The sequence below is a fragment of the Ahaetulla prasina genome, chromosome 2 (assembly GCF_028640845.1).
Source record: "Ahaetulla prasina isolate Xishuangbanna chromosome 2, ASM2864084v1, whole genome shotgun sequence".
NCBI classification, from domain to species: Eukaryota; Metazoa; Chordata; class Lepidosauria; order Squamata; family Colubridae; genus Ahaetulla; species Ahaetulla prasina.
The window spans coordinates 219,209,487-219,321,981 of NC_080540.1; the positions used below are offsets into that span (position 1 = coordinate 219,209,487).

Consider the following 112,495-nt stretch of genomic DNA (forward strand, 5'->3'; position numbering starts at 1 on the left):
TTGAAACAATTCATTTGCAGGTTCAATGTATTTGAACTGCCAAGTTCATATTTTCAGCTGCTGCCTTGGAGATGGAGAACTCGCCCAAACTTCTGGAAGATGCCAGAAGCAGAAAGGGGAAATGTTGCTACTGCCTGCCATGACATGATGGTTTGTATCTAGAGGGAAATCTCTGGAAATAAAAATGCAACAAAATTTTATTTTCTGCCTTGTCATCCTGCCCCAACTGACTTATATATGAGGTGGCTATTGCATTCACAGTTGCACAGTTATTTTCCTGTCATAAGGGAGCATTCTTTGCTTCCACAAGGTCCTGGTTTACTACATAGAGCAAGCAGCTTCTTCAGCTCTTCCAATGAACATGAGAAATCGTATTATGTATTTTATTCCCATTCCAAGCTAGTAGATCCGATTCATCAGCCACCCAGAACAAAATGAAACAGGGTAATTCTGAGGGGTAAAAGCTAGTCCTCAGCTTATGACAGTCATATGATCATAAATCATGCGGGTTATTAAGCAAGGCAGAGGCACCTACATAATTAACACTAGTAATTAGCAGACTGATTGGGGCAATAGATTTTCCAAGCCCAGAAACCTGCATATAGAGTCCAAGAAAGATAGCTTCTTCCTTGTTTCTACACCAGAAGCAAAATGTCAACAGTTAATTCTGGAAGGTGGCTGTGATGAAAACATTTCTGCTTCTCACATTCTTCGGGTTCTAGAGGATAAATAATTTTCCATTTCTTCCATTGTGTATCTTGACATTGAGGTGAGCTAAACAGGTTTCAGCAAGTAGCAACCCCTGGCTTTTTCTGGACTCAAAAGTTAACTAACGCTAGTAGTTAGAGGAGAAGACACCAGGGAATTTTAGTGTAAATTAGATTTGGAAATTTTTGAAAATCCAGAAAAAATAGCATTGGAAGGCAATTTCCACACTCTCACCAAGAAAACTACAAAATTCTCAATTACCAGGAATTCAGCTCAATTTAAGGGTGTCTTCATTTTAACAGAGGGTGTAAATTTTCTCAGCATAACATAATAACAAAGGTAGTGACCAACTGCTCTAACAAATTTCCTGTTTTACAGGAAAAATTTGACACAAAAACATGATGTGTAAGAAATGAGCAGGCTCAACCCAAGGGAGGGGTCAAAAGCATTATCAGTCTTGAGTTCTTTGCCCCCACAAGAAATCTAATTCTAGACCAGGGGTGAAATCCAGCAGGTTCTAACAGGTTCTGGAGAACCGTTAGCAGAAATTCTGAGTAGTTCGGAGAACCAGCGAATACCAACTCTGGCTGGCCCCAGAGTGAGGTGGGAATGGGGATTTTGCAATATCCTTCCCCAACCACGCCCACAGAACTGGTAGGGAAAAATTTTGAATTTCACCCCTAGTCTAGACCATCTTGAATTCCTTATCTACCACCAGATTGCTTTGATTGTTAGTAGTTCAGATTCTTGTAGAGAACTCAAGCTTGCAATAAATCTTTATACCCATTTGAAATACTGGATCTCCTGATTTCTCTGGCACATGGCAAGATGTTTATCAATATTTTCTGGTTTGGAAGAAACTTGACATAAACTTCATAGTAATCTGGGAGTGCTATCTTCGTAGGTGTCCCTTGGACACTCCTGTTGTTTCAGTTCTTTTGAAAGCCACAGCCCTGGTGGCAATGCCATGCTGTCATGCAAGCTGTTAGTAGCAATTATTTCCATCTAAATTATTCAATTCTGTTTATATGACATTTTAGCATCTTTATGATAATAGGGTTTTAAAGAAGATAGGTTTTCTCTTGCTTTTACCATTTCACTGTTTAATGTTGAGTCAAAATGATTTTTTATTCTATTCATGGCATATTTAAAAAAGGAAAAATGAGACTGTCAGTTTAATCCTCTTCAGTATTTAATGCATATTAAATATTCATAGAGCAGACATCACTGACATAGTTTTCCTTATTTGAAATGGTAGAAAGCTGTGCATAGGAATGAAAGAAAAATGTCTCTGCTTTCCAGAGGATCAATTTCTCTCTTTTGCTCTCTCCCCACTTTTCTCTCCATTTCTCTCTCCCTCTCCATGTATTATTGGCTAACACAGGTCACAGGACAGGGAGAACAAATAAAATTGAATAAAGAGTACTTTGAATGTCTTGCTATACTTTTTATGTACAATTAGCTATAAAATTAATCTGCAGAAATTATGTCTGAGAGCAAGTTGTCCATGAAATGGGAGACATCAATGCAGAGTGAAGTGTGTGAGATTATTGTGAAGGGAAACTTATACTTTGTCCCTGGGTTGGGTTCATAGATCAATCTAAAAATAAAATGAATGGCTTCTCAAATTTTGTCAGATTGATTCTCCCAAATTGATCAAAAAGAAGCAGAAACAGATATGCAAATGTATATGGGGTGTGGGGGGGGATAGAGCGAGAGCGAGAGAGAGCCCACACAACAGTAAGCAGATAATTATTACAACTTCCAAATCACCAGAAGTTGATTTGTATCAGATCAAAACATTGGTCTGTCTAATCCAGCATTTGTACCTTGAGTAGCAGTGAAGCTTCAGACCTTTCATATGCCAATATACTATCTTCTCTAACTGTGGCCTTTCCCTTAGATGAATAAAATGTCTTCACATCCTTTTGCAGAGAGAAAGCATACTTTTCACCACCCCCTCAGGAACACCAGATACGTCTTAATAGAAAACAACAGAAAGTCACAAACTGGTCAGTATTCATTATGTTCAAATATCAGCCACATCTTATGGGTGGCATAGAAATTTAATAAATAATGACCAACTAGATAATTGCTTAATTAAATATAATAACTGAGTAAGTGGTTTCTTTGCCCATCAGTATGATATTCACTTATTCAGCCTCTTTTGGAAGAGATCGCAACTCTCCTAAACAGGGAGTAGGTTACACGGAGCCTCTGGTCCTTCTTGAGAATCTCTAGAGATCATATCACTAAAATTTGGTAGTTCATTTACAGATGGTAGACATAGAATTAAATTATAGAAGATTTAACTTGCCAAGGAAGTAAATACTGTCCCTCCAAAAGGGTGAACTTTTAACTTCTCGCTGTCAGGCCATAGTGAGCTTTAGCCACTTTTTATTCTCCCCTCAACTGGTCAGACCAGAACAAGAAAAAGTAACAAGGAGTTATTTCTGAGTCATTTCCTTTATTCTTCACTTATAGGTAGAATCTTGCCAGGCCAAAGCAATTGTTTTCATAACAATAGATATAATCTGGGAACAAATAGAAAGGAGCCATTTTATGCTCCTTCTTACTTCATGATGACCAAACTTTCCAAGCTGCAGTGAATCCGAACTACATACCACCACTTAACCCTATCTTAAACTGTGGGAATGCTCATGGATTGATTGATTTATTAAATATACATAGTTGCTTTATATACAGTACGGGTAGTCCTCAACTTACAACACAATTGATGTCTGTTGCTAAGTGAGATAGTTGTTAAGTGAGTTTTGCTCCATTTTACGACCTTTCTTGCCACAGTTTTTAAGGAAATGGTTACACTTGTTAAATTAGTAACATGGTTGTTAAGTGAGCCTGGCTTCCCCATTGACTTTGCTTGTCAGAAGGTCACAACAATTGATCACATAGCCCCAGAACACTACAACCATCATATGAACCAGTTGTCTAATATTTGAATTTTGATCATGTGACCATGAGGATGCTGCCACCGCTGTAAGTGTGAAAAACAGTACTTTTTTCAGTGCTGTTGGAACTTTGAATGGTCACTAAATGAAGGGTTGTAAGTTGAGGACTACCTGTAATTCTAGGTGGCTCACAACAAAACTAATAAAACAATCCTGTCCACCATATAAGGGGTATCATCACACCCCCACCGAGGTGCCACAACAGTAATCAGTTCTATATTCTGGCTCCTCTCCATCCTAGTCCAGTACCTGAGGGAAAAGCCTAATCTTCATGACTTTTCAGAAGCAGGATAGGGCCCTTCTGTATCTCAGGTGAGAACAGTTCCAAAAGACTGGGACAATCCCAAAGAAAGTGTATCTCTACAGTACCATCAGATGATTATGTTTAAGGGAAGGAATCTGGAGCACACTCACCTATACAACCCGGTGAGGTAAGCACATGCCACGCGGGACAGTCAGCCAGTCAGCTCTGGCAATAATGGCCCTGTGCCATTCAGTGTTTTCTTGCCAATGTCATGACCAAAACCGGCTTCACCCAAAGCAATCAAATCACTTTGAAGATAGGTGATTTTATTAGGCATCCAAATGGTGCAGGCACACTGGATTCCTGGCAAAGCTTTGTTGAGCAGCCCTGATCCAAGGCTGAACTGTAGCTTATATATTTAGGCCTTACGACATTGTAAATGCAAGATAAGGAAAAGGCCGATAGAATGTAAAATTACAGCATAATGTTGGAATGTTTTTGATAAACCCATTTGGGTGACCCGCTTATTATTTATCCCTTTATACTGGGTCAGAGTTCCACCTCTGTTGTCTCTGAGATATGGCAACAAACTATAAACTGGGTCATGGGTTTACTGGGTCATAATTCAGCTTGCTGTAGATATTTTATTACAAGGGCATTTTAAGCAGTTCACATGTTTGTGTCTGGGGAAAAAAATCCCATAGGTTTAGAAGGGAATTTATCCATGGGACTAGTGCAGTTAGCACAATATAGTTTAACTTAGGTAAAACATGGATTGCTCAGAACCGTATGAACCGCCACATTTTGGACCAGCTGTAGCTTCTAGGACAGAGATGGCTAACCTTTTACGTCACTGCATGCCGTCCTGCATGCTGGAAATGGCATGCTAAACCATCCCGCGAGAAATGCATTGCCACGCTGGCCTGCGCGCACGCAGGAGCGCTGATATCCGGAATAGCGGCGGTCTGTCACTCATGCGCAAGCTGACACCTGAACTTCTGGTTTCCGGCACACCCGACAAACAGCTGGCCATCGCGCATGCGTGCAATGTAAACCCAGAAATTTGGGTGCCAGCCTGTGCATGTGCGATGGAATGCCGCTCTACCAGGTTTCACTGCTCCCATGCATGTGATAGCCAGCTTATCGGCACGTGTGTGTGCACAGGAACGTGGTAGAGGAGCCACTGAGGCCACGCATTCTCACGGGATGGTTTCGCGTGCCACTTCCGGCACGCGTTCCATAGGTTCACCAACACTGTTCTAGGAGGTCTTCAAGGATAGTCCTGTGTAGAACTTTTTGCATTTGGGAAGTGACTTCCCACAGTCATTAAATGCCCAGGTAGCCACAAGTACTTTTAACCAGCTTGGTTCTTTGTCTCTACTACTAGCCCAACTATAGGTAGTCCTCAACTTACAACAGTTCGTTTAATGACTGTTCGAAGTTACCATGGCACTGAAAAAAGTGACTTTTGGCCATTTTTCACATGACCGTTGCAGCATTCCCATGGTCACGTGATCAATTTTCAGATGCTTAGCAACTGATTCATATTTATGACAGTTGCAGTGTCCCAAGATCATGTGATCACTTTTTCTGGCTTCCTGACAAACAAAGTCAATGGGAAAGCCAGATTCACTTAACAACTGTGTTACTAACTTAATAACTGCAGTGATTCCCTTAGCAATTGTGGCAAGAAAGGTTGTAAAATGGGGCAAAACTCACTTAACAAGTGTCCCACTTAATAACAAAAATTTTGGCCTCAATTGTCGTCGCAAGTTGATGATTACCTGCATTGACAACAGTACTAGAGGCCTTAAATATCCACTGCTTTGTCACCTCTTGCCATAACTTCTGTTGTGTGGTATAGAAAGAGCTGTTTTTAAAAGTACTCCAAAACAGAGCAGCGGTATTGTTATCCCAGGCTAGATTTCAGTTCAAAGATTTTACAAGTTTTTTTGCAGCAGTTATTAAGTGGCAATCATAAAATAAATCCATTGTTTACTTATTATAGGGCCTTTTTGGGCTGAGTGCCATGTGACAAGGGCTGGCCATCAGAACTTTGGAACTGGGTCATAACTAGTTTTGGGGGAGGCATCGTATCTTCAGATGGACATTTAAGCAATTGGTCATAGGTCGAGGAGTACCTGTATGTGGCATGGATGTGGCTACAGATAAACTAAAAAAACATTAAACCTCAGCTTTTGGCCTATGTAGCAATGATCAAGGCATATGGAAAATTGTAACTTGGAATACGAAAGGAATACATGAAAAGAGTATGAATTAACAAATTAAATGAAAGGAGGGAATATAGACATGAAGCATAGCTGTGCAATTAAGAAAAAAAAGCTTGATATTGTGGACTATAGTTGATAAATACATACTTGGAAGGGCTAAACCAATGTTTGTCAACCTTGACGGCTTTAAGAAGGGTGGGCTTCCAGACTGGCTGGAGTATTCTGGGAATTGAATCTTAAACCTGGTAAGGTTGAGAACCACTGGACTAAACTATATAGTATAATATTAATATAGTATAATAGAACTATAAAGTAGAAGAGACCTTGGAGGTATTCTCACATTACCCATCTTGCATCAAGGTGGGTCATCCTGAAAGGTTTGCTGAAAGGAACATAAATCAGAAACGAACAATGTGATATATGTCTCAGAGGAAAAAGAAGTGAATGATTGTGAATTATATAAACATGGCAATTTGTGTACTTTAGAAAAAAAGTGAAAACAGCTAGGAAATGGGTAGGTCAGGAAAACAAAGTTGAATACGCTTGAAACACCCACCTTAAGAAGTGTGTTTAATAAAGCAAAAAGAGATAGGATCAAAAATGAATGAGGGCTGACAGAATGTGCACTGAAAATTAAAGTGAGCAAGCACTGTGAAGGAAGTACATTGAAAAAATTTAGTTATTTAAAGGGCATGCAAAACAAATGCATGAAGAAAGAGCAAATAGGTGAAGAGGAAGGGATAGACTGAGAAAATCATGGTTGGATAGAGTTAATGATCTCCCCAAACAGAAAGAGATGAGTTTAAAGAATAAAAAGCACTGAATGTGATAATGTATAGGTGTGGTAAACACAGACCATTTGCAAATTTAAGGATGTATAGAGTGGTAAAGAGAATGAGATTTGTTTAAACCAGGCCTGCTAAATTGGCGGCCCACAGGCCACACCCCCTGTTCTGCAAAGGGAAAAAATGTCACAATACATCATGTGACGTGATCGGGTTTGACTCCCTGTTTTAAACCAATGAATCCCAATCTTGCTAAGTTGGACTTCAACTCCCAGAATTCTCAGCGATTTCCATGCTGCTGGGGATTTTCTAGGTAATTATAGGTAGCCTTCAATTTGCAACAGTTTGCTTAGTGACCATTCAGAGTTACAATATCACTGAAAAAATGATTTATGACCATTTTTTACACTTATGCTTGTTGCAGCATCCCTATGGTCACATGATTTACATTCAGATAGTTGACAACTGACTCACATTTATGATGGTTGCAGTGTCTTGGGGTCATGTGAACACCTTTTGCAACCTTCTGATGAGCAAAGTCAATGGGGAAACCAGATTCACTTAACCACCATGTTACTAATTTAACAACTGCAGTTATTCACTTAACAAAGGTGGCAAGAAAAGTCATAAAATGGGGCAAAACTCACTTAACAAAATTCTCACTTAGCAACTTAAATTTTGGGCTCAATTGTGGTTGTAAGTTGAGGACTATCTGTAACGTCACATATGAGGATGTTACCAATATTTAAAAACTTGGCTTAAGCTGTATCTCTTTTACTAATGCCATAATTTTATTGGCTCTCAATGTCCTACTTTTTTTCTGTACTTTATACTGTATAACATTCATTATAGTGATGCCATCTAACAGATATTTAAATATATCTATAATTTAATATATAATATATATTAATGCCATCTTTTTAGGTGCAATCTCTGACACTAAATTCCATAATTTAAAACGAAGTATTTTCTGTTGCCTCATGTCTTTCATTTGTTCCAGCTGTTGCCATTATCATTCAGATGATTAATCTGATTAGGACAAGCCACTGTGTTGTTATTATTTGTTTTGTGAAACTATTTCCTTATACTTTGCATTTGGTCAAGCCTGGCACTACTTTGTTTAAGAGGTAAGAGGTATTCCACTTGAAATATTATAAATAATAATATAAAGTTATAAAAGAACCATTTTGGTGCAGTGGTTAAGGCACTGTGCTAGAAATTGGGAGATGATGAATTCTAGTCCTGTTTTAGGCAGAAATCCAGCTAGATGCCTCATTCTGTCAGCCCTGAGAATCAGGCAATGGCAAACTTCTTCTGGAAAAACCTTGCCAAGAAAGTCTTGCCAAGAAAACTAGGTAGAGACTTCTCCAAGCAGCCACCAGGAATCAAAGGTATAGATATACAAAATAATAAAAATCTATCTGTGTGACTTCAGGAGCAGAACAGTCTTGCAATAGAGCCAAAGATGGAAAATATGAAACTGGAGTGTTTAAAATCCTCCACATTGGATTTGAATATTTGAAATATTTATATTTTTAATCTGATTATGATTCCTTTACTGAACGTTACTCTCTTAATTTTATATTTTTGTATGTGATAACTGATTTTCAATATAGCTCTGTAAGATTTTTTTCATAAACCTGTTAGACCACAAGGAACTTGCCTACTAAGTAACTCTTGATCAGTCCCACAAAGATATGCAAAGGAAAAAAACCCTCTCTTAAACATGCTTTTAGGGTAAAGCAAAAAAATCTTGGACGTTTAATTTAATTCTCCAGTCTTAACGATAGAAGAAAAAAAGAGCGCTAAAAAGAAAAGGCTATGTAACCCGGAAGCTCAGTTAGCAATTAACAATGATCATTCTTATTTTGCTATCTCTGCCGTCGCGCAGAAGTCGAACAAGCCGCTTCACGGAGTCTCGCGATATCCCTCGCAGCCTATGTGACGTCCGACTGAGCGGAAGTAGGGCCTCTTTTCCGTGGCTGACCTGGAGCGAGCGGCCGCGTTGGTGCCATGAAGGTAGGAGCCGAGCCTTGATTTTTTTTCTCTCGGGGCTCATAAATAATCATGTTGGCGGATAGAAGGCAGCCGACGGGGGGAGACGGAACATAACGCGGTCGTGGGAACGTCCCCGTCGAGGGGGATTGACACGGATTGAGGAAGGCGGGCGGGCGAAGGCGAGAAGCAATGGTGTTTTAGGCTTCCTTTGCAGGCGCTCTGTGTAAGGAGCTCGCCCCAGCTACGCTCCTTCTCCCTTGTACCTGGTGGGATCTAATAAGCTTTCCCTTTCCCCCGTTTTGTGCAATTACTTTTAGCTCAATATTTCGTTCCCTGCCACCGGCTGCCAGAAGCTCATCGAGGTGGACGATGAGCGTAAGCTGCGCACGTTCTATGAGAAGCGGATGACTGCAGAAGTCTCGGCTGATGCTCTTGGTGAAGAGTGGAAGGTAAGGCGTCGGTTCTCTTTTTTGGCAGCGGCGACGACGACGACTTTGCATTGCTAACTTTTACGGGGTTTCTTCCTGCAAGGTGGCATCATTACTATCGAGGGAACAACCCCCCCCCCTTGATGTGCCCTGGTCCACCAATCATTGAATGGGTTGCAAGCATTGATATGATTGCATCCAGAGTTCTCTTTGTGCTTGAATTCTGAGTTGACAAGTTTAGAACTTTTACTTAGAAGATAGGTAAATAAGAGTTCCCAAAAAAACAACATGTGAATAGGATCTGGGTGGTGTAATAGGACTCTTGGAAGTGTGGCTTTGGTGGGACTGGTGAAATGGCTTTCAAGAAGCAGATAGCTTGATCTGTCAACTAGCTCACTATTGATTGTCAGTCCAGCACTAGTGGGTCTAAGCTATGTAGCCTTTTGTGAGAAAAAGTATATTCAAAGCTAGGTTTCCAGCTTGCTGAGCTGGATTTTTTTTATTTGCATTTATATCCCGCCCTTCTCCGAAGACTCAGGGCAGCTTACACTATGTTAGCAATACTCTTCATCCTATTTGTATATTTATACAAAGTCAACTTATTGCCCCCAACAATCTGGGTCCTCATTTTACCTACCTTATAAAGGATGGAAGGCTGAGTCAACCTTGGGCCTGGTGAGACTAGAACCTGCAGTAATTGCAAGCAGCTGTGTTAATAACAGACTGCATTAGCCTGTTGAGCCACCAGAGGCCCTGATTTAGATTGGCAAAAGCTTTTAAGTGGACATTAGTTATAGAATTTTTCCCCAAAAGGTTCTTTGTCATCGTTATGGGAAAATTTTGGCTAGAACACGTTTAATAGTTTTGAAAAGGGCCTTCTAGCCTTGAAACATCAGGATCATCCTCAGTTACAAGATAAATTCCACTTACAGAAAAAATCCTGCAAATAACTGCAAATGGCTATCATCAAGTACCTTGTGATTCTTGATGAACATATCTTTTTTTTTTATGTACACTGAGAGGATATGCACCAAGACAAATTCCTTGTGTGTCCAATCACACTTGACCAATAAAAAATTGTATTCTATTCTATAATTTACTATTTTTTGTGGGGGGAATACCCTGTTTGTGCTGCTTATCTGAGTTAGGATCCTCAAGCTGAAAAGGAACAAGTTTAATAATCACAGTGGTTAAAAGTGGGGCTATATTATTGTCCATTGGTATTTGAAGTGAATGATAACATGCAGTTATGATTTATGAAGTGCTTCTGAAAAGTTTAAATTGCTCCTTTTTGTAGGGATATGTTGTCCGCATTAGTGGTGGCAATGACAAACAAGGCTTCCCCATGAAGCAGGGTGTCCTCACTCATGGCCGTGTCCGATTGCTGCTTAGCAAGGGCCACTCCTGTTACCGTCCTAGGAGAACTGGAGAAAGAAAACGCAAATCTGTTCGAGGATGCATTGTTGATGCCAACTTAAGTGTCTTGAACTTGGTCATTATAAAGAAAGGTGAATTATTCATCTGTTTTTCATTTGAAGGGGCAGCACGTATTAGTGAGAATTTGTCTCGGAAGAATAGAAAATATTCCTAAACGTTTTCACTTTGGGGAAAGATTGCCAGCTTTGGTCCCGGACCATAACATTGGCATATAGTGGGGCGTTACCTAAAGGAATAATATGACTTTTGACAAGCTAATAAAAATAATAAAATATTTTCAGGTTCCCTCTTACCTTTTTTTAAAATAATGCTTGTTTTGTAAAGGATAGCATTCAGAAGCCATGGGCTGATTTGTGATGAGGGATGATTTTAGGCATACATTTGCTAATAATATAATAGCACCTATTTGAAACTTTTCAAGGTGAGAAGGATATTCCTGGATTGACCGATCATACTGTGCCCCGTCGCCTTGGTCCCAAGAGAGCTAGCAGAATCCGAAAGCTGTTTAATCTCTCCAAAGAAGATGACGTCCGTCAGTACGTTGTGAGGAGACCGTTGAACAAAGAAGGTAAAAAATTGGAAGTAATACTTTAGCTGTTTTGTCAAGAGGGAATTACGTAGTTCAAGTAGTGCTTTTCTGCTGGTCCATTCAGAGTTTTACAGAAATCAAAGGAATCCGAGGGTTTGAAGGAGGAAATATGATAGCTAAATGAAAGTGTACTTAGTTTTCTTTTTACCTTAGACTTCTTAAACTTTGATACATCAAATATCCTTGTTGATGTGCACATGTAGGTACTGTGTTTCCCTGAAAGTAAGACCTCTCTGGATAATAAGCCCAATCGGGCTTTTCAGATCATGTGCTAAAATAAGCCCTCTCCCGAAAGTAAGGCATTTGAAGCACCTGCGCAGCCATTTCCTGGGGAGGGAGAAAGGGGGGAACATGCCCTACACGCCCCACATGTACCTGCCATCCAGGCAGAACGGTCTCATGGAGGCCGCTCCCGCAAAACCTAGCTACCATGCCCCTTCTCTTAGTGGCAGCTGCAAAAAGCGTGACTTCTGGTGGCAGTGCCAGAACTTCCCAGGAGTTTTGCACCATGCCATTGGCCCAGCCACGCCACTGCGACCGGATGTCCTATCACTTGCCTGCCGATGCCACTCCCAGCCAGACCCAGCCAGAAGAGCAGCCTATTGATAAGTGGCTGATCGGCGCTGTCCTGACATGTCCCGATGCCTTGTTGCAATCCTGGAATACGCTGAAGTCTCGGAATGGGCCGTTCTGTCTTATTTTCAGGAAAACACAGTATATTTAGGTATATATCTAAATTTATAGTCAGTTGCTATGCATTTTTCAAAGGTGGCATGCAGTAGCTTTTTAGAGCAGAAAAATTTAACTAGGTATACAAGGTTTCTGCACCTACTGCACTGCAGAAAATTGTATCTGATTAAATCAGTAAGAATTTTTTTCTGGGATAAAGATTGCACTTGAGACTAAAATGTTTGAATAAAGCCTGACATTTACTGTGATTACTCTTTTATGATCATTACAAATCATTCTCCCTGGTTTAGCATAGTACATTGAATCCATGATCAAACTGCATTATTGGTTCGTGATTTCTGCATTTGATCCAGAGGTCTTTATCTGCACACGAATGTTTGAGATCTATTTCAATTATAAATGTATTTGTTTCTGATTATCTTTCAAACTAGGTTTAGTCGAGGTAGTCCTTACTTTATAACCACAATTGAGTCCAAAATTTCTGTTGCTAAGTGAGGCATTTGTTTACAATCTTGGTGGCCATACTTGTTAAGTGAATCACAGCAATTAAGTTAGGAATAAGGTTGCTAAGTGAATCTGGCTTCCCCATTGACTTTGCTTGTCAAAAGGTCACAAAAGGGGATTCTGGGGCGCTGCAACCATCATAAATACAAGTCAGTTGCTAGCGTCTGAATTTTGATCAGGTGACCGTGGGGATGCTACAATGGTTGTAAGTGGAAAATGGCTATAAGTCACTTTGTTCAATGTTGTTGTAATTTGAACGCTAATGAACTGTTGTAAGTTGAAGACTATATAAGGAGATCCTGCATAGTTTTTCTCAATTGTAATACACATGAGGAGCGAGCGCTCAAAGGTTCTGCCCAAGAACATGTAATTAAACCATGAGTTAGAGGACTTAAACTTTTGTCATCTACAAGTAATCCTCAACTTAAAACAGTTCATTTAGTGACCGTTCAAAGTTACGATGGCACTGAAAAAAGTGACTTATGACCAGTTTTCACAGTTATGACCAGTTTGAAGCATCCCCATGATCATGCGATCAAAGTTGAGATGCTTGGCAACTGGTTCATAAAACTTGCTATGTCCCCAAGGTCATAGGTCCTCGACTTACAACCCTTTGTTCAGTGACCGTTTGAAGTTGCAACCATATCCAGGGTCACATGATCCCCTCTTGCAACCTTCTGACCAGCAAAGTCAATGGGAAAGCCAGATTCACTTTAACAACCGGGTTAGTAACTTACCAACTGCAATGATTCACTTAACAGCTGTGCAATATAGGCCATAAAATGGGGCGAAATTCACTTAAATGCCTTGCTTAATAACAAATTTGGGGCTCAATTGTAGTCGTAAATTGAGGACTACCTATGCATTTTTTGAAGAGGAATCAGATTGAATTTTGTGCCCACCAGTTTGCTAGGACAGGTTATGTGTTGCCCAGTACATCTTGAATTTCCCTTTCACCTATTTCACGTTCTGTGGATTATGTGAAATTACGCATTTGTATCACATTGTAGATGGGAAGACATATCCTTAATGATCAGCTAACTTATCCTGTGTAGTTATTTTACTTGTGCATTACTGTGTTAAACTGTAGACCAGGGTGTCAAACTTGCGTCGTCACGTGACGTATCATGTCTTTTCCCTCCTTTGCTAAATAGGGTGTGGCCAGCATCTGGGCCACGAGTTCGACAGCCCTGGTATAGACCATCAGCCTCAGATTTCCAATAGCTATTCATTTGTTGACATACCTGTCTTGCCCATCTTAGGAAAGAAGCCAAGGACCAAGGCACCCAAGATCCAACGTTTGGTGACCCCCCGAGTCCTGCAGCATAAGCGCAGACGTATTGCTCTAAAGAAACAACGAACTCAGAAGAATAAGGAAGAGGCTGCTGAGTACGCCAAGCTTCTGGCTAAGAGAATGAAGGTCTGCTTTCCTATATATGCTTGGGGAAGGGAATTCTTTGGTGGGAGGGTCATGTTCCTTTTCATGTGATTCTTGAACATGAAGCCATGTATCTTAGACAGATAGCTCAGTGCAGAATGTTGATGAGCTTAAAGCTGAAACTGGAGGAAATAATTGGCTTATAGGACTAAACACCCACACGTGTATAATAGGTGTAATTGAGTTTATACGTAACATGTATGTGAATATTTATTATTCCACAAAGTGATGGCGGGGGGGAAGCCATCTACTGGCATGGTGAAATATGTCCCAACACATGGAACAAATAAAATAAGTTAGGTCTTTGTTCTAACCCATCCCTAGCTATTTTAATCCACAGGCAATTGAGGTTTTAAACCATACAATTGGTGCATTAGTGGAAAGATCAGTTTCTTAGTTATCCCTATTTACAATGTTGGCTGTGTGATTTTGAGCCAGGCCCTCACTCAGCATCACTTGTGTGGTATGAAGAGTGAGTGGGTGAGGGTGAACAATAGATGGTGCTAGGAATATAAATATAGTACAATTTTACTGTACAGAATCAAGCCTGTTGCTTTCACCTAAAAATGGTTTACACTGCTTTAGGGAAATATTTGACTTTAAATATTGGGGAACAAGGAGATTGTTGAAAGTATTTCATGTAATAGCAGAATTTATGGACAGGAAGATGAGGCTGGGGAGATATGTTTTGTTAAGACTGTTGGTGAGTTTGCAAGGTGAATGTAGTTGACATTTCTGGCCACTGCTTTTAATGTTATTAGAATATGCTTACATATTTGGAAACTGACAGCTACAGATAGGAGTTTCTGCTATGGTGATAGAAAGGAAAGTGCTTGCGACTTCACACAATGAATTTACAGCATTTAAAAAGTTGAGATGCAGTTTTATGCTAATATGTAATATTCTTGGTCCCTTTTTCAGGAGGCAAAAGAGAAGCGGCAAGAACAAATAGCTAAGAGGCGTAGACTTTCTTCTCTGAGAGCTTCTACATCTAAATCTGAATCAAGCCAGAAGTAAGCAATGAACTGTGCTCCTAAAAACGTTAAAATAAAGTTTTTATGATCAGAACGAACTTGATTCTACGTTATCCTTTTTGCTAATTCCTGTCAGTTTAAATTATCACTTTAATGAACAAATGGTCAATTTCTGCTTGATGCAGAGGTTTCATTTTTGTATCATTTAGGGCTGTGATGATTTTGGCTTTTCCTTGCTCAGCAAGTGACCACTTCACAGTGCTTCGTAGCGCTTTCTTGAACAGTTTCTAGTGTCAGCATATTTCCCCCAACAATCTGGGACCTCATTTTACTGATATCAGAAGGATGAAAAGCTAAGTCAACCTTGAGCCGGTTACGATTGAACTGTTGGCTGTGGGCAGAGTCAGCCTGCAATACTGCATTCTAATTACTGCGACACTGGCATACGTAGGGAACATACATTTAATTTTAGCTTTAAATCTCTGCTAAACAGTACCTCCTTCACAACACAAAAGGCAGACATGAGAAGGTATATCTGTATACTTTTATTTTATTTTACGATAATATTAACAAGTGGTTTCTAAGTTACTGAGGGTTCCTATACAAAAGTAATTTTAAAAAGTTGAGATGCAGTTTTATGCTAATATGTAATATTCTTGGTCCCTTTTTCAGGAGGCAAAAGAGAAGCGGCAAGAACAAATAGCTAAGAGGCGTAGACTTTCTTCTCTGAGAGCTTCTACATCTAAATCTGAATCAAGCCAGAAGTAAGCAATGAACTGTGCTCCTAAAAACGTTAAAATAAAGTTTTTATGATCAGAACGAACTTGATTCTACGTTATCCTTTTTGCTACTTCCTGTCAGTTTAAATTATCACTTTAATGAACAAATGGTCAATTTCTGCTTGATGCAGAGGTTTCATTTTTGTATCATTTAGGGCTGTGATGATTTTGGCTTTTCCTTGCTCAGCAAGTGACCACTTCACAGTGCTTCGTAGCGCTTTCTTGAACAGTTTCTAGTGTCAGCATATTTCCCCCAACAATCTGGGACCTCATTTTACTGATATCAGAAGGATGAAAAGCTAAGTCAACCTTGAGCCGGTTACGATTGAACTGTTGGCTGTGGGCAGAGTCAGCCTGCAATACTGCATTCTAATTACTGCGACACTGGCATACGTAGGGAACATACATTTAATTTTAGCTTTAAATCTCTGCTAAACAGTACCTCCTTCACAACACAAAAGGCAGACATGAGAAGGTATATCTGTATACTTTTATTTTATTTTACGATAATATTAACAAGTGGTTTCTAAGTTACTGAGGGTTCCTATACAAAAGTAATTTTAAAAAGTTACCACCGTTTTATCTACAGGAAATTAGGTATTTGTTAGATTAAAACAAGCATACAGCTGACATCGTATTTTTACAACAGAATTATAATTATTGCATTGGTAATAGAAAACTCTCCCATGTCAGTCTTTTCTTTCCATATTGCAAATGCATAATGAAACATTCCTAAAGAAACACTCGTGCATTTCTCTTTGATTTTAAATCCTCTCCCTTTTTATATTTCAACTATCTACAATGCAGGATAATTTCCAGTTTCTCTTAACGGTGCTTGGAAGATTAAAAATAAATGTTATCAATTAATGTTGACTTCAAAGATGATTTTTGCAAGTTTTCCTTAAAATATTAAAAGCTCGGGGATGTTCAGTGCTTCATTTCTAAATTACTAGAAGCTGTAAAATATGTTTTCTAACATTACTTCTATGAAGATGTGATCAGTGGTCAAGAGTAACATGCATATTTCTCTTAATATGTATCTTTTCTAAAGCTCTGGATATCTAATGCATGTTTTAGAAACAGCTCTTTTTAAATTATAAACTTAATTTTTGAAGCCAGATATAGTACAGTGTTTTAGATTATGCAGATTAGTCAATGAGCATAAACCTGTCGCAAATGATTTTATAGCAAATCTACTTTATAAAATACAGTTGAAAATGGGAAATAGCAGCTTCATTGTTAATTGCTCTGTTAATTTATTTTTTTTACAATAGAGGTCTTAATTTATCTGACAATGGATTTTTCAGTCTGATGCACATTAGTGACATCAATAGTAGTAAGTTGTGTGCAATTTTATATTCCCATATTTTTCCCTCTAACAATTAAATAACTCTGGACTGAGTTTTTACATGGCATTTGAGAGCAGATGCTTTCCACATAATCTCATTTAACTCAAGACTTGTTTTAGAGTATAAATACATAAGGTTGCCCTGAGGGATATTTTTCTACCCCTCCCCAAAACACATGGATTTCCAAATATGTATAAAAACTGGCTGTACAAATATTGTACTATTATTTTATAATTCTGAATACGTGCCTTTTGTTTTCAAAAGTATTCAGCCACTGAAATGTTAACCTTTGATTCTGTGAATAACAACAAAACACTTAAATAAGTCCCACGTATTTCACTTAAGATATTAAATAATACCTACATCAAAGAATATTATGAGATCCCAGAATTTGCATAATCACTAACTCTTCCTGTGTGGCGTCTAATATACATCCAGTAAGGGCAAAATTGGCTATTCCTCTATAGATAGTAAGAGGGGATCTGTGTCTGTACTTGATTTCAAGAGCAAATTTGGAAATAGCTTGTGATTAGCGAAACCTCAATTGCAATTGGATCGCCACCTTTTGCAAAACATTGAAACACTGAATATTCTTTTGATCTATACATATTTATATTAAAATAAGATCAAAGGTGAAATATTCAAAATGCACACAAGCTTTGGTATGAAGCCTACATAGTATTAAATCCACTGTCATGGATCTAATTAGCAATCATTCTAAATTATACTTTGTTGACTAGTTTATTGGGCAGTTGGCTAGACAACCTTGGCAAGCGCAAGATTGTTGAATGCTTGATAGAAATTGAACAAAGATTTTTGGTCAGCAATGCCCATTTAGGGATGCTGGAAGATTTCATTCCATGACCCCATCATGGAATTACATGTTCACTATCCTGAGAGAGGCGATTCCATTACTTGTTGGGATGGTAAGCATGCTGGAAATTTGGGAGCATGAGAACTCATGAAATGACTCATGGAAGATAAGATCTACAGTAAAACACCACAAGGCAAAATGACAGGCCTGCTTCTCACCTGGCTTATCTTTTGCTTTTTTCTAGGTGTGTGTTGGGGGGGGAGGGGATATTTAAAAAAATCTAGGCTGCTTATATTTGCTTTCTAAAGGTGTTCTGGAATTTTTGCAGGAATTCAGAGCATTTTTTTTTGCAAATAAGAATGGTACTGTACTTGAGGATGGCATATTCCTTTGCGCCAGTATCATATTTAAAAAAAATTAAAAATAACAGTGGATATGGGGATACAGATGGGTCCCACACTGGTGCTCCAAATGACAAAATATTTGTACTTCTGGATTTGTACTTCAACAGTCAAAATGTCTTACTGTGTACAAGGCTAACAGCAGTTCATAAAAACAGTTTTGAATTTTGACTTGTATTAACTAATTACAGAGGCATCAAAAAGATTACCATTAGTTAAACATGCAGTGTTTTAGGGTGGCCCACGTTGCTCCCAATGACAAATATAAACTATCAGTTAATTTATAAATGAAAAAAAGAAAACAGTAGTGGTAAATAGTTTTCATTTTTAAAAAAATCAAGAGCATTATTTTTGTCCTTAAGATATAATTGTTATAATGTAAATATGACTATAGAATTGTGTTTCATAAGAGGTTTATTAACATAAAATCATGCGTAGATGAAAAACCCATTGTATTTGCAGATGGACATAAGTGATTCAAAAATTAAAATAGGTATTTGTACAGAAAGTGTTAACACCCTAATCCCCCAACACTTCCTTGAAAGGGTGAGACCAGAAAGTAATACAATGGAAACTGTTTTAAACAGTAACTTTTAAAAACATGGAAATTGCTTTAAAAACAAATTTCCAAGTATTTTGAAATGTGGCTTAGAATATTTTTTTTAAAAATGCTATCACATCAGATTGTTCCAAAAAGTGCAAAATGTTGTGTTCTGTGTAATGTTGTGATAATTTCACTCTGACAAAGATTTGCAATAGTTTATCTCCAGCAGTACTACTAAAGAATGAATAATATGGCAAAAGATAGCCTTGAGAAGTCATGATCAAGAATGCATTTTGTATCTAAATCTGAATCAGTTTTTAAAAATCATAATTGTTTCTTGGTGAAATTATTGAATGTGCCCAAATCTTTATTACAACACTGCTTTAAATGAATAACTGATGTTGGAGATAAACCCAGAAATTGTCAAGAAAAATGAGGTGTGAATATAATAAGCAGGGAAATAAAATATTTTAACATTAAAAATTAGTATTTTCATTTTCAGTAAATTCATCTTCAAGTGTATGAGTATAAATACATTTAACACAGACGTATTTAACTCAGCCAGTGCAAAAAAGATACATATCCCACAGGTTAGAAAAAATAAGCAGGGATGGGACATTAGTGCACTGAAATTTTAAGCTCTGTCCCATATATATGTATATACATATATGTGTGTATACATATACACACACATATGTTTGTGGGTCTGTGTATTTGGATATACACAGACCCACACATGCAATTTTCTATGAATGCTAAACGTGAATATTTCATGCCCATTTATGTACCTTTGTTCATCTACTCTCAGTTTTCCTTTATAAAATAAAGCCTTAGAGCCACTCCGGGTAGACACCCATCATTGCTTCAGAAAATATGTACAATTAAAAAGGTTACTATGAAAAGAACAAACAATAAGCTTTACACAGTCAGGATAAAGGTTATAATTTTTGTGTGAATTGGGACAGTGATGGCTTTTAAGAGGCCCACTTGCTAAAGCTACAGCCTATTCTTTTGAACGAAGGGAAATAACTGCATTTCATAATGAAAATGTACATGAAATATGTACATATAAATGTAGTAGAATTTCCTCCATACATAAATCAATCTACTCTTGAGCTAGAAATCTAGTTTGAGCTAGAAGGAACAAGTCTTTAATAAGAAAGAAAGTAAATTGATGTCCCTTTCTTGTCATTCTTCACTTCTAGGTAGAAGGAAGGAAAAGATTAAATAGAGCATGGTTGAAAGTTAACTGTCAATTTGATTATTTTGAGTTAACATATTTAATTCATGAGCTGATATAAATATCAAGTGTCACAGAACAATATTACTGACTCTAAGTGGATTGCACACAGCAGTTGTTCTAACTAGAATTCTGGAGCTTGAAGCAAAATTTATAAATTCCCAGTTATTTCTCCTTTTTTTTCTTGGTATGTCTTCCACAGTAGAATCTATATGAGAGGTGCCCCAAAGCATTTTCTGCACCACTCTACACTGTCACTGGGTGGAGAATCAATCTTTTCCATTTTTTTCAATACTTCTGCTGGAAGACTTTTATATGCAGCTCTGTATTCGTTGTCAAAGGCCTCTGCAAACAGGAAGACAATTTAAGAGTCGAGAAGCACAGAAATTGTACTTCATGAATTGATTTTTCACCCTTTTATTCCCCCGCAATTCAAAATCCAAACATATTTTATGAGATAAGATACATCTCTTCACTCTTGGTTTGCTTGTCCAAAATCCCCCTGTGGTGGTTAAAAGTGGTGGATTAAGTATGATAGGTCAAAGTCTATTTGAAAACTCACTGGGTAATTTCAACAGCCAAACATACAGGCCAACCCACTTTGTTGGGAAAAATTAAGAATATTGAACTCTTTGAGGAACATGGCTATAAATCAAATAAAACAAAAGTTAAAATATTCAAAAAACAAAACAAAAACCCAGCCAGTTTTGTTTGTAATGCTATATATTTTTAGTATTGGTTTGAATTTTTTTTAAAAGCAAGAGTATAAACTGACAGCTAGTACTCCCCTGTCTTCCAGGAGAATGAGTAATTTTTGGAGTAAATCTGAAGTTTTAGCCCATGGATCAGTGAAACATGCTGCAGATTTCCTATCAAACAGAGATGATGAATCATGTTACAATAGATTGACTTCCTTACCAATATCAATATTCTCTCTTCCAAGGGACACCAGGGACAAGAAAAGGATTTCTCTGTAAAAACTCCTGTAAAAGATGCATAGACATTTAGAGAAGTTCAACCCCTCCTTACAAGGTTAGCCTATAGCAGTGGTCTCCAACCTTGACAACTTTAAGACTTGTGGATTTTAACTCCCAGAGTTCCTCAGCTGGCAAAGCTGGCTGAGGAACTCTGGGAGTTAAGTCTTAAAGTTGTCAAGGTGGGAGACCCCTGTCCTATTGGAAGGAATTTATGTTAACTTTCAGGTGAATTTCATTAATCAAATAGTCTCTAGCCTTTTTTCAATAAAAATATTCACATTAGTGACTAATTTTAGAATAAGCATGCAAAAATCCTCTGAACTCTCTGAAGAAATATTCTAAAAGTACCCAGTTATTAGTATTTTACTGGCAGAATTCTTTAATGTCTATAATTGAATCCTTTGTTTCCAGTTGTAGATTTAGAGCATAAACTTTACAATCACTACACACTAATTCTTACATATTCCAAGAGGGTAGGACCAAGAAAAAAAAGCATTTAAAATTAATTCCCCACAAAATTAGATTTTCAAGTAATAAAATTGACCTATTTGTTTCTCATGACAAATTGAGAAGACAAATTGTGTACAAAAACATATATATAAACATGTATATATTTCTCTCTCCTTCCAATGGATACAAATAAGGAAAAAACAGGAATATGCAGAGAACAGGGAGCAAAGACAGATGTACAAATGAGGCAAGAAATTGTACAGGTATTCTGAAAAGGATTAAAACAAGAGGCCAGCAGGCCATTCCAAGCATAAATAACTCTTCAAGGCATCTTGATTATGGATGCTACACAGTTATATGCACCTCCACTAATTTTACTTCTTTTCAATAGCTGTTCTTGTCTTTTCAGGTGTTATATATGCCACATTCACCTATAATGGGTTATCTGGGGGAAAGACCTGCTTCAAATAAATGCTATTTGCACAGGCTAACTTATTACTGTATCTCTGGTTATCTTTGCTCCATACCAAGGAAAGCATCTACATACCACCTAATGTGGCAAAAAAAAAGGACCCAATGGACAACTGAATGCTAAACATACTCCTAGGGATGTATGGAACTTTTCAGAGTTAACATTCATATCCAAGTGGTGATGCCCTTTACCTTTGCCGTTCCTTCCACTTAACTCTCTGCACAAGGAGATTAATAGGTGTAACAACATCATTGTGCTGAATGTTCAGTTTGATGTTTTCAACTAAAGTGCTTATTGCTTGTTCCTCTTCAGAATTGACTGAGGGCTTCTTTTCTGCAGAATCTAGAAGAAAATAAAGGTGTGTTGTTGTTTTTTTTAAAAAGTCATGCAACCCCAAAAAACGTTGCGCAACAAAGACATGAAGAAAGATAAAAGATAAAAGTGGCAGAACTGAGAGATCCGAGATGGACAGAAGAAAAGGGCAAGGAGGGAAAAGAGGAAAGGAAAAACTAAACACAGTTTTGGTAACTGGAAGAGTAAAGATGATCTGACATTTAGTACTCGATACCCAGCACTAGATAGATTATGTATGATAATAGTTAAAGACCTATGCAGCATTTTAAAGCTTTGCACAATATTTTATGAATGTTGTATTCTGCTGAAAGTCAAATCCATGAGGGTGATTCCCACTGCATTTTTACAGTAAAAGCGGATTTGTTTTCTAGGTGCTGCAGCAGCAACAGCAGCACAGATTTTATCAAAACATGCATATGGTCAAAATCTTTTCAATACGAAGAACTATGCAATAAAATCAAAGTTTAGTCTCAGTTTTAGGGGGGGAAAATCAATAACAGTAAGAAAATCTTATTTATATGGAAGACTTTCTGTGGAGAACCAAGTCTTATGGCATCAAAATCCTATTGCGTTTATTAAAGTGGAAGCTGTTATGACTGTACTGGCACATATTCCGGCTGTACACCGCCCTGAGTCCTTCGGGAGAAGGGCGGTATAAAATTCAATAAATAAATAAAAATAAAATAAATAAATATTTTTTTCTTTGAAAAGTTAAATGCTGAGCTACGCAGTGTACATTATATCTAGAAATACCTAACACTGCAGAATTGAAAATGTTCTCCGCTCATGAAAAAAAACTTTGTCCATCTACTAATTTATGAATAGTTTTTTTTTTTAGGACATAAAAAAGACATTTTGAATAAAATATCTGAGGGAGATGGGCAGTTAAGAAATCAAAATAAGTAAGTAAGTAAGTAATTAAGTACCCTGTTTCCCCCAAAATAAGACATCCACTGATAATAAGCCCTTTTGAGCACATGACAATAAGGCCAAGCACTTATTTCAGGGTTCAAAAAACATTAAGACAGGGTCTTACTTTCGGGGAAACATGGGTAAGTTAAGTAAGTAAGTAAATGAATAGCTTGTTTTTTGTCATTTGGAAAAGTTGGCCTCAAATATGCATAAGTAAATAAATATTTCAGAATTTCTAATAACAGCAAAGAGTTTTTGTCTGGACAAAATTCTCACAAACATTTTACTCACTGTAATTTCTCCAAGATACATATAGTGGGTCCCCGGGTTCTTGGTGAAGATTGATGTTGTCCCATAGTAGCTGTATGTACACTAGCTTGCTATCTTGAGACAAGTTGGTCAGAGGAAGCTAGAATGGAGGAAGCATACTTTTTTCTTATCCCTTTACTACAGACTGAGAATCCTGCCAACGTTCAGCAGCACCAAATACACAAATCCTACTTTCATTATTTTTCTACAAAAAGGAAACAGATGCTTGAAAGAGTTTGTATCTTCCAATTTAAATCAAGCCAAATTCAGGAGCAGGAAAAGATTTGTTATCAACCTAACTGCAAATGAAGGACTCTTTATAAAGCAGGTGGGGAAAAGCTTTTGCTTAGACATACTTTCACAAAGAACAGTGTCATAGAGTAAGAACCCACCTCCTATATAACTGCACTTTTAACTTTAAATGTTAAATAATTAGTTAAAGCTGCTTTAATGCATTTTGCTTTTGCTTTGTTCTTATCGGCTTTTATTATTTTTATAAGTAACTGAGGCAGCAAAAATTTTATTTATTTATTTATTTGGTTTTTATGTTGTTTTTATTACTTTATAAGCAGATATATCTAATGCTCCTTCCTCCTCCTATTTTCCTCACAACAATCCTGGGAGGCAAGTTAAACTGAGAGAGACAGTGACTGGCCAAAGTCACACTACTGGCTTTCAGGCCTGAGCTGAGAGTAGAGTTCATAATCTGATTACCTCAACAACGAAAACAAACTGGCTCTTCCAGTGACAGCATGATCAATCCTTCTAACTTACTCTTCTAACTTACTCTTAAGCAAATCTCAAAAGGATTAAGGTATTACTGTTCTCTCTCATTTTAAATCTTAATGTGAGCATTTACAAGTTTAAGAATTCATTAATTTTCAGTAAACAAGAAGAAAATGCAAACGTCCCTTCTGCTTTATTCCTCCCGCCCCCGAAACCAATGGGACAAATCTTAATTTTGACCTTTCTATCAATATTTTGAATGGAAAAAGAACATAATGAACCATTTGTTCTGGAAAATAAACATATAAACCTCTCCCACAACCCTTGAACTGGATTGCCCTAATATAGTATTTCACAATCTCAGCAAGTTAAAAATGTATGGTATGCTGGCTGGGGAATTCTGGGAGTTGTCTGCACATTTTAAACTTGCTAAAGTTGAGAAACGTTGCTCTAGGGTTATGAAGTAGAGTCATTCTTTTTTCAAAGTCATTTCACTTCAGTCAGTGGCATCTGTTAAAATTCATCCCAACATATTTGATTTTGAAGTGCAAATGCTTCTCCAGATATATTCATTCAATACTGTCGGTAGAGGTGGTCATTTCCAGAATGAACAAAGAGGAAAGTAATCAGTTTTTAGTTGTTTCTCTTACAAAGAACTGTGCCTTTCCTGCAAATATTAAGGGTCTGGACTTGCTTGTGATGCCAACATGTCACCTACCTGTGTTCCATTATTGCAGTGTTCAGACGTTAGAATGAGACCAGGCAAGTTACTTGGGAGGTCCAGGCGTCGGAAATACCATACCAAATTCCAAAAAATAATGGGATGCTGATTGATGAATGTTGATGTGTGAATTACTTGTTCTCCTTCATTCTCCAACAAAGATTCAAGCTCCTTCCGGAGAACCAATGGGCTCAAATAGGGAACAGATACAGGCAAAGGATTTGTCCTTTTTGCTAAGGGATCCTAAAAACAGCATCAACGATCATTAGTGAGCAAACAATGCTTTATCACTTCTCCCAGCTTCTCTCCCTAATAAAAAACTCTCAATAAACCTCTGAGCTGCATTAACAGGAATGGCATCCATGGCAATACTGTAAACATACAAGTATCACCATCTTACAATACAGTCAGTTACAATACAGAAACCATTTGAGAGAAGAGAGAGCTCTGTTTTCTAAAAGGAATCATATACAAAATCTGTGGAAGCTGAATCTATGGAACTGAGGCAGAATAAACAATAGGGGGGGAAAAAGATCTCTTGATATCTACCGGTAGTTCCCCTACATATTACCAGGAAAGCCTTGGTTACCTACCACTGTCTCTTGTAAACTATTAGGGAGGCTAACTGTTGAAATGCCATGAGATGGTCTTTGCAGGAGATCAATATTTTGCAGTGGGCCACCAACACTGTGACTCCGAGTCAGAGAAGTCCCGCGTTTTGATGAATTTTTTGTAACAGGAGGCTTTATGTGTTTGAGATTTTTGTCTTCTTCCTCTGCTGTACTGATGCTGAAACACAATACAAACAAGTCATGATTATTAAAGCTAGCAGAACTACAACAAAATATTTCAATGAGCTTCTGGTTCACTAGTCCGGCCGATCCACCATGCCTTCTCTTTCAAGCATTTCTTACCCTGAAATCTGCTCAGAGAGGTGATGGGTATGTGGTGCAGCATTCTATAAGGGCTTTCCTCCCCTTCCAAAAAATGTTATGTTTTTACAAATCTAACTGTACTGATTCCTTGCCAGTTTCTTAATACTGTGTTTTCCCGAAAATAAGACCCGTCTTATATTTTTTTGAACCCTGAAAGAAGCGCTTGGCCTTATTGCCATGTGCTCAAAAGCCCGATTGGGCTTATTATCAAGGGATGTCTTATTTTGGGGGAAACAGGGTACTATTTTGACTGCAACAGTGTCAGCGCTCACTGGCACCATCCACTATTCACAAGAATGCCTTCTCTACTGTATTTTTTGTTGTTGTTGTTGTTGTATTTAATGCACAAAGTGCTTTAAAAATTTGCAGCTACAATAATTCAGTTAAGAGCATTATTACATATTTTATATGATGTGATGAATGAAATCAGAGGAACTCTTCATTCTTCCCATAGCAACACTTTACTGGGTCTTGGCATTTCATTCCCAAACAAGGCCTTTTCTACAAAATGGGGAACATGATGCCAGTCCAGTGTCTTATATTTAAAAGAAATCTGATTTTCAAGTGAACCAATAAATTTCTCCCAAGCATAATGACGCAAGACAGTCCCATTTAATTCCTGTCTATACCTTTGTGTTGCTGGGCTGCTGTTTTCCTCACTGATGGTCTGATTGGCACTTGAAGATTCTGAAAAACTGATCAGATCTGTGGTAGGGATGGAGGCAGATTTTGGATCCAGAGAATCCGTGGTTAATGGAATGTTAGTGCTGTGTAAACTGTCACCAGAGGTACTTGGTTTCAAAAGCAAACTGTAAGGAAAGAAACAGGTAGAAAGTATACAATTACAAAAAAAGAAAGGAATGTGATCAGCATAATTTTGTCCTTTGTAATAGACATAGTCCTTGACTTATGACCACAATTGAGTCTACCATTTATGTTGTTCAGCGAGACATTTGTTAAGTGAGTTTTGTCCTATTTTACAACCTTTCTTGTCACAGTTGTTGTTAAGTGAATCACCACAGTTGTTAAATTAGTAATTTGGAAACTGTGAGAACTTTTAAGGAGTATCTATCTTTCTATATTACTTGGTCTCGAATCTCAACGGCTGTGGAAGATACAAATATTTAACTTGGAGTGGACTGGATAAATACTTAAATTGGACATTATTTGAAAACAAAAAGAGACTATATGGATTTTAAATTTTAATTAAATGTGACATAATTTAAAAGTGTTTACACTTTCTTAAATTGGCAATATGGAGTCTTGGATGTGTGAGGAATTAATTGAGAAGTTTAAAAATATGTGTGAATCACTAAAGGGTAATAAAAAGTTAGAAATTTTGCTGGAACACATAGAACAAGAAATAGGGGAGAAGGTGGCAGAAGAGAACATAAATGAGGAGCAAGAAAATAATATTGAAGGGAAAGGAATTGAATGCAAAAAGCAATTAGTTGATTTCACTGGGATTTACAGTGGCAAAAAAAGAATGGATAGGGGGGAATATCCCCCAAAAAAGAATCAATCAAAGGGTAAAGAGGGAAATAGTGGAAAGAGATTAGGAGAAAACATGGAGATCTATTGGAATAATATATCTAAAAGTGAGAAAAAGGAGTCAGAAGAAAAGATTTAATAAATAAACGACAAAAAAAGAAAAAGAATGGGGAACAAGAAGAAAATTATCAAGAAGTGGAATTTTGGAGAGACCAAGAGAAAGTGGTTAAAGAAGAGAAGATCAGTGGAAAGGAGGAGGGGAAATAAGGTAAATATTAGTAGATTTAAGGGAAATGTATTAATATTATTAATCGTGGATGGTCAATTAAGTTAAAGGGTTTTAATGTAAGATTTGAATATGATGATGTATATTGTTTATAGTAAAACAGGATAGCAGATGAAATGTGCAATGGTAATTTGGTTTAATTTTGAAGACAATTTTAATTAAGACACAAAGTTGAAACGTTAAAAAGTGGGATGGGAATTTTGAGAAATATATTCTGTAATGGAGAAATAAGGTAATTAATTGATATTATTGTAAGACATTAGGCACTAAGGGCAAATAGTGATACTGTTTATGTATTATGTATTAAGGGAAAGTAAGATAAGACAAAGAAGCATGGAAAAAGAATATTATGGCTGAAATTAGAACTATGTAAAATGGACTGGGGGGGTGGAAAATAATATGGTAGAAGTTACAATAACAAGATATGATGAAAAATGATTATAAGATGTGACCCGGTCAACATTCTGTTTATAAAATATGTATGATGAAAGAAAAAATTTAATAAAACTTGTTTACAAAAAAAAAAGTTGTTGAGTGAATCTGGCTTCCCCCATTGACTTTGCTTGTCAGATGGTCGCAAAAGGTGATCACATGATCACAGGATATTGCAACTGTCGTAAATATGCAGTTGCCAAGAATCTGAATTTTGATTGGACTACCGTGGGGATGCTGCAACTGTTGTAAGCATGGAAAGTGACCATAAGTCACTTTTTTCAGTGCTACTGTAACTTTGAACAGTCACTAAATGAACTGTTGTAAGCTGAGGACTACCTGTACTTCCTGTTATTCCAAATTTATCATGCATATCAATTGTTTTTAATTCCTACATTAAGACCAGAGGACTCAATCGGCATTGCCACTCCAGTTAAAAATGAGACTTATAGACCAATTTGTCAATAGAATCATAACACATAAGCACACAGAAGAGAAAACCAAAACTAAAACTGCTTCACCATATAAATAGAAACTTATCCATAGCCAGGATGTGATAATAAAGGATAATTTAACGGGCATACCTAATATTTGTTTGGATGATTACCAAGTTTGCTATCGTCTGCAAAGGCTGAATTATGACGGTATCTCAAAACTATTTAGTGGCTACCAAAGTCTACCAACCTTGCAAGGCCGCGTAAGTCTTTAAATTCCACATTAAGGAGAGGTAAAAAGGCACTTTTGCAAAATGGACATGTAGAATTCAAATTAGAATCATCTGCAGTCCATCCTGCCATAATTTCTTCATCGTAAACCAAGGCACTACAGGCTCGACACTGAGAGCAGCTCGACATTAAGACCTATTTTAAAAAACAACAGCAATGTTTTCTTTAAAGACATGAAAACAAACATTTAACACTCTCAAGTTGTTTTATTCATTAAGAAGACACAAAAATCTATATTTAACTGACCAAAAGCATGTCTAGTTTAGCACACTATTTCCACAATTTCAAATCTTTTTCTACTTCATACTTCAACAGGCAATTAATGTTTTTCAATCTGCATATTATACATGTTTGACTCAATCTTTCTCATCTCTGGCACCAGAGATGAGATGCAACTCCCATCAACTCATACTAGGACTGAAGATGAATTTCAGTCCAAAGTGTCTATAAGGCACCTGTCAAAACTTAATCGTGACGTGTTAAACCGGTGTATGTATTAACAGTAAACACAGACAGTATATGTGGGTCAGTGGATTGAATGCAAATAATATATGAAAAGACACAAATAGTTTTAAAAACTATTTAAGAATAATTCGTTTCAAAAACAGTACTCTTCAAAGGAAACAGAAATTTTTAAAGGTTTTTTTTAATGTTCTGAAAGAAAATTAATTTTATTTTTCATCTTTATTCAAGATTATAAATTTTACCTCCATTGCACAATTTTGGAAGATACTGGATAGACTGGTATTGTACGAAGAGCCATGTTCAGATTTATCAGAATCCAAACCTTTCATACCTCGTGCAAATTGATTTTCCCCTGTGTAAAGTAATGTGGAACAATTTAAAAATTATTAAATTACATATAAAAAGATAGGAAAATATTGACATAATTGCAATATTTAACCACAACTCTTATTACCCCATTAGGCAATAAATTCCTATACTGTTCTGAGAAGTTGCTTTTTAAAAACCAAACCTAAAGAATTGTTGCGGGGAAAATGCTATATCCTCCCAGTGATATGGATTCATAATTATTTTCCATCACATGAAACTGAATTTTTTGAAAGTATTAATGCCACTTCAAATTGGACACATTTTTGCCCATTTCATTTTATATCTCTGTGTTATACTTTTCACTCATCAACAAGCCAGAATTCAGGAGGAAAATTGCTATAGGAACGACTACTAAGTAACACATGCTGCTTTTTCCAATTGAGAATCTACTGAATGAAAAAGCAACCCTAAGGTTATAGTGATTAGCTCTGTTTAGTAGAACTTTAATTTTCAAAAAGGACAGGATGAAAGAACAATTTTTATGCAGTTAGTTGTTTGGGGACAAAGGAAAGGGAAAGGGAAAATTGTATTTATTAAGTAGCAAGTAAGCTTCTTACAATATATTTTTCTCCCAGACCATGTTTCCCAAATGCAGAATGTCATAAACAGTTAATAGAAGAAATTTTGGGTTTTTCCAGGCAACAGTTTTTAAAATGTTGGAGAAACAACTCTACTTTATAAGGAGAAAAACATAGTCAGCCATCTTGCTGGGGATGTACTAATCTGGATTTCTGAATGGAGAAGGACAGACTTGAGCAATTCAAAGTTTATGGTACCTGTAGGATAGTGTGGCTTCCCTAAGTCTCCACTGCTGTTGCTGCTTCCAAGACTTGTGGTGCTCTGCGCAAGTTCACTGGTAGCCAGTCCTGGGATTCCTATTTTTGGCGACTGACAGACGCCTAATATATGATCTTCAAAGCCAGCAGGAAAGGTAAAATCGGGATGGCTGGTTTCCTCCTTCGATTAAAAAGTAAAAGATAAATTCAGAATCTTACACTAATGTAAATGCAAGGGCCAAGGCCCTGACATTTCAGAAGCATGTGTGATTTGCCTTCTTATTTATTTATTTTATTTATTTATTAATTAAACTTTTATACCGCCCTTCTCCCGAAGGACTCAGGGCGGTGTACAGCCTTCATTTAAAACAGTTAATATACATATTAAAATAACAATTAAAAAGCTTATTCAATAAAAGGCCGAAATTAAAATTTAATGTGTTTACAATGTATCTCTCAAGAGACAATGAATAACTGGTTGAAGAAAGTTCTGAAATGGATTAAGAGGGCAATTAAATCCTGAGAGAAGAAACCAATAAAGGTATCTTTTGTAAGTAAGGGATAGAATAATATCTAATGCTTTTCAGGCCAGTGAGATTGGGTGTTTTCAGAGTGTATATAGAAGATTAAAAAAAACTCCCCCAAAGAACAATGATATTATTAACAATGATGCTGCAAATATTTTGCAGAAATACTATTATCTTTAAGTGCTACAAATATGATAAAAGAGGCAGTTAAGTACTTCAAATAGATATTTCTAACTAGTCTTCCTTTTTTGCAGGCAATATCAATTTAAATTCATAGTAGTTTTTCTTTTTACTAATAATAAAAAAAAATTCATGAGACCTTATATGGGAAAACAGATTATATGAATTTTAGTCATTTGATTGTTCAAAAGTAAAAGTTAGTGAATGCTATTCCAAGTATCATTTTACCCCCACCATAACACATGGAATGGAATTTAAAGAGAAATCCTGCATTTCAAATTCTTCAGTTTCAAAATAAAATTAACTCTTAGGAAGTTGCAGGCAAATGAAGAGAAAATTCAAAGGCAGCATGAAAGCCTCAATGGAGCGGATGCAGCCTACGAATTGCCTACTATCTGCATTAAGAAAACACAGGTTACAACAGGAAATCAAAATGCATACTTCAGGTAAGAACAGTATAACCATTTTGTGTTCTGTGTTACAAGGCTATGGACGACATGGGTGAAATTCACTATGTTAAACTGACTAACACTATTTTTCTGGAATGAATTCACCATCCTTTTTTTAATCCAAAGAAATATGATCTAAAAGTTTGACCCAAACATTTGTGGCACCTTCTAAAATAGTGTCAGAGCAAAAGGGAAATAATCTATAGGAGTAGCATTTATTAATGTAAATAAGACCTCAGTGATTTCTGACATATTAAGATAAAGTCTACAGTCTGAAGATTACTTGATACAACTGAACTACCTAACCACTTAAGTAGGTGGGCTAATCAAAGAGGAAAAAAACCCACACAACATTTACCTCATCATCTGAATAACTATATGCTGATGACACTGCTCCCCACATCTTGCTGGCGACATTAGCTGCTTGTTTCATGCCAGATTTCAAGACTTCTATTTTAGGTCCAGATAATATGTGGTCTAGCTTCAGTCCCGACAGAGAAGTGACAACTGCACCCAACGAAGCCTGAGGAGAAGAACGACCCAGCCCTGTTAAAGATATTGACCGTTCTTTTTGGGTGCGCGAAAGAGCCAGTTGCTTTGGCCTTCCAGTAAAGGTTTTGGACCTGGAGACAGATAGACTTTTATGATTAACATTTTGAGTCTGTGGTGGTGGGGGAAGGGGTGGGGGAATGGAATCCAAGCTTGATCTTCTCTCTAAACTGGGCCCTAATGAACTTGGGGAATCCTCTTCCCGATTGCTCTCTTTCCTGTGTAATTCCATACTGGAAGATTTGCTGCCCAAGGGACTTTTTAAATTCATGTAGCTTTCAATTTCCTCAGCCAGATTCCGTGCTACAACCGGTGACATGACCTTTTCTTCCGGCTCGGCAGGTTTGGTTGCTTTTGTTTCCGTGGCCAGCAAAGATAAAGGATCCAAACCCATCTGAACATCTTCCCTTTCAATTGGTTTGGCTACACCATAAAAACTATTCCTTTTGTTTGTTGTCTCTTTGGGTTCTTCTTGCTCAGTTTTAGACTGAAGGGTATCAGGCGGTCTGGGGCTACTGCACTCCGATTCGGCTGTGCTGTCACTAAGTCCGTTTTTCAATTGATCTTCAGGTTCTTCCACAACAGGTGAAGACTTAGCCCCTACTTCCCATGTATTTTCTTCTGCATGAGTTCTGGTACTTTCTGACCCACAGAAGAACTGTATGCCATCGGTGTCATCAAAGGTATGGGATTTACTCATATGGGGTGGAGAGGTTTTGGCCCCCGAAAGAGCGGCAGTGAGGATCTTTGCATCTGCTCCCATCATTATTGCAAGATCACTGGCGTTAGAGTCTAAGCTGTTCTTCTTCAGCAGCATGTCTGCTCTGCTTTCAGTACTGAAACTGCAACTCCTTTCAGAAAAATGTTTTTGCCTTTTCTTCCCTTTTTCACTTGCTCTTTTGGGAGAAGTGTTACAATCAAACACTGAATCCTCAATAGGATCCTGAACGATGAACAGTGGATTGCATGCAGTTCCTTAAACAAAAATATACAGGTCAGTGTTAAAATAATAGCTCATATAAAGCACATTTTTAGTTGTATTTATTACAGGTTTTAAAATACATGTTTAAACTGGCCAATTTAGAGTCTTCCAAACTGAAAAAATTCTGGTGCCTGAGACTCATTGTACGTGACTATTGAAAATTTGCTGCTTCTTTTAGGAATTTGCAAGGTAACAGATCATTAAAATTAACTCAGTGTTATTTTTTTTAATAATAACAGAGTTGGAAGGGACCTTGGAGGTCTTCTAGTCCAACTCCCTGCCCAGGCAGGAAACCCTATACCATTTCAGACAAATGGTTATCCAACATTTTCTTAAAAATTTCCAGTGTTGGAGCATTCACGACTTCTGCAGGCAAGTTGTTCCACTGATTAATTGTTCTAACTGTCAGGAAATTTCTCCTTAGTTCTAAGTTGCTTCTCTGCACTCTTTCTAGTGTCTCAACATCTTTTTTACATCGTGGTGACCAGAACTGAATACAATATTCCAAGTGTGGCCTTACCAAGTGGTATTAACACTTCACATGATCTTGATTTTGTTTTATGGGATTCTACTTTTGGGGTTGTTTTGGAACAGTTTTTTCTGTTTCTGTTTTTGAACACCAGGAGGTGTTTTGGAGGTAGCATGGTATCAAAACAAAATGGTTAATTTGGAAGGAAAAACAGCTGCAGGGAGTCCTGCTTGAGACTGGACAAACAGTTTTCTTTAAAATAAATGGCCAGCTGAAACCAAGATTATCAAAATAAATCTAACATAACATGTTAAGTAGCTCTGACGGAAATATTTAATACTACAATATTTATAGTACATTTCAAAATAATATATCACTGACACAGAATTTGTACTGTCTTTTAAATGGGTGGGAATTCTATATTTGCATATTTTAAGGGAACTTTCTGTGTCCCTTAAACAATTTAAAATAGCAATTTTTGGAATACATACGTATTTATCAAAAATCATTCTCTCAAATACCACAATTATATAACTGCTGTTGTATATCCAAAATTCTGCCAAGATTCACAGCAGTAAATCCTTACTCCCTGGCATAAAAGAATGCTGGGTTTCAGTCAACCGGTCATGCTTTTCTTCGTTACACTTTCTAAAAGAATGGTAGCAAAATATGTGTAAAAGAGGACAAGACTCTGCTTATCCACTGGCAGGATAACTCTCTAAAAACTGAACAGAATGAAAGAAAATTTGGTAAGATAAGAGAAGCTGACAAAAAAAAAAAATCCAGACAAGAAAATGTGGCTAGAGGCTATAGAGAAAAAAATTCCAGGAAAACCCCCCGCAATGTATCTATTCTTCAGGGAAAGGCAACTGAGTAATAGTTTGGAATAGTACCAAGGCCTCTTTGTCATATGACCCAAAGTGAAAGTTATTCAGCCTACTCTGTGCTTCCCAGGGCATAAATAATCAGAAATGTACACACAGATATGTTAAAAGCAGAACAAAACCAGAATCACAGAGATAGCATAAGGGCCCTGCTCTAATTAGACTATTTCATGTATGCACAACTACATACAGAAGGAATATATACCCTGTTTACCCAATAATAAGACCCAACCGGAAAATAAGCCCTAGCATTTTTCAGGATGCTCGCAATGTAAACCCTACCTCCAAAATAAGACCCAGTTAAGATCATCAGCCAGATGGGCACACTTAGTACTGTATTTCCCCGAAAATAAGACCTAACTGGAAAATAAACCCCAATGCGTCCTTTGGAGCAAAAATTAATATAGGACCTGGTGTTATTTTCAGGGAAACATGGGTATGATCTAATCAGAGAAAAGGCATTTTTTGTTTCCCTGCGTGTATACAATATGTGAACACATGACGGAGGATCTGATCATACACACACACATGGAGAAACAAAACATGCCTCTTCTCTGATTAGACCCATACAGGTACAAAACCAATACTTAATCACAGACCTTGGGGAGAACATGCATGTGCACATAGATGCTACACATAACTCTGTTACAGAGAAGAAAACCGAAACACCTCATATAACTGAACATTTCATGATTACAGCAAAACACCAAACATGCCTTGTCCTTATGAAACACACAACGATCATTCTTCATTTTTTTTTAAAAAGTTATTTTTTATAAATCTTGGTCATGAAGTCAGCCAAAAAGATGTTCATGAAGTCAATCATGAAGCCAACTAGCAAGTGGAAGACACAAGGATTGTTTCCAAATATTAATTATTGAGTTTATCTCCTATCTTGGTAATTTTGTGGCCACTCCTTGGAAATAGTATGGATATAATTTGCCATTCTTCCAAAATACTTTTCAACCTTACAAACTAAACTACAAATCTCCCAAACCAAGGCTGATCTTTATTAGCTTCATAGCCTAAACATGATTAACCAGATACTGCTATTGCTAGCCTCTATTGGAGGAATGGCACACAGACTGCTGGTTTCCTTCATCAGAACCTTTTAAAAAAATTATTAATGTTAAGAATTAGCAAGGCACATTTGAAGAAGCTAAAGCAAGTTTAATTTGGTACCAATATGTACTGAATTAGTAAGAAAGGCAGATAAAAGTTTTAAATTAGAGGTTTCAACACATATGTCTCAAATGAGCCTCATTTATCTTTTATAAAGTTTACAAAACTACTGGGAATCATATATCCCTTGCAATTTAAACTTAGGATAAATATATATAAGGTGTGAGATTACATTTAGTGAGAGAAAAATCATCATCATCATCATCATCATCATCATCATCATCAATTAAATGAATACCATAGTTCTTAGATTAGGTATTTTCCATTGTTTGGGTTCTAATCAAGAGCCTAAAAATCATGGAAGTATCACTATATATAGGACAGTGGTTCTCAACCTTTTCTTCATCACTTACCCCTTTTAAATTCCTTTTGTGGCCACAGACTACCAAGACATAACTCAAGATTTAAATCTTAACATTACTTCAAGCCTTCGCTGACTCTCTGTGACTACATCGCAGTTCCCCCAGAGGTCCACGGATCACAGGTTGAGAACCACTGATGTGGAACGTTCCAAGCAAGGTGGTTGTTAATTATTACTGAATGTTTTTTTCACATAATAAATTTATTCTCTTGGACAAGTCAAGCACAGCATCAGTGATTTCTAATTATATTTCTAATAAGCCAAATATATTGATTAGCTTACCACCACTGCTTTTCCTGCCAGGATGAACAAACATACCAGAAGGAATCTTCACAATACTGCTTGAGGAATGCAAAGGCACTTCCACAGGGGTTTGAGATTCCATATTAGAGTGCTGTTTTCCTGCAGATTCATTGGTGCCAGAAAAATCTTCAGAAGAGAGAGCGAGAGAGAGAGAATTGACTTCCATATTAGTGAAAGTAGAGAAAAAAATGAATACCATATCTAGTAGCAAGTACCTGACTAACATTTCCCAGATCTTCCAGTCAGCATGTATTTTCCAGTAAATCTGGGAAGGGTCTAAGTCATGTCCCAAAAAGTGCAACCAAGACAATCCTTTTACAGCACAGTTATTTTTATATGCAGCTTTATCCCTCCAACCAATAAAATGGCCATCCATGTTATAACAAAGTACTTAGAATGGAGAACAAAATCTTGAATAGGGGGAAAATTGTAGTAGAGTTAGAATTTCTTAAATGGTAGAGTTGGTAATTTATCCCCAAAAGTACTTTTAAAAATCAGATTTTATCTGTATTTTTGGAACCTTTTTCCAGTTATTTTCAATTGTAGTCTCCATCTATGGAATATTTTCTAAAGAAATGTTCACCTGACCTTCTGTTCTGCTTAATATCACATTGAAGATTCTTTTATTTTCTAAGCAATTTAAGAAGCATGTGTTTATCTTAGAACTGGAAAGTTTATGCCAAATTTATTGCCAATATTAATTCTGCTTGATTTTTATCATTCTTAGTGTGCTTTTTTATTGTTCTTATACTTTCCTTTTTCTTTTTAGTTATTTAATGTCTTTCAACTCACTGCACACCACCCAGCTAATCCTTCTTTTGAGTGATGTACAAGCACGATCAATCAAGATAATCCTCTTTAAAAGTGATGTTCCAGAATGTAAATTCTGCCATTAGATCCCAATTAAACTTACAATCATGGAAATACTAAGTTAGAAAGTGCCATTTAAGCTATCAAGGCCAATTCCTGCTTAGTACAGGAATCCAACCTATCCACATACATGGCTGTCCAGCCTCTGTTTAAAACATGTCTAATAAAGATCAACCCCAATCATCTTGGTTGCTCTTCTCTGAATCTTTTCCACTCTGAATCCTTAAAATACAACTCCAGAACTAAACAGAATAGTGGAAATGGAAATATTTCTTCCCAAGATTTAGAAACTATATTCTGTGGATACAACCTATAATTGCAGCTGCCCTTTTTAACAGCTACAGTACATTATACTTGTTAATTCATACAGGTAGTCCTTGACTTACGACCACAATTGAGCCCAAAATTTCTGTTACTAAGCAAGACAGATGTTAAGTGAGTTTTGCCCCATTTTATGACCCTTCTTGACACAATTGTTAATTGAATCATGGCAATTGTTACATTAGTAACACATCTGTTACGTGAATCTGGTCTCTCCATTGACTTTGCTTTTCAGGTCACAAAAGTTGATCACATGACCCACAGGGACACTGCAACCATCATAGATATGAGCCAGTTGTTAAGCATCAAGATTCTGATCACATGACCATGGGCATGCTGCAATGTTCGTAAGTGTGAAACACAATCATAAGTCATTTTTTTCAGTGATGTTGTAACTTCGAACGGTCACTAAACGAATGTAAGCTGAGGACTACCTGTGTTTATTTAGTAATCAACTAACTAGATCTTTTGCACAAGTGTTAATATCAAGCCAGATAAAACCAATTCTAAATAAGTACAATTTAGAAAGCCTACTTTAAAAGAAAAATTCTCCCATCCATCTAACGCACCTCCAATTAAGTCTTCACCTTTGGCAGCAAGATCTTTTTCTCTAAGCACATCTGTTGAATGAAGGTGGTCCCCGTCATCCTTTATAAGTTCATCTTTGGAACCGTAGCCTTGATCTGACTGACCTCCTGGGGAGTGGGGGAGAAACAAGACTTGTCCATTTGCTTTTCTTTCTCTGCCCCCAGAACATAATATTTTAATTACCAGAAATGCGTGTTGCAATGTTTTATTTTAAAAACAAAATTATTAACAAAGCGTATCGGAAATTCAGTGAAGAAAGAACAGCAGCAGAAGGTGCAGTAAAAGGCATGTTTGAGATCTAATTTGCAGAGTGTATTATTATAGGTGAACTTTAACAGAAGGTGATATGCGTAACTCAAAACAGAGAAACAGGAATCATGTTCGTTTCTTTTCATTTCATCAATTACAATCAAATGACTCTCAGGGTTGACCAGATGTATTTTTTAAAAAAAAAAAGTCTTAAAAATATCCGTGGTAGACATAAAAGCAACATAAAATCAAAACAGTGCAATAGTAACAGTAACTCATGAATAAAACAACTAAAAATATAAATAAGCAGAACTGGCCCAATATAGTTAGGGTGCTCTAGAACAGTTCAAGGAGGACACCAACCTCATTTCTACAGGGAGGCCGTTCTACACAATCAGCACTACTAATGCGAAGCCTCAGATCCCTTTATCTCCTTTAAGTGGGGCACTAACAGCAGTTTCTCCCTATATGACTAAATAAGCCAGGTTCACCCTGGTTGGGGCATGTGGTGCTAAAGATACCCAGGTGCCAAAGCAAAAAGAGCCTTATAAATCAGCCCTTATAATGGCACATATCAAGGAGCTTATTAATCCCTTTGCCCCTCTTCCCTCTGAGGTAAAATGATTGTACTGCTGTTGTTTACTTATTTATATGCATATCTAAATTCATACTCCCCCCTGTATTAATCTCGCCTGAGCTCTACTAATCTGGTATAAACCCTGCTCTCCTTGGCTACAGAATTTAGCTCTGCTAGTGCTACCTTCATAACCTCAGGAGCGGTGCTTTTCTTAATTCTAATACAGCCTTTCCCAACCAAGCAGCTTCTAGATTAAGTGTGACTATAACTCCCATAATTCATCAATAATACCAACATATTCAGAGGTAAAAAACAAAAAAACCACTGGGACTTGAGGCTGAAATTCTTATATAATCAGTTTGAAAAACACTGATTTTAAATTAATGTTTTTCAAACCTGGCAACTTTAAGGTGTGGAACTTCAATTCTCAGAATTCGCCAGCCGGTAAGTTGCCAAGTTTGGGAAAAAAAATAAAGTACTGTCCTAAATGGTGACGCACTGTCTCCACACTCCTCTAGTTACATGGCTGGAGATAAAAAGGCTTGCAACTTGAACAAGAGTCAAATCCCAGACTAGAAGAAGCATAAAATCTTTCTACTGAATAATAAATGGAAGGAGCAAAATTCCATCAATTAATGACATCTGAGGTATATGCTATGTGTGGGTGGGTGTTTCCAAAGTAACTTGCTATTATTTAAAATAGCAGGTTGAAAAGTCAGCCGCTGTTTTTTTATATTGATTTACATTAATTCATGGGAAAATTACCTGCAGGGTTTAACATTCAACAGCAGAATTAATGCACATCTGCCTCCAAGGATTCGCACCACACAAGTCTGCACCCCACACCATGACAGCCAAGGATAAATGCAGCACCAAGAGACAGCACAGAGCAAGAAGCAGAGCAACAAGGATCAGAGAGAAGGAATATTTAGTTATCTACTACTAGACAAATACAAGAAGCCATCTACGCAAAACAGAGACAGACTAAAATTGTTTTAAAAAGAAGGAAGTCAGAAAGTTTAGTAGAGAAAACTGAGGAACGGTACAACATTTAGATTTATACCTAAGAGCAGGATTTTAAAAATATGATTATCTTTGTTTCATTTAAAATATGAAACTTACAGCTAAGTGACAGTCAGGAAACTCTTTTCAGAAAGATTCAGCTATCTGCACTTTAAAAACCCTTTAAAAATTTATCTTTAATCACCAAATGTGTGCTATATATAGAATGCTCCCCACTTAATGCAAGTTCCTGTGAAATTTTCTGAAGCACAGTATTCCATGCTTAGCATAAAGTGACCCTAGTGTATTCCTTTGCCCTCCTAAAAACTTTACCAAAGTTCAAATAAATGTATTTGGGATACAGCACAATCCCCAGGAAGATATTATTATTTATTAGATTTAGATATACGGTACAGTCAGTGGTGGGATTCAAATAATTTAACAACCGGTTCTCTGCCCTAATGATTTCTTCCAACAACCAGTTCACCAAACTGCTCAGAAAGTTAACAACCTGTTCTCCCGAAGTGGTGCGAACCGGCTGAATCCCACCACTGGGTACAGCAGAAATAAAGAGCACCAGTTGCAGCACTCTTATCAGTGCCTCCTTCACTCAAGCAAATATTTTCCTGGGATCACATAATTCTATCTGGATTTAGTTCACTGCATGTCCTCACATATAATTCACTTGTGCTGAAAGGCCAAAAAAGTTGCAGGCTAAATAAACATAAAAGTTCAAGTTGGTATAAAACCACAATTCTTTACATTGAATTAATACTATCCTTTTCCACTTGCCTCTTCCTCTTCTGCTGACTAGCTATTTTTCTCTTAAACGTGAGGGAGAAAAACAGAGGAGGAAAAAGCTACCTACAACAGTTGCACAAGCTAAGCGTGTACATCCAACTTGTGATCTATGCGTGCAATTTGCTTCCTGGTGAAGCAATCTGGAGCAGAGTTTGGATTCTGCTATTCATGGGATTGGCAGGGAGCAGAAAACATTTATCTTTTCCTCTCTCTATAACACATAATCTTTGTAATAGAAACATATTAATGCCAGCAGCATATTAGAAAGACATTGCATAGTTAGTGAACCCCAACAGATCTAATACCTGTGCTAGAGTGATTATCAATGGAATCAAGCCTGACTAAGTCTCTGACGAAGAGTGTGTGCTCCCCACTGTTAGCATCATTAGAACTATCCACACTACCATGGCTCACCGTGTCCCCATCACTTCCACCTGGGATCTTCTGTGAAGCTGAGGACAGGAACAATAATATATTAATTAAAAAAAACAAAGAGCAGCAGAATTGTAATCTACAGCATCACTGAAGGACTGACCCAAGACCTTTTTTGGCAAATGAAGACCAATCCACTCAAATCAATGTGCTTATTGCAGGCTATTTTTGGAAATCCAAAGCCCAAATCCTCACATCCCCTTCCTTTCAGTGATATCTTGAAGCTCCTGCTTCACAGTATAGCTATTTAAGACATAATGAAAACAGCACAAAACCCCACACGCATCGCAGTACCCCATTTGATACGCTGCACTTATATTTTAATTGTGCCTGTTTCCTCACATGCGATCACATCACTGCACAATAAGAATTTATGACTAATCTGAAGCAGCAGGATTTATATTTTGTTTATGGCAGTAAAGGATTGTGACATTACCTGGTACTGAAGCAACCTGTGAAGTCTGTGTAGATTTTTTGAGACATTGCCTTAATTGTGCCATACTGTGTACTACATTTCGCAATTTTGTCCAAAGAAATATACCGCTACGATTACTGCTAGGCCAGGGATTCTCCAAAACTGCCTGAAAGAGTGAAATTACTAAGAAAAATATTTTCAAAAAAGTCAACATTCCGTACTTGACCTCTGTATAATCCATGCCCTGTAATCTCAGTCAGATAGAATTATATCACTGTTATGCAACGGTGATAAGGAAGGAAGTTATATATAAATCTTCTTTATATAGTATTTATTAATTTTTTGCTTACCTTATTGTAGTAGCCATAAGTAATTGCGTTTGGTTCTATGCCAGAATTTTTCATCTCAAAGAGAATCCGCACAGCCAGAACAGGATGGCCCCAAAGTCCACAGAGCAGCATTAAAACTCTATAACACACCTGATAAATATTGAAAAGAATATAGATTTTATAGATAGTAAAGCATCAAGCATGACTATTTTTACAATAGAAGTTCTCTTGGCAGGTATCATCAATCAGCAGAGGAAAACTAGTTTAAAGCAGAGAGGTATTCTATCACTGACTTAGAAAGCTGCCAACATATTAAAATAATATCCCAAACACATACCGTACATAACTTCTGGTCCAATTCTCTTAGCTGCTGCCAAAATCAATAAACCTACTGATACTTTAGGAAGGCAAAACTACCTATTTTTACCACAAGCCAATCCACAGAAAAGAAAACCATACAAACTGTTTAGCATTACACAACAAAATAATTGCAATCCTTTCTTTAAGTAAGTACTTAAAGGGGACTGTATTGCAATTAATTGGTATATTTTTGTGACATTTTAATTCAGGTAAATATGACTAGGAACTTGCTTAAGTACATCTAACTTATAATCATCTGTTTTTTTAGAGAGCTCAAGAGGGCTGGGGGGGGAATTTAATTTTATTTCCACAATCCTATGAGATAGGTTGGGCCAAGAATAACCTGCTCATCCATCTGACTTGCCATGACTCAGAATTTTTTAGAACCTGGATTTCCTTGATTTTAGTCCAATAATCTTAGGTACTTGGTGTACCTAAAAACAAAAACATCAAGTTACAAAATTCTCCCATACAACTACCTAATGTTAAACACACTGTGCTTACTGAAATTTACAGGATCCTCTTCCAGGTTAGGGTTAAGAAGGCCAGCATGTCCAAGCAAGATGGGACTGAATTGTGACTTCCCTACTTTACTGCAACAGGGGTGCAAATCTGAGGAATGTCCTAGGTGCTTGGGCAAACTGGCAACTGAAGTAATGGGCTTCGTCTCCTTCTGACTGCCAAGTTTATCTGAGTGTTCAACTGGAAAAGAACAACCTAGCCAGTTGTTGCTCTGGCTCTCTAAGACCTCCAGCCCTCTTTTCTGCAAGATCCACAGTTTTCCCATATTTCCATTCTCTGTTTTACTCAAGACCTCTATTCCATCATGCAATCCATTCCTGATCCTGCTACAGCTGAATTGAGCCCAGGTCTTCAGCACACCTGCCTGTCTTCCTAGACCCACAACCCATGTGACATTCACACTCCTTCCAGACCGGCTGTGTTGCCAGGTTCCTGCACAGATTCTGACTGCTTACAGTTCCTCTTTAGCATAGCTGTCTACTTCTCTTTCCCAATCCATCAGTCTGTGTGGTTCTTTAGCCCTCCTCATAGACAACTAGCTCTTTGCTTTTCAATTCTTCTCTAATTTGCTTGTAACTTCCTTCAAGGTTAAGACCAAATTTAAAGCAAAAGTTCTTGGCACAAAAGTGAAGCTATCCAAACTTTGAAGATGCATTTGAGCTAAGATATTGATTTTCTATTGCAGTACAAGTGGAAATAGGGACAAGTTTCAGAATATTTTTTTTTAAATTTACAGAAGATTGAAAAGGACAATTTCCTTTAGAATAGAATAGAATAGAATTTATTGGCCAAGTGTGATTGGACACACAAGGAATTTGTCTTGGTGCATATGCTCTCAGTGTACATAAAAGAAAAGATACGTTCATCAAGGTACAACATTTACAACACAATTGATGATCAATATATCAATATAAATCATAAGGATTGCCAGCAACAAGTTATAGTCATACAGTCATAAGTGGAAAGAGATTGGTGATGGGAACTATGAAACGATTAATAGTAGTGCAGATTCAGTAAATAGTCTGACAGTGTTGATGGAATTATTTGTTTAGCAGAGTGATGGCCTTCGGGAAAAAACTGTTTATCTGCCTCTTATGTAATAATGTAATAATGGTGCCATGTTTAATCATTTCTTTTCCAAAATGTCAGTTTTTTACCTACTAGTCTGTATTTTTAATAGATGTAATGCATGGTAAAATTTCATACACAATGAGCATTTGAATGTAAGCTGATGCAATCTCAAGTAATTGTAAAATTTCTTACTTTTTAATAATCACAACCAGAAATTACAGGAGAGTTGGATTTTAACAGTATAATGAAGCAGATTTTATTTTCTTAGTGGCGATATCTACAGTATGCTATAAATATCTCCCAATGAAATAAAAAAAAGAATAAAGAAGGATCAGAAAATTGCTCTCTACTTTCAGATCTAGCCAAGAAAAAACAATAATAGGTATTTGTGCTACAAATAAAAAGATTTAATTCTATCAGTAATTTGGGAATGCACAGAATGATGGGTCATCTGGTATGAGTTGCAGGTGGTTAACAAAATGTTTTCTTACTGCATTAAATTGGGCTGTAGCTTGCCTGTTTTACAAACTGTATCAAGCTATCTTATTTAGAACTGATTGGAATTAAAAGAATTTACTGGAAATCCAAAGTTGCAGAACATTGTCTTTTTGTGGAAAAACAATGGGCCAGTATAGATTTTTTTGTCCAAGAACCTCTCTTGATCCCAGTGTGAATATGCAAGCAACCAGATGAAAGATTAGTATGAACAAGTCTCCATTTTGTCAACTATCCTTGCACATACATGCATGTGCATGCACATAAAGACCAATCCTGGGAGACAGGTAGCAGCGTTTCTGAGTTTTCAAAAAGATGCTTCATGCTTTTGCACCTCAGATTAACGAGTGTTTGCAAAGCAAATCTGCACTGGACTAGAAGGCAGCAAATATCATAAATATTATTTCAAGACAAAGAAATAATATTTTATATCCTTTTATAGCACCTTTACAGCATTGACTTACTTCATCTAGTGGTTCCACATCTGTTTTTTTCATTTTAATAAGAACTTCATATGCTTGCTGCAGGGCTCTGACTTTGGGATGTGAAAGTCTAACATAGGCTGGGAGACAAATAAACCATAAGCTGTAACAATGACTGAAAAGGAATTTGGCCCACTGTGGGGAGTTTGCATAGCATCTCTTGGCGAGTTTATGGGCTGCTTTTATCTCCTGCAAAAACAAAAGAATAAAAATAGACACATCTTAAAAGGAATCTAAGGAGTGTCAGGTAATGTGCTTTTTTAACAGCTTGAAATGTGGAAAAAAAGAGTATGTACTTCTGCTTGTTATATCATTTTCCCCCCAAACTTATTTCAACTCTGAATGTTATCTTAAAAATAAAAATAACCTGCTTGGTCCTCTTTGCCATCAGTGCTGGACTATTTGAAATGTTGCTTTTAGCTGGGTGTCTCTTGAAGGAAAGTTTGAGATCTTGTGGCCGGTCAAAGAGCTTAAACTCTAACTTAGGGAAGGTTTTGTAGCTGGAAAAGAAAATCAAAAATTATACAACACTGTCTTCCATTCATAATAGGACAATAAAATGAATTTAAGGTCCACCCATTCTAAACAACAGCACACAAATTGAAATGATTCTGAAAGGAAAGGATGCTTATTCCAAGATGAAAAGAACAAGAATGGATTATATTAGGAAATAGCTTTAAGCAATTTGATGCATTACTTTAAAAGTTTCAACTGTACGATATTGTCACATGGAACTATTTTTATTATGAAAGAATTAGAGGGAATCAATAGTTTTCACGTATCAAAATAATTTCTGAAATCATTCTGATACCTAAAGGACTCCCAATTTAATTATTTATTATTTGGAACAAATAACTAAGAAACCATAACGATGAGTAACTTCCATGCTCGAGGTGCACTGTTAAGCAAGTTATTAAAAATACCAGAATATGGTCTATAAAATGTTTCAAATTTGCACTAAATTTCAACCACTCCAGTTTAAGAGAAAAATCTTTTTTCAGTGTTTTGAGTTAAAAGAAGAGTTTTCAATTCAAAACAGAGGTATTTCAAACTGAAAGAATTCCAAAATATTAATCAAAAGCAGATTCTCAGTGGAAACAGAGCATTTCAAATTTTAAATAATTCAAATTCCATGTATTTTGCGTACCCCTGCTGAGCATGTTGGCTAAAAAATTATTCTCTAAATTTTAATAATTAGAAGAAATTAAAAGTCAAGGTAACAGTAATTTTAGTAAGATTAACTTTCAGTATAATGGACACTCTTGATAAAAGATCCTTGTCCGATCTTTTGATCTCCAGATGTGAGAGGAACCACATTTTCTAAGATTCCTATCTAATCATGGCCACCCCAAACCCATCTGGACAGCACTAAATTAGGGAAGGCTGGATGAAAATAAAGAGAAATCTATCCAAATGCCATTAAAAGAATACCTATACTTTGGTAATCTTTCCTGTCCATCGTCTGGAGGTGGCTCTGGTGGCATTATAAATACTGTATGTTCACTCTTCTGAGATTCATCAAATTCAATTAACCGGATATCCTCTGCAGAGTCTACATCAACCTGCAAATATGTCACACTTTAATATCACAATGCTATTTCAAAGCCTTAAGGATGCAACTGTAAGCACAGAGTGGGATGTAGAAGAAAAGGTAGAAGAAGCTATGACTATGTACACATCTTGCAGCTTTCTGCCACTAGCACTGCTAGAAGATCCACAAAATACTAATATAGCAGCCATTCAATTTTCAAGTAGCAGATCTAGAAAAAAAGATATATTAAGATTCCCAGACAACTACTTGATCAATCACATCTTCCATTTCCATCTTATTACCATACATGCTTAATTATCAGCAAATTCTTGTCCCATGAGAAGTAAATAAATACCTTATCTCCTTTTTCTGATCCTTTCTCAGGAAAAAGCTAAAATAAATATTAGAAATAAATGCTTAATTTTTGTAAATAAGCACAATGTTTTGCTATTATGTATAGTGTAAACTTTTAAATTTTCTTGCCTAATAGAATCTTGCCTGAATCTAATGTGGATAACATGAGAACATTTCCAAGATAAAACACAGTTAACATAAAAACTCAATCGCACGGTGGTTAAAGAGTTAAAATGTTGCTCCCCCCAAAATAGTCATGCACCAAATTTAAAGCAAAATGATATATTTACCCAATAAATATCTTTACCTTTTCTACACAGTCATCAAAAAATGCTAATCCTGTATCTTTGTCACTCACAAAACTGCATTCTTCAATGAAGCGGCTAAAAATCTGGGTCTTTGTTAAAGCTGTGTAGAATTTTGTGTAGGCACGGTCTCTACTTTTTAAAAATCCTAGTATATATAAAGGAAGAAAATAAAATAGCTATACATTACAATTACAATTATTTCATTTTTCTGTTTATTCATCTCCTATAACACTGAGCAGGGTTTCCACAATATGGACATTCTGGGTACACACCTATTTATCGAAAAGACCCTACACAAATTGCTTTCAGCCTATATTCTGCTCTTACGATACAACATCAAGATTTGGTACTTTAAACAACATAAACAATGATAGCCAGATGACAGTAGGTTTTTTTTAAAGTTTTGCTTCAGAGTTTTGAAACATAACATCTCTTTAGTATCTGTGTCCTGTTATTGATAGTTTTGGAACTTGATCCACTTGGAAAATTTGGAGCTCTTAAAGCTCTTTTAAGAATTGGGAGATCATGCATTCTTCTTCTGAATTCTAGCTGACGGAATCACTTCATGTGACTCTTTAAAGAGCAATTACCACCTTCTATAATATGTAATTTAGCATTTTAGACAAGCAACAACAATCCTATGGAACAGATGACAGAGAGGGAATTATCTGCCAGTGTTCGCAGGTCCTCCCCCCATTCTTCAGTTGTGTCTACCCATCACACAAAATTGGGCTGTGGACATATTTTGGATTCACTCAAAAGAAATCATCTAATGGCACTGAGGAGGTGTGCTTTCTCTGTTGCACTGCCTGGCCGGAATACCAGCAAAGCTCCTACTCTATTTTATTCTAGTCTTTATTCTATTGCATACAAAGAAGAAACTGGCAAGCTGAGAAGACTAGTATTAGCTACAGTTGAAGTTCAACTGCTATTTTATTTGAAAACTACCATTTATTCCTGTTGATCTCCCGATCTTACCTTGAAGGTCAAATAGGGAATCCACAGCTGTAGTTTTATTTGAAGGTGCTTGTGTGATTGGCTTAAGAAAAATTCGATACCCTTTCAAAATATAGGCCATAAAACGCAGGAAGGCTTCCTGAATCTCCATTTCAAATTGTGTCATCTTTTTCTGCCAGGAGAAATCTGCCTCTATCGGCTTCATTTCGACGGCAGAGCCTTCTTGGGTCTTTCTGTGAACTGGATTAGAGAGTGGAATAAGGCAGATAAAATTAAGGAGACTTAAATACTTAATTAAATGAATGTAGTCAAACACCCACCACCAAGAGACAATACAGAATAAATGTTTGAAAAAGAATGAATTTGCAGGAACCCAGGTGGTGCAGTGGTTAGAATGGAGTATTGCTGGCTAACTCTGCACACACCCTAGAGTTCAACACTCACTGGCTCAAGGTTGACTCATGATTCCATTCTTCCGAGGTTGGTAAAACCAGGACCCAGATTGTTGGGGGCAATATGTTGATATTGTAAACCGCCCAGAGAATGCTGCAAAGTGCTTTGGGGTAGTATATAAGTTTAAGTGCTATTGCTATTACTATTTCTGTACTCTCAAATGTATGCTTTGAAATCTGATAATTTCTACTACTAGTATTTCTACTACTGTACTAGATATTTCAACTTCATAAAGTCTGTGGTATACAACTTATTATATTCTACCTGTGATCTGTAGAAATAATGGTGTCTAGTAAAACAGCATGGTTATTCATAATAAATCTTGTCACTGTGCTTCAAAAAGTAAGGTTTTTATATTTATTAAATTTTTATTTTGCATTAACACAGGAACAAAAATAGAAGAAAGCCATAAATGAGAAAAACAAAAACAAAGAAAAGAAAAATTGAAATCTCTAAAAAATAACTTTACAAAGTTATAAAACTGGATGGGACTGAACCAAAATTGTTATTTCATACTACCGGGCTTCCACACTGACTTTGCTTGTAGGAAGGTCACAGGGAAAGTCACAAATCATGATGTGATCATAGGCTGCTGCAACCATTAGTTTATTAAATTGGCAGTTTATTAAATTACCAGGTTACTTAGTTAACCGGAATAAAATTCATACACTACCTATAGTTTCTATGGAAAACTATAAAAATGGGGTTTTTCTGTTGAATGAATTGTTTTAAATATCTTGGAATAATCCCCCCCCCAAAAAAAGTGTCTATGGATGTAAACATTTTAAATTGCATATTTATGTGTCTATCTGTATATCAAAACAGTATGTGGGAAAACAAACAGTTCAGCTTAATTTTCTTCTTTTCCAAAGATTAGTTCCTTATAACCTCTTATTTGTTTTACCTAAGGCAAGTTGTGGGTGCAATTTCCTTAATGTGCCAAGAAGGCTTTTGCAAGGTTTCTTAGGGAGCAGCTTCCAGTTCATATTCTTCTTATCATCTGATCTATACCGCAGAAACAAAGATATATATATATATCAAAATGGGTAATATATTAAAAATGGAACACTCAGCTTTTATTGCTTCCTGATACTGAAACAAGAATGAGAACAGGCATTTACATTCTCCCACTAAAATTCCAAAACTTCTTTCAATTGTTTTAATGCCAAGTGACTTGAATCAACTTTGGGGTTTCTCTGATAAACATTAAGAGTCCTCTCAGCTAAATTTATATTTCATTCCAAAACTATACCAACTTTTCTTTGAATATTTTTTATTTAGATATGTTATTTCAATGTACAGTATCTAAATAAAAGTTTATCTTGAGATATCATTGCAGCATAATTTTGATTATGAATTTTTGGCCTCATATTTCCAAGCTTGAAATTATATCTGGTAACATGCAATATTATATTTTTATCAAAGTGTTTAGAGTTATAGTCAATGCTGAATGTAAATGGTGCCTGTATAGAAAAACTGGCTCAAATATTAATTTTTCATGCACAGGCACTGAATCTTGACAAAACAGGCACTGAATCTTGACAAATCATTTTAAAACTGAAATATTCAGGTTGAACAAAGATGAATCAGTATATTGTGCAAGTAATTTTGCACTGTATGCAAAAAAAAAGTTGTATGCTGAAAGAAAACTGCAGAGAATGACACAAAATGTGAAAAATAATGTTTACATCAGGACTTTTATTTATGATCCTGTATTGTAATTGCTTAGGTCAGTAAAGTATAAAGTTTCATTCAGATATAGAAGTCTCATTCAGCTTTGCTTCAGTTTTTCAGCACAAAAAAAATGAGAATGAGAAAGAAAACAAGAGAAAGGGAGGGGGGAGTCGCATTAAATCATTCTGCATAATTTTGTACATAAATCAGGAGTAGTGAACCTGCAATCTTCATGGCTCCTGTTGAGATTTAAGTAGCTCAACATCATTGTAGGCCAATTTACAACTCACTTGGTCATTAAACAGATCTAAATATGAGAAATGGCCTTGCTCAAGATGATAGCATAATTGGTTTAAACTTTTGTACAAAACCATGCTAAAGGGAGACTAGGATTAAGACCAAAAACACACCATGAAGCAAAACATTGCCAGTTCAAAATTCATCCTTACCAATGAATTAAGCTACCTAGGCAAGTCAATATCAGTCACTCTACTACAGGAATGATAAAAGAATTTAGGAATAAACCAATATTGCTTTACTAATTGATAAGAATTGAAATGGATTCAAACAAACTTTTTCCTCCTAAAAACATAGTTATGTAACTCAAATCTTAGTATATCAATTCAGACTTTTGTGCTGGATTTGGTTAATTATCCATAGAGTACCTCTTGTATAAATAAACTTTGAAAAATATATTATTTCATACAATATTGTAATTTTAATTTTCTTTATCAAACTCCAGACAAGGTAAACAAATGAATTATGTTTTATATGCTCCTTTTTATGAAACCAGAACACAGGAATCAATCCACACAATCAGTTCTGCAATATAAAACCACATTTCTGAATTGACAGAACTTTATTTCTTCTTTTAACAATTTTCTGAGAGGGAAAAAAACAGCATGTTATTTCACAAGGAAGAATAAGGCTCAAGATAGCTATTACTATCAACTCTGTAATTTTAGCTTCTTTAAATAGCCTATTATCTTTTAATTCCACCCTACAATTTGCTGATTCGGTCTTGCAATGTATTATAGTGTAAAGTATATTTTATTCAGAGGATTTTGTTTAATAAAATGACTGCATTTGTAAGCAATGCTAATTGCAATTTATTGCAAGAGCTGGCAAATTGTCTTGCTTGCTAAATATCAAACAAATTTAGAACAGTTATCAAACACAATTTCAACTAAGAACACCAACATTTCATGAAACTTTAGTGTCATTTTAGGGAATCTGTTAACTCTGAAAATCAGTTCCATAGTTCTTGTGGATTTTACAATATGTTTCTTTCAGCCAAAACAAAAAACAACCGAGATGTTCCAACAACAAAATGCTTTGGTTCAGCTGAACTTTAACCCATATTAAAGTTAAATAATTTAACTGAGTTTCTAAGCTACAGTGTTTAACTGAGTTTTTACGCCAGAGTCTAGTTGTTTCAAGTTCAAAATGAAACACGTTTTCATTTGTGCATATTTATAATGTAAATAAATCCATAGTCCCTTTTTAAAATCGAACTGGGTACAAACTGGAGGATTGCTTTACTACAAATCCATATTCTGCAGCTGACTTGGAGCCGCCATAAGGACATAGCACAAGATAAAATGATTAAAGTTTTTTTGTTTAAAATTTGCAAAGCTCAGATATAACTACATTCTTACCAGTCTCATCCAGCATGACATGTAGTGAGATCTGAATAGTTATAGTGTAATTTTCTCAATCCTGTTATTAAATCTTAATATTTGAAGATTTGCAAGTAAAAATATTACTGATTTGATTACTATTTAACTTGTAAGCATGTACAAGGAACAGGTTTGCCAAATGACTGCAAGAATTCAAAATTTCCTGCTCTAGATTCACAATGATATTTTCCTAATTTTTCCTCCACCCTTTCTCCTGTTATTGTATGAAAACACAACACAAAGAAAGGAAATTAGCCACAACGAATAGGGCCAAGACTTATACTGATCCTGTAGTAGGTGTATAAACAATATGAACTAAGCTCAGAAGCTAAAGCTGGAAAATTCTTGCTGTTTGCTAGCAAACCTTATTGTTTTCCTAATGTGCAATCTCTTTTGAATTGTATTGGTTTTTAGAAACCTGCTCTAATCAAATTCTAACATAAGACAAGATCTTTGATTTCCTCCTGGCAGAGTTGCCAAAAATACTACAAAGTATGTCACATGAGACTGATGTCATTTGATTAGTTCAAACCGAAATGTGAAACTAGAGAAGGAAACAAGCAAGTAGGGAAAGAATATTCCCCTTTTAGAAAGAGATTAGCTATAACGTTAGAGTTGTTCACATTTTGCAGGAAGTATTCCTGCAATAAGAGGGAGCAATTTCAGGCTCAAATATATGCTCCCCATCCACATTCCCCCAATGCAGACAGATGATATTACAGGATGCAATTCTTTGGGTATAAAAACGTCCAATCTTTGCACAAACATTTCTTTATGCAGATTCACTCAAATGCAAAATCTCTTTGTGCTTGCTTTAGGATGGACCGGAACAAATGTTTTGGCTCACAAATACTCCTTCGCTGCTATCCCTAATGTGGAGCAAAAGTACACCAGAAACAAATACCCCTTCCATTCAATAGAAATTCAGTTGTATTTTAAAGATAACAATTCCTCTCAACAGCATGCCATTAAATAAATGTTTGTGTAATACTAGCATGTTTCCAAGAATAAAAACTTTAAAAAAAAAACCTCCCCCTTTTATGATCCTGTAATCCTTTGGGATGACTGGATGGAGTTGGCCAGATGCCCTTCCTGATGCCTACAAGGAGTTCACAGCAGATTTTTTTTTCCTTTATACTCTAGGAGAGAAAAATCTGCCACTACCAAGGATTGAATCTCAACCTCCTGAGTGGGAGGTGAGAATCTTCAGCACTAGGCTACTACGCTGCTTTATGAAAGCTCACACACATTATAAAAATATAAAGGAACATGAAAAGATGACTTAAAAATATGGCATGCTCCCCACTCTTTTCCTCGCTCTTCATTAAAAAATCTTCTCCACATTATTTTGAAGGTCCCTTACTTTCAAGACAATATTTAGGATGCAATGTCATTTGTGTGAGTTGACTTTCATTCACACATCCTTTCTCAGAATGTCAGTGGAGATTCTCAGTCATCCAGGTCATAGTTGTCTCAAAGGTGGGGTTTTTTTCCTTCAAAAGGCAACTGGACTTTCATCAGTTCTGATGGCAACCTCTATCAGAACTGATGAAACTGCTTGGATGAGAAGCGAAACATTTTGTTCTTCCTCAAGAAGAAAAAAGCACTTTTGAGTCATCCTTTCTCACACTACATTTTACCACTTTTCTCTCAAAATTAATTCCATTTGAATTTTGATATCAAAGCTTGGAAACTTATGACTTTCCAGAAAGTGTTTAGTCAGTCAGATGTTAGATATGATGGAAGGGTAGTCCACTTGACAAATTCTCCATCTCTGATTTACATCTTAGCAGAGCAACAAAGAATAACTTAATATTTACTGAACCGGTTAGAATTATGAGAACATCAATAAGTAAAAAAAGCCACTAAAAATCCTTCCTTCTTAAGAATACATTATTATCAATTTTTCTTCTTTCAGATGACAGTATAGTACTTTTCATGTGATGTCACTCATAATGGCAAAGAGTAATCTTTTCTATGCCTATGAATTTTCAGCATTTTCTGATGTCTATCAGTTTTTCTACTGAAAAATATAGTACCCATAAGCACACATAGAAAAGAAAACACACAGATACAGATATAAACACATACACACACTTTCACCTCTACAATGACAGTTGGGAGAAAAATCTCCCAAGCTATCCGAGAAGCACCTCACTGAACTAGAAATGAAACAAAAAGTTACAATTGATGGGGAAGTGAAGAGGAGAGAAGCACACACAAAAAGCCCCCAAACCCACAAAGAACTAGGCAACTCAGAGCACAGAAAATACAGGTAGTCCTCATTTAATGCCACTCATTCAGCGACTACTTATTACTACGGCACTGAACGAAAGATAGTTATGACTGGTTCTCAAAGTTCCTGCCAGTCATGCCAGCACCTCCATGACCACAATCTGAGTGCTTCGCAACCACCTCACACTTATGACTACTTGTAGTGTCTGATAGGAAAGATTGCAAGTAACTCCAATAAGTTGCTATGAAGACTCTCAGTCATCAAGGCCATAGTTGTATAAAAAATGGTTTTTATTTTTGAAAAGGCAACTGAACTGGTTTTTTGAGGAAAAAGAAGATGTTTCGCTTCCTATCATGGAAGCTTCATCAGTTGTATTGAGAGCTGTGGGAAATGGAAGGTCAGTTATTAACAGCGGAGATTAGTTTGGGGTGTGGGGGGGAATGATAGGTTCTGACAGGATGGTTTGAGCTGGGGGAATTGAAAGATTGTGTTTCCTTTGTAGTCAACTGCTCTTAACCCTCGCTGAGAGCTGTTGTGGTTACTTGGGATTTTATCTGTGACCTCAGAGTCACCTGAATCAGAGGTGTGGCGCCTTCTTGGTTTCCAATAAGTTGCTTCCATTTTCTCCCACCTGGCAGTTGCCCCCCTCAGCTCCACCACGCCTCACGGGCCACCCATGTACCCTTCCCTGCCTGGCAGCAGCCACCCACCCCCCACAAACCATACTTGCACTGTGCTTCACAGGCAACCTGCACATCCTCCTCTACCAACATCAGTCCTGCCTAGCCCAGTTGTGTTCATACCACACCAGTCACCCACACAATTTTCCCCTCCTGACAGCAGTCACTTATCCTGGGACTCAGTGACTCTGTGATCCTTACTTAGCGATAGCAACGATAGCCAGTACTGTTGTTGCTAAGCAATATGGTCGCACAATGCCACACCTTACAACAACATAGTTTAGCAATGAAAATTTCAGTCCCACTCACTGTCATTAACTGAGGATTACCTGTACTCGCATAAACCTGATGGGCCTTTGGTTTGCTTTAAATTTCACAAATTTCACAAACTGGATAAAATGAGCAAAATAAATACATTCGAATTTTACATCAAATACTTTACATCAAATACTTCAAAAGACATATATATGAAGACAAAGGATATGAACAAAAAAACTCAAAAAACACACTTACATGTACACCATGTTTGTGTCTAAATCAATGCAAACCACATCTTGTGGTGGCTCATACAGATCAAAATATCGTGAATCAACTCCAACTATAAATGGGACAGGAGCACTGAGCACTGTTGCCAGAGACAAAGGACAGAGGGGGATGTAGGGACACTGCCACTGAAACGGAAAGATCATCTGAAGAAAAAATGAAATGAAACCCATCAATTAAAAAGACAATGAAATCTAGGTAACACCAAACCATGTTAGGTACTGTGAATTTCACAGCTGTTCCAACATTACACAATAAATCAATTGATCACCGCATGAATAGAATCTGAAACTATTATTTAATCCTTGTTTAGAGTGTACTGTATACACAAGTCATTTAGCTGCTTGGACATACTGCTATCAAAGCTAATGGGTATACACATAATTTTAAGCTCAAATAATAGGTTTTAATAAGAATTTTATTGCAAATCCTATCCTGTGACTTTTATGTATCTAAATACTATTTCGTAAGCCATTCCAGTCAATAGTCATTTGTGCAAATGAAAGAAATATGACTAGGATACATAATTCATAATGCTAGCAAAAAAGTCTTTGTAATTATTTTATAAGTATTTTATTCTAGGAGCACTTAAAATTTATCATGTGCTGTAAACAACTAGTAAATCTAAAAGTTAAAGTTCTACAAAAGACTAAATGTATTTTAATTCTATTGTGATGGCACAGCATGTGTCCTGACCGCAAATTGTTTGATGTATTCATTTTATTCTAATGCTACTAATATGTTCAATCTTGAATTTATATATAATCTCATTGGATTATTAAACAGTAGCTTTTATTTATATTTCTATAGCTGCCCATCTTAACAAGTAACTGGCTGGTATATATCATAAAATTCAAAAATAAAAATAAATATATATGGTCATTGAGAGCAACTATATTCTATGCAAGATACAGGAGATGAACTTCAAGAATTTGCTAATATCTTTCTCTGTAACATGCAATTTAAGAAAAAAAATTAGGAGAGCAAAGATAATTTGTCAGATTAAAAGAGTGATCCAATAAAAGCAAAAAAGTTTATTTCTGACTCTATCTTCTTGAAAATGTGGCTTGTGTATACATTGAAAAAGCATCTACGTTTACTTCCTAATTGCATTTCAAACTAAATAAAATGGAAGTCCAGGATCCTATCAATCCTTCCAATGATAAAATAATAGCAACAGAATTGTAAAAACAAGGAAATTTCTCTTCCCTAAAGGGTTTGACAATAAGTTTCTGAGAACTGGAGGACTTCTGTAGAGAATCAGGAAGAAAATTTTGGTGGAGGTAAGCAAAGGGGGCTGAAGCGTTTTTAAGATGAGAATGAAATAACATTTGGAGGCAGGAGTATAAGGAGAAAGGAGTACAGCATAATCAGACTTGCAAGATTTTGTTATTGTGGCCTATCTGATGGGGATGCTATCTGCTGAGAAACAAAGGGAATGAATAAAGGGGCAAAGTTGCAATGTGGATATATGATTATTCACATAAACAAAATATATTTATTCTGCAAATTAAATATTTAATTCAGAATATAAAAACTTTTTTTCTGAAGGTCATGTGAAACAAAAGAAAAAGAAAAAAAGTGTTCAATGTTTGTGAAGCAAGACAAAAATTAACGAAGAACCAACCAGATAATAACTTGATAATCAAAATATTCAAACTTTATTACTTACAGCAGCCACAGCTTCTGCAACTCCAGTCAGCACAGCTGGACAGAGAGAATGTAGTAGAATCTTGCCTTCCAACAAGACAAAGAGGAGTAAAGTAGCACAGTTTTCTGGTCCAAGGTTCATAAGCAGAGTGCTGTAGTTTGCCCCACTACAATGAGATCAAGACACTGAGAACTCATTATGACAATAACAATAATAATTGGTTAAATGTATATGCCACCTAGCAACTATCATATACTGGATAGTGAAATAGGAAAACCTATCTGATTCCCTTAACAACATATTTTATTATCATCACAGAAACTTGTACAGAGATTAAATAAACAATAATTAAAAATTAGAAAGTAAAAGATTAGAGAGTGGGCTGTCTGAAGTTTTTTCTTAAGTTTATTTCTTGAACTGAACACAAATCATATTTGTATGATTGTTGCTTTGGTAACGGAGCTTTTCCACTGTCCTTCAAGACCATTCAATATGTCCTATACAGCAAGACTTGGAAAATCGGGGAATTAACTCATAGTAGAGCTGATTAGCAAAGATTACTGAGGAATTCTTCCAATTTGTCCATTTAAAAAAACTTAAAATGATTAAATAGAGTTGCTTTCCAAAGAAGGTAATACTGATTACCAGTAAAATGAAACAGCTATTGTGTATATTTTCAGCCAATTAGGAACACTCTTTCAAAAAGCCACCAAAGCTTCTAGAGCAGTGATGGCTAACCATTTCCAGACCAAGTGCCCAAAGCGCACATGTGAATGCGTGCCTGAATCCCAAAATGCAATGCACATGCAGCCCCTGTGCGTGCGCCCTGTGCATGAGCAGCAGAGATCCGAAGACCAGCTGGCCTGTGGGAGGCATGTGCACCTGCGTGGTGGAGCTGAACTGGGGCAACGGCTCACGTTCCCACAGAGAGGCGCTGCGTGCAACCTCTGGCATGTGTACCATAGGTTCGCCATCACGGTTCTACAGGAATACCTTGAATACCTCAAGAGCGTTCAATTGTACTAACGCACTCTACAAAGTGACATTTTCAAGTCCTTTGCACACCCCCATTAAGAAATCAAAGTTATTTGTTCTATTTTTTTAAAACACCTTAAACAGGTAGTCCTTGATTTACGACAGTTTATTTAATAACTGTTCAAAGTTACAACAGCCCTTTAAAAAGTGAGGTATGACTGTTTTTCACACTAAAGACTGTTGTAACATCCCCATAGTCACATGATCAAAATTTAACGCTTAGCAACTGGTTCATATTTATGACGGTTGTAGTGTCCACGGGTCATGTGATCATCTTTTGTGACCTTCTGATAAGCAAAGTCAATGGGGAAGCCAGATTCACTTAACAACCGTGTTACTAACTTAACAACTACAGTGATTCGCTTAACCACTGTGGCAAGAAAGGTCGTAAATGGAGCAAAATTCATTTAACAAACGTCTCAGCAACAAAAAATTAGGCTCAATTGCAGTCGTAAGTCGAGGACTAGCTGTATCCCTCCCTCCTCTTATTTTATTAAGATTAGACTCTATGTCCTCTTTCCACTTTATAAAAGCATTCAAGCAAACCTGTTGTATTTGATACGTACATTTCACGTTTGGAAAAAGAAGACTGCTGTTTTAGATCCACGTTGATAATCTAAAAACTTTATGGACTTTTATTTTATTTCCAGTTAGAAATTAATGTGCAATTCCACTACGTTCAGTCACCGGGGGTGTCATGTGCCTGTCGGAGCCTGAATCGGCAGAGGAAGATGACCGGAACTGGAGCAGATGGAGATTGAGGGGGCAGTTTTATTGGTTTTGGGGGGAAAATGGGGAAGAGCCGGCCCAGTCAGGCCAGGGTCTTTCAGGACTGGGATGGCTTGTACGCAGGGAGGCAGGATAACCAGGAGAGGCTAAGCCATGAACATGAGAGACAGAGCTCAGGCGAGAAAGGACCACCCCCTCCTGATCCTCAACACGGAGAGTGGAGAGAAGGCGAGAACAGCGCAGATTTACCCGACTACTCAGGAGGAGAGTGCCCTGCCCCTCTTCATAAGGCACACCTGGGGACTGAGCCTTAAGGAGACACTGTGGGGAGGGGCATTTGTTGGGAACAAATGCTGAATTCCTGGAGTGTTGTGTGCCGATGTTTGAACTTTCCTGGATTCCTTGCATTCTTTCTGGATTTTTTGCTTTGCAGCCATGGTGCTCAACAGCGTTGGGCTGGACTATTTGCAGTCAGAGGCTGCTTGAAGTGTGTGTGTTTGTGTGTGCGCGCGCGTGCGTGTCATCACTTTGCTCTGGGACTTGCCAGAAACGTGGGAGTATTTGGGGAAATTTGGAGCAATAAAGGGGTGGTTTGTATTGCCAGTTGCCTGTGTTATCTCTGTTCCATGCCCCAGGCATCACAGGGGGAGTGGGGAGGAGTATATATCCATTACAAAGAACAATTTGAAAACATATGCAGGTAAAATCTGTATAGCATGCATTAGCATATTGCTCATTTGCTGCTAAACAAATTATGTTTACTGTTATGTAAACTGACTCTTAATATTTTAATTCAGCTGTATCTTTAAAATACTCCACTGACGATTATTACCTGAGTGGTAAAGGTGTACAGACTGGTTGAGATAATATTAATGCATCATGGGCTGAAAGCTGTAAAAAAAGAAATATTAGTTATCTGGCAGTTTGAGAAAACTCATATAAGCAAACTAACTAATCAAGTGTTAATTTATTAATTAATCACATTAGCCCCTGAAATATGCATTATCTACAACTATTTGCACATAGGAAACAGACATGACTAGATAGGCACGGCCGATCAGCTGTGAAATTTCCATTTCTAGTCCTCTGGCACTTCACATATATAATTGTAAAAACTTCCACAGTATTTCTATAAGGTGGTTTGAAATAACTGTTTTTTGACCATGAAGTGTCAGCAAGGGATCAGGAAGAATAAGAACAAGAAACATTAGATCAACTGTCTCACTCCAATAAGATTGGCCTGCTCCACTTGGCTTGGGTACAAAACGAGGTTGTCCCATTTTGAAAATGATTGTAGAAAAAGAAGATCCTACCTCCACCTTGTTTATATATTGGTTCCTTTCTTACCTAGTTTTCTTTTTGTTAATTTTCAATGCTTTAATTTTTTCATGTTTTTAATATTCTAATTGTTACATGATGTTGTTTTATGATATTGTAAGCTGTCCAAAGTTGTTCACCACTGAGATAGGCAACATACTGTATAAATTTAATGAATACGTAATCCGCTAGCATTTTATAAATACAGAATTCTCACTTTATGCTCCACTTTTAAACTGCACTGTTTCAAACATGGATGCTTATCTGAGAAATTGAAGCAATGCTACCTGTCAGTTCATATTTCTAATTCCAATGCTAGTCATTACGATATGGACGTTCTACAGAGAACTAAATAGTGAGGTATTTTTAGAAACTGTTTGATCAGGTACAAAGAAAGCTGGATCGGTTGCTCACTACCATGTTTCCTCGAAAATAAGACCCTTATATTTTTTAAAACTCTGAAATAAGCCCTTGACCTTATTGCCTTGTGCTCAAAAGCCCGATTGAGCTTATTATCAGGGGATGTCTTATTTGGGAGGAAACAGGGTATATAAGGAAAGTAATATAAAATTCTTCATGATTCCTCAAGCGTATGACAAAGTGGAGCAAATAAAAGGAGCAGAGTGCCCATATGCTTAGTGAACAGCATGAAAACTTATAAGAACAATACTCAGGAAATAAAATGGTAGTAAGAGCTATGGTGGCTCAGTGGTTACAATGCAATATTGCAGGTTAATTCTACCAATTGCCAGCAGATTCTCACCAGCTCAAGGTTGACTCAGCCTTCCATCCTTCTGAGGTTGGTAAAATGAGGACCTAGATTGTTGGGGGCAATGTGCTGACTCTGTAAACCCCTTAGAGAGGGCTGTAAAGCACTGTGAAGAGGTATATGAGTCTAAGGGCTATCGATAGTATTATTAAACTGCATCAAACTTCTAACTTACCTGCACAAGGATTCTTGGTCTTTGTGGTGAAGGGAAAGGTATGTTGTGCATAAAGTGAGATATGTGCCTGTAAAGAAATTTTGTAAAGCATCTGTTACCTCAAGCATTTAAGATTTAAAGTATTATGTCATCAAGAACAGCATCCAGTGAGACTTACATGAAACAACCATGGAAATGGAAAGCTATTTTGAGGAATCTGTCACTTACTTTTCAATTGGAAGAGGATGCGGACCAGACACAGACAGCTTATAGATAAACATTAGAAATTTTCGGAAGGCTTCAAAAAAAGGCCAGTGTGACAGAAGGCAGATGCATTTGTTGGAGTTGATAGATTTGGAGGTAACTTTTTTTCTCCCTACAGCTGTCAGAAGGCCAAGTTGCATGTGTTGTTTTTCATTTAATAAGTCTTGTGCATAAGGCTCATAAAACTGGATAGCTGCACCATATACCTAGAGTAAAAAATGGGAAAAAGTAGGAATGGCATTAACAGCTATATAAAATAGATAAACTAACAACACATATTGAGCTTGATCAACTAAAAAAAGAAAGAAAATATATTTCCCCACTCTGAGTCCTCCACACAACCAACTAGATGTTATCAAAAACCTCACACTAACAATATGAAGATAATTGTGACATTTTTTATATCAATAGTGAATTATGTTTTGTGATAATACCTAGCTTTGTCAGAGGTGGTAAGTTCATTAGCATCCAAGCATCTAGTAGGCTGTAACAAATTTTTATTTGGGCTATAATTTAATTAATAATTTAATGGCATAGTTAAGCAGATTATTTAATCTTGATTTGTGCACTTGAATCTCTATGTTAGAATCTTTGTTACCATCTTTAGAAGCAGCTGTGCTTTAACGGTTATGGTAAGATACACAAAGAGAAGAAATGTTCCAATTATCTCCTCTAACTCCTGCACCATGAGTTTGAGATAAGATTTCAAGATTTTAGTGAAGGCTTTCAAATGTCTGAAAGCAACAATATTATAAGCATCCACTAAGGATTATTCAACTACTACATAAATTAAATATTTTTCTATCCAAAATTTTATCAGTAAAATAAAGATATAAGCAACAAATAAGTAGTTTTCGCTTACCAAATGTTTTGTTCAGCAACTCTTTGAAGTTATGATAGTGCTGAAAAACTGACTTTATCACCAATGCCCACTTCACAAATTTCAGTATTCCTCAGTCACATGATTTCCATTACACTTGTATTCTCATGTGACTGACCTCTTTCTTCCTAACCCCTCCTTTGCAGGATGAAGATTGGAGAAGAAGGGATTACAAGAGACTAAACGGGAATACATCAGGCTATTTGTGTGGTGCGCTCAGGGCTGCTATTATTACTGCGTTACTTTTAATGTGTATTCCCCATGGTGTGCCTGCTTACTCTCTTGTAACCCCTTCCTCTCAAATGAGTGTAAATGCAAACATTAATTCCCTTCTTGCCAATTATCCCAGTGCTCATGTGAGCATTCCAGGGTATGGCTAAGTAGGGTACCGGAAAGCACAACTGTGGTCATATGATTTCCCACACAGCAACTCCTTCACTTATAACAGAGATGCTAGTTCCAGTTGTGTTTGCTAAATGAGGACTAGCTGCAAACACAAAGGAACTAGCCCTTAAGTTCATTCGTTGCATTTTTAGGCTTGTCTTCCTAAATGCTCTAAGGCAGGGGTCACCAACCTTTCCGACCTCATAATTTTAAATCCCGCAAACCACTAATATGATCTGCCAAATGACCAGCTGGGTGGGCGTGGCTAGTGGGCATGTGACTGGGTGGGCAGGGGCCAACTCAATATCACTCACGTCAAGGAGTGCCTCGCCAGCCTGTACTCGCCCCTCCCCTCCTTAAGGAGCCCTCCTGCCTGGGCTCCTTAAGGCCCCCAGAAGAAGCAGTTGTTGGAGCTAAGCAGCCACAACGAGAAAGAGTTGGCAAAACAGCTGGCTCAGTTCAAATTCGATCTGACTGAGAAGGAGGCTTAGCAGAAGCACCTCACTGAGGACTATGAGCATAGGCTTTCCAAGCAGAGGGAAGACCTGCGGGAGTGCAGGCCAGGTACAGGCGCCTGGAGGCTCAGCAGGCTAAGATGGTCAGCCAGTTCCAGGCCATGATGCAGTCTGACTGGAACAAGGTTCTCTGGCTCTTCACCACTAGCGGCACTTTCCTCCAGCCTTCGCCCAAAGCCCCGAATCAGGAGGCTGAAGCAGACCCCAAGTCAGAATTTCTGCCCCCCTCCAACCCACACAAAAAGACCCTGAAGGGGGAAGTTCTCTGCAGATCACAAATGTTCATTGCACTTATCCGGCCCAGGGGCTATAGTTTGAGGACCCCTGATTTAGTGCAATATTAAAAGTGCAAATAATTTTTCTGTGGACCACCAAAATTTTCTTGTGTGGACCACCAGTGGTCCACAGACCACCAGTTGGTGACCACTGCTCTAAGGTGTATCAAGATAGAAAGCATAGTGTGTGTGTGTGTGTGTTTGTTTTCAGTTTAAAAATAAACACTATGAGATAAAGTAATATTTTTATTTACAAAATTTAATAATAAATGAAAGCAAAATATTACATTTCTCAAAACATACTTTTTCTGCAGATGAGCCAGTCAAAACAAATGTTGAGAATACAGGTAGTGGGTATTTTGTTTGAGGATCCCAGCATTCAATGGTAGCCCCCATTGGAAGACAGAAGAGAGGTACTGATTCAGACAAGGGGAATGACTCATAGTCATCTTCTGGATATCTGAATATTAAACCTTTAAAGCATGAAAATAAACAAATAAATATATTGCCCACACACAATAGAATGCTGTTAGATAGAAGGCAATAGAAGGCAACAATTCTTAAATATATACAAATCTATTCATTTCAGATTTGGGGCAGAATTGTGACTTACAGTTGGGAATGAAAATGCCATGTTTAACAAACAAACAAAAATCCAGTTTCTCTATTATTTCTTGAAATCTTGACTATTCCCCTTCATTTTACTGCAATTAATTTTATACATTTTGTTTTGTTTCAAATACTATATGCAGGAAAGCATTAGAATGATAAGGCTCTTCATCATGCAATTCCTGATTGATAAAGATATATAATGGAAGGATACAGCAAAGAGTATATAAACTGTTTTGAATTTTTTCATGACAACATAATATATTCAAAAGCTATTTTTAAGGATCGTCATCTAAGATCAAATAGATTTATCAATGTTCTTTGAGCAAGCAATTTCAATTCACTATTTAACTGGCAAGTTTAATGTACTATAAAATACCCTCTTAATATCAGTCTCTCCTAATATATTGCAATTTATAAAAATAAATACTTTACCAGCTTTATATGCAATTGAGTTAGAAGCTGGAACTGACTTCTTATAACAGAGGTATACACTGGAACCCCACTGTAATGAACAAATAAGAAACATTTTCCATAACGCAGGAATTATTTCATTTTTAAACCTTCTAATGCTAAAGGCAATAATCTTTTAAAGATCTGGCTCACAATACATAATCATATAATATTTGCAACAATAATCACAACCCAAATAAAGCACAGAATTTTGATTCTGCTATTATTAGAAGTTGTATATTTATAGCATCCAAGACACGAAGCAAATAAACTTGGTATTTGCTAATATTTCCCTCCTATATGGTAGTAAATGTTTTGCACGGAATGCTAGGGAGACATATATGCTAATAAATGAAAGGCAGTGCAGTGTTTTCCCTTGTTTCATTCCTAACGTATTTAGCTCTAATTTTTCACCTTCCCATTTTACATACCTAACAAGACTGTTGTGCACATATAAATACCTCAAAAGCAGAATATAAATGCAGTAAGAATGTATCGTATTTTTCAGACTATAAGATGCTCCAGACTATAAGATGCACCTAGCTTTTGGGGAGGAAAACAAGAAAAAAAATTCCACATCTGCTTCCCAGCAATTTCCTTCCTTGCAGCAAACAACAAACAGCCTGGTCAGCTTCAGCACAGCCTGATTTAGCACGAACAGCTGATTGACATTTGGATCGGCCTCCCGGAATACCGACAATTAGCTGTTCCAGGCTGCGGGGATTGCCGCTGCCTATCGACACCTCCCCTTATCCCGTTTTCGGCCTCTGCGCATCCCATATATGACCTGTTCCAGGTGGCGGGGATCAGCAGCAGTGCCCATAGCCACCGAACGGGACGTGCGGAAAATGGGACACGTGAGGCAGTGATACGCGGCAGCAATTCCTGCAGCCTGGAGCAGCTTCTCGTTAGTATTCCGAGAGGTCGATCCAACCACCAATCAGTTGCTCGTGCTAAATCAGGCTGTGCTGAAGCTGACCAGGCTGTTTGCTGTTTGCTGTTTGCTGCAAGGAGGCAAATTGCTGGGAAGCAGAGGCTGAAGGGTGGGGACCGGTGGGTGGGCAGGGCTTCGGCAACATTCGCTCTATAAGACGCACAGACATTTCCACCCACTTTTTTGGGGGGGAGGGATAAAGTGCATTTTATAATCTGAAAAATATGGTATGTATGCATATGTACTTTAAATATGTAAACATAGATATTATTAATTTTCACCCAGTAACCCAACTCATATATGTTAGAAACATAAAGGCCATCTTTTTTCTTTCACAAACTAGTAGCCTTCCAAAACTCAATACATACTTTTCCTCCCACCAAAAAAGTAATAGTTGCCTAACTCACAGATTTTGGCAACAATACTTTAAGAACAAAAAAAATATATGCAAAGCTGTGGAAATTAAAGTGATACAAACTGAATTCTGACTTAAATGCACTTTTTACATTTTTTTTTAGCAGTACTAATCTGTTCCACATTTTTCACCCCCGCCCACTGCTTTCTGAATGGCAACTTTTCAAATAATGTGTTATTCTCACCATGCCACAATTTAAATTCTTATCAACTTTGCAGAAAGTATGAGGTGGGGTTTCTCCTTTACTAGTTACAATAACACATATGTCGGTAACAGCCAAGGAGTTTTGAGCTCGCACTGGAAGAGCCCTCCGAAAGGTGATAAAGATTCGCTGGGAAGTGGCAGAGCTGTTATTGACATTTGCACAACGGCCATACGGAGTAGCCTGGATCACCTCACAATCTTGCTTTACGACCTCCTTCCCTTCATATAAAACTCTGCAGATAAGAGGAAATAACACACATAGGAGTATTATTTTCAATAAACTGTTCATTTATTCTTTTCTCATACAAAATAGCCAGCCCCAAGACAAGGAACACTGGAACAATTCCAAGTGCATATTAGACCGGCAGATAAGATGAATTTCACAAAACTTTCTTGTTAAAAGATCTTAAAATTGAAGATGAAAGGCATATGATCCTTTTGTTTAAAGCAAAGGAGGAGTTGGGTTAAACCACGGATGAGTCATGTTCAAAATTGCCTCCATCTAGGAAAGCTTACTGTAAAACTTTAGACAAGTCATAATTGGTAGTTTTTGATTTACACGGATCACTTAATGATGGCTTGAATTAACGAGGACCTTGGAAAGTGCACAGCCTGTAAAGCACTTCTGACCATCACAAAATGTCTCAGATACTGGGCGCTTGGCAACCTGTTCACACTTATGACCAGATGCCAAGCTCTCCATGAACATGTGATCACCATTTCCAATCTTCTCTGTCAGCTTCCCCAGAAAATTAGTGGGGAAGCTAACAGGGAAGATTGCAAACAGCTGCCGCTGCGTGCTAAGGTAACTGCCTCTCATCTCTGGGGACTGGCTGAAAGAGCTCTGTGCCAAAGGATTTCAGGTCTATGGAAGCCTGTACAGAGTGCTAAGATTGCAATGGTTGAGTGAAACAGTCACACCACCCTTAAGGACAGCTTTGTTCAACAATCAAGATTCCAGTTCCAATTGTGGTTCTAAGTCGAGGAATACCTATCCTTCGTAGCCCAACTTATCTCAAATGGTTGCTATTATGAGAAAAAGAGAGCTCATGAAGGGAAGGCAGATTATAAATCTAATAGTAACTAGATACAAGGTTTGGGACTGCAATTCCCAAATTCTCACACCATGTTGGCTTAGGAATATGGGAATTGTCATCTCAAATCATCTGGAGGCTACAAAGTTGGGGAAGACTATTACAAAGTTTTTTCAATTTTCCCATCTCTTTGCAGTGGTGGGTTGCTCCTGGTTCACTCCGGTTCTGGAGAGCCGGTAGTAAAAATCTGCTGGCGTTCAGAGAACCGGTAGTAATGGCTGGCTGGCCATGCCCCCGAACCAGTTCCCCGATCATCAGGTTTAGTTTTTTTTAACTTTTAAAAGCATCTTTTCTTCAGCCAAAAAAAGGCTTTTAAAAGTAAAAAAAAACACTGATGATCGTGCAGCTGAGCAGAGATCATCAGAACCCTTTAAAAGTTTTTTTAAAAAAACAACTTCTTCGGCCAAAGAGGTTGTTAAAACAAAAGGTTTTAAAAGGTTCCTCTGGCGATCCCAGCTGAGTTAAGAGGTTCTGGGCTGCTATTAGGCAACTTCAGCTGGGATCCTCAGAGGAGCCTTTTAAAATCTTTTTTTCCTCTGGCCCACCCAATTCCCTCTCCCCACTTACATAATTAAGTAAGCTCCTTTCAGGCTCGCTTTCCTTCGGCTTCTGCAATCAGTTGCATCAGCTGCAACTGAATCTGCCTGCCTGCAATCCATGTCCTCAGTGCCTTTGCTGGCTGAGGAATTCTGGGAGTTGAAGTCCACAAACCTTAAAGTTACTAAGGTTGGAGACCCCTGATTTAAAAAATATAAATAAAATAAAATAATAAAATATTTGTGCAGCTTTCTGAGATTTGGTGTGTTTCTGTAGTGTTTCACTCTAACTACACAAACACACAGAATCTCACAAAGCTGTATGTGGCATTTTGTGTGTATGTGTGTGTGTGTGTGTCAGTTGTGTTGTGTTGTGTGTGTGTAAAGTGTGAAAGTTGGTTTTTGAGCTTTTTGTGGCTGTGTGAGGTTCCTGCAGCTGCTTTTACATTGTGTGTAAGTCAGTTGTGTTCTGTGTGTGTGTGTAAAGTGTGAAAGTTGGTTTTTGAGCTTTTTGTGGCTGTGTGTGTGAATTTCCTGCTTGTTGCAGGGGCCGTTTTGGATGAAGTGCAGCTGCTTTTACATTGTGTGTGAGTCTGTTGTGTTGTGCTGTGTGTGTGTGTGTGTTTGTGTCCCTTTGCAAGGACTTGAAGGCAGCTCCTCTGAGGAAAAGAGGAGGCGGTGATGCTCTGGCTGTTCCCCGGGAGAAATCGCCCTGTCTCTGCAGCATTGTTCATGTTACTGAGGGGGCGTGGCCAACTTGATGTCATTCACAGCAAGGTGTCGCCCCAACTTGCCCTAAGTGACTTCAAGTTGGCCACACCCACTCAGTCACATGACCACCAAGCCACACCCACCAAATAAGCCACGCCCACAGAACTGGTAGTAAAAAAAATTTGGAACCCACTCCTGTTTCTTTGCTATCTTTTCATGCTTTAGTATGTGCAACATCTTCATCTACAGTACTTTGCAATACTATGCTTATCAACATAAAAGAGTAGAAGTCCATTAAGTATAAACCAATTAATACAACATGAGGGTTTCCTAAATTATTTCTTTCAAAGTGAACAAAAAAAACTTCACTTTAAGTCTTTTAAAAAAAAGTCTCAAAATGTTTTTAGTAACATTTATCACAAAATAGCACGTTTAGCAACAGTATTGTTCTATTTATCATGTGGTGACAATTCTAAATTCAGCTGACAAAAGTTGGGCACATAACACGGCCACTGGTGTACATATAGTAATGTCCATGAATGCTTATATGTCTGTATACAATTCAATTAAACAGGTACCTGTAATTTCACATTTTTAAAAATTGATTTGCAATGATGCCATCAATCTATACAAAATCATATCTGATATTATCAGCTAGACTAGAACCAGTGGTTTCACAACTTTTTCACTTTTCATTTTTTGTTATGGTTTTGCAATTGTTATATTATTCTAGCATTCATGTTTCAAAATGCTGTGGCTCAAAACCCTGCGTAATGCTATACTGATCGTAGAAACCACCCATAACTATAAATAAATCACTATGTCATCATATTCTACCTATATTAAGGTTAGCTTGTTACTGTTATGTACATATTTATTATCATGTGTATGTAGGACATATCCCTGTCCACATCTTCTGTGCATGTATTTTTCCTGCAATTAAAATACTTTATATAGGTAGATATACCAACTACTGTTCACAGCCTCATATTAAAGTTAGGGATGGGGACGGGTTGAAAATCAATTACCATCTCTTAGTAATTGCTTCCTTTTTACCCAATTATTACAAATTGTAGGCTACCTAAAATTCAAAACTAAAGTCACTGGCATGTCCGTATCAGAGTATTTTATGAACTTTGGTTATTATTGAGAGATGAATGACCAAATTAATATTAGACATATCAGTAGTCATTTACAATATCGACCATCCAATTTGCTTCAAAATAAGGATTCAGAATAAATTATATAGCACATAGCTCATAAATAGATTTACAATGCAAACTAAATAACTAACTTAGTTTCTTACAGACTAAGAAACTGCTTGCAATAACTTTAACAGGCGCTTTCTCCCTTCAACACTATATTGTTGCCCACAAATATTTCCAACATCAGCTCACCCAATGTCAGTAAGAGGTGGTTTGTCCCTGCTTCTCTTGTAGCAAAGAAAAAGCTCTGGACTTTTAAGACTTCCATAGTTCAAATTGGCCTGAAGTCCTGTAGGAGTTGCTTCTACACATGTATATCCCTCAGGAACAGTTTCACCTGCTGACTTGATGATCACAGCAAGTTCAGTGATCGGAGCCTTTGGACCAAAAGACTTGGTTTCAGAACGACTTCCCTCTTGATCTAGAAGTGCTGACGTATCTGTGAGACCTGCTACTACAAAGTAATCAACCACCCTTGGACCTTTATCTTCTCTCATTGTTATGCCTAGGATTCCTGTAAAAAAAAAGTTAATTTCAATTATCTTATCAGGTTGGTAACATAATACAACTTGAGAATTCAAAATGAGATAAAACATAGTTTTGTCAGGGTTCTAAGTAACACCCCCAATGTAATGAAACTTCGAGGCTTGGATTTCCTCAAATTATATTTTATTAGAGATGTCATATTGACACAGCTGGGAAAACCTGAATCTGAGAGCTTCCGGGTTTTCCTCACCCAAAAGAAAGTTCAAGTCCCTGCCCAGCACCCACATGTACACCACAAGAACCAATCAGGCACCATCCAAAACTGAAGACGCCTCCCAGTCATCTCATGGCGACTGCAGGGCAAAGTGGCCTTGACTTTCTGGAAAGAATATTATTTTGACTACATATCATCTACACTCCATACAATCCCCCCTCCCATATTCCCACAGTAGAAATTGTGGCAGACCTGAAGGCTCAAAGGTAAAAGATGGCTTCCAGGTCTGACAAGGTTATCAATGAAAGGTTTCCCATCACTACTCAAACATGCAAATTGACCTAGGTAGTCCTTTGATTTCAAAAGCTATAATGGCTGATAAAAGCCAGGTTTATTAAAAACGCATACAAAAATTCATGGAAGTCAGGGCTATAAAAAGCTTAATAGGTTCCAAGCACTAGTTGAAGTAATGGAGGAAGCATCATGCACACATGCAGCATCCAATCAAGAACCAATCAGGTAATCCTTTTCTTCCTTAAGTAAGATTAAAATACAATAATGCACCTAACTAAAATAATGGATATACATTTCCAGTAACTATTAAAAATATTAAAATGCCTCAGAGTTTCTTCAGAGGAAAGTCAATTTTTGACTTTTTTTAATTTTTAATCATGAAAGTCATGATTACAAATCAATAAAGGCAACATCCATGCACAACAAATATCTGTTTTGATATCATAAAACTATTTCTCTTGTTAAGAATAAGAGTATAAGAACCATTTTCTGCTTTAACAGAATAAGAATGGAGCACTCCCACTCTCTTTACCTTACTACATTACCTTTCTGCTCGGGGGCTAAACACCCTGCTTAGATTTTGGCTTCCTCTTGTCTCTTTTTGTAACAACTTCCTGCTGAAGGAATTCAGCTCAGTATCTGCTTAGATTATGGCAATCTTAGGGGCCACAAGACTGAGATCGTTCCACAGGCCTTTTAGCTCATCCTTTTGCAGGTAGCGACAGTAGCTTGTAAAATTCCCTGCTGGCTTCCCCATTGACTTTATGGGGAAGCCAGCAAAGAAGATTGCAAATGGTAATTACATGATTGTGGGGCACTTGGCAACTGGCCATAAATATGAAGGGGTAGCCAAGCACCCACCTCATGATCTTATTTTGTAATTGCCACATTTTGCAACAATTGGGAGTGTTTTAGAGGCAGTAAAGAACTTTTTCCAAGGCCATTGTTAATTAGAACTGTAATTAAGCTAACAATTGTAAGTCAAGGATTACCTATAAAACAGAGTAACTCTGACTTTCATTCTATATTTCCCTCTTCCCTCCGGGAGCACTCTTTCTCCTTCCTCTGATTTCCCAGAACCTGTTAAACATTCCACTGCACATATCTGCTCTTACTTTCACTTGGCTGAGGCCAAAAACAAATTACTCTTATCTGATCAGGTGGATAGTATATTGTCTACAATCTCATTCAAGACTTCTGGAAATATTGATTCTTTTTTTTTATGTTTATATTCTTCATGTGTGTCACACACCTACTGATGAAATATTTATCATTTTTCAAAATCCACTGCACAATGACTCAAATCTGTAATATGAGCAGGTCTAATACAAGGGTAATGACTTGGGGAGAGCTTTCAGTCTTACTGAAAAATCCACCAAAAGGAGATATAATATTTCTGCAGAATATTGGGATGACGGAGTCTCGGATTAATACTATGTATTAATCACACTAGATGATCAATAAGGTAAAGTCCAGAAGATAAAGTCCAGAATAAATCAGCAGAAATAGCCAAGGATGGAAGAGAAAGCTCTCAACACGCGTGTCCAGTCTGAAGGATTGAGTCAAAAGCTGGATCCCCTAGCAACAGAGGTGGGATTTAACAACTTTGACAGACGCAGTGCTTCAAACTCAACAGATGAGTACAACCCATGCCTGGTTGCTGCCTCCACCAATACAGAGAATTTATAGAGTTTTCTCCCCTTCTTTTATTCCATTTTTAAAAATTGCGGGAAAAGTGCTACTGTACAGAGCAAAGGGCGAAAATCTACAGATGGAAAACTTTTCAAAGTAAGGTTTCAGTTTTTTTCAGGCACTGGGATAGAATTTCCTTCCCCCTATTTTGAAATCTCACTTTTGCCCCATTTAATAAAACAAGTAAAAAAAAAAGTGGTAGTCAGGAAAACATTTCAGAGAAAACACCATGTGGAAGATGAGAGCAAGGGGAGTGATTAGTAATCAGAACCATTGCACAAGATAACAAATACCTCCAGCATTTTCAAGTATAGTTTAAGTGACAACATCAAACACCACCTACTTTCAATATTATCAGAAAATACTGTAAAGAAGAACTGCAATAGTGAAAGTGGGTAGTGGTGGCAATTTGCTTCTATAATAGTAATACTGTAATCTAGGGAAAAGTTGTGACTAATCACATATCTAGCTATCGTGCAAATGACTTCTATCTACCTTAAAGAAATATTTGTAAAAAGAACATCCCAAATAGACTACTGGTGCCCAAAGAAACTGCACGGGAGATGAGATGCTTGTGCAATTAATTATAACACAACCCATGTACTCCTAAACAGTACAAAAATTCAGAAACAATATATAATTGGATATTGCTGCCATTATTAATTCACTCTTGAAATACCAGATACCGGAATGATTTATCATCAGAACAATTCCTATAACAGTGCTACAGTATGTAGATGTGATTGAGAAAGGTTGTAAGAGAATACAATTTATTTTTTAAAAAGTAACTTTTAAATTAAATTAAAATTAAATTAGAATTAATTTTAAAAGTGCATTTAAAACGGTACTGTATCTCTGAATGCTAAATAATGCAATTACATCAGCAGCTGCCACGTATCTGGTTCCACATTATCAAGCCCACTAAAAAAATTAAAGAAAAGGGCAAAGCATCTTAGATCTTGCCCTTTTATTCCCTAAATAAAGTGATTGCCAAATATGTTATGATATTGCTGGGAGGTACACCAGACTTTTCATAATTGTAGTTTAAGAAGTGATACTTCATCTCAATCAAGTTTTAAACATTTCACACGAGATTATTATCTTCTTTCAGTACATTACCTTTAGGGAAATACCACTGTCATGAGACAGATTTCATTGAAAATACTGGCACCAAACTTCATTAGGTGCATACGGGAGTTAAGATTTTTCATTAAATGATCTAGTCTCTACTCTAACGAAAACCCCTGGTAGTTGTGGAAAATAAAGAAAAGAATTGATTAGATCCTTCTTCAAGGTACTGTGCTTAATTTGAGTTCACATCTTTCTCAAATTGCAGAATTCTACCCCAATACCAAAATAATTTCCCTACAAGATTATCTACTATCAGTTACACACACACACACAAATACAATTTCTATTAATTTTAGCTTACTGAACTACTCACTGCAGTGCATCAGAAACTTTAGCCCACAAGGTGCCCCTCAAAATAAATTAGTTGATAGGGCATCCCCTATGTTCATTATAACTACCAAGAAAGCTATTGTCCCTAATTAACATAATTTAATTAGGGATACTATCAGGATCAAGACCTGTTATGGTACTCAATGATGCCGCCTCTGAAGAAATAGTCAATACTCAATTTTCTCACCTGACCCATTCTACAAAAAAGATTAATATTCATTACTATATAAAATTAATATACAAGGCTGGAATCTTGTATATCAAATCAAAGGAGTTTTGGTTTAATCAATTTTCCCTCTCCCTTCAGCTATCAATGTTAACTAATATTTGCTCTGGAATATCTTAGCTAGGATAGGAAGTAGTAGTGGAGAACATAAGGAAAGGGAGAAATGCCATTTGTCTTAGCAAGTGGAAGGAATTTCTAGATAGAATGACAACTTTGGATCTAATCCCTACAACGGTATATTAGTAAGCCAGCTTTTGCTAGGAAGAAGAAACTGAATATAAGAAACTAAAGCTAGTATAATATTAATGAATATTAATGAATATGCAGCCCTATATCTTGAATTTCTGGGTGGGCTACAAAATAAAAGTAACACAATAAAACATGAATGTAAAATATACACACATAAAAGTTAAACACTTTAAAATCAGCAGTTGAGTAAGAGTAACAGCACAGAACAACAGTAGTATCAAATAATGATTGCATATTACAAGCTTTAATAGTATCATTTTCATTTCAGCAAGTCCACCGTAGGATATTAAATCAACAAAATCCTTTTGTCTTAAATTTTTAATTAAAGGCAAGCTAAAATCACAAGATAAAGTTTTATGTAAACATTATGATGCAAGTCAGGGTCTAGACAATCGGCCGCAGTCACACACCCACGTCCACTTCACCCCGGGCCCCACATTTCAGCCGGCCCTTTGGAGGCATTCATCCTTGGCTGGGTCTCTGAATCTGAGCCATAGGAAGCTCAGCTTCATTCTTTTTTTTCCCCCCTTGGGTATATATGCATATTATCTGAAAAAAATAAGTTTTAATGGAGGCTGATTGAGAAGTTTTCCAACAAGGCTAGGAAAGCTTCTCCCACCCCTCCTCCTCTTGATGCGCAGATTGGCTGCCGTGATGCATGGCTAAATGTCCCGTGCTGGAAACTGACCAGGAACAAGTATCCCTCAGCAAATCACCTGGGATGAGGGGGTGGGAGAAGAGCACCAGGCGACCAGTGCTGGAGGAGCGTCGACAGACAGCCAACTGAGGATTAATGCCTGTGGTGGGTTGGCTGTGGCCAGGTGGGGGAGGGGCAGGGTAAAGTAAAAGCGGCCATGTGGCTGTGCCCAATTGTCCCATTCTGGGCAAGTCAATAGTCTCCTTCACTAAATAGAAAATTCAATAAATACCACACATACACTGTCAGTTACCATTACTTTCTCTTACGTTGATACACACACACACTCCAATACCTTCTCATTTAGGAAAATAGATATAAAAAAGCCCCACGTTTACCAAGGTACTTTACAGGCAGTCCTTGACTTACAACCATTCATTTAGTGAAAGTTTGAAATTATGTCACTGAAAAAAGTGACTTATGACCGTTTTTCATACTTATGACTAATGCAGCGTCCCCTGGCCATGCAATTAAAATTCGGATGCTTGACAACCGACATGTATTTATGTAATCACGATTTATAACCTTTCAGCTGGCTTCCAAAAATCAAGTCAAGACAGGAAGCCAGATTTGCTCATCAACCTGATGACTCACTTAACAGTTGCAATGATTCCTAATGAACTACCTGTATTCACAGTTTGAAAGAGAAAAATGGGCAGGCAGACAGATCTACATGTATAATAAACAGATTTAGTGTGAAAAGTTAAATATTGGAATTCGGGAGGCTATAAGGGAGACAAACAGATGGAAAAAATGCATTTAGATTCTACCTGCATTTACCATGAATTTTATGAAAGGTTAACATGTATATTTGTCAACATTGATTCAAAACAAATTCTATATCTGCATCTTCCAAATCTCATTTTTGCAAAGCCACAAATTGTAGCTGTAGAGAAGTCCTAATTTTATTTAGTATATTTTTATCTTTAATAAAAGCTTACCATCTGAGTCAGATTGGTTTTCAATGAATCATCACATTAACATCTTTAAGATGTCTCAGTAGTGTTATATAGTGCACAAATGTAACTGCAAATGTGCATCTACTAGTTTCTGTTTTGTTTTGTTTTGTTTTTGCATTCTAGGCTAAGTCTGAAGTAATATAATGGATTTCTTGCACCTGAAGATTTAGCATAATTAAGAACAAGTTTTTCTTTTCAACATTCCAAACCAGCCTAAACTACTTGACAGTTTACATGCAGTTCCTGCATTACAACAGAATGAAATTTGCCCTTGGATTCTGCTTAGAGAATCAAAATATGAAAGGCTGAAAAAATTGCCTCAGCAAGTCACAGCATGAGTACAATAACTTCAGACAGAATGACTCACTGCTAAAAAAGAAAAAGGAACAGGAAGTTTGGAAAGTTCATGAGTTTAAAAAAGTCTTCTACATCATTTTTAATTTCTATAGATATTTCACTGTTGTACAAAATGTACATATCCTTTTCTTGTGCCAACCGGAAAGTTGACAGCCTATTTCTTAAAATCAAAAAATATGAGCTTTATCACTTATTATCATAAACATCAAACATGCCTTTAAAAGTAGGATTATGAAAAGAAATTAAATAGTTTAAAGTTTTCTGAATAAAAAGTATGCTAACTCTATTCTCATTTCACTCCTCAGAATCGTCAATATCTATGAATATCAATATCTATGAATATCTATCAAATGAAGGGCATTTTATTTTCAAGCCCAAGAAATCCATATTACGTACTGCCAAAGAACAAGCAAAAACAAAACAGAATGAATAAACATCATTGGATTTGGTTCCAAAATCCAATATTCACAGTAAATGAATATGCAAACATCGGAATTGTCTTTAAAGCAAATACATATTTTTCTGTCGTTATTCAACTGTTTTAAAGACTTTATAAGTTTGCTACATTCATGCTGCCATGTGCTCCAAAGCACCTTTTTAGATTCATAACATAATGAAAATATAGTGCGAACTTAATATTTTTAATCTAAATTGAGGGGGAGAAATCTGCTATCCTTAAATTCCTTAAGACAGGAGGTGGCCACTGTTTATCTGCAGTGCTCAAATTATATGAAACCAAAACAATAGCACAACTTTTTTATGGAAACCCAGCTGAGCCCCTTCTAAGATTACAATTCGTACAATCCAATTTCTAAGATCAGGCTTTCAAATCCCAAAATGTGTCTCTAATGCTATCCTGTGACTAGAGACAGGCCTCATGAAAGTGTGGGTGATCACGCTCAATTTTTGGCTCAGATTATCCTTTTTTTCTCCTTGGCTGTTCCTCATTAACTGTGATGATTTTCAGACTACATGGAAACAGGCGTGCCAACTAAAATCTCATCCTTAAGCTTTTCTGCAGGTCTTCAGCTCAGCATGGCATATGATCTAGTCCAAGGATAGTCAACCTTTTTATATCTACCGCCCACTTTTGTATCTCTCTTAGTAGTAAAATTTTCTAACCGCCCACCGGTTCCACAGTAATGCGCCGTGTATCGTCGTCTGTGCATGCCTCTCGCACATCGTGGGTTGGGTTGGGGGGGGGCTACCAGCTCTGCTTGTCTGTTACAGCTGGGTGGTATGGGGGGAGATGTGCGAGCTATTCTGGGACGAGGCTGTTTTGTTTGCAGTCGCACTATAGCGTCATTTAGTTTTACTTACGTAACGTGAACTAAACTTATGCATGGGTGATACAAATAGTATATTTTCAGAAATTTAAATTGTCACAGGGAATTTTATGAAAACCTAATGAAAATGTTTTTAAATAATGCTATGAATTTTTTTTAAAGTCAATTAAATTAAAAAAAGGAAAGTGCTTCAGTATTGGACAAAACCCCTACCGCCCACCATGAAAGCTGGAACACCCACTAGTGGGCGGTAGGGACCAGGTTGACTACCACTGATCTAGTCAAAACAGACATTAAACAAAATGTTTCAAACACAAAGCATCAATTGGATCTAGTCTATCCTTTATTGCCCATGAATCCAACTAGTATTCTGCCTCTTCTATGGCATACTGAACTAGTGTCCAAGTACCCAAGCATTGGGGAGCCTTTACTCTGGCATAATGTTCTTCCTCATCTGTCCTTGAAGGCCAAAACAGAAAGATTCCTTTCCTGGAGACACAATGTTCCTGTGACCCTGGAGATGTAGAAACAACACAGCACGTGCTTCTCCAGTGCCTGTATTACAGAAACCTGAGTACTAGCCTCATTTCATCATTATTGCACAAATACCAAGGATACACAGGGAAATTCCACATCTTCCTATTGCTTTCAGATTATCAACCATGTTACAATATATAATATGTTGCCAGGTTTTGCAGAGCAGCACTTAAAATCCATCAAATGATGACCTGTGCCATTAACTAATATTAATTAGCATCTACTCTGTCATACCAGGGTGCTCAGTAATTTGATATGGTCTGCCACACTGTAACCCTTATACTTCTCTACATCCGTCTAATGCCTTTTAAAATACACGCGTCACATTGCCTTTTAAAATTCTAAAATATATACTAGATGTGCCCATTATCCTTTTTAACTGACTGTACTCACACACTCCTTATGCTGGTTTATGACCATAATAAAGATTTGATTTGACTCAGAGTAAATGAACATAAAAACTTAAGAACAGAACTGTTTTTAAGGCAACCATATATTTTCTATAATGCAACTGTTTTAAAGGCTTATAGAAATTTGCTACATTATGTTCCCATGTGCTCCAGCATTTTTTAAAAATCAGATCCAAAGCACCATACAGTCCTTTGGTATAAAACTGTCACCAAAATATCCATTTTAAAAAAGGGAGAATATACTACCAAAGCAGTAAGACATAACAGCAAATCATCTTAAAACTGTTTCCTCTTATATCTAAAAAAGATCCTCATCAAGCACCAGATTCTAATCCAACACTCTGTTCCCACAGAACAACCAGATGTCAATGGGAAAGTTGAAAGAGAAAATATGAGCACAATTATCTCCAGCAATGAGCATTCAGAGGCATGTCTCCTCTGGTCATACATTGTTATATTCAGGGGTGAAATCTAAAAATTTTTCCTACCGGTTCTGTGTGTGTGACTTAATTGGTGGGCGTGGCTTGGTGGTCAGATGACTGGGCGGGTGTGGCCAATAACAATAAATAATAAAAATAATAAACAAAGTATACAAAACAATAAGAGGTACCAAAAACCAACTTTCACATTTTACACACACACAACAAAACTGACTCACACACAATGAAAAACACACAACAAAACTGACTCACACACAATAAAAGCAGCTGCACTTCATCCAAAATGGCCCCTGCAAGAAGCAGGAACCTCATACAGCCACAAAAAGCTCAAAAACCAACTTTTACACTTTACACACAGACAACATAACACAACACAACTGACACACACACACACAAAATACAGCTTTGTGAGATTTTGTGTATTTGTGTAGTTAGTGAAACACTACAGAAACACACCAAATCTCAGAAAGCTGCACAAATATTTTATTTTATTATTTTATTTTATTTATATTTTTTAGATCAGGGGTCTTCAATCTTAGTAACTTTAAGGTTTGTGGACTTCAATTCCCAGAGTTCCTCAGCCAGCAAAGCAGTTGCTGACTGAGGAGATGGATTCCAGGCAGGCAGATTCAGTTGCTAGCTGATGCAACTGATGTAAAGCATGGCTTTCCCAGCCGAAAAGGAGCAGTAAGTGCCTCATTGTAGCCCAGAATCTCTTAAAAGGAGGTATTCTACAAGCTCTTTGGCTTAAGAGCTTGTAGAAAACATGTTTTTTTAGGTTCTGTGATGAGGAACTTAGCTGGGATCGCCAGAGGAGCTTTTAAAACTTTTTTTTTTTTTAAAAGAGTTTAAAGGGTTCTGACGATCTCAGCTGAGCCGCAGGATCATCAAAGGCTTTTTTTTTTAACTTTTAAAGGCATGTTTTCGGGCTGAAGAAAAACTGCTTTAAAAGTAAAAAAAAAAACTCTGATGATGGCACGGCTCAGCAGGGGCAGGGGGCGGGGCCAGGGATTTTTGCTACCAGTTCTCTGAACCACCCACCATCATCGCTACTGGATCAGGTGAGCCAGTCCGAACCGGGAGCATTTCACCCCTGGTTATATTGCTATTAGCAACCATTAATGTTGGACTAGAAGATCTCCAAGGTCCCTTCCAACTGTTATTTTGTTCTGTTCTGTTCTGTTCTGTTCTGTTCTGTTCTGTTCTGTTCTGTTCTGTTCTGATAATCTACATCCTCCATGAATTTATTTCATCCAATTCCAAATTCCTTGCCATTAGTATATATTAAAATTATACTTTCACAATTTCAATGTATACTAGATGAAACAATTCTTGCTGTCCTGAATATCTCCCAATTCAGCTTCATTGGGTGACTTGGAATCTAATGATGAATGGAGAAAGACATTTACCCTTTCCTCTTTCTCTACATAACATATACCTATATAAATCCCTATCATATCTCAACCCATCAATTACATTTTCATTCCTATGAAGCAGTATCTAATGTCATAGCTTTTCCACTTAAAACAATTGTTCCCAACTTGTAATCATTTTAATTGCTTATCATCATAGAGTGGGAGTCAGATGGATTTGTTCTAGCGAAGCTACATTAAATGTTTGTTGCTGTTACAAACAATGTTAAGCAATGTAATATTCCACAAATTCAGGAATAGGATAGGCCAGGGGTCTCCAAGTCCGGTCCGTGGACTGGCACTGGTCATTGTCCAGAAACTGGGCTTCGCAAACAAGCGAAGATGGCCCATCCACTGTGTGGAAGCAGCACACAAACGATGCCCCCTCCAGTCCACAGAAAAACCTCTCTTCACATAACCAGTCTCTGGTGCCCAAAAAGTGGGATAGACTACTCCAAACCTTTTTCAGTTCAGATTACTCATTGGCAAAAAGGGCCCTGATAAGATCTAACCCTGTGATTAGTCCAGATCTAGTCACTACTAAAGACTTATTACAGTACAAAAAACAGTACAAAAGAAAGAAGATTCCTAACAACATAATAGCTGATCAACTTAATAGTCAATTATTAAGCTAATAGGTAATATTGAGACTACCACTAGTATTTTTCTTAACAGTACACCTTTTATAAGGCTATTTATATATGTAAACAACCCTAGTAATAAATAGCATGGGGCAACCAGACTATTTTTACCTTCAGTATGTGTTGTCTGATCAAACTGATCTCATTTAATGTTTCTAAATACTGCTTTATGGCCTGCAGAATCCCAAAGGGAGTAACTGTTTAATTGTTTGCGAGAGTAAAGAAGGTGATCCACAGGATTTTACATTGACCAGACAGTGTAGGCCACATTTAGTCTGCTATTTCATTCCATTTCTGCAAAACAATAATTATATTTTATATTTTTAATTTTTTATGAATTTAAATAACAGGCTTAGTTTTACAGACTTACTGTTAATAATTTAATGTCATGTTTTATTCCCCAAAATAAAATACAACATAAATTTCCTTGTGTTTCCCCAAAAATAATACTCTGTCTTATATTTTTTTGAACCCTGAAATAAGCGCTTGGCCTTATTGCCATGCGCTCAAAAGCTCAATTGGGCTTATTATCAGGGGATGTCTTATTTTGGGGGAAACAGGGTATTTATGATTGCTATATATGTATATCAGCCGTTTTATTGTATTGTCTTTCTTTCTGCTGGTCACGAATGAAATGGGGAAAAAAATAATTGTCCTTCTCTGTGAGCTTTCCTGCTCTGTATGCTTTCTGAAGTAAATCCCTCTGAATTATACCCAATATTCTAAATGTAGAGAAATCACACTCCCTCATTTAATTAGTTTTAAAAATTTCCAGAACTATATAATGAAAGAAAATATACTTCATCAGTTATATGCTCTTGCATATGTTTGATCAAAGTTCCTGTAGTAGCTATAACAAATAGGTATAAATAGATTACCAAAGAAGCGATTTTAAGATGACAAATCAAAAATAAGATATCAAGTTTCTTTGTTAAATTATAATTTACCATATAATTCATTCAAAAAATCTTTAATTGATTTTTTTTACCACTTATAGTAACAAAAAGGGTTCTATATATACTTTTAACTCTCAGACCTACATAAATCAATATTGCTTTAATGATTTCTTGTATTCATATTACATGCCGTATACTCAACAATCCTTATTTACACGACTGCCAGTTTCTGATTATGTCAAAACACTGTTGACTCTTAGCAGTCACATAGGTCACAATTCCTGACATTTGAGCTAGATCATTTTGAGATGTTGACTTTATACTGTAAATTGGTCTATATAATTCTTAAAAAGTTGCAGAACGAGTCACTATGGGATAACTGATGAATCTGAAAAGTCTACCTTGCAAAACAAAAACAAAGAGAGAGCTGACTCCTACACTATCACCTGACTTGGTTCTTGTTTTGTTTGGCTTCAATCCGCTCTCATTTCCTTCAAGCGAAGTCCCGTTTGTTCATGATTGCTATGAAATAACCTGTTTCGTCAATTCATCCGCCCATTTTCCTATTCATTTCCAGCCTCCTAGGAACAGAAAGTTTTTCACATTAAAAAAAAAACATTATCAACTGCCATTAATAAAATCTAAAGCACTCATTTTTCCTGGAAAGCAATTACATTAAAATTTTACTTAAATGTCCCCTAGAGTAACAGTTACTTGGTTCTATCCAATACCCAAACACACACTCTCTTCCCTAAATTTCTGTGTGGTCACAATTTTTATTTTTTTTTGCATTTATATCCCGCCCTTCTCCGAAGACTCAGGGCGGCTTACACTATGTCAAGCAATAGTCTTCATCCATTTGTATATTATACAAAGTCAACTTATTGCCCCCAACAATCTGGGTCCTCATTTTACCTACCTTATAAAGGATGGAAGGCTGAGTCAACCTTGGGCCTGGTGGGACTTGAACCTGCAATATTGCAAGCAGTTGCTGTTAATAACCGGCTGCATTAGCCTGTTGCGCCACCAGAGGCCCATACTACCTGACTAAGAAGATAAGCAAAGTCAATGGGGAAGCAGGAAGAAGTTGCAAATGGTGATCATGTGACATCAGTTATGGCCACACAGAGTTCACTTAACCACGGAAATTAGAACTGCCACAACTACCATCATATCACACTTTATCATGACATCACTTGGCAACATAGTTGAGGGTCCCAATTACTATTGTTAAATGAGGATCATCTTTAATGGCAAGGCCATAGGAACTGATAGCTGGAGTGGTACGAGTATACCTGGAATACCATGTCCAGTTCTGGTTGCCACAATATAAAAACTGGAAAGAGTGCAGAGAAAAGCAATAGGAATGGTAAGCAGGCGGAGGCTAAATTCTACAAAGAGCAGTTAGAGGAACTTTAGTATGTTTGTCTAAAGAACAGAAAGCTAAGAGGAGGCCTGATTGCAGTCTGCCAATACATGAAGGAATATCATAGGGTAGAGGTTTTGGGTTTATTTCCCATAGTACCTAAGCCTAAAACAAGAACCAGATGATGGAAGCTATATACAGAGAGATCCAAATTTGCAGTAATCACAAATTTTCTGATTGTGAGACGTATTAAAAGTTCTTTAATTACTAGAGGTTGTATTCATATTTGCTCCAGTCTTTGAGGAATAATTCCACTAGATTTTTAGTCAAAAAATAGTGATAGCAATATTGAAATCAGTTATCTATCATCCAAAATATAAATAAATAGCCCATAGCTCATGTGTTACATTATAGGTTTATTTTAGAAATATGTACAAATAATGCTAGATAAATATTATATAGTTTTGCTCCCTCAAGATTGGCAAAAATATATCCAAACTTAACCCCAAATTGTTGGAAATGCGGACAGAAGTAGGGTACCTTCTATCACTCATGGTGGTTGTGTTCAGAATCAAAAAAATATTGGAAAATAATAAAAATTGGTTGCAGGAAATAACTGGCGTTCAACTGGAGTATACACCAGAATTGTTTCTTCTGGGGATAATGAAAAAGACTTATAAGAAGACAAGACATAACATTCTACATGTAACAACTGCGGCAAGATTGGCCTTTGCACAATGTTGGAAGAATGCAAAGACGCCCTCCGATGACTTAATAATTAAAAAAATATTTGCACTAAAATGGACAAACTGAAATTGGAATTGAAAGGAATGACAGACTTGGGAGTATTATGAATCATGGGAGAAATGGTATAAATGGATTGAAAACAGAAAAATAAAACAGACTCAGACATAGTAGAATTAGATGAAGTAAAATGTATAGAGTATAAGAATTTCGTAGTGATATGTTGTGTAAATGGTCACAGTGTTGCACAATTTTTTTTGTGTATTTTTGTATTTATGTTTTGTTTAAAAATCAATATATATATATATATATATATATATATATATATATATATATATATATATATATATATAGTTTTGATTCATAACATTTTTAAAGATATGGGATATATATGAAATATTTTTAGAAGCATGCCACTTATTGTCATTTTCAACAGAATAAAATAAATAGGATAAAACACTACTTTTTAAATGCAAAAGATTATAGTAATACAAAGACAAAGGCAAATAATATCAACTCTGCCTTACAAATTGTCCTAAAGAAATCCAGACATGTACTTTCTCAACTGTTCACATGATTTTATAACCTAAATGTGTACACAAGTCTACATGTTCTTAAAAAAAGAAAGAACAGAAGAGGAACAGGACATTATATTTAATGTTACTGACCTAAGTAGCATTTCCCAATCTGATATTTTGTAGAGATGCTGGATAATTTCAGTAATCATTCTAGAATTTTTAATCTTATATAGAGGACATCATGTTGAGGGGAAAAAATTCACTAAGCTGTTTTTTCTACTAATACTGAAAGATTCTTTCTCTTGTCATTAATTACAAACTATTAAAAATCTATTATTTCTACCAATGTTAGCTCCATGATTGTTGAAACTAAATTTCAAGTTCATCAAATGTATATTTGTAATATAATATAATATATTAATTGCAGAAGAAACTAATTCAACAAAGATCTCAACTTAATGGATTGTAGAATACATTTTGTGTGTGTGTGTGTGTGTGTGTGTGTGTGTGTGTTTACATTGGCAAATACCAAACTAAACATTATAACTGCTTAAATTGCAACGAAGTGGCATATGATAAAATATGTCAATAAAACAACATCAACATACACAGAACTGGCTACTTTCAGCAATATTCCATTACAAATTCTAACAAGAATTGTAGCACAGCAACCAACAATACTTAACTAGTAGAATATAGTTTTTTGGGCTCACATATGCATTGTCTATTCTGACACACTTTAGTATTGTATTACATTTTTAAATTGTATATTCAAGTTCTATGTAACTTACATGACTACAGGGTTGGGTTATAGGACAGAGTAAGATGGCAGCATATATGGAGGAAAAGTAACAGGGTTAATGACAGACAAGAAAACAGTATGTGTGTTTTTTCCCCCTATTAGTTTAATAAACCATACTGATTGTCCGGTAATCAATGGCAGGACCAGGATGTATGACTGGATTTCTTGGTACCATTAACCTTGCTATTGTTACAGATTGGGAGTGAAGATTGGGAGCACAGGGCAGTAGTGTGTTATAGTGTTTTCCCTCTTTACTGATCCAGCTGGGAGCTAGAGGTAGGGGCCAAATGCTCAGTTGCTGTAATGTGGGGTATTGCAGGGATTGGCCTTCTACCCTCCTATTTAATAAATATATGAAGCCATTAGAAAAAGTAAAATGACAGCATGGCCTCATGCTATTATTAATTTGCAGACAGCCAGTTAAATACCTTTACCCAAAATCAAAAAGGAAATAGAGCACAGGTGTCAAATTCACCGCGTCACGTTGCTGTCACGTGACGTTTCACGACCTTTTTCCCATTTGCGGAGCTGGGGTGGGCGTGGCTTGTGTGTCCGGCTCACAGGCTGCCAGTTTGACTCCCCTAAGATAAGAGGGTAGATAGCTGGGAGCTATTAGGGTCTGGATGGAGAACAGATTCATGCTGAATCCTACCAAAATCGAGTGGATGCAGATCCAAAGGCCAACTGAATGTAGATATGCAATCCCTCTTTAGTTCTCGATAGGGTCCCCCAAAGCTTGCAAACTAGAGGTCATCCTGAACTAATGGCTCTTGCTTGAAGAGCCTGTGCAAAGATTCCCTATATCTTGTGCATCAATTTGGGCATTCCTAGGTCAGGAGACATTATGTAGAGTCATTCAAATACTTCTTTCCTTGGAGCTGGATCAAAGCAAATTGCCTAAGTGGAACTGTTCTTGAATATCATCCAAAAGCTGCAGCTGGTGTGTAGCATATAGCAATCCAGGTACAATGAGCTGAGGTGGCGCAGTGGTTAGAGTGCAGTACTACAAGCTACTTCTGCTGCCTGCAATTTGGCAGTTCAAATCTCATCAGGCTCAAGGTTGACTCAGCCTTCCATCCTTCTGAGGTAGATAAATTGAGGACCCAACTTGTTGGGGGCAATATGCTGACAATATGTTTACAAACGGCCTAGAAAGGGCTGTAAAGCACTGGAAAGCCGTATATAAGTCTAAGTGCTATTGCTATTCCTAGGCTTGTCTGTGAAACATATTGCTGTATGAGCTGTACTGGGTGCCAGTTAGCTTCTGGTGCAAGCCCAGGTGCTAATTTTAAAGCCCTTTTAAGTTCCAAATCTAGATAGCTTCTCCCAATTGAATCTGTCTACATCTGTCTGAGAGAAAAAGCTTAAGGATCCAACACTGAGGGAAGTGCCATTTACAATGAGACCACAATCTAGCCTTCTCAGTAATTACTTCCTTTCTGTTGAACAGCTATTCCTCGGACCTCTGCACTGACCCCTTCCTGTTGGAGTTCCAAGTAATTGCAAAAACATGGCTGCTCCAAAATGTATTTGGGAATGCTTTCCATTAGCCTAATCCTACTGAGTGACACTATTAGTGGATATTGTTGCTATGTGGTGATATATATTAATACTTGTTACTGGTGATGGAAGTTGCTCAGAGGTTTGGGCAGCAAGAATCTCAGATCATTCATTCATAGGAAGGAAGGAAGGAAGGAAGGAAGGAAGGAAGGAAGGAAGGAAGGAAGGAAGGAAGGAAGGAAGGAAGGAAGGAAGGAAGGAAGGAAGGAAATATAGGTCCTTACCATCAGGAATTCACCAGCATAACTCTTATTAATAGATTAATAATATTTTTGAATTTATATTTATGATGCCATTTACAAAGCCACCCATTTACACTTATAGCTTTGGGGAGTTTTCAGCAAGTTAAAAATAAACAATATAGTCAATTAAAAGACAGTAAAAATGGTGTTGTCAAACATAATAATTAAACCATCTCAGTGGTAGGTTATTTATTTATGTATTTATTTATCCTCCAGCTTTATTATTTGTACAAATCTTTGAATGGCAAGGCACTGAACTTACCAACCCACCTTCCTCCTATTTCACATAATATGCCAATCCAGTGCCTGTGGAAGAGCTAAGTCTCGAAAGTACTCCTGGAGGACAGCAAAGTTGGGGCCATACAGATCTTGGGGAATGGAATTCCTGAGATCAGGTCTAGTCACACAGAAATTCAGTAACAATTATACAGTGGCAGCAATTTCTTTTTTACTTTATCAAAGAACAATACCAATACAATTAGTGAAAACTATGAAGATTTACTAGCTTGCTTATTAGATTTGTATCTTGTCTTTCATTCAGAAATCAAGTCAATAAGCATACTGTTTTCTCCTCTTATTGTTTCTCACAATAATCTGTTGAGTGACTGCCCCAAGGTCACTCAGGGATTTTTCAAGACTGAAGGTGAAGCAAAAATGAGTTTTTCCATTCTTATTCTAATACATTAACTATTGCCTCACGTTGGTTGTCTGGTTTTAATAGATAAAGACGCTACAGAGTAGGGAAAAGCACTTGGAGAAACTAATTGCTGACATCAGAGGATAGCTAGGGAAAAAGAGTTGTCATTACTTGTATGCTTATTATACTTAAAAGGAGACATGGTCTGCAACCCTCTTTCTATAGGATGAAATATATAATTGCACAAAATAAAAAGCTGGTGTGATCACTGGGAACAAACCCCATAGTTATGTGCATTATTGTGCATGATCAACTCTGTATTTTGTAATAACAAACTTCAATTATATTCTTAAACTACATGTTTATTTATTACGTGGTTCCTTGTATTTTTAATGGCAACCCATAGGCCAGCCAATAGAAATCTTTAAAAAGAATACAATGCAACTATTGAAGAAAATTTGAATTCTTATATTATTTCAAGCAATGTATTATTAATGTTAGATTTGCTCCCAAGATTTTGCAAGTTCTTTAGTTTGAATCCTGTGAGATACCACATGAGAATGCTGTAATCTGAATTTTTAAAAATTTCTGAGCATAAAAAATAACTGTTTACTTTTGGGTCTCCACTGCTTACCCTTCATGTAGCCTTGTTTTATTTTTTTTAAAACGTAGTTACGAGAAACGTTTTTAAAGCTCATCTTGAGTAATATTTGGTAAACCAGGAACAAACACACAAAGGCTATTCAGTAACAAAATTCAGAATATATATGTACTGCCCTGATATTAAATTGTAGAAAAATATCACTTATAAATCATTATTAAAACATCTAGCAATATATCAGTGGAACAGAATTACCTTGAAAAAAAATCTTGGATATCTAAAATAACAACTTACATCTATGCACAACAACTAAACTCCTACCAAACTATTCTTCCATATAATGTTTGTGATTGGTTTCTTTCAACAACAAAAGCAACAGATTCTATAAAAAATATTTCAAAGTTATAGAAGAAGAAAAGGGCAGATTTAGCATTTTCATAGAAAACATCAAGCATTATGGAAAAAAACAGGCAACAATTTTATTGCAATTCAATGCATGCTTAAAACCATGTTCATTCCCTTGTTATCTAACCCCCCCATCATTAAAGATATACTGAAAATAAATAGATGAATAAATATAATCAGCTTGGGTTAAAGCACTCAGTAAGCAAACTATAGCTCAATTCATGCATCACTCTAAGTCAAAATTCAATTTGCCAGTTTTGTTTCGGGAATTGTATTAATCCATTTGAGTGCAGTACATATATCTACATTAGATTAGCATGACACTTGAATCAGACCTTAATACTGTCACCCAGATACTCTACGCATTAAGGATAAATTTAAAGCAACATTTCTGAGGACTATTTATGCAACCTCAATCATATTTGTTAAACTATTAACATGTTCATTAGGTGACCCAACAGATTTCATACTAACTGGCTTACTTTCTGTTTCTTAGAAAACAGTATTTAAGATTTCTTCCACAAAATCCTATTATTGTGGAATTCAAATGAATCACTTAAGAGTCAAAAAGAGGAACAAGGAAGTCAAAACTGCAGATAAGATAAAAAGAGACAACAATTTTAAATCAATCCCAGGTGTTGGTATCTTTAATGCTAGCACTTAGGGGGTTAACTAATTCTGCTCTCCTGGGCATTAAGGAAACCAGGACTTACTGAGGAAGTAGCATTAAGGAGAAAATAAAAGACTTACCTATAGTGAGCTTTAAACAGGAATTATATGAGCATTTCAGATTAAGCTATAAATGATTTTCTAATTTAAAATAATTTAAATTTAATTTAAATCTAATTTAAAATAAACCTGTAGTCAACTATTTTTGGGAAGTTTGCTGACCATGTGGAAGTCCAGTATATGGCAGTTTGGCTATCACCTGCCCCAAAGCTATGCAAAAGTAATGAATAGATTACATAGAATCAAGAGGCTACCCCCTGTCGCCATAACCACTTAGCACATAAGCCAATTCTTCATAACAATCCAATTCCACACAAACCTACTACCCAGAAGCAAGTCTAACTAAATTAAACAGCGCTTCCACATAAACAAGCAGAAAACCGTAGCTTACATCACAAACACAACACATCAATTTTATACACAGAGGGAGGATTTTCTCTACAGGACAAGGGGGCAGAGTTCCCACTCAACTTTTTACTGGCAGCATCACCCAAGACACTATGACCCACAAAATAAATTGCATTATAGCTGGATTGATTCAGAGGCAGCCCAGCCTCTCTGCCCTTCTGCCATTTGATTCTCCCTAGCCTGGTTCACACAAGATGCGAGAATAACTGCTGGATTTCCACAACGCGTGGAACCACAAACTAGTCAGTGGAACAAGTTGCCTGCAGAAGTTGTAAAATGCTCCAACACTGGAAATTTTTAAGAAAATGTTGGATAACCAATTGTCTGAAATGGTGTAGGGTTTACTGCCTGGGCAGGGGGTTGGACTAGAAGACCTCCAAGGTCCCTTCCAACTCTGTTGTTGTTGTTGTTGTTGTTGTTGTTGTTGTTGTTGTTGTTGTTGTTATTATTATTATTATTAGTCAATCTCGTTTCAACCCAGAGTTTGCATGCCCTCTGACCCCTTCGCGGTTGCATCAATTCAAATCAATAACCAAGAGGAAGGAGATGAAGAAAACAATATCGCGGGCCTTTCTCCGGGCTCCTTCTTAACCCTAACCCGCAGGTAAAAAAGGACACGTGAGAGGCAGATGCCATTTGCGGGAGGGAGGAAAGAAGGGGACGAATCTCTCCCCCCACATTCGGCACGGAAGGGCTGCCACCGGATGCCCCTCGCTTTCAAGGGCCGCTCCGAGTCCCAAAAACCACCCCGGCCCCGGTTGCAATAATAATAATAATAATAATAATAATAATAATAATAATAATAATAATAATAATAATAATAATATCCCGCTTTTCTCCTCCCAGCGGCCCTGTCCGACACCTTGAGGACACGCCGGCGGGGCAGCACCACGCTCCCTTCGCGCTCTCTCTTGCATCCCAACGCTCAAGGCGGAGGGAGGACGAGGCGAGGCGAGGCGAGACGGGGTGGGGAAGCGAAGGAAGAAACAGGCGGCCAAGTGCGTACTTGCTCGAGAAAGAGCACCGTCCCGCCTGCACAAGCGGGCATTTCCCGCCCTTGCAGAAGCCGGTGTCCCCAAACCTGAGGCGGCGGTGGGAGGGGGGGAAGAAAGGGAAAAGCCGAGGGAGACGGAGGAGCGAAAGGCAGCCATCCGGGAAGCCAAAGACGCCTCCTGTCAGCTCCTCCAACCTCCTCCCGACGCACCTGTGGCGGCGTTGGCGTCGGTCAGATAAATACCGGACTCCCTCGGCTTCCTCAGCTCAGAGACGTCCCTCGGCCTGGCTGACTCGCCGACGCCGCGCTCACAGCTTCCCGGCCCCTCAAAGAGAGCCTGAGCCTCCCCTGCCTTTGCTGCTGCTGCTTAGGAGGGAGGAAGCGGCCACCATGTTCCTTTCAGCGGGTAACTGGAGGCGGATCCGGGGCCCGCCCAGGAGGCGGTGGCGGCGGCAGCACCGGGGGAAAAAAGCGAGGCGCCTCGCCTCCGAAAAGGGCTTCGCTAGGAGGCGCTAAGCAGCAGCGCGTAGAGGCCTTCCGTTGGGGGCCGGCGTGGCCTCGGGGCTCGACCCGGGCCTCGAGGCGGAAGCCTTTCTTGTCAGCCACTTGGCGGTATTGCGCTTTTCGACGTTTAGGGTTCAATCGTTAAGTGCGCTTACGGGAGAGGAGAAACTGACTTCCGAGTAAGTTGAACAGCCTGGAAGCTAAACGGAGATTCCCTCCCCCGCTCCTCAAGGATTACCGATAGTCCTCGACTTACGACCACCGTTGATTTCCCAACGTTTCTGGTGTTAAGCGAGTTTTGCCCCGTTTCTTGCTTTCAGTTGTTGTTGAATGAATCACTGCAGTCAATGAGCTAGTAACCGGGGTTGTTAAGTGAATCTAGCCTCCCCATTGACTTTGCTTGTCCAAAGGTGGCAAAAGGTCAGGTTGGGACACAGTATGAACCAGACCCCATGATCATGGGGATGCTGCAGAGGTCGTAAGTGTGCATAAATGGTCATTACTCACTTTTTTCAGTGCCCTTGTAACTTTGAACGGTCACTAAATGAACTGTTGCTGGTCGAGGATTACCTGTACTCACAACAGTGTTTCTTAAATAGTGGTCCTTACTAAACCCCAGGGAGTCCTCCAGAATCACCTCAGGGGTGCCCAGAATCAAAATTCGCCAGTCTATTTTGAAAAATAATAAACCATATTAAAATCCCTTCAAATAATCTTGACCAGTAGTAGTAAATGTGTGAATTTTAATTTTCAATAAAGTAAATATTGAAAATATAACCCATATAAACAAAAGCTCTTCTTGAGGCCTCAGTAATTTTTAAAAATGGGAAGGAGTCTTGACAAGGAAATAAATTTAAGAATTACTGACTCGGAATGATACTGTTATTCCAAAATAATTCCAAATCCTTTATGTTTCATTGCTTGGGGTCTCTTTCCACAAGCTTTTTCTTCAGTGGAAACAAGGTTTTAAGATTGCAGTGCAAATCATCATGGTGCAAGCTGTACACCATTCCAATTGAAAAGGTCCGTCATTTATTAATAAAATCATTGCCAAAACATCATCATCTCCTCAACAACTCAGGAGAACATTTTGGTGCATGTAAATTATTAACAGGGAAAACAGTCCAAAATACTAGTCAGGCGATTGAACTAACAAAAATCATAAGATCGGCTCACCTTTATAAGTTAAACCTTACATTTCAGGGTATGTTATAGAATGGCCCTGTTGTCTGAACATACCCTTTGTTGGGAAGACTATTTGGCCCAAAGAAAGTAAAATAAGGATCTAAACATCAGTGCCATAAAATTAGCACTTGAACAGCAGATTGAATAGACATGTACACTTCAGCAGGTCATAGTTTTCCTTTTATAATAAAAATGTGTTTCAATTATTTCAGATTTTTGATTAACTCATTTAAATTAATTTAGACAGATGTTTATGTAAGCTTATGGTCTATTTCTCCCTTTCTTTTGCCGTTTACTGGTGTTTGCAATTCTAAAGCTCTTTTAATAAACAGAATTGTGGGAAAGAATTTGCATAGACACCACTTCTGAAGAATCTGACCTAATTAAGGCCACACAATAAGCAACAGCTATGCCAACAAACAGAAACATCTCCAATTAACACACATTCTGATATTGGACAGCCAAATCTGGGACCTGGGATATTTCAGCAATTATTCTAGGCAGTCAATAGTGTAAACCGGAGGAGGGGGGACTAAATGATGTGGGTTCAAGCAACCACAATTTTTTTCTCTTCTCTCATTTAGAGGGATATTATATTACAGATAAATGGAATACAAACAAGCAAAGGCAAACAAAGATATCACTTTATATATAATGCATACTTACAAGGCACCACATCTCTATCCAAGATGGTTTAGATTTATTCTTAAACATTTTATTTTCATTTATTTCATAATTCAGCCAAAGAGTGTAGTAACAATAAAGTACATTAAGATTCTTCCTTGCTACTGGCTTTTTAGCTCTGCTTATGATCTATATAATGATGAAACTATTGTACTTGCTAATTCATTGTAAGTCAGATGTCTTGTGGTTTCCATGAAACACAGTGACTGACACCAAATAGATGAGGAAAACATTGTGAAATATTTTGTGAAAACATAATGACTGGACTTGAAATTGTGACTATGTATTTTGATACTAGTAACAAAAAAAATCTAAATCAGCAAATTACTGTCAGCATCTCTGACAATATATATCTTTGCTATTTACCTGGTATTCAACTGAAATGCTTTTTATTAAACATATTCTACTTTATATTGTTTCTGACTAGATTATAAGATTGGGCAAAATAAGGGACAGTGTTTTACATCAAGAAGCAGTGCCAAGAGTGTCATTGTTTCTGTCCTCAAAAATAACAGCAATACCCCCTAACCCCAATCCATTAGCCCCAAGCCTGCAGACTTTTGGAAAACCTTTAAAAACTGAATTTTTCAACAGGCCCAGAGCCAGGGTGAATATGCATGAATGTTTGCTATTTTAATTTTTGTATTTCCTGATGTGCTGTTGGTCACATATTTATTTAAACATTTAAACTTTACAGCAATAAACTATTCTGCAAAGGTCTTGAACACTGAAAAGTGGATTTTAAAAAATCAGAATTTATTACATGAGTATTGCTACTTAAAATTGGAAATGTTATTATAGACAGTAATAACTTGTCTTTATGTACCTTATGATGCTAGACTATCATTAAAAAGGAGGCAAGGTTTTTAATAAACTGAAACCGAGAACAGGCTATGACATTACCTTAATTTAATGTCATTTATAATTAGTTTGCAGGTCAAAAAATGCTAAGAAATGAGATTTAGATAGTATACTAATGTCATCCTAACACAAAAGTAAGAGTCTTGAACTTTTGACATCCTTTTATTTTTATTAAACAATATTTTACAATAATTGTTTTCTCTTGATTATATCAAATTATAACTTTCTGTTGTATGTTCATGTAATTTTGGATACAGCCCAATTGAATTTAAAATTTAACACTATTTGGTGTTAATTATATTAAGAATAAATAAAATGTTTGAAATCTTTAAATTTATTTTGATCCTCCAAAATAAATGTCAACATGTATGTTTTTATATATTAAGAAAGAGTTCATGTGGAATTTTATAGAGTATGGAATCAATACATCATATTTAATCTGTTGACAAATAGATTCATAAAGGAAACATGACTATATAACAACTCTCGTCCTAGGCCATAGCTTTCCAATTTTTTAATTTTTTTTTAAATTCTGTATTCTTGAGTCTTCCATTTTGGATACTTTTACTAAAAACAAACAGTACTCTTGTGCTTAGATACCAGCTTAGTAAAAATGAAATGCCCACTCAGGATGATTGATTTTACAAGAAAGTTCAAGACTGTGTGCATTGTAGAAATTCAAATGAGTTCCTATCAGTTGAAATAAAGATAATACTGAACTACAAGGCCTATCTGTTCTCCCTTTTAGTAAGCCTTCCCCTCCCCCCCAGGAAAAAAAAATCTCCCCAGTTTTGTAATGAGATGATAAACATTAAGCTGTAATGATATTCTCAGTAATGTAATTAAGGCTGGAGCTTATGGCTAAAGTCCATGACCTTACAATTCAGAGTGGAACAGATTTGTCTGGCTTTGCACAGGGAGAACATACATTAGGCATCTGTCACTCATAGACAATTGTATAGCTGTTGCAGTGATAAGGCTGCAAATTTTAATGTTCCAGCTAGGTGGCACAGAAAAGGAAGTTGGATCAACCAATCAGCATGCAGGACTTGCACTTTCCACAACTGTGCAGTTGGAATTTGGGAGGTCTTTGCATCAGTCCATCTGTAGCTATCCCCAACCTATGCTTATCCATCAACCCGTCTGGTGTAGGTATGCAACAGTTACCATGGGCAGTTACGGGAAAGTTTAAATCAGCTTTTAGACAAGGTCTAAAATTATGACTCCAATACAGGATATTGTGATGTTGCAAAAATACTTTGTCAATGTTAGATTGATACTAGATTTATCAAGATTCTAGTATGGTCTTCATAAATATTGCAAATTAGCGGATGTATACAATGTGGACGTCAGAAACCCAATAGCTTTTTTACCTTTTTGCCCTTTTTAAATTTTATATTTTAGCATTTTAAAATTGTTCATTTTCAATTCAGTCAACACATAGACAAACGCATCCATATTCACATACACATCCCATGAAACAACATGATGGAGATTTTAATGGCAAGTAATTTAAGATAAAACTATTTTTTACAATAGTACTTTGATATATGCTCTTTTCATTATTCATTATACTTAATTTTGAAGAAAAGTGAAACAACTAGAATGTTTCTAATATTAGTATTTGAAACAGTAATATTGTTATAATGCCTGCTTTTTTCCTCTATATTTAATGCACCTATATAATAGAATATTAAGAATCTAAGCATATTATATAAATATATTAAAATAACACACTGTACCAAAACTGAGAAGATGGAGGAATAGCTTTAATAATATGTTGAAAGGTTGAGCTAGTTCTCTAGCAACATTTTATGGATACAGTTTTAATTTTTATTAAATTCCAAATGTCATTCATTCATTATACTTTTTCTGATTTTTAATTGCATTGTTATATTTTTGTTTATACCTTATATTGTGGCTGAATATATATATTTTCAGTATATATGTGTATGTGTACAAAAAAAATACAAACTTTTCTTTGCTGAAATTTTTTTTTGTACCTATCCATAAGCCTTTATTTGTAAAATGTCTAAATTTACATGTTTTTTGCTTTGCCCCAGCAAGTCATGTATATTTAAACTCATCAAGCGCTATCATTCAGCTACCACCCCACCCCCTTAATATAAACAGACCCTTATCTTAGAAATATATCTTTTTGTCTTTAGACATTGAGCCTAAGGAATGTTTTTTCATGTTCTGAAAGCTTGCTTATTATAGTTTAAACACTTATGCAGGCTAAATAATAAATAAATAACACAATGTGCTCACCACAAATGGCAACAAAGGGGAGGCACCTAGGTAATTTCATCAGCAGTATGACAGATAATACCAAGAAACCAATCTATACCTTGTTTCCCCTCCCTCCTTTTTATTGTTGTTCTTGAAAATCTGTACATAGCTTTATTTACCAAACAAAACAGATCAGAAGATACATCAATTTAAGTGTAATCTCAAAATACCCTCAACTTCAAAAACCCTTTGTTTTTGAAGAAGATAAAAAATTTTGGAGACAAATTTTATTAAAATTAAAGTTTAATGAAAACAAAAACATTCTTTAATGTATTCTTAGTGTTTGTATGAACTGGCCAATTATAATCAATTAACTATGGCTAGTCTTAATATATCAGGGAGAAAATCTATGTATGTGATTGTTAGGAGACGAAAATAACTTGGTAAATATTCATCAACAACATTATGTCAAAAACTGGATTTTTCTCTCCACAATCAATAGGCAGTTATAGGACTAACAGTGTCATTCTGTGTATGTCTGCTTTATTTGGTTTATTATATGCCTCGATTACTTCCTGCTAATAAGCAGTGTGTTGTGTAACTCCATTCTCTTATCTCAGAACTACAACCCGGAAACACTACAGCATTCTTGGTATGATGCATCATGTTACTTTCTACTAAGTACAGTCTGTGTTCCTAGGGGCCCTCAATGATAGGAGTAATTTCACAACCTCCTGGGTCCTCATGACAAAGCAATCTTTGCATTGCATTGTAGGTCTATGTTCTGCCTGACCTCCATCATTTATTGACATTTCTGCTTACAACAGATGGGATGCATTGAAGTAGCCGATAGTAAATAAATATTGTAAGATTAAAGCCAGATAAATGCGGCTCAGTGTAACAGCTTTTTAAAAGTAGCCCACAGTAAAAGGCATGTTAGAGATTAAAGTCAGTAAATGTGTACAGATGTAATAGCTTTCTTCTGTGTTGATGTTTGAATATGACACGCCCAGGTTCATAGTCCAATGACTAAAAGGCAAATGTGTTTTTGTTCATATACCAAAAAAAAAAGTGATGAGGGGTTAATCTTTACTTTTAGTTCACATAGGGAAAGTGTCTTTATATTTTGTTCTGTTGCTTAAATTGTGTGTGTGGGCATGTATATGTCCCCCTTTCAAGATCTTCTGTGAAAGTAACATTTAAACAATCTGATAAAAATTCTGTAATCTTTCTATTTTAGAGGTAGTCCTCAATTTAAAACCATTCATTTAATGATTGTTCAAAGTTTATAACAGCACCAAGAAAAAATGACTTAGGATCAGTTCTCCCACTTGTGACTATTGCAGCATCTCTGTGCTCAGATTACCAACATTGGGGCACTTGGTAAGCAACATATATTTATAAATACAAATATGTATTTACAACAACCAGAGGTGCATGTTCACCATTTGTGACATTCCCAGGAGCTTCCAACATGCTAAGTCAATGAGGGAAGCCAGATTCATTTAATGATCACAGCAAAAGAGATCATAAAACAGGGATGACTCACTTAGTGACTGTTTAACTTGGCAATGGAAGTTCTGATCCTAACGGTGGTTGTAAGTCAAGGACTACCTTGTATCCTAGAGCAAAGTTATAACTCACCTGAGAAATATTGAATTCATTTCTTTATCTCCCATGTTTCCCTAAAAAAGTGGGAAAAGTGATGAAAAATTAAAAAAATATAATAAATGAATAAATACAGTTTAGAGATGGAAGATAAACCAGTAAGAGAAATTCTAACTAAACCACAGCTGACTGTTGCAATATGCTGATTTTATTTATGTGGGAAATGTGCAAATTACTAATGCTGAGATGTAAGATATATGGTAGTATGTTGACATTCGTTGTACTAATCATAACTGACCAGATTGTAATTCAGGTTGCTGGTGGATAATCAAGTAACCTAGCAATTCAGTATGTAGCAATTGTGGAAGAGGCAAAATTGAAAATATCGGGGTGGGTGGCGGGCATCTGCCAAGACTGTAATGCCTTTATGCAAACATGCAAAATAACTACCCATGGAATGTCATCTACATTACCTGTATCCAAACACTGAAAGTTATGGAAGAGAGTTTAGAGAGTAAGAGGGAAATGAAAACATCCAAAAGTTAAGAAGTATTTGCTATCACCAGCTGCACTAATAGACAGCTGGTGATATTTATATATATAAAATGGTGATATATAGCTATAAAATGGGCAAAATCCAGGGCCATCTATAGGCTAAAGTCTAGTAAGCATCAGCCTATAAACAACAAATTTTATGGAGCGCTAAAATTGAAAAGACTGTGGAAAAACAAGGAATAAAAAGCAGTAACAGTGGACTTTACGAGTCAGGACATTCACTCAAGTATTAAATTTGTTGAATTGTTGCTATATGACAACAGTGGGTGCTAATATACTTTAAACTATTTGTGTAAATAGAGTGAAAATGTCCAAGAAAAGAAAAAGTTGAAAATCAAAAGAAAAAGGTTCAGAAACTCAAAACGGAAACAAGAGGGATCTTTTTGAAATTCCTAACCAAACTGGAAGATTTGGTTAGGAATGATTAGTTATATAATATTCTATCCCCATGGGGGGGATAGAATATAACTACTGCCTAGGATGCCAAAATGTATAGGGCAGGCTCCAGCATAGCTATCAATATATATTAGTCCTTATATTGTCTCTATATATTTCTCTAATTTACCAGCAGAATAATGTCTTTCAGTTCCAGCATCTGGGGAATATATGTGAGATAACTTTGTTTATGCCCTACTTATAGGTTCCTCATAATCATCTGCTTAGCCAGTGGAAAAAATTAGCAGTGCTTTGATCTGACCCAGCTCTAATTTTCTTATGTATAATATGATAAATTCTCCCGCACTTATGTCAAAATTGGTTTCTGTAAAATATAAAGGGTATATTTTAGAGCATAGAGAAAATAAGCAGAAACACATTCATCTTTTCCCTGTTTCATATCATTTCTTTATGTAGCCATTTCCTGCCTTTAGTGCTTTTGTCCAATGAGAAACAACCAGGGAAAAGTAGATAAAATGGTCAGAAGGAAGGGTTAAAGTAAGAAAAATAAATCTTAGAATGCCCGGAGAAAAATATATACACGTTTTAAAAGAACTAGATACTTAAGAAACCAATCTTATCTGAATGCTAGCTAGACGCCTGTGCTTCACTATGAAACTATGTGCTCGGGCTTGATAAATCCACATTTAGAGTATGAAAATTAATGAGTAGTTACAATCGGCCTCTCCTCTCTTCTTCTGTTCCTCAGGCTGGCCCCATAGAAGCCTCTCCCGTTCTCTCCCTCAGCCTTGCCCCACAGAAATGTATCCTATCCTATCCCCTTCTCTCCGTCAGGCTTTCTAGCCCCTTTTCTCCATGAGGCTTGCCCCACAGAAGCCTGCCCTATGCTATCCCGTTCTCTCCAAATTGGGAGGGGGACTTGAACATTAATTAGCATTAGAGCATGTTATAATAATATAGGAAATACTAATGCTCTGATGGTCATTCCGAAAAATCCTTTCTTAGTGATCACCTAGAAGCCAAGAGTAACATACGTGGCAAATTTCAAGTTTGTAGGCTTTACAGTTCTGGAGATTTCGTGATTAATGCGTGAGTGATATTTGCTTTTATATATATAGCTACATATACAAAATACAATAAGTGTATCTCCAAGAAAGGATATATAAATCAGGAACCGGCATAGCCTGAAAACTGTGCTTGGTATTGAATGAAAACTAAGACTGTACTTCCAACAAGTAAATAATCCAAGCACTGTCAAAATAGAATAGAACAGAATAAGAGTTGGAAGAGACCTTGGAGGTCTTCTAGTCCAACCCCCTGCTTAGGCAGGAAACCCTATACTATTTCAGACAAATGGTTATCCAATCTCCTTTTAAAAAGTTTCAGTGTTAGAGCATTTACAACTTCTGAAGGCATGTTGTTCCACTCATTAATTATTCTTCCTGTCAGGAAATTTCTCCTTAGTTCTAGGTTGCTTATAATAACTTCATTTAATTGAATTGAAATACACTTCATTTAATTGAAAACAAAATTGATGAACACCACTAACATGATGAATTACTTAAATGATTAAGGTATCATCCAACATCAGTTTTTGACATCAGCTTTTGGAGGAGTACAGAAGTTGCAAGCAAGGGACTAACATGGCCCTGGAGTCTTGAGTTCTGTGTCTCTATAACAATTGTAGACTATTTTAATATACATTATAATCATTATTCTGAAGTTCATATTTCGAGAGAAAACATTAGAAGTAGTGTTATTATTTCCTCCTCTGCTCTCAAATCCTGCTTTAAATTCATTTCTAATCAGGCTGTACTTCAATACCTTCTTCACTCTAAGTTCCAGTAAGCCTGATTTTATTTTTGAATATATATGCATATCTAAACGTTTAGTAGAGTTATACCCCATTTTTCCTCAAGGACTTCAGAACTGTATACAAAACTACTTCCCATTTTTTTCATAGGGGATAGCTTGGATGAGAGATAGTGACTAACCTGAAATCACTCCATGATCTGTTCCATGGCTGACGGAGAACTTGAATTGGTCTCCCAATTGTTAGACCAATATGTTATCCATTACAACATTTTGGCTTGTGTATTAAGATATTCAAAAGAGAAGAGACCATTCTCGGTATTTCCTCTGTAAGAGGAATGTATTCTTTCTAGCCTCTTTGGAGAATGTCCTTGTGGAAACTCAATGCCTCTTTTGTATCCCACATTACAGCAGAAAACATTCAAATTGCTCCTAAGTATATATAATTTGCTTAATCTTTAAAAAAATTCTGTTATTATTTCACATATTTCCATTCCTATTTAGCATGTTTAAGAATTTTAATCAATTCAAAATCTTACTGTTATTAAAATGGTTAATAAATTATTGTTTCTGTGGCTTTTTAACTCTTGAGTTCTTATGGCTAATATAGCTACCATTTTGATAACTCAGAAAAGGATACCAGCCTGTCACTCAGAAAAGGATCCTCATCCGAGGATCCTATAGCTTGATTAAAAATGATCAATACTTAATTATTCTTGATTAGGGATTAACAAAGTTTTGGATAATATTCAGTTCAGTGAATATAAAGGCTGCTTACGTGCTTTCCACCTCTGCAAACTATGGATGTTAGAATTGAGTTTCTAAAATCTGTATAGAGAAAAATGGAGGTATTGCTGAATTTTCTATATTTGCCCCCTAGCCATTTCTCCTAACAAATGGAGAATTAATGACAGAGGATCCTATACATAAGAAACAGTGATGAAATCTGAACCGGTTTACTACCGGTACGCTGGCTGTGCATGGGCGCTGTGCACGCATGCGCAGTGCGCACCAAAAGGAGGCATGTGTAAGTAGAACAGTGCGTGGGGGTGTGTGACCAGCTGTGGCACGCAATTTTTTTTTTTTACTTTTAAAAGCAGTTTTTTAACAATCTATTTGGCTGAATAAGTAGTAAAAATGCTTTTAAAAGTAAAAAAAGGCTCTGATAATCAGGCAGCTCAGCTGGGATAGTCACAGCCTTTTTTTTGCCTTTTAAAAGCATTTTTTAAAAGCAGCAAGCAGGGAAGAGGGCAACCGGGCATTGGGGGGGCATGGGTGGGGGGGGCAGGGGTTTTTGCTACTGGTTCTCTCAACCACCCGCCGCCATCACTACTGGATCGGCCAATCGGGTCCGAACTGGAGCATTAACCCCTGATAAAAAAAACCTTAAATATCACTGTACCTCAGATATGTGGATGTATTATGTTTCTTTCCAGAAGAGGGCAGTGCATAACAAAATCTAAACACAAACCTACATACCCAGTGTGTAATTTCCCTTTAGCTTAAGCAACATTAGGAAAAGGCATACAATTAATATTGACAACTTATTTTATGAATATATGGAAAGACTGTAATGCTTACATCAGACTATGCTATGATAAATATGATACATGCCATAATTCTCTTGTACTTGGAGACAAATTGAATATAAAAGAAATTGAAAAAATCCTGCCACTAGTGAGCAGTTAATACAGGGAGTCCTCAACTTACGACCACAATTGAGTCCAAAATTTCTGTTATTAAGTGAGACATTTAAGTGAGTTTTGCCCCATTCTATGACCTTTCTTGCCACAGTTGTTAAGTGAATCACTGCAGTTGGTAAATTAGTAACCCACTTATTAAGTGGATCTGGCTTCCGCATTGACTGCTTGTCAGAAGGTCAGAAAAGGGTTTCATGTGTCCTTGGGACTCTGCAACCATCATGCATATGAACAAGTTGTCAAGCGTCCGAATTTAGATCACATGATCATGGTTGTAACTGAAAAATTGTCATAAGTCACTTTTTTCAATGCTGTTGTATCTTTGAATGGTCACTAAACAAACTGGTAAGTCGAAAACTACTTGTAAGCACAGATTAACTCTCAAAAGTCTGCTTAAAACACTAAAGACTAGTAGAAGGAACTGTGACCAAAGTTCTTTCAGTCTCCATAGTTTTAAGTTAGCTTAAGCAAAGGTACAATATGCCTTTTTAGGTGTACATGAAAGTAAACTGATTTCTCATGTATATTTTTCAACTAAGACGGAATTATTTATATTGAATACTGTCATATAGTTCTAAAAATTGAGTGAATTTGTAAGCATATTCAAAAATAGTATACAAATTAAAGGGCACATATTTTTACTAATGTTGGCCATGGAATATTGCTGGGGAATTTTGCCAAAGTAAGGAGCACAATACTAAGAAAAAACCATGTTTATTATAATGAGCATCGAAGAAAGGGATCCTGAACAATGCAAAAGCAAATATTTTTTTATAGAAGTTGAGGGCTACAAGATGGGATTGTTCTAGGAATCTGATTGGCTAGTCCATTTGAGGAAGCTAGGCAGGTGCTTGGTCAGTGTCCCTGCAGTAAATTTTATTATTAGGTGAAATAGACCTTTTAAGAGGGCAGCAGAGCTGGGGAAGTCCATTGCTAGAAGAGATGGAAAGGTCATCTGCTAATACAGGATGGAAGGTTGGGATTGCTCCACTTATTATTTTGCAACCCTGTTAAGTTCGGGCAATGAAGAGGCAGGAAATGATACAAGTGACAACAGCTCTTTGGTTTATTGTGATCCCAGCAAAAGTCAACAGGCAAAAACCCCTCTTTAAATAGTATTTTGGCTGAGGCATCAGCCAATCAGCAACGTGCATTTTCCCACCCAATTTTCCCTCCTAAAATTCAAATACATTACACTCCTCCCCTCCCAGAACATATTTTACCATATTTGCATAGTTTTTTGCATAACATTTGCATGTTATTTTTCCACGTAGTCACGCAGATAGACAGGGCGTCTCCTAACTCTTTCTGACCTGCGCAATTCATTCCCTGGGAGTGAGTCGAGCTGGTCGGAGGGACTGTTTGTTCCTCCCAGCTCCTCCTCTGGGCCATCCGGCCCTGGATTATTGGCAGAGTCGTCCCTGCTGTCCTCTGGAGGAGCCGGTTGGCGTCGCTGGACTTCTTCAGACTCAGCTAAGTCCTCCGATCGCCTCGGGGTTGAGTTAGCTGTTGGTTCAAATATTGGGTAGTCAGGGTCTGGCTGTTTGATTTCTGGATTGTTTTGTATTCTTTTTCGTAATTGATCTATGTGGCATCTCCACACTCGGCCATCCCCCATGTCCACTATGTATGACTTTGGGCCCGGCACTCCTACAATTGTTCCCTTTAGCCACGCTGGGCCCTCATTATAGTTATGTGCCCATACCGGGTCACCTGTTGTCATTGTTCTGGTTCTTCCCTTTGTGCTTTGGTACCCATCAGGGGAGTATGTTGGGTTTAACCGATCTAGGGGGCACCGGAGTCTTCTACCCATTAATAACTCCGATGGGCTGCGGCTGGTGGTCACACAGGGAGTTCTATGTTGGACTATGTTCTATGTTGCCAGGAAGGTATCAATTTTGGATTGCCAATCTCCTGGACTAATTCTAGATAGTGCTTCCTTGGCACTGCGTATGAAACGTTCTGCAAGTCCGTTCGTCGCCGGGTGGAAAGGCGCCGAGAGGACATGTCGGATGCCCTCTTCTGCCAAGTACCCCTCAAACTGGGTGGCCGTGAATTGTGGGCCATTATCAGACACTAGAGTGTCGGGCAACCCGTATGTCACAAATAGATGTCTCAAGACTGTGATTACAGCTTCCACTGTTGTGGTTTTCATGAGTAAAATTTCTAACCACTTCGAGTAGGCATCTACCACAATTAAGAAGGTCTGCCCATGGAACGGCCCGGCAAAATCTATATGGATCCTGGACCAAGGACCCTGGGGTTTCTCCCAATCCCTTATGGGGTCTGTTGGGGGTAGTGGCCTTGATTCTTGACATGCTTGGCATTTCCCTACCCGGCGCTAATGTCTTTATACATTTGTGGCCACCACATGTAACTTCTCGCTAGGCTTTTCATCCTCATAATCCCCGGGTGGCCCACATGCAATAGTTCCAACACATGCTCTCATACTTTCTCCGGAATAACCACTCTATCCCCCCATAACAGACAACCCCCTTGTACCGACAGTTCCGAACGCTTTTTTGTAAATTCTTTGAAACGATCCCCCGGTGCAGTGGGCCATCCCCTCTGCACCCAACCGATCACAGTTCTTACGACAATGTCTTTGTAAGATGCCCTAGTCACTTCCTAGATGTGACTGGGCCAGAGTCCAAAGAGTCAATTAACAAGATGGGCGTCCCTGGGGTCGGGTCTTCAATAGTCTCTGGCAACGGGCATCTACTTAAAGCGTCCGCATGTCCCAAATCCTTGCCCGGTCGGTGAGACAGTTTGTACGAATATGCTGCCAGGAAAATAGTCCAACGGGTCAGCCTGGGTGATAATGCAACCGGTGTTGGACGGTCCCCCGCCAAGAGTCCCAATAAAGGTCTGTGGTCTGTGACTATTTCAAATTGCCACCCAAACAGGTACTCGTGGAATTTTTTAACCCCAGAAACTATAGCCAGGGCTTCCCGGTCTAGTTGGCTGTAGTTCCTTTCCGCTGCGGACATCATGCGGGAAAAATATGCGATAGAGGCTTCTGAACCGTTCGGTAACCTGTGGCTGAGGACAGCCCCTACCCCGTAGGGTGATGCATCACAAACTAGTACTAGTGGCAACGTCCCATTGTACTGAATTAGAAGGCTATCGCTGGACAAGAGATTCTTAACGCCTTCAAAGGGGAAGGGCCTTCTCTGTTGGAGCACCTACTCTCTGGAACGACCTTCCCCCCGGTTTGCACCAAATATCTGACCTTCGGACCTTTCGCCAGGAATTAAAAACTCACTTATTTATCCAAACGGGACTGGACTGATTTTTTAAATTTTAAATTTTTAATCCTTTGTAATTTTATATGGGGTATTTTAGGTTAGGTCAATCTGACGGTTTTAATTCGGCCACTATTGAATAGGTATTTTAAATTGATATTTTAACTTTGTATACTAGCTGTTTTTATCTTTGGCTGTATACCGCCCTGAGTCCTTCGGGAGAAGGGCGGTATAAAAATTTAAATAAATAAATAAATAAATAAATAAATAAATAAATAAATAAATAAATGCCTTAGCCTCAACCCTGCCCCAAGTCCAAACAGATTTTTTCGCTAGCAGTTTATGTAGCAGTTCGGCTACCATTGCCTTATTTTTTAAAAATACCACATAGAAGTTTACAAGCCCCAAAAATGCTTGTAATTCTGTTTTGTTTTTTGGGGTTGGAGCCTTTCTAATGGCTCGCACTTTGCTCTCAGTTGGGTGGATGCCTTCTTTATCTATCCGGTAACCCAAGAATTCTACAGATTCAACTCCTATCTGGCATTTGTTGAGTTTAACCTTAAGCCCCGCAGACCTGAAAATGCCCAAAACCTTCCGCAATTTGACCCCTAATTCTTCCAAGTTTTCTGCTGATACCAGTACATTGTCGAAATATGGAACTACTCCCGGTAGACCTTGTAGGAGTCGTTCCATTAGGTTTTGGAATAACCCGGGGGCTACACTAACTCCGAATTGAAGTTGAGTGCATTTAAAAGCGCCCCGATGTGTGACAATCGTCTGCGCTTCAGCCGTTTCGTCGTCAACTGGTAATTGTTGGTAGGCTTGAGCCAGATCGAGTTTGGCAAAAACCTGTCCCTGTCCTAACGAGTGCAACAAATGTTGCACTACGGGAACAGGGTAAGCACTCTTTTGCAATGCTTTGTTAAGCGTTGCCTTATAGTCAGCACAAATCCGGACTGATCCGTCTGGTTTGACGGGGGTCACTATTGGTGTCTCCCATTTTGCATGGTCGACGGGGACTAGTATTCCCTGGCTTACTAATTTGTCTAGTTCCCTGTCAATCTTGGGTTTGAGGGCGAACGGGACCCTCCTAGCTTTTAATCTAATGGGAGCCACCTGGGGGTCCAAATTGAATGAAATGGTGGTCCCCACGTACTTGCCCAGGCAGTCTTGGAAAACTTCCTCGAATTCTCTCAACAATTCGTCCTTCAGGTTGACTCCGCTTCTGTGAACCCCGGTTACTTCCATGCCCAAGGCTCGGAACCAGTCCAGACCTAGCAAACTGGGCAGGTTTCCATCTACGATGGTGATCGGCAGGGTTTTCTTGAATATTTCACTCTGACGGACGTGACTCCTCGAACAGGGATTCGGTTCCCCTGGTAGTCTTGCACTCTCAGCTTTTGGGGTTGCAGCTGGCATTTCGCGACGTCTGGCAGGTCCCTTGCGATTGTGTCCCAAGACATAATCGTGATTGATGAGCTGGTATCCACCTCCATTTTACACTGCACTCCTTCGATGTATGTCTTGGTAAATATTTTCTTTTCTAGCCGTGTCGATGCGTGGCCCACTCTCACAGTGGTCTGATTCAACTTCGCGCCTTTTTTGAACTGAACAATCCCTGGCCGCTTCGCGGATCCAGCGCCCTGTTGATTTGCCGGTTTGAATTTTGGGCGGGAAGGTTAAGACGCTCAGCAGGCCTGAGCTATGTGTCCTTTCTTTTCACACCGCCGACAAATTGCCTCTTTGAACCTGCAATTCCGTCGTTGGTGTTGGCCTCCGCAACTCACGCATTCGTCCCAGTCGCCTCTCTGCGGCCTCCCGGTGTGGAAAACCTCTTCCTCTTCTTCACCGTCCGATTCGGCCTGGATTTCTTCACTGTGGACTGGCGTTGCTTTCGCCGCGGCATTTGGCGTGTTCGGCTTTTGTAAGGTTTCCGCCGCTTTGGTGGACATCTCGTGTGCCCTGGCCTCATCCAGGACTATCGCCAGGGTTATGTTGCTTTTCGACAGCAGCCGCCTCTGTAGTCGGATGTCCCTGACCCCACAAATGAGTTGTTCTAATAAAGAGTCCTCCAAGTCTCTATACTCACAGTGGTTTGTGGCTTTCCTTAATGCGGCCATGTACACGCTTATCGATTCACCCTCTCGCTGAACTCTTTGCCTCAACTCGAACCGTTGTACAAACTTCGATGGCACCGGCGCATAGTGTGCTTGTAGCGTCGTCTGTAGCATTTGCCATGGCACCGACTGTACTGGCGTTGGTTCCAACAGCGATTCGGCGGTATCGAAGACTTCTGGCCCACAGTGGCTCAGGAAGTAAGCGCGCTTCCGATTATCCGATACTCCTTGCAGTTCGTTAGCTTCGAGGAAACATTCAAAACGAGCCATGTACGACCCTCATTTCTCCTTGGCTGGGTCGAATAGCGCTGGCAGCGTATAGCTAGACATCGCTATGTATCCGCCCTTGATACTGGCTGGGTTTGAAATTACATTGCTCCTTCAGCCCTTTTCCTAGTCTCACTGCCTTCAATATCCCACCTTCATCACCAATGTTAAGTTCGGGCAATGAAGAGGCAGGAGACGATACAAGTGACAACAGCTCTTTGGTTTATTGTGATCCCAGCAAAAGTCAACAGGCAAAAACCCCTCTTTAAATAGTATTTTGGCTGAGGCATCAGCCAATCAGCAACGTGCATTTTCCCGCCCAATTTTCCCTCCTAAAATTCAAATACATTACAAACCCCCTTTCATAGAGCTGCCTTTGGGCTATGCTGTGAGGTGGTGAGGCGGCTTCTATTCTTTGATACAGATGGGATTGTAGGGACTGAGACTTGTCTGGGGTAGGGAGGGTCAATTTGGGTCTGATGGGATTAGGCAAAGAGACATGCTGAGTTGATTCTGGTCGTATCTAAAAGGCGGAATGGTTTAGAGATGCAGCGTCCATTTTGTTATGTTTACTTTTCTCACTGCAATATAATCTTGAAATATAACATCATGCCAGAAGAACAGTTCTCTGGCTTAATAAGACTTAAAGAGAGGTTAGCCAAGAATTATCTGGAATAGATTAGATGCTACTTAAGGAAAAGACAAATGTTTTCCTAGATATATTGTAAAGGCAGCTGTCACCAGTAGTAGATTACTATTAGAGACATGAATGCCAATCTTATTTCAAAGGGGAACAACTCTAGTGATATGAGATAGTAGTGAACTAAGAATCTTTATTAGATTATTTGAAGTTACAATATTGTGCTCAGAAGTTCTTGGTAGGGATTATATACCGTATTTTTAGCACTATAAGACATACCGGACCATAAAATGCACATTAGCTTTAGAGTAAGAAAACAAGGGGGGGAAATCTGCCTCTGCTTCCCAGCATCCATCCGATATTCATCTGGCTAGTGTCCTTGCAGCAAACAGCCTGGTCAGCTTCAGCACCTGGCTCATCAGGGCTCTGCTCCACTGCTCTCACCACCGGTCAACTGAGCTGAGCTGCAATATGGTGCGGGCAGGATAAATGATTATTTTATTTATTTGTATCCTGCCTTCTTTTTATAAATAAGCAGCAAACATATCCAACATACATTCCTCCCATTTTTCTCACAATAACCCTGTAAGGTGAGTTGGCTAGGAGTGACTGACTTTTAGTTTGAATGTGAGTTTAAAATGCTGAATTTCTAATTTCACAGATGAAATGGAAGAGAATTTGAGTTTAAAGAAGCTGAGAATGAAAAAGATAATCAAAATGAAGGGTGAAATGAATAGCAGATATGATAGCAAATATAAATACTAGTGAAAAAATAGCAAAAAGGTAACATTCTTGTGATTTATTAGATACTAACTGATAACCCGGCGTTGCCTGGTATTTATAAACGTCAAAGCGTTTGTCTGATAGGGAGCCATTGGGAGGGGCTTATTGTTCCCCCTACTCCCATGTCCATCATCCCTGCCCTCGCCCTTTCTCTCCCATGCGTTCCTATTTTCCACCCTATCTATGATCCTGGCACTTTGTCCCAAATCCATTAGGCACTTCCCCTGGCTGGCTTTCCAGAGGAAGCTGCGAAGGAACTGACATCACAAACAATTGCTGCTTTAGGACGCTGCACTCACTCTCCTTAATGACCCAGGCATTCCAGAGTTATGCTGGAACACACACACACACACAATTTGTTTCCAGAGGGCAAGTCATCTGTATACCAAGTTTGGTTGAAATTGCTGGAGGTGTTCCAGAGTTATGTGGAATACACACACATACACACACACCCCTAGGGGTGCTAGGAGCATCTTACCCCCACAGTATATGATTCCAGATGGTAAGTCATCTATGTATCAAGTTGGGTTGAAATTGCTCAAGCCTTTCCAGAGTTATGCTGGAACAAATATACATACATACAATACATCCTTTTTTATATAGATTGTGTAATCTTTTATTAATTTTTTTCCATTACATCTCTGTGTGTGTAATAACTAAGATTCTTTAGTCATCTTTTGTATATATGGTATTAATGAAAATTATATATAAAAGGAAAAGTAATTTATAAATTAGAAACAAATACAGGTAGTCCTCAACTTATAACAATTCATTTAGTGACCGTTCAAAGTTACAATGGCACTGAAAAAAGTGACTTATGACCATTTTTCCCAATATCATGTGATTCCCCTTTTGCAACATTCTGACAAGCAAAGTCAATGGGGAAGTCAGATTTACTTAACAACCAAGTTACTAACTTATCAACTGCAGTGATTCACTTAACAACCGTGGCAAGAAAGATTGTAAAATGGGGTAAAAACCCACTCAACAAATGTCTCACTTAACAATATAAATTTTGGGCTCAATTGTGGTTGTAAGTCAAGGACTACCTATAGTTTCCAAAACTGTGTAACAGGCAAACAATGGAGAAATACGTAAACCTCTCAAAAATTCTGAAATTTAATCAACTTGACATACATACAAAATTGAGAAAAGACAAACATATCTCTATATTTCTTTTCATGGAAAAGTCTATGAACTAACTACATTCCTGGTGGATTATCCCCTCCTAGATGTTGAGTGTCCTTGTACCAGCAAACCTTTGAGTGATTTAGAAGGAATAGTTTGCAAATAAGCTTTAAACAATATGTGCAATGTTTGCAACTCCTGTAGATACAATTTCAGTCAGTTAAAAAGAGACAATATTGTTAGTAGGATATACTGACTAGATCCTAGTCATTAATACTGATTACCTTTATTTATAAAAAGCAAAATAGGTCAAGGGTTAGAAGTATGTCATCTAGATACTGACACAGCTAATTGTTAGTAGTAAAAAAAGGGGGGTTAAAATTCAGATACAGTAAATTCTTCCTCATTTAGCAGTGGTTCTGAAATATAGAGAAACTTTTGGACTTACCCACTTAATAAAATTAAAAAAAGGTCTATAAGGGTGAACTGTAGCGACTGACTCAACAATCCAGTATCAAATAATAGGCTTACAATGTTCACCTGATGCTGATTTTTTTCTGACATTGCCAAGAAAAGAAATTGTATTGACTTTCTCTACATTTTATTGATAGTACTATGCAAAGATTAGATAAGCTTAACATGTGTCTGTTTTATATTCATTTATGGATTTCTTTTATTTTAATCCAGGCTTCCTATTAAGAATTTTGAAAAATTATCTACTTCACCCATCTTCACCATTCCATACAACTTTATGAGGGAAATTCCTCTGCCAAAGCATGTCCAAGGGAAAGTTAACTTCATTGGTGATCACAGAAGCTCTGAAAAGATATTGATATTAAAACCCTTATATAGCTCCCTCTTATGCAAATCTGTAGTACATCATTAAGTCTTTTTCTGATATTTCTAAGCAAATCAAATACTATAGGCTTAAGCTGGTATAATTAAGAACTTCATTGGAAACTTCCACATTCTTATTATCAGAATCTTTGAATCACTGAACTGCTTTTTCATTTAGTGTAGATCTACTAAGAATAATCACAGGAATCATTAGCCACCTAAAATTTTAAAGGCAAAGATACTGGCAATCAAAATAATAAGGCATTTAAGGATGACAAGTAATTAATTGCCAGAGTTTCCTTAAACAGAAATGTGTTTTCCTTTCAAACTTAGCTTCTTTTCTGAAATTGGTGAATTAACCCAGCAGGATACCCATTTTCTACCATATGAACCTTTCTGATGAACATGATAGGTACTATCCAAAGGCACCCTTGGCCTTATATTGTTATCTCCAGATTGTGCAAAGTTGATGTATCATTGATGGACCAGAGATAAGGACTGTATTGCATACCTGATTTAAAGCAATTTGTTTACTAATTTAGCATTGCACACTTAAATTGGAATAGTTCCAGTGTCCTCTTCTTATAAAGTCGTATGTTCTCCATACTTTTCATGCACATGAAGCAACTTTTGTCGTGGCCTATGGCCTGAGTATAAAGCTCATTTTAACCAGACAAAGCTCTTTGCAAACAGCAGTCATTTGAATCACCAGGCTTCTGAACTTTGTTCTTAACTAGCTGATGAGATTCCATTGATAAACTGCTCTGAACAACTGTAACCCCAAAGAACTTTAACCAGGTGCATTCACTTTCTGACAGTTGCACTAACATCCGTCTGCTTCAACATGCGCAATCTAACATCTATCGCAGGTCATCTTGTCAAGTCGGTCTAGCTCCTGTGATTGTCTGAGAATAATGAACATTTTCTGAAGCACACCAACACATATAACTTTTTGCTTTGTAAGAAGTAATTACGCAGCCCCTCCCAGAGAATGAAATAATTTGGGGAATATCAAAGAGGCAGAATATTATATTTCCCCAAAGGAGAAATAGAGAAAAAAACATGCTCTTAAAGACAGAAAGCAGCCCCAGTTTCTTGCATAGTAAAACAGCGGCCAGAATATGCCTGAAGTCTTTAGAGGTGGATATTTTGTGCCCATTAAGAAAAACTGGGCCAATCTATTCACAAACAAAACACCTGTCAGGCC

General features: G+C 37.4%; 2 protein-coding genes across 7 annotated transcripts; one reads left to right on the forward strand and one right to left on the reverse strand.

Moving 5' to 3' along the window:
- Positions 1-8,830: 8,830 nt before the first annotated feature.
- On the forward strand, positions 8,831-15,089 carry RPS6 (ribosomal protein S6). The gene is made up of 6 exons (XM_058172568.1): positions 8,831-8,956; positions 9,253-9,384; positions 10,661-10,871; positions 11,222-11,368; positions 13,846-14,003; positions 14,943-15,089. Exons 1-6 carry the CDS (start codon positions 8,951-8,953, stop codon positions 15,036-15,038), a joined length of 750 nt encoding a protein of 249 aa, XP_058028551.1. The 5' UTR covers positions 8,831-8,950; the 3' UTR covers positions 15,039-15,089.
- A 1,161-nt stretch (positions 15,090-16,250) lies between these two features.
- On the reverse strand, positions 16,251-91,321 carry DENND4C (DENN domain containing 4C). 6 transcript variants are annotated; one of them, XM_058166265.1, is made up of 33 exons: positions 90,945-91,321; positions 69,664-69,985; positions 65,906-66,158; positions 64,355-64,424; positions 63,614-63,783; positions 61,221-61,462; positions 61,014-61,080; positions 59,585-59,643; positions 57,010-57,154; positions 55,308-55,483; positions 49,430-49,530; positions 48,094-48,312; positions 47,115-47,260; positions 46,809-46,844; positions 46,354-46,484; positions 45,290-45,422; positions 44,905-45,111; positions 42,014-42,142; positions 41,685-41,829; positions 41,122-41,268; positions 38,187-38,294; positions 36,424-36,534; positions 32,037-33,202; positions 30,523-30,703; positions 29,620-29,729; positions 28,872-29,047; positions 26,608-26,787; positions 25,637-25,832; positions 25,041-25,286; positions 23,579-23,696; positions 22,213-22,363; positions 21,041-21,105; positions 16,251-20,467 (listed from the first exon to the last, which is right to left on the reverse strand). In XM_058166265.1, exons 2-33 carry the CDS (start codon positions 69,966-69,968, stop codon positions 20,331-20,333), a joined length of 5,826 nt encoding a protein of 1,941 aa, XP_058022248.1. In that variant the 5' UTR covers positions 69,969-69,985; positions 90,945-91,321; the 3' UTR covers positions 16,251-20,330. The 6 variants fall into 6 exon arrangements, with proteins under 6 accessions (XP_058022248.1, XP_058022247.1, XP_058022245.1 ...); XM_058166264.1 differs by having other exon boundaries at positions 38,169-38,294; positions 90,945-91,319; XM_058166262.1 differs by having other exon boundaries at positions 36,388-36,534; positions 90,945-91,316.
- Between the last annotated feature and the right edge of the window lie 21,174 nt (positions 91,322-112,495).

What these genes read in the sequence shown, in the direction of transcription:
- DENND4C (XM_058166261.1), bottom strand. Translation starts at nt 69,968, where the DNA reads ATGAGAGAAGATAAAGGTCCAAGGGTGGTTGATTACTTTGTAGTAGCA. An exon ending in TGATAATCACTCTAGCACAG is followed by an intron (nt 38,295 to 41,121) that starts GTATTAGATCTG and finishes CCCACTCCCCAG; the next exon opens with GAGGTCAGTCAGATCAAGGC. An exon ending in AAGAGAGAATATTGATATTG is followed by an intron (nt 20,468 to 21,040) that starts GTAAGGAAGTCA and finishes TCCTGTTTGCAG; the next exon opens with AGGCCTTTGACAACGAATAC.
- RPS6 (XM_058172568.1), top strand. An exon ending in CTTGGTCATTATAAAGAAAG is followed by an intron (nt 10,872 to 11,221) that starts GTGAATTATTCA and finishes AAACTTTTCAAG; the next exon opens with GTGAGAAGGATATTCCTGGA. An exon ending in GAGACCGTTGAACAAAGAAG is followed by an intron (nt 11,369 to 13,845) that starts GTAAAAAATTGG and finishes TGCCCATCTTAG; the next exon opens with GAAAGAAGCCAAGGACCAAG.